The sequence below is a fragment of the Phocoena phocoena genome, chromosome 14, assembly GCF_963924675.1.
Source record: "Phocoena phocoena chromosome 14, mPhoPho1.1, whole genome shotgun sequence".
Classification (NCBI taxonomy): Eukaryota; Metazoa; Chordata; class Mammalia; order Artiodactyla; family Phocoenidae; genus Phocoena; species Phocoena phocoena.
In genome coordinates, this window is record NC_089232.1 from 82383959 (window position 1) to 82505854 (window position 121896).

A 121896-nucleotide genomic window follows, 5' to 3' on the forward strand; every position below is an offset into this window, starting at 1 on the left:
GTCACTGCCTGGTGCCCCCTCCCCTAAAATCGACCTGGAGAAATTACAAAGCAAGAGAAGCACGGGTCAGAGGAGCAAACACCAAGAACCACGAGGTCAGAAGGTTCCGAAAACCAAAGAACGGCGTAAGCAATGCCCGGCATCAAAGGTTCCTCCCAAACAACAACCTGCTGAGATGACCGGGCTTTGCCCACCACGGCCAAGGGGAGCATCCCCCTCCAAAGGTCTGGCAGCGTCTCAGAGCGGGCAGGACACCGTCAACACTAACTGAGAACTGGAAGCTGGTTTCAGGCGGGTCTTCCGAATGGGGAAAGCTTGACTAGGACCACGCAGGGGCCATGACTCGGATTCTGAGGCCAAGGGTTCAACGAATCTGAGGGCACAAACCGGCTTCTGATGTTTTCCATCGAAAAGTTCATAGTCTTTCTGGAAATTTCTATAAGAACAACCGAGCAATTACCTGGAAAAATAAAGTTAGTGAAGACAGAGAAATAGCACAGGGTCATACTAGTGTCGGCAGTAGGTACAGTCCAGGCCTGGTATGGGTAGACCTCTGTTCTTACTGGTTGGAGTGGGGCTGGCGCTGGGGTGCTGGAAGACCCCCAGAGATGGCAGTGAGAGGAAAGGTTAGGGCACTTTAAAGTTCTGCTCTGGCCGCCATTCTGCCATCCTTAGAACAGTCATCGTGGGCCCATCAGGCTAGGCCCCTGCCCCTAGCCTCTGTGAGATAAGCCGAGCACTACATGATCCTCGCTAGGGTGAAGATATGAGAAAAACAGGTGAGGACACATCCCCAACCTCAGGCAGCACCCCCAAGCACCCACAGCACAGGGGCCTGAGGGGACTGGCTCCTTCCAAGGCTGCTGAGGGTCAGAGATACAACCCCGACCAGAGCTTCAGGGAGGGAAAAAAAAAGGGAGTGGGCTTCCCTGGTGGCACAGTGGTTGAGAGTCCGCCTGCCGATGCAGGGGACACGGCTTCGTGCCCCGGTCCGGGAAGATCCCACATGCTGCGGAGCGGCTGGGCCCGTGAGCCACGGCCGCTGAGCCTGCGCGTCCGGAGCCTGCGCTCCGCAATGGGAGAGGCCGCAACAGTGAAAGGCCCGTGAACCGCAAAAAAAAAAAAAAAAAAAAAAAGGGAGTGATTCTGTGGGATCTGGACCTCAACACCCTGGGTTCTATAGGCAATGGAGAATTCTTTTTCCTTCTCTCCTCCTAGGGTCTCCAGCCGCAGCTTTGAACGGACAGGTTGACAAAGAGGAAAATGTATTAGCTTGTGCATACACATGGGAGTACCCAGAAGTGGATAACTCAGAGGGGGTTAGAATTTGGGGTCTCTTCATCTAATTTAGTAGCGGAAAAGGATGGGGAGAAAGGACATTTGGGGAAAGGCAAATGACTTTTTGGAAAGATAAATGGGCCTTTAGAGGAATAGATGGAGATATGACCGTTTGTGACAGTGTCTGGATAAGTGGTGCAGACTCCAAGAAAAATAATCCCGGAGGGACTTTATGACAATGGAGTTCTCTTTGGAGACTCTGCTTTCAGGCAGATAAGGGATTTCAGGAACTCAAATGCCTTCAGCTCAAAATAATTCTTATGTCAACATGGCAGATTTGTGGTGGCAAATCCTGATCCCTTGAGCTCCATCCCTCCCCTCCCATTAGACTCTGGGATCGACACAGGCCTGGCCTTTGACATTCCTATGGGGTCCTGAACCCACCAAGGCCAAAGTAGCCAGATTCCTGAGAAGGACAGCCATTCTGAAATAAAGACGGCCAAAGAAACATCATTTACCCCCCAAAGCAGAATGATTGGAAGAGGAGGACAAAAAAATTTTAAAGAGCATAATAATAAAAATACCTAAGATAAAGGAAGACTTGGCAAAAACCATCTGTAAGAATAAGAAAACATTTTTTTTAAAGAAGAGGAAGGGCAAAGAACTTGAGGAGACATTTCGCCAAAGACCATGACACAAATGGCCAATGAGCACAGGAGAAGAGGCTGAACACCATTAGTCATTAAGGAAATGCAAATCGAAACCGCAATGAGGTACCACTGCGCACTCATCAGGATGGCTATTACGAAGGGGGAAAAAACAGAAAATAACAAAAGTTGAGGAGCTTGTGAAGAAATTGGAATGCTTGCTGATGGAAATGGGGCAGCTACTATGGAAAACGGTACAGCGGTTCCTCAAAAAGTTAATCATAGAATCACCATTTGACCCAGCAAATGAGTATAAACCCGAAAGAACTGGAATCCAGGACTTGAACAGATACTTGTACACCCATCGTCACAGCAGCATTGTTCACAGCAGCCAAAAGGTGGAAGCAACCCCAGTGTCTACTGACAGATGAATAAACAAAACATGGTATAGACATACAAAGGAATATTATTCAGACTTAAAAAGGAAGGAAAGGAGGGATAAATTAGGAATATGGGATTAACAGACACAAACTACATAAAATAAATAAGCAACAAGGATTTACAGTGTAGTATAGGGAACTATATTCAATATCATGTAATAACTTATAATGGAAAATAATCTGAAAAAATATATAACTGAATCACTTTGCTACACACCTGAAACTAATGCGATACTGTAAATCAACTATATTTCAATTACAAAAAAGATAACTGAAAAAAAAAAAGGAAGGAAATTCCAGCACATGTTACAAAAAAGATAACTGAAAAAAAAAAAAAAAGGAAGGAAATTCCAGCACATGTTACAAAAAAGATAACTGGAAAAAAAAAAAAAAGGAAGGAAATTCCAGCACATGTTACAAAAAAGATAACTGAAAAAAAAAAAAAGGAAGGAAATTCCAGCACATGTTACAAAAAAGATAACTAAAAAAAAAAAAACAGAGGAAGGAAATTCCAGCACATGTTATAACATGGTTGCCAGAGGAGAGGGGAAATGGGGAGTTATTTTTTCAGTTTGGGATGATGAAAAAGTTCTGGTGGCGGCGATGATGGTGGCACAAGAATGTACTTAATGCTACTGAACAGTACACTTAAAGTGGTTACAATGGGAAATTTTATGTTATGCATATTTTACTATGATTTTTTTTTTAAAGATTTCATCCAGTTATCTCCATTGAGACAAGACTCTACTCTCGCTGTAATCTGAGCATCGCTAGGAAGCTGCAGTGTCCCTGGCGGGGACATTTCCTGGGCACCCTGCGCCTCAAGCCACGTGTCCAGAGGTGTCGCTCTTTAAGGAAGAGACCAACCGCACGCCGGCCCTCTCTCCACACCTGTCTCATAAAGCAGTTTTGAGGATAAAATGAGTAACGCCTCTAATGTGCCTAAAACCATAGCTGGCTCACGGTAACCCCCGATATTTCAGTTAATATTACGATTTCGAACATCTTCACAGAACTTAAAGTGTTTTAGTTTCTCGTTTAAAGTAGAATTGCAGATCCTTTGTCCTGGTTCTCCAGAATCGGCCTCATCCCGAGCGCAGATGAGAACCGTGCTAAGTGAAAGCCCCAGAGCATCCCCAGAAGCTACCAAGAGGTTGCCCTCAACCTCTGGTCTTTATGCTTCCCTGAGAATCAGAAACTTTAGCTTACATCCCAGGTCCTCATCGTTGGCGCCGTGACCCCAGTCGGGCAAGTGGGTGAGCCTGCTGAGGGCTCACCTGTGCGCGTGAAGGTGAGCTGGGCCCAGCAGCAGAGCTCTGGGCTCGGATGTGTTGTGGGTCATGGAGGGCGGGGGGTGCCCAGATCAGGGCAATCGGGCTTGCTCGGGGAAGCATGTACGCGGGCGCACTGGCGGATGCAGGAGGCCTCGGGTCTCGGGAGGGCTGACTCGGTCATGACATGGAGCCAGCCTGGCCTCACGCCCAGAGAGCAGCTCGGGGCCAGTAGCTCAGGGCTCAAGGCCTGAAGAGCTTCTGACTCCATTAGGAGGGGCTGCCCGGAGGCCCAGGTACAACAGGAAGGTTGTCACACAGCCAGAGGCACCTGGCAGGCCACCAGGCCCCTCGCCTGGGGCTTCACTGGGCCCACTCACTGCCTCTCCATTCCTGGGCGACTTCCTGAGACCAGCATCCAGTCTTCGAGGGTCCATCTCCAAGCCCTCTGGCCACCTGCTCTCACCACCAGGCCACCCTCAACCTCCTTTAGCACCCCACCAGCCTTACCACACCACCACCGCTGCCCACACCCCAAAATCTTGCTTTTTCACGGTACACCTTAGTGGTGCAACTGAAATATTGGTTCCTCCTCCTTCCAGGACAGGGAGAGCTTAATTTCCTGACTGTGTTATAAGGCAGGGGATAATTACATCCCATTCTTCTAGCACAGAAAAGATAAGATTTTTTTGTTTCCTGTGAAAACAGGCTGAACATTTATATTCTGCCGTAATTTCAATGCATCACCTTCTAAAGAGCGAGCTGCGGGCCCTGCCTTGAGATTCTGCTCAGTCAGCCGCAAGGTGTCAAGGAGAGCGCCCTCTGGTGAGGGAACTAGGGGACAGTTAGGGTGGCTGCAAGCAGTGCGAAAAGATGTCCGGATAGCAGCCTGGGGGCGGGACTACGGTGTCCTAGGACAGTCACTCGAGAATCAGGGTTTGGGCTGGGCAGAGATGGGGCTGCAGAAAGAGTGGAGCATTGTAAGAGCAAGCTGGCAGGAGAGGGGACATCTGGGTGGTCTGGAACCAGCTGGTGCTTCAGCGCCATTTCCCAGGAGCCCTTTGACTGGTCCGAGGGGGCTGGCTTGGAGGACTTGGAAAAAGGCAGGGATGGAAGGGCTACGGTAGTCCTAGGAAGCAGGATCCCCATCCACTGAGGGAGTCAGTCAGTGCTCCCTCGAGCCTCTGAATTCAAGCAACGATACCCAAAACTGGGACAGACCCAGAGTGCCCTGACAAGGAACGTGTAAACGCAAGGCACCCTCCTGGCCAGCAGCAAGCTGCTGCCCGAGTCCGCTGCTAGAGTAAGTGGAGTCTGGGATTCAGGGCACAGAGCAGCTGATGGACGACGCATGGAACGCTCTTGTCGACGGCGGGCAGCTCAGAGCATCCTTTCTTCTCTGTATCCTCAGGGCACAGGTAGGCACCCTCTAGGAGTCCGCTGATTGGAGCAGACTTCTGGCAGTCTGTCTCTGACGCATGCTCACCTCAAAACAGGTCTTGCTTTCTCTTTTAGTTCCTGTATCTCAGAGGTCTGGCCTGAGTCCCCAGCTGCCAAGCCTGGACAGGAGCTAGTTGTGTGCTTACATGCTTGCTTGCTTGTGTTTCTTCCTTGCCTCTTCCCAAAAAGGATTTGAGATGACTTTCCACGATACGAACGAGATGGAAAGTGGATACGTTTAAAAATCAGGGTGTTGGATAACAGTTGGTCAGTTTCTTACACAGTAAATACTTTCTTACCATATCAGCCAGCAATCACGGTCCTTGGTATTTACTCAGATGAGTTGGAAACATCCCCACACTAAAACCTGCACACGGATGTTTATAGCAGCTTTACTCATAATTGCCAAAAGTTGAAAGCAACCAATGTCCTTCAGTGGGTAAATGGACAAGCTGGGGTATATCCAGGCAATGGGAAATTATTCAGCACTAAAAAGAAATAAGCCATCAAGCCATAAACAGACGTGGCAGAAACTTAAATGCATATTACTGAGTGAAAGAAGCCAATCTGAAAAGGCTACATATTGTATGGTTCCAACTACATATATGACATCCTGGAGAAAGCAAAACTATGGAGACAGTAAAAAGATAAGTGGTTGCTAGGGCTTGGGGGGAGAGAGGGATAAGCGAGAACAGCGGATTTTTAGGGTAGTGAAAACTATGCTGTATGATGCTATAATGTTAGAGACACGTCATTATTCATTTGTTAAAATTCATAGGATCCACAACAGCAAGAGTAAACTGTAAACTATGGACTCTGGGTGATGAGGTGTGTGATGTGTGTTCATCATTTGTAACAAATGCACCCTCTGCGGGGGGATGCTGATAGAGGGGAGGCTGTGCGTGTGTGGGGCAGGGAGTGTATGACAAATCTCTGTACTCTCCTCTCAGTTCTGCTTTGAACCGAAAACTGCTCTGAAAACAAAAATCGATTTTTTTAAAATCTGGGCAATGAAAAACACTAGTAAAGTGGAAAGATAATGCCTGGGACATCCCTGGTGGCACAGTGGTTACGAATCCGCCTGCCAGTGCAGGGGACACGGGTTCGAGCCCTGGTCTGGGAAGATCCCACATGCCGCAGAGCAACTAAGCCCGTGCGCCACAACTACTGAGCCCGTGCTCTAGAGTCCACAAGCCACAACTACTGAAGCCCATGCGCCTAGAGTCCGTGCTCTGCAACAAGAGAAGCCACCGCAATGAGAAGCCCGTGCACTGCGACGAAGAGTAGCCCCCGCTCGCCGCAACTAGAGAAAGCCCGCGCACAGCAACAAAGACCCAATGCAGTCAAAAAATAAACAAATAAATAAAAAAAAATAATAAGGAAAAAAAGGAAGATAATGTCTGAAGGAAAGTTAATGGGGACGTATTCAGTTACATATTCTGATACATATTCCGTTTCCCTTCCCAGTCCTGTCCCCTTCAGTTACAAAATCAGGACAAAGATTCCTAAGAGCAGAAACTGAGACCCAATCAGTTAACATGTTTACTATACCAGGTAGAATAAAACAACTAGTCCCATATGCAACTGCATTTACAGATCTCAAAACTACAGAAGGTTGAGTAGAAAAGCAAGTTCGAAACATTGTCCACAAGAGAACAATAAAATATCTAAATACATTCAGTGATGCTGCATATGGCTTATGGAAGCATGCAGGATAGATTATGAAATCATGACATGGATGCATGCCGAATACATGACAATAGTCGCCTCTCAGGAGAGCTGAAGCGGACAGGACTGAGAAGGGAAACAGAAGGGGCTTCAAATATTACCTGCAGTGTTTTATTTCAATAAAACAAGCAAACGAAAATGTCTGAAGTTGAATATCTGTTCCTTTAGGGCGTCAGAAATGTGAGAGTTATTATCCTTTGCACTTTGTATTTTTAAGAATTCAAAATAACTATCGCTAACTTCATCATAAAAAACTTTACCACATCCAAAATGGTAAAATCGAGCCAGCCAGTCAGAAGGTGGCTTTTCCTGGGGAAAATGTGTCCCCAGGCGCTCATAAACAGGGCAGGTGGGATGCAGTCAACAAGGGCCTCGATGACCAAGTGCTTTCAGTAAGCACGGTGGCCAGTCCTTCCACATCCCTCGGGACAAACCAAAGGCACAAGAACAAAAGAACTAGGGAGAAAGGACCTGAGTTTGACCCCACCTGAGGCCATTTTAAATTATTTTATATGATACTTAAGAGAACCAGAGGGGGGCCCTGACATCCATCCTCAAGGATCTGCAGGAACAGTTGCAACACTTCTTTAAAGTTCTCCAGGCCCGCAAGGGCTGAGACTCCACCTCCATCAATGGTCTCATCGCACACCCAGGCTCAGAGGCTGCCTTCTGTAACCATGAGGGACAAGGGGACTGCCAGCGACAGGATGATAACATGGCAATTCACCCTGATTTGCCCAGGAAACGCCCCCTCTCTCTTGCCTAAAGAAAGACCTTGTCCCCGTCATGTTGTTCTTTGTTCGACAGCAATTGCTAGGTCCACCCCGTGCCAGGCACAAGGCCAGAGACACTACCTTCCTAGACTTTGGGTCCTGGCATTGCAGAAACATGGTACTTGTAGGTGCCTCATGACACGCCACGCCAGCCCACACCTGCGTGTTCTGCAGAGGCTGCTTCAGTGGTCGGAAACATCTTTCCACAAGTCCCACCAGGCTGACTCCTTCTCATGCTACATGACCCAGTTCAGGCATCGCCGCCTCTAGGAAGTCTCCGGGGATTGCCTAGTGCTGGATTAGGTGCCCCTCATTCTGGTTTCTTCCCTCTAGTTTGTTGCATTTCCTCCAAGGAACCTGTTTACTAGGTTATCTCCTCCACTCAGCTGGACCTCAGGGGAGGGGGCCAGACCTTACTCATCCTGGCATCTCCTGAGCCTGGCACACAGCAGCCCTCAGTACTTACCCATAGAAGGGAACTCCACAAACAGACGCCTGCGCCCAGCCCTGCCTCGGAGACCAGCTCACTGTCTGTCTATTGGGAGATGGTGTTACTAGAACGAATATCAGACATCGGGTGGGCTAAGTGCTCTCCCTGAGGCCTGCAAGGTGCCTAGAGGGAGCACCCGCAGGGGAACGGCAGCCTTGGAGGTCTAATACCCCTCCCCCATTTTCTGCTCATCAGTAAAAGCTGCTGAAACTGAGTTTTGGGTCGCATCAGCCACCACTGCTGCAGGAGGATCCACAGGGAGAGGGAAAGAAGGGCACCGCCAGTGTCTCAGGAGAGCTTATATAGCCCCACAGAGGATTCTTAAGAACACTTAGTGACGTTGAACTCCCTAGGTGACAGAGTCCAACTCGCAGCTCATTTCCCTGCTGGGACCCTGCTCCTGTCCTGTTCCCCCCGCCTCAGGTTAACTTCGCATTCAGGGAGGTGACCCTGGCAAAGCACTTAAGTTCTATTAGCCTGTAATAGCCTAATACATGCCTGTCATCCACTACCTGGAAATTTAGAGGAAAGTTGGGGTAATTTTTACCAATCTCTAAGTACCTCTAAGTAGGAAATTGGCTGACAAACCCATGCAGACATTCTAGAACATCGTGTTCTTGTGTAATTTGGTCTCACTTTCTAGAACACTTATCCCTGTTGAGAACACGCTGTTGCTAGGTTACGACCAGTGAGTAAACACCCTGACTTTCTATTATTGTTTCATAGAATCCCAGCCCCTGTCACTTCATTAAAATGGCTCTGCTAAGGGTGCCCGTGGCCTCCTAATCGGTCTCTCTAATGGACACTTTCTAGTACCTCCCTTGCCAGACCTGTGGCCCATGAACTTGGGTATTTATCTCTGTGGCCTCTGGAACATTCCTTGGGCCTCTTTGCTCCTTCCCCTGTGCCCCTCCCCGCAGCCTGCCCCTTAAATACGGCTGATCCCCAAGCTCCTCCACCATGGCCGGAATAGGGTGAGGGGACGAGGCCCAGGCAGCAGTTCTCAAGAGTGCAGGGCCTGCGCCCGAGATGGAGGGCCTCCTGCAATCTGCATCCCAGGCCCCTGGAGGCTGGCTTCTTCCCTCTGATGCTGTCTCCCCAGGTACACTGGTCCAGGCTGCCCCATAAGCACAGGCCTCACCTCCCACATCTACTGGGGCTTCTCCCCGAGCTTTTCCCCAGCCTCAGGCCCACGTGTCCACCTTCCTTCTGACGTCTCCACCAGGATGTCCTTGGCTCCCCCAAAGCAACCTCCCTCACCTTCCCAGGAGATTGCATCCCCCATCTCAGTGAATAAGGTCACCTTTCTCCTTCAGTTACCCAGGGTAGGGAAGTGAAAGTCATCCCCCCACCAAAAAAAAAAACCACATCTCTATCACCTGGGCACGACGACTTCATATATTTCTCCAAATCACCCCCACTGTGACTGCCTTACATCAGACCCTCACATCTCTCTCCTGGACTGTTGCAAAATTCACCTAGTCACTCTCCTTGCCTCTACCTGGATAACCTACCTCGCCCAGTCATCCAAGACTCAGTGCATTCCTGCCATAATGAATAGGCTCACGCACAGGAATTTGTGCGTAGAATGAATTCCCTTCCAATGCAGGACAATTTGGCAATACTTGTCGAGAATTTAAACGCATATGCCCTTTGACTTAGCGATCCCACTTCAGGGAATTCATGCTCCGCACACATTCCTATGTGTGAGGATATTAATTGCAGCCTTGTTTGTAATAGCGAGACATTGGAAACAACCTCGATGCCCATTCATAGGGTAAATGTTGAGTACAGCATGCTGGGTCCATGGAACATTTTATAGCCAACAGAAAGACCACGGCAGCTCTATATGTACTAATACAGGATGACTCACAATGCAAAGAGCAGAACAGTGTTGTATCATGTGCTACCACCGTGCTCAAAGTGGGGTATGTCCATATACACTCTTATATTTGGATTCTGTCTGGAATAAAACACCAAAAAGGGACAGTGATTGCTTCTGAGATGAAGACTCAGGGATAAAGGCCAGGGGAGACTTGTCACTACATACTTTTTGCACCGTCAAAAATTCCTTATGCTGGGGCCTCCCTGGTGACGCAGTGGTTGAGAGTCTGCCTGCCGATGCACGGGACATGGGTTCGTGCCCTGGTCTGGAAAGATCCCACATGCCGCGGAGCGGCTGGGCCCGTGAGCCATGGCCGTTGAGCCTGCGTGTCCGGAGCCTGTGCTCCGCAACGGGAGAGGCCACAACAGTGAGAGGCCCGCGTACTGCAAAAAAAAAAAAAAAAAAATCTTTACGCTGACCATATTTTACCTTTTCAAATAAAAATACGTTCAACCCGTCTTGCACGCTGTAGTCAGCAACCTTTGCAAAGTGCAAATCTGATCACGTCACGCTCCCGCTTCAAACTCTTCGGGGGCTCTCCATGATGGGGTATCTGGGACGGTCACAGTTGATGCCTGTCATAGAGTAATTAACAGCTGTAGGTATTTTTAGCACCTTTTCACTCCCAAAAGTGTCCTGAGTGGTTGATACATTATATCCTTTCTCCATCGGTGACACTAAAGATATAGTCTACCCTCCATAACTGGAGTTGCACATCTTCCTCATCTGGCCCATCTCCCCAGCCCCACCCGACGTGGCCCCCGGACAGCTTTGTTTTGTTTTGTTTTGTTTGTTTGTTTTTGCTGTACGCGGGCCTCTCACTGTTGTGGCCTCTCCCGTTGCAGAGCAACAGGCTCCGCAGGCTCGACGGCCATGGCTCACGGGCCCAGCCGCTCCGCGGCATGTGGGATCTTCCCGGACCGGGGCACGAACCCGCGTCCCCTGCATCGGCAGGCAGACTCTCAACCACCGCGCCACCAGGAAAGCACCCCCTGGATAGCTTTTTAAACTCCAGAAACTATTTACTGAATGGTTTACTGCTCCCCTGCACACAAGCTATTTTTAGCCCCCTTTGTACCCTCTACTGGGGAAACCTAGGTCCCCACCCAGCCCCAGGCACAGCCAGCCACTCAGCCCTCCAGACTTGGCCCCAGGCATTGCCTCCTGTCACTGCACTGCTCTGAAAGCCACACAGAGCCCGAAGCCTCCAGCACAGCATGAAGCTTTTACATTCCTGATTTCTCTGCTATTCTTGAGGGCTGGAACTGTGTCCTGTTTGAAATCGAAGAAAACGGTAAAGCACTGAATTCCAGCCCAGCTCCAGAGTCAGAAACACTTGATTTGAATCAGGAGTCTGCCACTTAGCTGACCTTCCTTGGACCAGTTACTTCAACTCCCTGAGTTTTCCTTTCTTCATCTGTTTTTCCACTCAACCTCCAATTTTTTTTTTGAGATCTATGAATGTGGATGCATGTGGTGTTAGCTGGTTTATTTCACCTGGTGTAGTCAACACGTTAACTGATCGAGCTTCTCTGTTTTCGTGCTCTTAGGAGTCTCTGCCCTGACTAACTGAATGTACACACATTCACTTTCCTGCGGGCATTCTCTTTCTACTTCACCTATTTTTCTTCCCCCGGATTTTTTAGTGTATCCACTCTTCATCCCGTTTGTATCTGGGTACACTGTCTCAAGCCCTTCTGGGGATGAGCAGGAAGGACACATGAGCAAGAGAACACACTAACAACAGCAGGCCAGACCCCCCCCACCAGGGAAAGACCCAGAAGAAAAGGGGAGCCTGTCATGAGGTGAACAAGCATCAAATAACAGGCAGCCAGCAACTGCTAGAATGGAGTCTCCCCACAGCGCTGCTGAGTGGCCCATGAACATACTTGAGCCTCAGTTTCCTCATCTGTAAAATGGGACAACAAGGGTGCCTACTTCACAAAGTTGTAAAGATGAAATAATTCAGGGAGTTCCCTGGTGGCTTAGTGGTTAGGATTCAGAGCTTTCACTGCAGGGGGCACAGGTCCGATACCTGGCGGGGGAACTAAGATCCCACATGCCGTGTTGTGCGGCCAAAATAATAATAATACTAATTCATGAGAGACCTTACTATAGTGCCTGGCACACAGGAGGGACAATAAATGTTGGCAACACATGAGCTGATGCAGGATGTGGAAGCACTCTCAGAGCTCACCTAGAGAAATCCAGCCCCCCCTCACTCAGGACTCAGAAAGAAGTTACTGGAGCTGTCCTACCATGCTCACAGGCTTTCCCCATGGAACTCTGACTCCATCTAGGAAGATCATCTTCCTGCCTGGAAGACAGGACAACTGACCCGAGTTGGCATGTAGCCAGGTCCTGTCCGCATCGGGCAAGCTTGTCCTCACTCGTGCCTGCTATCAAGAACCCAAAGGAGAAGGCATTCTGCAGGAAGAGGCGCTCAGGGATGTCAGAGGTTTTCTCTTCAAAAGAGAAAACCTGCCATTTTTAGAAGGCAGAAAGATTTTTAAGTGGTAATTGAGAGAGTCAATTGAAAACCAGATTAGCGATGAGATATCTGCTCTTACATAGCCTGTGTGCACAGGGTCACAGGCTTTCGCAGACCTGATCAAGGCCGGGTTCTAATACTGGCGCTTCTGAGGCCAGTGCACCCCTGGGGCCTGGGGCTACAGAAGGCAGTGTTTCCATGGCCAGGACCCACGTGGTCAGCAGACGGCTAAGTGGTCAAAGAAGGACAAAGCGAGGGTGAGCACTGAGCTCTGGGAGCAGAATCCAGCAGGGATTCCAGACCTCGTGAGGGATGCGCTAGAAGGAACACAAGAGGCAGATGAATACCCCTTACTCGCAGTGTGACTTCAAACATGGTATCTAACGTCTCTGAGCCTCTTACTTACTTACCCGTGCAGCAGGGGTGATGATAACCGTGTAGGTTAAGAACACGGATGGCAACGGGGTGGCACAGATAACACGGTTAAGTAGAACTGGGTTTCATCCCTCTCACAATACTTTTTCAATGCAGTCTTGCAACATCACAGAACTCTGAAAAACTGTGCGGGAGACACACTCTTACCCCTCACACAGCCCGCCATCCTTCTGGCCTCTAACTGTGTCAGTTGTCACTTTATTATCTCTCAGCTCCAAATTCACCCTGTTTGCCCGCCTTGGGGATACGGGAGCTGGACCCTGGAAACATTTCCCCTGGCCAGCTGGTGCCAGGTTAGGCTCTGTCCCTAGAGGGCGCTGGAGGGACACTGCAAGGCCGCGCAGGGGAAAGGGCTTCTCTCCCGGCTCCCAGGCCGCCAGGAGGACAGGTGTGCTGCAGTCGTGGAGGCATTCCTTCTCCGGCAAACCTCACCACCACCCAGCAAGCCGCTTTCACTTTCGAGGACGAGCTCCAGCCTGCTCTCCCAGCCCAACAGCTTGGCCCTGGAGACCACTCTGGCCCCCATTCTGGCAGTTTTTTTGTTCCTGCAGGGGCCACGCCCTCTCCTAAAGGTCTGAGTCCCATCCTGGGGACTCCAAGTCCACAGTCCCTTCCTTGTCTACTCCCCGTCGGCCCCCGTGGGGGCAGCGGCTCCCTGCACCTGCTATTCCTGTGTGTGTGTGTGCTCTCGAGGACTCTTTTGCCCTTTCAGTGGTGAACCACATGGAGTAGTAACCTAGGGCTGCCATAACCAACTGGTGGCTTTAAACAACAGAAATGTATTCTCTCACGGTTCTGGAGACTAGAAGTCCAAAAGCAAGGTGTCCACCAGGGCTCACCCCTTCCGGAGGCTCTGCGGGAGCAGCCGCGCCACACCTGTCTCGGCTTCTGGTGTCGCCAGCCGTCCTGCGCATCCCTTGCCTTACAGCTGCATCACTCCAGTCTCGGCCTCTGTCGTCAGATGGCGTTCTCCTGCACGTCTGCGTCCAAATTTCCCTCTTCCTATAAGGACACGAGCCATATTGGATTAGGGTCCATCCTAATGACCTCATCTTAACTTGATTACATCTGCAAAGACCCTATTTCCAAATAAGGTCAGGCTCACAAGTACAGATTACGGCTTCAACACATCTTCTGGGGGGAGATACAATCTAGCCGATAACACCCCCTTTTGCTAGCTGATCATTCTTTTTATGACATTTCCCCCGTGCAAATTACTGCTGTGGTCTCTGCTTCCTGACTCACTCAAGTCACCGTGCCTCTCATCTCTACCCCTCCAGCACCCTGACCCGCTCACTGCCTCTGCGCTCACCCGCCTGCAGCCCCATTCAGAAGGCAGCACACGAGACCATGGCACTTTGTTGCTTACAACCCTCCAGAGGCTTCTTAGCCAGGATAAAATCCATGTTCTGCCCCGGCTTGCTGCCCTCACTCATTCTATACCTACAGCTCCCTGCTCACTCACCATGCGTCAACCCACTGCCCTAGTTTTAGGCCTCGAACCTACCAACGCCATCCCCATCTCAGGGTCTTAGCTGGGCTGCTCCTTCGGCTGGGCCTGCTGTCACCCCCCAAGACATTCGCCCGCTGCCTCCTGGTTGTTCAGGCCTCTGCTCAGCATCTGCTCCAAGGAGAGGCCCTTTCTGAGCAGCTGGACTGTCCTCCTGGTCACCCTCTGCCACATGGCCTCACCTGATAATCTTTCCCACATATATCTGTACCTAAGATCACTGTATTTGTTTGTTCTGTGCCTGTAAAATGTAAACCCCTGGGACGAGGACTCTGGCTTTGTCCTTGCCTACTGTCTCCAGCACCAAGTATGTGCCCAGCACATAGTAGGTGCTCAATAAATATCTGATGACTGACTACTGACATTTTAGAGTTTATTTGGACTGGAGTCTGAAGAATACTGTTGTTACTCACCCAATGTTTTCAAACATCAGACTTTTACAAATAACAACAACCTAAAAGAAACTTTGCATTTTCTGTTTCCTTCTTACAACTCAGTACCTTTGTCCTCTCTCCTTTGTGTCCTGGAAAACGCCGTATGGTCAGACCTGCAGCTGACTGAGGTCATATTCTGCTTTAGAGAACTTTAGTGACCCTGTGTGACTTCCAGGTGGACAAGGGCCATCCTGCCAAGAAGAACTTCCACACAGGCCTGTCCAGAAGCAAGGCCAGAAACTAGAAGGTTCTCCAAGTACAGGTGCTGGTTTCTGAGAAGCAGCACTTTCAGGTACAGAGAAGATGGACAGTCGGTTGTGGCGAGGGCTTTGTTTCCCAATGTGTCACCTCTGTGTCCTTGGAGCACACCATCCACCCCGGCCAGTCATAGATCTCCTCCTGGAAATAAGTGCATATTCTCCATCTGGGTCGGGTCAGGAGACCCTGCTTTGAGGGAAATGCACCCAGTGGAGAGATCACCTACAATCTTGCAGTGTTCCAACTGTGATAAATCTACTGCCAATGAAGCTGTTTTCTAATACAAACCAACGTAATCATTAAGAGAACAATCTTGATGCAATTAGCATTTGCTTAAACTCCTGGGAACTGTTCACAAGATAAAAACCTACAAAAGATTAAAGCAAATTGCCTGGAGCCTGCTTCCTCGGTTGGGGGGCTCCACCCAGATCAGCCTCCTTTACAAAACCTGAGAGGTTTCCAAATGGAGCCGTCTTGCCTGGAGGCTTGGCATGTGTGTCAGATCCCAGAAGACATGGATCCCAAGGAGATTCCATTCCTCCCTTCTCCACTTTTGGGAGCTCGAGAGAAGCACATCCAGGTGGTGGGAGAATGGCCAGTTCTGGGCAAAAGAGCCTCCATGTGGACCTCGGCACCCGCTTTCACACGAACTTTCTGAGCCTCTATTTTTCCTCTGTGAAATGGGGGTTTTAATCCCTACCTTCCTGGAGCATAAGGATTAGCGGTACAATATGCAAAGTGCCTGGCACAACGTGGGCTGCCATCAGCGGTGCTGCTAGATCATCATCTTTAGGGCCTGCGTAGGGGAGGGATCGAGGCCACAGCCCAGCGGCCGCCCAGCTGTCCAGTCAGAACCCCTCAGCCCCTTGCTTCTCACAACCCCATTCCTGGAACATAAGGTGGGCAGGGCAACCTGTTTGCTCTCAGCCGCCTCCCTGGCACCCAGAACCTGTGTGCGCACGCTGGGACCTCCATAAACATCTGTAGAATGACCACGTGAGTGAATGAGCCCCCGTACAGTCTCTACCCCTCCAAACCCCTAGAGGTGATGACGCCCATGCCGGTAGAGCAGGTCTGGGCTCCCGGCAAAGACGGTCCACTGACCTCTTGCCCTTCGGTCAGCATCCTTCAGGGTCTCAGTTGAAACTCAGACAGAATAAAAGTCTAATTCTAAACATCCCTTTGCACAGATATAGAAATATTATGAAATAAAATGCAAAATGCACATGATTTCTGAGACAAAATGCAAGACTTCAAAGATATTCCTTGTTTGTCCTGCTCCAGCTCGGGCAGCTCTGCCCACACCTGTGCATGCCTGTGACGTGAGGAAGCAGCAGGGGCTGCACAAACTTGCCCACCAGGCTGCCGGTTCAAATCCCGGGTCTGATACCTGGTAGCTGGGAGTCCTCGGGCAAGTTATGTAACCTCCCTGTGCCTGGGCTTCCGTGCCTGTGAGATGGGGATAATAATAGTACCTGCCTCACCAGGTTGTCATGAGGGCTAAACGAGTCTATATTTATAAGACACTTCCAAGCGTTCCTTAAATCTTCATCTGTGCTTTCTTTCCCAACCTCACCCTGGCTTCATCTTTTTATTTCCTCTCCTCATTTTATTTCTCTCCGATTACCCACTTTTTAAAAATCTTGTCATATTGAATTATCTTTACACACCTTGGGGAGCTAAACAGGGCACAAATAAATAATATACGCTCTGTTCTCCTCTCTCTGCTACGCTCCTTGGATATCTAGTAAGTCTTTATGAGAATGGCAGTCCTGGAGAGGGGGTTGTACCCCATGGGGGAGGGGGCAGTGTGCTGGTGGCAGAGCTAATGGAATAGGAGAGGGGGTGGGAGAGCGGTGACAGTAAGAACGGAAGCAAGGGGCAGAGCCAGGGCCTTAACCAGGCTGCTTCCAGAAGATTCTCCTTCTCAGCACTAAACCCAGGCAGGTTCGGTGTTCTATTGTTTAAGAGAGGCGGGGTTTCCTTGTTGTAAGGGGGACATATCATTATTAACCATTACTAATTTTTAAAGATGGGGAAACAGAGCCTCAGAGAGATGCTATCCTCTCTCCGTGAGTGGAGCATCAGGGCCTGGAGGGCTAGTTAGTTCCAGGTGGGTTTCCCTGGCCCTGCCTGCTACACCGAGGGCTTCTGCACAAGACACATGTCCCTTCCTTGTTATACAGAGTAAGCCGTTTCTTTCTTTTTTTAATCCCCATAGAACACAAGTGGGAATAAAAAGGCACAATACTGAGAAAATGTGCTGGAATTAGACAGTGGTGAGAGCTGTACAACCTTGTGAATATTAAAAGAACAAAACCAAAAAACACTGAATTGGACACTTTTAAAAGGTGGATTTTATGTCATGTGAACTATATCTTAAGTTTTTAAAAGCCTAAAAATAATTTGTTTAAAATTGCAGAGCCCCAAAGCCCCAGTTCTATTCTAGACAAGGACGCTGCAGGCCTGATGTCGAGATAGTGCCCACAGCTGCAGTTGTAGGACGAGACAGCCTTAAAGGAGTGTGACCATCTGTAAGTGAACTACAGGAGGCTTAGCTGATATCTGCTCCCTAGGAGAGAGACCCTCAGAAAAAGAGGGCTAGCTCCCCACTTCCATTCCATTAGTGACCAAAGTAATTTTAATTTATCAAACAGATATATCAATGAGTTTAATGGTTTAATGGGTTCTTGGTGCTGGGGAAGAGCTCAGGTATTTGGGTACCAAAAAAGATGTAATTTCACCTCCCTGCAGGCAGCAGATGGAGGGGTGTCTTCAACTGAGCTGGGTAAATGTGTCCTTCTTTCAGGCTCTAATTTGAGTCCCTGGGATACAGGATGACCCAAACACTGGTGAGAGTGGCCGCATCACCACCCCCCCTCAGAGGGTCCACAGCGCCTGCCCCAGTCCCCCTGGAGGGGATTCCGGTCTGTGGCACAGAAAGCTGACCCTCCAGCCAGGGTCTCCACTCCCCGGGGCAGAGCCCCTGGTCCTATTCAGAGTGGTCTGTTGAATTCAGTGTGGTTGATTGTGCTGGATGTGGTCATATAAAAGCCTGGAGGGAAGGGGAACCCGGGCTTGGTCCCAGGTGATGCTGAGGTGCGGGTGAGGGGTAGAGAGAGGAGGAGGGGTGTGGATTGAGGGTGCCCTGAGCATCCTTTACCTCTAAGATGAGGGTTTGGGTTTTAGGGCCTCAGAAGTTCCTTCTACAGTAAAAGAAGGCGATTTCTCCATCCCCACACACAGAAGGTTCGGGTTCAGGAATCTGGGGACTCCTCCTGAGTCTAGGCTAACTTCTCATCCGGCTGCTGCTACGGTCCCAGATTGAAAGTTTTTTAAAGAGACAGGCCTTTCTCTTCCAGCCCTGAGAGCAAGGTGAGGCCAGCAGTGAGGAGGGTCTCCTTACCTCCAGGGTGGACACATCCAGCAGACAGTTCTCCGGGGTGTTAGTTCCTGGGGCCGCTGTAAGAAAGCACCACGGACTGAGGGACTTAAACAACAGAGGTTGATGGTCTTGCGCTTCTAGAGCTAAAAGTCCAAGATCAAAGTGTTGGCAGGGTTGATTGCTTCTGAGGGTCCCTCTTTATAAGGACACCAGTCATACTGAATTAGGGGCTCGCCTCCTCCAGGATGACCTCATCTTAACTAATTACATCTGCAATGACGCTACTTCCTGATAAGGTCACATTCTGATGTGCTGGGGGTTAGGACTTCAACCCATGAATTTGGCGGGGTGGTGGCGGGGGACATAATTCAGCCCGTAACACCTGCTTGTGGGTTTCTGTTCTCAGCCCCCAAGTGTGCAGGCCAGAGAGCAGAGCCAGCCCCTGAGGTCACCTCTGCCATCACTGTGGGTCTCTCCAGTCAGTCTCACCTCTGAGGTAAACAGGACCAGAGAGGGACACCCTGTTCTGTTCCCTTCATGAGGAAAAGTCATGCTTACAAGTGTCCATATTACTTATAAGGGTTTCGCTGGTGGTACAGTGGTTAAGAATCCACTGGCCAATGCAGGGGACACGGGTTCAAGCCCTGGTCCGGGAAGACCCCACATGCCGTGGAGCAGCTAAGCCCTTGCACCACAACTACTGAGCCCGTGAGCCACAACTACTGAGCCCGCGTACCGCAACTACTGAAGCCCGCGCACCTAGAGCCCATGCTCTGCAACAAGAGAAGCCACTGCAATGAGAAACCCACGCACCGCAACAGAGAGTAGCCCCCGCTCGCCGCAACTAGAGAAAGCCCGCGCACAGCAACGAAGACCCAACACAGCCAAAAATAAATAAATTTACTTATTTAAAAAATATATATTACTTATAAGATGGGGGTGTCGCCTCTCTTTCCAAATGCCAGATTTGAGATGCTGCTTCCTGATTTTGCCCTCCCTCTGTGCGAGAATTAGACCAGGTAAGGCAGGAAGCAAGATTTTGTTTCCGCTACTGCTGTCACTGTCCACACTGACCAATGGCCACTGTCACTTCATGCAGGACTCTAAGAAGTTCTGTCACAGAGAACCAGCCAAAACAGGGGGAAACAGCCCGAGGATCAAGTGACACATTTCCCTCACCTCGGTTAATAGGATCATCTCAGGCTGGAACAGCGCTTTACGGCTTCCAGGCAAGGTTGCAGCCCTTACTTAACTTGAGGGCTGAGGCTACGGTCCGAGGAAAGGTGACGCTCGAGGGTGGAATCCAGGCCAGCACTCTGCACCAATGTCCTCCCGGGTCCAAGTCAAACTTTGTTTAGTCTTAGACCAAAACAAAATGTTTTGTTCACGGAAACAATGGCTTGATTTCGCTCCCCGAGAAAGGGATTCAAACGCACTTAGGAGCCCTACTTCCTGTTCCCCGCCAGCCTCCCGGCCTCCCGGGCCGCGGCGCTGCCCCCACGCCAGTCCGCAGCGCCACCTGCTGGGCGACGCCGGCCGCGCAGCTCCCCTCCCGCCGCTTTCGTCCCGGCCTGAGCCGCGGGCATCGAGAGCGCGGAGGACGCGGGGCTGCAAGAAACAAGCCCAGGAAGGAAGCCCAGAAGGTGATGGGTGGGAACGTGGAGTCGCATTGATTCACTGCGGGCCTGTAAGGTCAGGAACACGGGCCCTGGACTCCGACGGTCTTGGGTGTGCCGCGCGGCGCCCTCACTTTCCAGCCCTGTCACCCTGAACCTCTCTTGCCTTGTCACGTCTAAAAGAAAAATAACGCGTCTCGGCTCACAGACTGCTTGTGAGGCCCGCAGGACCTCAGGCCTGCAGGTAAAATGTGAAGTGGCGGCTGACCCAGAATAAGTGCTGGAGAAACACAGAAGTATTGTTAATTCCATAAACACATGCTATAAAATCAATTCATTCGACAAACGTTTTCTGAGTGGCCACTGTGTGCCTGCCGCGCAATGTCCAAAGGGAAGGGAAGAGCCTACCTCTCTGTGTTTATAAAACGAAGGGCCCGGCAGACTCCCCTAGGCCACAGGAGCCCTGGTCCTTCATCCAGTCAAAACCTGTTCACTGAGCACCTGGACCATCCAGGCCAAGGAGAGCACATCCCTCAGAGCCCCAGTCCAGAGGGGCCAGGGGCCAGTGGATGCCTGGGGCAGTACCACAGGGTGGTGCCTGCCAGAGGTCTGTGCCCAGACCCCCAGGAGGGAGGGAAGCCTTTCAGAGGAGGAGGCGTACAAATCTAGAAGGTTCTGGAATGTTCTCTTTCCACTGAGAGTCATTTTCTCTCCAAAGCACACAGCTGCGGGCAGCACCTGTGGCCCACATAGAAACAGAGCTTCCGTTTGATCCAGCTTGAGATTTTTACCTTTTTAATCTCTGCTCAGAAATGAAGCCCGAATGGAAATGGAATTGCTGCCTCCTTTTGAAATCATGCAGCTGCTGCCGCCAGAAAAAAAAATTAAAATGCATCGGGGATTTTTCTTCCACTCTGCGTCGTGCTTACTGTATAAGCTGTTGGGATTCCGCAACAGTATTGAGAAAATTCATAATGCCGGGTTTAGATCTTCTTCAGACACTTGGGGGTTGCAGGAGGATGAGGAATTTATTTTAGAATTCTGGGTCTCTGTGGCATCATCAAAAGATAAGTGAAATACAGAGAAGCACTGACGAGGGCTGGGAGAAAGGAACATTCTCTACCCTGAGTGCCGGCGGCTTCTGATAACCAGAGGCGGGCAGCCGCTCCAGGATCCTGGTACCCAGACTTCCGCTCCGAGACACTTTGTAGCTTCTAGCCCTGAGGATATGGTGTAACCTTTCCAGCCTTGATTTCTTTATCCACTTATTATCCTGGAGAGCCTGCTGCACGTCAGCACTTTGCTCGGGGAATGCTCATGGGCCTGAGTCACGGCCTTACCCTGCAGGAGCTCCAGACCTCCGTCACTGCGAGAAGGTTGCGGCACAATTCAAGGGGTCTGTGCTTAGTACACGGGCATTCGGGAACCTTCTGAGAAGGGGCTCAGGAAAGTTCTGAGCAGACTGCAGTCACCGTTTACTTGACAGAAGTCAGTGGATGAGTCCTCCAAGGGCTCGTGAGGTCCCAGGGCCTTTGCCTTTGTCTGTGACATTTATTTACGCACCTGCAGGACTGATTGAAAACCCCCAGTGCGGTGGGAGGCATGCAAGCGTGGAGAAATTGCAGCAAAGAAGCCTTGAGAAACTGCCTCCCGGACATCCTGATCCCAGGAATCCCAAAGAGGGACAAGGTGGTGGCAGCTGTGTGGAGAAGGGGAGTGGGGGGAGAGAGTGGGTGGTAAGAGGGGCGGAGACCCTGAAACTCCCTCAGGCAGGAACCAGCCCGGACCAGATTGGATCTGGAGGCCAAACCGACATCCGCCCCTCCTGTGAAGCTGGCCTGACCACTGGGGCTGGGCTGGGTGGGCTGCAGCCTCAGGTGCACTCCCAAGGCTGCTTATTGAACCTGGTCAGCACCTGGCGACACAGCCCATCCAGGCTATGAAGAGGGCTGGCAGGGATCTAGCCCTGCCCCGTGTACAGGGCTGGCACATAAAACACCGTATTCGCAGCTGGAAGTGAGAGACTATGGCCACGCTGCCGGAAGAGGCTTTCAGTCCAGAAGGAATTGGTCACCTTCTCCCCGGGCAGCGTGACTGGTACAGCATATTCTCAGCTCTCTGAGTGACTCTGCAGTGGTGGGAGAGCCCTTGCAGATCAACCAGGCCAGGGGTTTCCACCAGTTAAGAGCGTACCCTTTACATAGACTACAATATAAACGGGGCCCCTGGAACTGGGCAGAGCTGTGGCCCCAGCCACAAGGGTCAAGGGGAGGCTGCGGGGGGTGGCGCAGAAGGGGGTCACAGAGCCAATCAACTCAAAGCCTCTCTGTCCCCTCCTTGTACCTCTCCTACTGCAGTAAATTCATCTCTGGCTCTAAGTATTAAGTTGAAACTAACTCAAGCGAACTGTAAGTGAAAGGAATCCCAGAAAGAAAGAAATTGGTCGAGGGAGTCTTTCAGCAGGGGCTTGAAGCAGAGTGGAGGTCCCCGCACTTCCCCAAGGGCCCTCCGAGTTTAACAGGTGGGAAGGACCACCTCGTGGCTCAGGGGCAGGGAGAGGCCGGTTGACGCCTGTGCAGGACAGGGTCCTTAGTGACCAGAAGAAGGGGGCTGAGAGGTTAGCTGGGGAGAAATGAGATATTCTCCCGAAGGGCTGCTCTAAGCGGTTCATGCCCGGAGGAGGCCACACCAGCCCATCCATTTACCTCTTGAAAAATCGGCCGAGGTAACACTGGGGACTGCACCCGAGTTCTAGTCTGCTCTGTGAAGTCTGTCTCTAAACGGAGGCTATTCCTTGGAGTATTTTCTCCATTTAACTGAATTTAGGTATCTTTCACAAATTTCTTTGCCTCCCTGGGCTGGATTTGGGATTTCAGAGTGAGCTCATGGATGCTCCTTCCAGCAAACAATCTGGAACAATCTAGTCTCTTAGGATGTGCTCCCTTGGCCTGCAAAGGAGGGCGTGGACGACAGCACGGGCACTTAGCGCCACCCGGTGATCCCTCTAATTATACTGGGGCGCCGTAGACAGGCGGCAGGTGAAGGCATTTGGACTTGATAGTGTAGCCACTGGGCCACTGAAGTTCGATTTGTGTCACCGTTTCACCCGGCCTCTAAGTCTCAAAGGAATCCACAGTCAGGCTTTCGAGGTTACCTCCAAGTGAGATTCAACATTTAGTCACAAGGATGCACTGGCAGGTAGAAAAAGTGAAACATTCATTAAACTGCTTTGGGCTTGTGTCATCAAGTCACATCACTTGGGATGGACTAGACCGTATTAACTTTTTTTAATTCTACAAATTATCTTGTGACGAGCCCTCCTGGATAGCATTACATTTTTTAAATTTAAAGCGTTGATTCTGTTAAAATCCATCATAACCTTATAACCCTGCTTTGACTAGTCTTTGGGTTTTGTGTGTCCAAGAATAAAATAAGGAAGGGGCCTGGGCCTCTCTCAACCTCTGGAAGTCACTGGAAAGTTCTGGAAAGTTCTGGGGAAGGATGGAATGGAAGAGAACCAGAAGGAGCTGAAGCAAGGAGGCACTTGTAATAGTTCAGGCCTGAGATGCTGGAACCTGAGCTGGGCCGGGATCTGTGTGGATGGAGAAGAGAGATGCTGCTTAGGTTTCAGGTTTGGCAGGATTTGGCGATAGATTCTGTGAAAGGAATAAAGTGGTTTATGATCCCCTGCCTGCTAATGAGGGCAGATCCTGGTAACCACAGGACCTTTTGTCTGGAGAGCAGAGAGTCAACACCCTTGGCGTCAACGGATTTGGCAGAGTATCAGGCAGGGGAGGAGGGGGAATGAGAGCTTGAAGAAACAGGAAGGGGCCAAACTGCTCAAGCAGTAAAGGGAGCAGGGATGTGAAACGTGGGCATTCCAGAGGCTTCAGGAGCCAGTGGTCCTGGGGACCGCCCTGGGGAGGGTCTCCACAGGACAGGCCCCTGGGTATCGCGGGACTCAGAAGCCCCCCGGAGAGATTTGGTTCAGTCAGATGAGAGGCTTCAGGGAATTCTGAGCGCGGTAATGGGAACGGCCTGGGGACCCAGGCCCAGGACAGGGGAGGGAGGCGTCCAGGATGAACCCCCAGTTTCTCTCTCTGATGACCTGGCCTCTGAAGACCGAATGCTTGAGGAAGAGCCAGCTTGTTGGGGAGGTGATACAATCATATGTCCCCAGATCACACCAACCTGTGGGTTTGAATGGAATTGTCCTATTATAACAGCAGAGGGCTGAGAATTCTCCCTGAAAATTTCCCCAGGGAGCCTCCGGTGCCGGGGGGACACTGCCTGACCCGCCGAGCCAGAGCGGGAGGTCATTTCCCCTTTGTGCTCCTCCCTGAAGGAGGGGTCTCCCAGGGGCATGCTTGTGCCTCCAGTTCTCACAGGTCCCCATAAGCATCAGACCAGGGGAAAAACAGAGCAAGGCTGGGCCATGCCCAGCATCGCCCTCCCCGGCAGTGACTGCGTGTACACGTGGCATTTCGCCTGTCCCCTCTCCTCCCAGGGTGCCGTCTGGATGTATGGGGAAGCCTCCTGTGTCCTGTGCAAACGGGGAAGGGAGACGGAGCCTCAGTGATACCTGCTGTGGGTGGGGGAACCAGTACCTGCTAATCCCAGCCCAGATTAGAGCAGGCTAACCAAAGACCCTGGAGTATTCTAAAGTCAGCCCCAGGCAAGCAGAGCATACAAACAGTCCATGACCTATACCAGAGATCCAGCTGGAGATCAGGGAGATTTGGGGAGATTCAGAAAGGGGAGGCCCTTGTCTCTGTCCTCAGGAAGATCTCCTGAGACTTGCTAGAACAGCAATACCTAATAACTAAGGCTCAACTCTGAAGTGACCGGCATATTTTTCAGTTTTAGCTTTGCCTAGAAGCCCCACAAATTGTTTAGGAAGGTAAAGCCAGGCCAGAACATTAACCAATGCCACTGGGTCGATATCCAAGCCTCCTGTTTGACTTGTTACAGGCCATAGAGGGTGGAGCTATTGCCGTGCTATGAAAGGCCTCCTTAGAGGAAAGACTCCCGGATAAGGAGAATACGCCCAGTTATCTCTGTTTGCCGAACTAGGATGAAAATCACTGATTATTGCCCTCAGCTAGGATCCTCACAGCCACAGAAACACAATGCTGCAGAGGGACAGCACTGACTTCTCAAGAAAGGCTTCTGCTTTCTGGGTGTTTGCTTAACATCAGTTCAGGTATCGCTGAGTAGGAGGTGATACCCAGGTGCGCAGCCAGAGGCCTCCCCTCAGGGGAACTGGGAACCTGGCCTTCCCTGATGCCTCTTTCTCTTCTCTCTGCCGCTGCTCCCCAGGTATCATGCATTTATCCAGCGCTCATTTATTGGAGACTTGCCTTGCAAAGGGTACTCTGTCCAGCACCATGAGGAGTGATAGTTGATTGACTAAATCTTGCCCTCCACTTCTTACAGGGCAACGGTAGAGACGGAGGGAGCAAGGCGAAGTGAGTTGGGGATGCACTGATACTTCCAGCTAAGAGGAAAGGAGGGGGGCGGGGAGTAGGCAGATTTCATCAAGGCTGTAAAGGATGGCCAGTATTTCATCAACAAAAAAGTGAGAAAAGGGCATTCCAATCTGTGAATAAATCTCCAACTCTGAATAAAATAAATCTCTGAAGCCTTTTTTAGAACATGGCCCTGAAAAGCTTTGCCACTCTTCTCACTCAGAGAGGGGTCTAGTCCCCTCCCCTTGAATCTGGGCCCTATGACTGCTCAACTAATGTCAGTTTCCTGGTCCAGGCCTTAAACTGGCAGCTTCCTCTTCCTAACTCTTAGGATACTCACTCTTGAACCCAGCTTCCAGACCAGAAAGGAACCCGCAACTAGCCCATGCGAAAAGACACAGGGAGAGGCACCTGTAGGTGTTCTGGCCAAGAGCCCCGGTAGAGGCCCCAGCCAACAGCCAGGGTCAAGGTCCAGCCAACAGCCAGGGTCAAGGTCCAGACACTGAGTGAGGCTGCAGGTGCTTCCGGCTCCTAGCCCCCGAGCCACCCTGGCTGCCGCCATGCAAAGAACTGGCCTCCGGTAAAATGAGAATAGTGATTTCCAACCTGCAAGGTTTGCATGAGGATTAAATGGAACAAAATATGTGATGTATCCCATCACCAGGGACAAACCAGCGGCGACAAAGTTAGGCTCGGTGGCTTCCTGCCATATGACGTGGGCTGGGAGCAGGAGGGACTGCAGAGAAACGGGAAAAACTCTCATCAAAGGGAGAAGTAAGATTGCTATATGATTTTGGAGAAGAGTAGAGTTTAGGTAAAACTCAAGTAAAGCAGTGTATCAATAGGCTCAAAGCCAAACAGGATTTTGTATAAAAGGATCACCGTCAAGACCAGAGCTACAGAGTGGACTCAGGGTCCTATTTCCTTAGAAACCACGAAGTTGAGATAAACATGTTCAGTTGCGCCCAGAAAGCCCTGGGCTGGAAATAGAGGCGACTTCTCACCGTCACAATGACTCAGACCTTCCAGGCGAGACAGAGATGTTCCGTGCTTGCTGTATTGATCTCAGAACAGCGAAGCTTCTGATAATCCGTGCCTTTAGGGGACTGGGTTTTTCAGCCCTGCATCGTTTTGTTGATTAACCAGCTTTTACAGGTTCACGTATGTGAATGCCAGGCACACTGCCTACCTATAGTGAACGTTCAATAATGGTTTCCCCGTTTCCACACCTTACCTCCTCTTCTCTCTCACTTTTCAGCCTAAGCTGCTTCTCTGGCCTGACCCCTGTCAGGGAAAAACCCCATAGGTGTCCAGCCACCATGGCCATTACGCCCAATAAGCAGAGGAAACTCCCCGAGGGAGAGCCTCCATCTGATTCACAATAGCCCAAAGGTGTAAGCAACTCCAGCGCCCACAGATGGATGAAAGGATAAACAAACCATGGTCTATACATGCGATGGAATACTACTCAGCCTTGAAAAGGACAGAAATTGCAATATAGGCTACAATATGGATGGATCTTGAGGGTGTTACGTTAAGTGAAATAAGCCAGACAGAGAAGAACAAAGGTATGTGTGGTTCCACTTACATGAGGTACCTAGAGTACTCAGATTCTGGGGCAAAATAGAAGGTGGTTGCCAAGGGCTGGAGGAGAGGGGAATGGGGTTATTATTTAATGGGCACAGACTTTCAGTTTAGGAAGGTGAAAAAGTTCCAGAGATGGATGGTGGTGATGGTCCAATAATGTGAATGTACCTAATGCCATGGAGCCATACACCTAAAAGTGGTTAAAATGGTTAATTTTATGTTGTGTATATTTTACTACAATTTTTAAAAAGCCTCTCCCCACTTTTCCTTACTGAGAACAAGACCCTGCTCTGCTATATTCTGAGCCTCAGAATAAATGAAAGGGACTTCCCTGGGGGCGCAATGGTTAAGAATCTGCCTGCCAATGCAGGGAACACGGGTTCAAGCCCTGATCCTGGAAGATCCCTCATGCCACGGAGCAACTAAGCCCACGCACCATAGCTACTAAGCTCACGTGTCACAACTACTGAAGCCCGCGTGCCTAGAGCCTATGCTCGGCAACAAAGAGAAGCCACCGCAATGAGAAGCCCACGCACCGCAACAAAGCCCCAACGCAGCCAAAAATAAATAAATAATTTTAAAACAATTTTTAAAAAAGAATGAATGAGAAATTCAGACAGGAGCATCCCTAGGGAGAAGCCAGTGTACCCTGGAGGGGTCTGCCCCAGTCCTCTCCATTCGTACATTAGTCAAAGCAAAACTAAACTGTGTGACGAATTATTTCAAAATACAGTGGCCTAGAGCTGTAGGGTCTCCTTTGTCTCTAAAATAGCAGCCGTGTGGCACTGACCTTCACAGTCCTTCTGGACTCACGCTCCTTCCCATCACTGTTCCTCACCCCAAGGGCACTGCGGTGGTCTGCCTGGGGGAAGTTGAGGTGCCCCACAGCTAAGGAGCAGCTGGGGAAGAGGGAAGGGAGTGCCAGGCTAAGTCGTTGAGACATCACCTGCTCTTTCATTCCATCGGCAAGGGCTTGGACAAGTACAGGGCAGCTGGGCAGCCACAATCCTATTATGATGAAGGGAGAATAGGACAGATTTTGGTGCTAAACTAGCGGTCTCTACCAAGAGTGACTCTGAAACAAGAGTCACCCTCAACACTGGTGCTTGAGGAGAGTTCTTTGCTCCAATCCAGAAGGATGACAAGGATGTCTAGAACTCGGAATTAGTGCCTGGAGACGCTTGGACCCCAATAGAGGAGGTTTGCCGCCATAACTCTATCCATTCTATCATAACCGTGTCACCATCAGCTGTTAAGCGTGAGGCAAGTGACTTGTTGCTAATAATAAAGTACACATGTTTGCAAACCGTTTACTATTTTGTGTAGAGAGTAACCAGGTTAGCCTCTTAATGGCATCACTGTCACTCGAGAAAAACCACATGGGCTTCCTGAGTGGGAGGGAAAGGCAGAGGCCCAGCAGCCTGGAGTTGCGTGACGTGTGTTTGCATACGTGAGTTTTACCCCTCAGGAGCATCGGCAGGGCACTCCCAGCGTGAAGGGCTGGAAAGGCAAAGAAGTCTAAGAACAGGCAGCAAGATACAGGGGAAAGAGCATGAATCCGAGACTTAAGGAACTTCGGTTCTAGTCTTCGGTCTGCCGTTAACTAAGCCAAGTGAGCACATATCCTGAAAGCCTGTAACGTGCCAAGCACGTTTGCAGAAATGTCCTTGGGAAGATCACGTGACCTCTCTCCCTGTTGGTCACTTCCACCCCTGCCCCCATAAAATTAAAGGTGGAATTCAGTATCTGCTGAAACCTTCTTCAACTCTATGATGTCCAATTCTGTGACGTAAAACCTCACCCCCTTTGATCTTGGGGAGCGAAATGAATGGGACAAGAAGAAGAATTCACAGAGAAAAACCTCAGTCACTGACACAGTCACCCTGCCAAGAATGCAGCTTGAATCTAATCACAAGAAAACAACAGATAAGCCCAAATGGGGAAGGTTGTATCAAAATAAAGTGGGTCAGAGGACTGTATCCTTTCAACCAATTATTTGGCTGTGTAAGAGAATAACCCCCCCCACACACACAACACACACATACAAAGAGAACAACTTATAAAGCAAATTGGATAAAAGGTTAATAACAGGTGACTTTGAGAAAAGGGTATTCGGGAAACTTTGTACTATTTTTATTCTTTTTATATATTTTTTAAAATTTATTTATTTCATTTATTTTTAATTTTTGGCTGCGTTGGGTCTTCGTTGTGCATGTAGGCTTCCTCTAGTTGTGGTGAGTCGGGGCTACTCTTCGTTGTGGTGCACGGACTTCTTATTGCGATGGCTTCTCTTGTTGCGGAGCACAGGCTCTAGGGGCGTGGGCTTCAGTAGCTGTGGCACGCGGGCTCAGTAGTTGTGGCTTGTGGGCCCTAGAGCGCAGGCTCAGTAGTTGCGGTGCACGGGCTTAGTTGCTCCACGGCACGTGGGATCTTCCCGGACCAGGGCTTGAACCTGTGTCCCCTGCGTTGGCAGGTGGATTCTTAACCACTGCGCCACCAGGGAAACCCCTATTTTTATTCTTGCAACTTGTCTGTGAGTTTGAAGTTTTTTCCAAATAAAAAGTTATTTTAAAATTTCTTTCTCAATCCTGAAATATCTACCCAACTGTGGTCAGTATCAGAAATTCCAACGCTTGGAAATATATTCCTTTGAGAACTTTAGAAATGAGTTGTAGCGAGCACTCTCATATACTACGGATAGAACTGTGACCTGATTGAGGGTCTGTCCAGAAGACAATTTACCGATATAAATCAAGAGCCTTAAAATGATCATGGATTAGTGAATAGTTGTGAGATACAGCAAATACAGTAAAATATTATTGTAGAACTTGGGTGGGTATGTGAGTGTTCACTGGAAAATGCTTTTGACATTTCTATATGTTTGAAATTTTTAATAATAAAACATTGGGAGGTGGAAGGGGTCATGATTCACTAAGAGTGAAGCCTGAGGAAATAGTCTGGTGATGCAATTTTAAAACCTGTATTGCAGAATGTTTGTGATGGACACCAGTGACCTCTCTTTTCCTGGAAGCTGCCCTTCTCTCTCAGTCATGAGAGAGGGTCTCTGTAGCCACACTCCATCCCCCTGGGCACTGTTGACTTAACTGGGCATTAACCCACTCCTATCAGGTTTCTGTCTCCAGAAAGTTGGAATTTGACTTATAAATTTGTGTTCATTCTTGGCTGGTCTGTTAAATGGGAAAAATGTCAAAATGTAAGAGCTATACTGTGGCTGTTATGGGATGAATTGCATCCCCTCAAAAATATGTTGCAGTTCAAACCAAGGACCTCAAAAGTGATCTTATTTAGAAATAGGGTCTTTGCGGGTGTAATTAGTTAAGAAGAAGTCATACTGGAGTAGGGTGAGCCCTTAATCCAACACGACTGGTGTCCTTTTAAGAAGAGGGGAAGAGACACAGACAGACAGGGAGAACTCATGTGACAATGGAGGCAGAGGCTGGAGCGATGCATCCCGGAACCCCGGGGACACCAAGGAAGGCAGAAAACTTCAGAACTAGACGATGCGAGGAGGGCTCCCCCTACAGGTCTCAGAGAGAGCACCGCCCTGCTGACACCTTGATTTCAGACTTCGAGCCTCAGAACTGTGAAAAGATAAATTTGTCTTGTCTTAAATTTCTGGTCCTTTGTTATGGCAGCCCTCAGTGACTAGCGCAGTGGCCGTCCTCCACCATGTGAACTGAATAGAAGAAGGAAGCAGGTGCGTTAAGAGATCAGGGAGGAGTGGGCTAGCGTCTCAGTCGAGGACATTCACTTTCTGCTTCTAGTCTCTTCCTGAAGACAGGCTACATCCCTGCCCTCAGGCTCTGAGACTGCGCCTGTCCTTCACTTACAGAGCCCTTATTCTATTTCAGCCAGCTTGAGTCACATGTTTCTTATAACCAAGTTCTAATAACGAGAACAGGCAGCCTCACTTATAACAGCAAAACAAAAAGGGGAGTGGGGGTAGACCAACAGAATGGCTGACAACAGAGAACCAGTTACACACATGGTGGTACATTCAAAAGAAAGGCCATTAAGCAGTCCATCAAAAATCACGTTATTGAAGCGCATATACTCCTGCACTTTACACCTTTTTTCTTTAAACATTTTTTCTTTACGCATTTTCCCCTTAAATATGCTGTTGCCTCTGAATTACAGTGAGGTCCTTTCCCTCTGGGCGTAGAAAGTCATTCTTTTCATCCCCAGATGTAGGAATTTAATTCCCCTCATTTCCCTTCACTCTAACTTCAAGGCCACTGCCATTTTCTGCCCCCTGGGAGCACCTGCGGCCATCACAGCTTCCACAAGGCGAGGATGACGGAGTTTGTCGCCTTCCAGGTGGAGACTGACACTATGTGTCTGGACAGAAATGGTGCTGAGACGGGCCCTTTTTAAGAAAGATGGCCCTCCATGACCCTTGTGCTCTCTGTTCCAATTTACCTGGTCCTCTTGGAGAAACAGAGGCAAGGTCATTACTCCCTGTTAAATATCGCAGAGAGAGCCCTGGCTGTCCTCCTGGGATGTGGAACGAACACAAGGCTCCCCACAGACACGCGCCCCTCCATGGAGCCTGCTGTACCCGAGCGGCCTTCCAAAAACGCACTGGCGTGAGGGTTGCTCGTTTCTTTTTTATGAAAATAAAGTACATACTAGAGCCCTAATTATGCCAGGTACTGTCCCAGGTGCTGTCGCTGGCCCCCAGGAGCACTTGGCTAGCAGAGGGGCCAGACGAGGACATGGCGCATTATGCTGTTCTGATCCAGAGAAGCCTTCTGGGGGCCCAGAAGAATAGCTTCTCTTTGTGTTTGTTTGATTACGGTGGTAAAATACACACAGAATAAAATTTACCATTTTAAGTACACAGTTCAGTGGCACTGAGCACACCCACATTGCTGTACACGATCACCACCATCCTCTCCAGGACCTTTTCGTCTCCCCAAACAGAAGCTCTGTACCCGTTCAACAATGCCCATCACTCTGTCCTCTGGAAACCTCTGCTCCACTTTGTTGTCTTTATGAATTTGACTAAGTACTTCATTCAAGTGGAATCATATAACTTGTCTTTTTGCGTCTGGCTCATTTAATACATATAACTATTATACAGGTGTTAGCATAAGTGCTTTCAAGATTCATCCATATTATAGTGTGTATCAGAATTTTACTCCTTTAGAAGGCCGAATACTGCTCCATTTCATGGATATATCACATTTTATGTATCCATTCAACCATCCATGGACACTTGGGGCATTTCCGCCTTTTGACTACTGAGAAAAATGCTGTAGTGAACAGTAGCATACACTGTTTAAGAACATTGGCATGTCTGTTTAAGTCTGTTTTCAGTTCTTTGGGGTACATACCTAGGAGTGGAATTGCTGGGTCATATGGTAACCCTATGTTTAACTTTTTGAGGAGCTGTCATACTATTTTCCAGAGCAGCTACACCATTTTACATCCCCGCCAGAAGTGCACAAGGATTCCAAATTCTCCATGTTTTTGCCAACACTTGTCATTTTCTGGGTGTTTTGTTTTTTTTTTCCCAATAGCCATCCTAACAGATGTGAAGAATAATGTCTTTGCTGAATTTGGAAGAATGCATAGAACTAATTAAGCAACAGTGCGGGGAGAAGAATGCCCACAGCAGAGCCAGCAGTACGTGGGATGTCAGGACTGCATGAGAGTCCTAGGGGCTGTGAGTAGAGTGGACAACTGGGGAGACGAGCGGGGAGGCTGGGGCTCCAGGGAGAAACCAGACGCGGAGGGCCATGGGGGCGGGGCCCAGGCAACAAGACGCTCCCTAGAGCATCCGGAGCCCCAGGATAGCGTGGAGTGCGGTGCAAGGCCTGGAGGCATGCAAGCTCGGTGGGGACCTCCTGGTCCTCTTGTCACCTGTGGGCCTTCAGGCACGGTATTCCACCTACCCGACTTCCATCTCCTCCACTGAAAATGGGGACACAGTTGTGACTTCATCACGGGATGGCTGCCAGGCTGTAATGAGACAATCCAAGTAAAAGTCACACAGCCTCTGACCCAGGGCACTCGCTCCCTGAATGATAGCCGCTATTATCAAGGTGAGCGAATTATCCTAATAGGAAAATGATGATGGTGCAGGCATTTGAGGAAGGCACTGAGCATAACGTGGAGTCAGCCCTAGCCGGGCCCCATGGAGAAGAGAGGACTAAGCCTCCCTCCTCAGCAAGCTCACGACCCCTTGCAGGAGGCTCTGAGCCAGGCCTTCTTACTGCACTTTGGAGCTGCAGAAGCCAGATGAGAATCTGTGGTGGACTTTATAAATTTTCTGCCAAATGTTCCACTTACCCTCCCCATTTCCCTATGAGAAAATGATCCGTCGCCATTACCAAGTGAATCGTGTCCCCTCAAAATTCATATGTTGAAGTCCTGGCCCTCAATGTGACTGTATTTGGAGATGGGGTCTTTAAGCAGGTAATTAAGGTTAAATGAAGTCATAAGGGTGGGGTCCTAAGCCAGTAGGACTGGCGGCCTTATGAGAGGGAGAGACACACAGAGGAAATGCCCCCTGAGGACACAGACAGAAGGCAGCCTTTCTACAAGCCAAGGAGAGAGGCCTCAGAAGAAACCAACCCTGTGGCACTCGATCTTGAACTTCCAGCCTCCAAACTTGTGGGATTCTAAATTCCTGTTGTTTAAGCCACTCAGTCTATGGTATTTGTTATGGCAGCTCTAGAAAACTAATACAATCCCTCCTAGTTAAGCTCATGTGTCCTGCTTGGTCCAATAAATGTGAGATGTGTGTCTTCCAAACAAGATTTAAGAGCCTGTGTGCTGTTGTGTCAGGGACTCCTCTGACCTCAGCAACATTCCTGGTAGAGGCTACTCCAACACCTGGGTCCTAGAGTGAAGCTGATGTAGAGCAGAGCTGTAGACAACCCATGACAGGCAGGATGACTTAGAAATAAGCCTTTATTGTTTTAAGCCACTGACATGAGGGTTGTTTGTTACTGCAGCATCACCTAGGCCATCCTGACTGTTGTAGGTGCTAAGATCCATAGCTCTGTGAGCTTGCTGAGTTTCTTTTCACCTTTCTGAGCCTCTTCTTATATATAAAAGAGGCATGACAATACCTGCCTTGTAGGGTCATTATTCCTTCACTAGACACATATTCGCTGCGGGCTGCTGGGTGTCAGCCCTGGGCCAGGCATGGTGGTACAGCAGAAGGAGCAACGACACAGAACCTGCCTTCATGGACTTCACAAATAGGACAAAAGGAAGTGAGCGAATAAATAATTACAAACTGTGATACCCTCTTATGGTAGGCAGGATGATGGACCCCCGAAGATGTCCACGTCCCAACCCCCAGAACTGGTGAATACGCTAATGAGGTGGCAAAGGGGGATTCAGTTTGCTGATGGAATTAAGTGTTGCTGATCAGCTGACCCTAAAACCCTGTAATCACAAGGGTCCTTAAAAGTGGGAGATGGGGACAGGAGAGAGGAAACAGAGAGAAGTGGCACGAGAAGGACGTGGCCTGACGTTGTTGGCTTTAAAGATGGAAGATGGTGCGGATTTTAAAGGTGTGGTCAGGAAAGGCCTCTGAAGACTTGAAGTGTCAGCAGATCCATAAAGGATGAAAAGGTGGGAAGAGTCGTTTGGGGGCAGATTTCATAAGTTAATGAAGGTTGTGAACTTAACCTCGTGCTTGACCCCTACGAAGCAACCAATGTATAGTGACTATGATTATAAGACATGCATGTGTACAGTGTTCAGAAAAAATCCAGCAGCTGAGAGAGAAGGCCATGCACTTTCCTGCCCCTGTGCCTTTGCCCATGCCACACCCTCTGCCTGGAACACCTTTCTCTTCTTTCACTGACTGGTAAGACCCTCCACTGGTATATATATGTATAACTGAATTGTCTTGCTGTACACCAGAAACTAACACAACATTGTAAATCAGCTATACTTTAGTTAAAAAAAAAAAGAAAGAAAGAAAAGACCCTCCCCCGGTGTCAGAGGAGGCAAAGTCAGATGGTTTTCCAGTTCCTTCCTCAGGGCTTTCATTTCATTCACTTCTGAGCAAATGTAACACACACATGAGAATGTCCCCTAGAGGTACTTATTCTCATCCAGCCCCACGGCCTTCCTCTCCTCTCCTTTAAGGATGGAAAAGGTGCTACAGGAACTTGGGATTGACGGACAAGGGCAGACAAGCAATAATGACAATAACTGAGTGTGCGGGGCTGGAAATTATAAGGAAATGAAAGGAAAAGAAATGTCCAGTTTATTCATCAACATCACTACCCCTGCTTTAAAAAATTCTGGAGCTAGCGCATACAAAGTTATCACCTATTACTTATCTATTATTATAATAATTATTATTAACTATATGAAGCATGGTGGGAATTTGAGTTACTAATTCTGCTCATTGTCCTAGAAAAAAATCAGGGTTTCTGGACAGTCCTCCCTTGCTCCTTAAATCATCTGTTTTATTCTTTTCTGGTTGGTGATCAAGCCTTTGAGGATAGAACAAGAAGAGGAGCCTGCTGTACTTCAACAATATTATTGCTGTCCTTTCTGCCTTTTCCGGGAACAGTGGCCCAGGGCTGGTGTTTGATCAGCTCAGCCTCCAGCCAAAGTCGGCAGGACTTTTTGAAATTGTCTCCAATCTTGGTCACCCAACGCTGAATGCTCCATGCTTATTTGCTGAGCGCCCAAAGAGCCACACAGAATGTGGGCTCAAAGTTCTAGAATTCGAGAAATTTAGTTACGTAAAATGCTTTAATCTCTTGTTCTTAAAACTCACAGTGTTGATAAAAGTGTAGCTGTTGAGACTGGTCAACCTGCAACGGAGGGCTGGTCAGGTTTCTCCACACACCATGCACTTCTCCACTTCTGTGCCTTTGGTCATGAACCTGCCCTCGCCTGGAACATCTCCTTGCCACACCAGGAACCCTCTTCCACACCGGACTCAGGCGGAGCAAATTGCTGGCATATTCCATGATCCCAGAGGACTTACTGTATATACCTTGTATGTACCTTCACTGTAGCTTTTTATTGACCTGCCTCCCTCATTGGACTGTGAGCTCCTTCGGGCAGGGAGCATCTCTTCATCATGTTAATATCCCCAGGACCTACCACCGTGCCTGAAATAAGGGGATATTCAGTAAATATTTGTCGAATGAATGAGTGAAGGAAGGAATGAGTGAAAGAGTGAGTGAACAGTGAATTTTCCTTTGTTTACACCTGTAACCAAAGTCTTCTTTGTACTTTAGCTTTTAGATTCAAAGCCCTAAGAAGAGTCAGAGGGACTTCCCTGGTGGTGCAGTGGTGGAGAATCCAACTGCCAAAGAAGGGGACATGGGTTTGAGCCCTGGTCCGGGAAGATCCCACATGCCTCAGAGCAACTAAGCCCATGCACCACAACTGCTGAGCCTGCTCTCTAGAGCCCCTGAGCAACAACTACTGAAGCCCGCGCGCCTAGAGCCCGTGCTCCACAACAAGAGAAGCCACCGCAGTGAGAAGCCCACACACCACAAAGAAGAGTAGCCCCAGCTCGCCGTAACTAGAGAAAGCCCGTGTGCAGCAACAGAGACCCAACACAGCCAAAAATTAAGTAATTAATTATTTAAAATAAAAGAAGAGCCAGAATGTTCTAGATGATAGCAAAGTGTACTGATAAACCTACCTTTTGATGGCTGAACCAGTGTTCTCTATATTCCCACACTTGGCCTTCAGTGCATAGCTGAGGGAAGCAGCAACATACCTCACGCCATAGACTAGCTGACTCTTTCTGTCTTAATTTACCACAATTCTCTTCGGTCCTGAGTAGTACTTATTAAGTGACCCCAGGCCTACTAAACCGTTTGTGGTTTTGAGATATATTGTTGGAGCTGAGATTTAAACTGTAATACAAACATACACTCAACAACACCTTGAAAATACCTTGGGGTATTGACAGGGAAACGTGTGTCTGGTCTTTTAAATACCTCACTGTGTGAACCTGCCGATGTGATGTGGAAACGACCCAAGCATCCATCAGGAGAAGAACATGTACACTGTGGGCTGTTTATACAATGGGGTACAACAAGGGAATTCCCTGGCGGTCCAGTGGTTAGGACTTGGCACTTTCACTGCTACGGCCCGGGGTTCAATCCCTGGTTAGGAAACTAAGATCCTGCAAGCCGCAAGGCACGGCCAAAAAAACAAAAAACAACAGGGTACAACCAGCCATATCATGGATGAAACGTACCAACATAACGCTAGATGAAAGAAGCCAGACACAAAATAGTACATACTGATTGATCACACTTGTATAAAGTGCCAAAACAGGGCTTCCCTGGTGGCGCAGTGGTTGAGAGTCCGCTTGCCGATGCAGGGGACACGGGTTCGTGCCCCGGTCGGGAAGATCCCACATGCCACGGAGCAGCTGGGCCCGTGAGCCATGGCCGCTGAGCCTGCGCGTCCGGAGCCTGTGCTCCGCAACGGGAGAGGCCACAGCAGTGAGAGGCCCACGTACTGCAAACAAACAAACAAACAAACAAAAAGAAACAAAGTGCCAAAACAGACAAAACTAATCTATGATGATAAATCATGGTATTAGTTACCTTTTGAAGGGGATGTTAGGGGTTTTTCTGGGGTGCTGATTACATGGGATGTTTGCTTTACAAAAATGTCAGGGAACTCTTACCCTTAAAGATTTGTGCTCTTTTTTAGCATATGTTTGTATTAGCCTGCTCAGAGTAACACAGACTGGGAGTGCTGATTACATGGGATGTTTGCTTTACAAAAATGTCAAGGAACTCTTACCCTTAAAGATTTGTGCTCTTTTTTAGCATATGTTTGTATTAGCCTGCTCAGAGTAACACAGACTGGGAGGCTTAAACAACAGATGTTTATTGTCTCACAGTTCTGGACACTGGAAGTCCAAGATCAAGGTGCTGGCAGGGTTGCTTTCTCTTGAGGCCTCTCTCCTTGGCTTGTAGATGGCCGCCTTCTCACTGTGTCCTCACTTGGCCTTGTATGCATCTCTGGTATCTCTCCCTCTTCTTATGAGAACGTCAGTCCTATCGGGTTAGAGCCCTGCCTCTATGACCTCACTTAACCTGAATTACCTCTCTAAAGACCCTATCTCCAAATTTAGTCATTTGGAGATTAAGGCTTTGACATTATGGATTTGGGGAAGACACAATTCAGTTATATTTTAATAAGAAGTTTACTTAAAGCAAAACAAAAGGCACAAACACAAACAAAAGAGTCCTTGGACTCCGAATCTTCCACAGGCAAGAGGCGGGCTTTGAAGGCGGGGCAGCCCCCTAGGAGATCAGGCTTCCTACCTCCCCCTTCAGATGTGAGTAGAAGACTAATCACCAGGGGAAGCCTCTGAGGATGGAGGGGCCAGAGCTCCTCCCAGAGAGCGGAACTGGAACCTAGGCGAGGAACCACCTTTCTCCAGTGTGGGAGCCTTACAGTGTCCACCCATTAGGATTTCAGAATTGCCCCGAACCAGGGACTTCTGTGTGTCTCCTATTCTCCTTTCTGAAAGGGAGCATTTATTATGATTATCCTGTCCTGTCCCAACAACATTCATTGGGAGTTTCGGGGTGGGGAGGATCCTCTTCTTTTCAGTCCATGAGCTCTACACCATGAGGACTCACATCCTGACACAGGGGATCAACACCTCACCCAGACACCCAGGACTCTGAGCTGGGTTCAGTGATGGACGCTCCTCCTCCTTGGGGAGGGACTAAGCCTGTTTCACGTGTGGAGGAAGAGTAAAGTGGATACGCGGAGGTCAGAGGGTAGACTACCACGGAGATTGTCTTGATCCTAACCAATCCACCTTCTCTTCTTGGACACAGAAGACTATTTCCCAGACTCCTTTGTAGTTACATTGGGGTCACATGGCTGGCTTCCAGCCAATGGAATGTGAGTGGAAGGATGCTACCAGGCCTGGCCAAAAGTACCTGTGCAATCCTCCTCGTTCTCTCTTTGCTCTTTGGTCAGTTGGATGCAGAGGAGTCAATCAAGGACTCCAAGGAGGTTCTAGAACTGTGCTGTCCAATAGTTGCATGTGGCTGTCAATCACTTGAAATATGGCCCATCTAACATTAGATGTGGTGCAAGCATAAAATATACACTGGGTTTCAAAGACTTAGTATGAAAAAAAGAATGTAAATAGCTCACTAATCATTTTTGTATGATTACATGTTGAAATGATAATGTTTGGGATATTTGGGGTTAAATTATATTATTAAAATTAATCTCTTTGTTTTCACTTTTTCAATGTGGTTACTAGAATTTTTTAAAATTCTGTGTGTGGTCGTGGCTCACATTATGTTTCTGTTGGGCAGCCCTGTTCTAGAACAGTGTTTCTCCACTTTGTTTTGCATTATCACCCCCCTAAGGAGACTTTTAGATGTCTCTTCTCCTAATTTCTTCTCTCCTATGAAGTTTGAAACACATAGATATACTGTTTATCTGTTTATGTACTGTGGCCCTTGTAATATCTAAGATTTTCTCATCCTTCTGCCCCAAGAACCAATTGTGCCCCCTTGGGAGCAATATTTTCCGTGTTGAAAGTGCATTTTTATTATTATTTTTTTTGCGGTATGCGGGCAGGCTCCGGACGCGCAGGCTCAGCGGCCATGGCTCACGGGCCCAACCACTCCGCGGCACGTGGGATCCTCCCGGACCGGGGCATGAACCCGTATCCCCTGCATCGGCAGGCGGACTCTCAACCACTGCGCCACCAGGGAAGCCCTGAAAGTGCATTTTTAGAAGACAGTTTCTTTGTAAGATGGGAGGACCCAGACGGAAATCTGCTCCCTAATGAAAGCAAGAAACAAACCATTATGGTAAAAGCCACTGAGATTTTAAGGTTTTCCCTAAAATTTACCCCAACACACCAAAGCCTAGATTTTATAGTAGCATCAATAAACCCAAAGACATCTTACAGAATCAAAAATCAGGAATTGGGCTTCCCTGGTGGTGCAGTGGTTAAGAATCTGCCTGCCAATGCAGGGGACATGGGTTCGAGCCCTGGTTCGGGAAGATCCCACATGCCGCGGAGCAACTAAGGCCGTGCACCACAACTACTATGCCTGTGCTCTAGAGCTCGCGAGCCACAACTACTGAGCCCATGTGCCACAACTACTGAAGCTTGCGCACCTAGAGCCCGTGCTCCGCAACAAGAGAAGCCACTGCAATGAGAAACCCGCGCGCAGCGATGAAGACCCAATGCCGCCTAAAATAAATAAATAAATAATTTATTAAAGAAACCAAAACTCAGGCATCTACATCGCTCAGTCGATATATGATCTTAATGTCTCACCATGTCACACAGCCCCCAGCACCACCCCTTCATCTGGCTTTTGTTGCCAGCTTCCTTTTCATGGTGCCAGTTCACCCCACTGTGCCTTCTTCACTCCCTTTGCTCCCTTTGCTCTCTGTGCCTTGAATGACTTTCTCCTCCTTCCAGACTCAGCTCTAGTGCCGCTTCCTTCAGGAAGCCCTACCAGTCTCCACTACTCCCAGACCCCATAAATGCTTTGGCCAGAATCAGAGCTGTTTTATGCATTAAGCACTACAGAGAAATAAACCATTAGTAATAACAAAAAGAAAATGCTCGAGTCCGCTCTAAATGTCAGAGAGGAAATCACAGCGGAAAGATATTGAAGTCTTAGCCTGCTGTGCTTAAAATATTTCACTTTTGCATATTTTGCAAAACACACGACCGTGTGAACTCATTGCTAGGGCCCCTCTCGGGTGAGGAAGTAAACCCTGTAAGTTAGGAGCTCTGAAGCTTAAGCCCCACAGGGTTTCTACAGAGAACTGAGTGCCTGTCTGTGAAAAGCTTTGCAGTCTTGTGCCCTGGTCGTGGGAACTTTCAAAGTAATTCAACAAGATAAATACTTGTTGAATTATGTTATATACAGTATGTGTTTAGCAAATGTTTTACGACTGAATACTCGTTCGGGCACAGGAAAAACTAATATGTCATTTGATAAGGTCGTAGATGTACTGAGGGCCGAAAGAAACTTATCCTCCCTAGAGACAAAGAGGATAAGGGTCGGGGGTGGGGGGGAACAAGGGATGAATGAGGGTTGGAAACGGTCTCGTTAGAAACAAGCGGGAAAAGAGAGAATCCTAAGGATCCGAGAGGTAAACCAAGTACTGTACTCCCGGAGTGAAAAGGACGGAGAGCCCAGGAGCCACCGTAGGTACGTGAGGGACACGCGGGATGGAGGGGCTGGCCTGCCCCGCCCCCAGCTAGTCCCTCCTTCCGTCGCTCGCCCCGCCCCCTCAAAACCCAAACCGGTAACCTCTACCCGGCTGCCTCCCATTGGCTATGCAAATGAGAGAAGTCTGTCGGGACCAATAAGCCGCGGCCACGGCTTGGGGACGTCTTCCGGCCCGCCCCTGCCGCACCGCCCCGCGTTTGCCTCGCGGGCCGAGGACTGGACGTGAGGCGGCGGGGGCGCGGCACGGCGGAGGGGAGGCGGTGGCTGGACCAGGCGGTGGCTGGACTACGCGCTGGCCCCGGACCTCGGCATGGCTCGCCTGGTGCTTGGTAGGCGCAGGCCTCTTCGTCCTGGGGGGGGGGTGGAGGGGCAGCCTGGGAGACCGGGAATCCCCATGGCGGGCCGCGGACGGGGGAGCGAGCGGGTGCGTGGCCTTGGCCGGGCCCGCGCTGGCGGGGAGGGTCGCTGGCCTGGCCCACGCGGAGGACGCAGTAGGGGAAGCCCCTGGGGCGGTGGGGGAGCTCCGGGGACTGGGGCTGCTCTTGGCCGGAGCCCCCTGCGCGGGCCCTCGGGCAGAAGTGCGGGGCGCGTGGGGAGATGAGGGCGCCCTTGGCGGGGGCGACTTCCTCCCATCCGGGAGGAGCGTGTGCGCGAGCGCGGCCGGAGGCGGGAGCCCCGAGACCGGGCTCGAACCCAGGGCGCCTGGGACAGCTCCGAGCGTGGGGCCGAGTGGCCGGTGCAGGGCTCCGGTGAAGGGGCGGCGTTGGGTGGGCCGGGTGTGAGCGAAGGCCGGGAGCTGCCTTTGAGCCCAGAGACCGTCTATGGCTGATCCCTGGCCGAGGTTGGGTACTGGGGGGCCACCTAGCAGGGGGACCTTGTTCTGGGCCTCGAGTGTGTGCGGGAGAGTCACGGGCTTCTCACACTGAAAGTTGTCCTCACCACCTGTTTTATGGAATTCCCACTTGTAAAAAACCTGAACTATCAAAACCTGGTCCTGAAATAAATCCTTCCTAAAGCGGGTCTTACGATGCAAGAGCACTTTAAATGTGGTTGCACTTCTAGCAACCAAACTGAACCCAGACTTTCTGGACTTACGTAAATGTCAGTTTTAGAGACTACAGTAGTGTGGTTGAGGATCCCGTTCCTTCCTGGGCTCCCCTTGGTCCCAGCCAAGGTGCTCTGACAGTGGATACCTGAACACTGTGGATCCAGATAGCAGGGTTTGAGTCCCCCTCTCCGTCACCCCCGCATCTACTAGCTGTGTGGCTGGGAGCTAGTTACTTAACCACTCTGGGCTAGTACTCCATAGGATTGTTCTCAGGATTAAGGAATTTATATGTCTAAAGAGAGTAAACAAGATCGAAATATTTGCCATATTACCGTAGAGAGAATAGATGAGGGGGAAAGAACTTAGTTTCTGTTCAGTTGCCTGCGAGTGACTTCAGACAGGGCTGTGAAAGAGTGTAGGATTCTTACAATTAATTCATTATTATAATAAATGCAGTCAGCCTTTTGGGGCGCCCTCTCGGTTTCTGGATGAGTGCTTTGGGACCATGTACTCTTGCTAGCAGGTGTGGGACAGAGATGTTAGTGACGTGGATTTATAACATCCTTTACTACCCTGGAGGAATCATGGGAGGCCACAGATGGCAAAATCATCTGCTCACATAGATTCTAGACCCTTGGGTGTTCCGGTTTCCCGTCGGTGCTCATTATCAGCGAGTGGAATGGCCATGTGAGTTTTAGAAACAGAACAGTATTGGTCATCCTTGAGCTACTTTATCATCTTAAGTGGGCTGAGGGGTTTTGTGGGGGTAGTTGCTGACTACTTTTCAGCTGTTGGAATTTGTACTTTTTCTAATGCTTTTCTGAGTAGCATGTTTGATTTCCTTGTAACCCTACTAGGTCTTACTGCCTTCTAAGGAACTTAGGTCTTGAACCTTTATCAAGACATTTCCACTGACAGCCATTTATGAGGAGGGAATGCTCCCGTGAGAACCAGGCCACTTTATAGATAAGAAAAGTCCAGCCCCCTTACTGGGGGGGGGGAAGCTCAAGTTCATGTTCTACTGAGTGCCATTAGGCATGACCATCTTTGTACAGAAAGGAGGCCCATTCCTGAGGTAAACAGTCATGGTTCATCCTTTGACGTGGGTGAGGAGGAGAGTACATTGTTTATTGCTGTCCCTGATTGGCATGAGGAGGGAAAGAAGGCAATTCTCCTGCCACAGGCCATAGAATGCCGCTCCTGGGGTTATACTTCCGTAGGCTCCAGTCCTTTGGTTAAAATTTGGGGTTGCATAGCAAGGTACTCTTTCTAATTATGTGGCCTTAGGCAAGTTACCTTTTCTGGTCTCCAAGTCCTGTGCTAAAAATGGGCGTGATGATACACACCACATAGAGTAGATGAGCTACTGGTACACAGTGCTGTGTAAGCGTTATTCTTAGTTAAGCTGGCAGTTTTTGGAGGGTTACTTGGACAGATACGTATATCAAAATGTTAGCCATACCCCATTCCCCGTGTAAGATTTTCTCTTAAAGAAATCATATTTATTTGAGGAGGGAAGCAGTGTTAGAATTTTTAGCATTGGCCTGTTAACAGAAAAAAAATGGAGACCATCAAATTATGTCAGTAGTGGATTAGGAACATGATACAGCCATTAAAAATGGTTACATGGGGGTAATGGGTAATCCATAATTACTTATGTAGAAAATGTAACTTATTTTGAGTGAAAAAAGGTTACAGAAGGGAATGTATGTAGTAAGATCACATTTATATAAATTTTTAGGCCTCTGTATAGTGTAGATATTTTAGTTAAGAGTACCCACCAAAATATTAATAGTTCATTCTGGTGGGACTGTTGATAGTTTTTCTTTTTTTGGGTTTTCTCATTTTTGAAACTTTCACAAGGAGCTCAGTATATTGAAAAACTAATAATTCATACAGATTTTTTTTTAAAGAAGATAAACGTCTTTAAACGTAGTAGATCTCCATAGCGGATTTTCTAAGACCAGTCTTCCTCTCACGCTTACTCAGAATTAGGACTGTCTCTGCTTAGGTTCTTGATTTACTTGCTTTATTAAATATGTCAAACTCTGTAATCTTTCCTGCAGCACCATCCAGTAGAAGTATAACGCCAAATTTGTGTGTAATTTAAAATTTTCTAGTAGCCACATTTAAAAAGACAAAAAGAAGTAGGTGAGATTAATTTTAATATATATTTATCCAGTATATCTAAAATATCACCTCAAGAGGAAATCAATATCGGAAATATTAATGAGATAATTTACTTTTTTCCCCCACCAAGTCTTTGCGATTTGGTGTGCTGTTTACACCTACAGCACACCTCAGTTTGGGGCAGCCACGTGTGGCCAGCGGCTGCCATGTTGCACAGCAGTTAGCAAGGGAGCCTCACTTTGTTTGGCTCGACCTCCATCCACACCCTTTCCCACCTCTTGAGATGGAAGGTGAGATCTTTCGGTTGCAAGCTACCCCCCTCACCGACTCTGGGTTCCCTCCCAGCCTCCTAATTCAGGCATTTTGTTACATTATTCCCTGTACTTTAGCCTCTCCCTCCACATATTTCTTCACTTTGTGCTCAGCTCACTCCCATCTTTAAAAAGAAAGCTTCCTTCTATCCCCCATTTTCTTACTGTCTCCTGCTCTTTCTAAGAAACTTGTTTAAAGAGTTATTGTGTGATTTTCACAGCTTGTCCCCTCCTGCTCTCTCCAGCCCTGTGCAGCCTGACTGCTGCTTACTTTCACTACTGTACCTCAACTGCCCGGGACCCCAGTGACCTCTCTGTCATTATATCCAGTGGACAGTTTGCAGTCGTTCCTACTTCACCTCCCAGTAGCCTTTGTTACTGTTGCTCATTCCGTCTTTCCCCTGGTTTATGTGAAACCACTCTCCTGATAATTCTCCATCCACTGTCCACATTGCAGCCAGAATACTCTATAGAAAGCAAATCTGATCATACCCCCTGCATGATAACCCTTTAGTGGCTTCACATCACCCTTAGTAAGGTCCACAGTTAAGTTCCTGCAATACTAGTCATGTCTATCATTCAAAGGCAGTGTTCTCAAACAGTGTCATTGTTATTCATGCCCATGGCATACTGAACATTTTTATCTTGAACACTAAAAAGACAACATGGTTTAATGGGTAGAGCTTGGAAGTAGAAGTCAGGGAGCTGCTCTCCCAGTTATATGTGTGACCACAGACGGGCCGCTTGCTCTCTATCTGCCCTTGTTTCCTTATTTACAAAATAGGGATGATTCCCACGTTCTCGTTAGTAGTGCTGTGCAAAATCAAGTGGATCCAATGCATTTGAAAGTGATTTAAAAATTCAAAGTGCCTTGTAAGTATAAGGTGGAGGATTTAGCAGTAGAACAATTAACACCAGTATACACTTATTCCAGAAGAAGTTTACCATTGGGTTGTTCAAAAAGTTCCATTTGAAATCTCCCAAATTCTGTTTACAAAGTAAGCATGTGAAACTGTGACTAAGATGGCATATACACACATGCTTTCTTAGAAGACAGGCGAGTCTCTTATAATTCTTTGCATCAAGAGATTAAAAGAAGGAAATTATATGGTCATCTTCATAGATGCTGAAAAGAAAGTAATAGAAGTTTCTTTAATATCATTAAGTTTATCTGTTTCAACCCAAAAGCTAGCAAATGGGAAAATATACCTATTAAAGTAAAAAACGTTCTGTTATTTAGCATTATTCTGGAGATATTAGACAATGCAGTTAGAAAGCAAATTATATATTTTATAATAAAATTTCATATATAACATATATAATTTATGTTGTGTGTCTGTGTATACATACACAGACAAATTTAAAGGAGGTAAAATTCTGACATTACCAATTCAGAAAACTTGGGTTTTTAAAATATTCAGAACTTGTTTTTCTATGTAATTGTTATAATCTGCATGTAAGTTCCCAGAGTAGCAACAAAAATACACTTGGTCCACAGTGTGGCTAAACTATGCTATTAATGATACAGACTCTCTGTCCTTCCTTTATAAGATTGTTCACATGAACATTCTTTCGGAGCTCATCCTGCAACACTGTGAGTGCCTGATGATGTGCCATGGATAGTGTTAGGAGAAAGAAAAATATTTAAACAGTCATTGCCCTTAAGAGAGTCACAGTCTAGTAGGGGAGGCAAATAATTATTTTTCCCATCAATAAGCTTTAATAAAGATAGCGTGCTAATACTGCAGCCGAATAACACAAGAAATACCATGTGGATTATCCAAGGTCACAGAGCTAGATGTAACTTCCCCATTTTCCAGTGCCCTTGCCCATAAAACGGTGATAATAGTACTGCCTCATAGAGTGTGGTTGTACAGAATGAAGGTGTTAGTGTAGGAAAAGCACTAAGAAGAGTATTTAAATCTGGTCCCAAGGCAGCTCAAGAGATGGGGGTGTGGGCTGTCTGTTACCTTGTTCAGCACTGCACCAGGGGAGTCTCAAATTCCAGGGGCTACAGCAGCAGCCAGGCTGGGGGTGGGAGTTGGGGAGAAGGGGGTTAGGAGAGAGCTGACCCAGGCTGTCCTCTGTGAAGGGCCTTGGTCAGTTGAAAAGGACTTTGGTGGCCCAGGTTTCCTGTCAGCGTGAACCTTGATGTTGATGGTGTGCTTTTTGTTGTTACTCCAGGTCTGATGAGCTGTACCCTCTTTATAGCAGTTAATGGTCTGTATTCGTCTAGTGATGATGTAATCGAATTAACTCCGTCAAACTTCAACCGAGAAGTTATTCAGAGTGATAGTTTGTGGCTTGTAGAATTCTATGCTCCATGGTAAGTATTATAAAATAGTTGTCAGTTATTTATGGTACTTTATAAAATTAAGAAAAATACTACATAAAAATGTAATTTTATTCAGCCATCTCGTTTACCTAGTTTACTGATTGTTTAAGAGGTAGAGGATACATCCATGTAATACTAATAAGAATAGATCTCATAACGGCAAAATATAAATAAATAAAAGAGGTAGAGGAGAGGGAAACTGTTGATTGAGTCTGTTAAAGGGTGCAGAGATTGAGCCAATGACCAAAAAAAATGGTAGAAGTAGCTAATAGTTGCAAGAAAGAAGGAAGGAAAAACCCCGTATAATTTTAGGAAGATACATCTTTATGATGAGGTAAGTGGGGTGAAGATGGAAGAGAAATTGATTTTTTTTTTTTTTTTTTTTGGGGGTTCGCGGGCCTCTCACTGTTGTGGCCTCTCCCGTTGCGGAGCGCAGGCTCAGCGGCCGTGGCTCACGGGCCCAGCCGCTCCGCGGCATGTGGGATCTTCCCGGACCAGGGCACGAAACCGTGTCCCCTGCATCGGCAGGCGGACTCTCAACCACTGCGCCACCAGGGAAGCCCGGGAAATTGATTTTATGCAGAGAGAATATCGGGCAAAGGAAAGGGAAGAACCAGTGGTTGACTCCATTTTGTTTCTTGAAGAGGGTTGCTTCCAAAAATACGTAATTAGAAAATTTGGTTTGATTTAAAAGCTCTTCTCTTGCCTTACATCTGTTTCTGGGGCGGGGAACAAACTTGTAATTACCGTTGAAATTAATAGTGCCCGGTTTCATACAGCTGACCCTTGAGCAGCACAGGTGTGAACTGTGCCAAGTCCACTTACATGTGGATTTTTTTTTTTCCAACAAATTTGTACTACAGTGTTACACAATCCACTGTTGGTTGAATCCATGGATACAGAGGGCTGACTGTAAAGTTACACGCAGATTTTCCACCGCAGAGGGCCAGCACTTCTAACCCCCACGTTATTCAAGGGTCATCTGTGCAGTCACAATGCAGTATTGTTTATGTAGTTAAAACCTTTAACGGAAACAAAACAAAAAACCAACAAATACACCTGTATAAAATAAAGGCTGTAGGATCACAAAGGAAACCTAAAATGTTGGAATAACATTATTAAAACAGCAAAATAAATCTTGATATGATTATGTACTACTCATTTACTGGAACGTAAATACCAACATCTAACAGCTAGCTACCATAATACTGAAACAGTGATGAACATAAATGATGTTTAAAGATACCTGCAACAACTATAGTGGTGATAAGAAAATAGCTCTGATTTTTATTTGTGACAGTCACAAGTACTAACCAACTATGATATGTTAATGTTTATAACGGAAGGAAATCCTAAATTTCAATTACAGGTTAATGAAAATAGAGGATTTTTTCTTTCTCCATCAAAGTTCACAGAGCCCCTCAATTTTTATCCACCAGTCCTTTGGGGATTCTTAGACCCCAGTTGAAGAACGCTTGAGTTACAGGGTGTGCTGCTATATTTATATTTGTGGCATTTTGATCTGTCTTTACATTGCTTCACATTGGAATTGAAGGGGGTATATACTCTGACAATCTCCGATTTGAGTCCTTATTTCATTAGTATAAATTGAGATTAAAGAGATACAAAGTCCTGTAAAATTTTGACTTGTGGACTTCTAAGTAGCTCACCTAAATAGCAAAACACACTGTATATGTAGTATGTAGGATCAGCATTTCAGGACGTTTTGCTGAAAGATCCTGACTTTTAAAATATTGGACTGGACTTCCCTGGTGGTGCAGTGGTTAAGAATCCACTTGCCAACACAGGTGACACGGGTTCGAGCCCTGGTCCGGAAGATCCCACATGCTGTGGAGCCACTAAGCCCGTGCGCCACGGCTACTGAAGCCTGCACGCCTGGAGCCTATGCTCCGCAGCAAGAGAGGCCACTCGGTGAGAAGCCGGTGCACCACAACGAAGAGCAGCCCCCACTCGCCGTAACTAGAGAAAGCCCGTGCACAGCAATGAAGACCAATGCAGCCAAAAATAAATAAATAAAATAAAATATTGGATTAAGCTTAAGCCCCTATGAAAGGTGATGTTACATAGTGATTAAGAATGTGGGATCTGGAGCCAGGAAAACCTGTCAGGCAGCTTTGTCACTGGGTGGTATTGGGAGGGTTTCCTAACTTCTCAGGCTCTGTTTCATCATCTGTAAAATGAAAATGACAAAGCCTGCTTGCAGGGTGGTTGTGCTGATTAAATGAAATCCTGTATGAAGAGTGCTCATCGTGGTGTTGGCACGTGGCATTGGCTCATTAGATCCTTAGAGACTTAATTAGAAGAAAATATACTTTGTTTAAAAAAGGAAAAAGTCACCTATATAGAGAAACTAGCTATGCTGTCTTCATACAATGGGTATTATACAATGATGAAAATAATACAGCTACCTATAACCTCGATGACTGATTTAAACATAACAGATTTCTGTATATATAATGTTTAAAAGAGTTTTCTGTGTGTGTTATATTTCATGATAATTCTTTTCAAGTACTGGTACCTAAAAGATTAAGATTATTCTTTCTTGTGTTCATGTGACTGTCACTCATTCGTGTTCTTTTATCACCACCTTGCAGTATCAAGTGCTTTTCACTTGTTAGCCATACTAAATTGGAACTACATGTGCATTTTTACCTCTACAAGCTGCTTGCGGGAGCCAAAGAACGTTGAGATTTAGGCACTGGAGATCTAGACTCTAAAACAGTTGCCTCATCTATAAAATGAAAAGTTTGGACTAGATCAGGGACTAAATCAAACCTTAATAGATTTAAGAATCACTAGTAGAACTTATTAAAATACAGGTTCCTGAAACCCTTCTCTAGGAACTCTGGTTTCTTGGGGCCCAAGAACCTGCACTTCGCTAAGCCATACAACTGGGACCACACGAGAGGCACATTTGACCAGATAAACACTAAAGTTTCCACTCAGGGAGAGAGTTATGAATGATAGTGTTTGTTTAAACTCTTTAAATACACTTTAACTCAGCAGTAATTTGGAAGCGTTTTTATTATGATATGAAAGAGGATCATAGTAAAATCAGGACAGTGAGTTCCTTCAGGTCACCGATCATGTTTTTTTAGTGCTCTTCTCCCTGCAGGTCCCCACCCTCAGTGCATGTCACTCAGTAGACTGTTGGTGAATGTTTCTTGAATTGGGAATCAAGGACTTAACTGTTGCCTTCTTTGTGTTTTCATCCCCTGAAAGGTGTGGCCACTGCCAAAGGTTAACACCAGAATGGAAGAAAGTAGCAACTGCATTAAAAGTGAGTTTCTGAGATGTCCACATTCACCTGTGTATGTTAAAATAAGTTTAATTAAGCAAATGGGCTTAATGTACAATAGGAAGTTAATTTGCATATTGAAGCCCACTACTCTTGTTCTGGTGCCAAAATTATGTAGGGAGCAAAGGGATACTGTACGTTCTAATTTTTATCTCGTCTGCTTTTATTAATTCTGTTGCCCAGTTAATGGCATAATTATGCTTAGCCGTGCTGATTCTGGGAGCTGCACAGTTTCCTCACAGGCTGACTTGCATGTTGCCCAGCTTTCCATTTAGGAATGGTTTCCCAGGCTAAAGTTCTCATTGATTCTGTTGGCAAATGGAACCTGGCCCTTTACTATCTTGTCTCTGAGTCTACATCATCAGATGATGGGTTCTTGTGGAATCTGCTCTGGTTGAAAGAAAAATAGATATTTCTTTTATGTTTGCACAGGATGTTGTAAAAGTTGGTGCAGTTGACGCAGATAAACATCAGTCCCTGGGAGGTCAATATGGCGTTCAGGGATTTCCTACCATTAAGATTTTTGGATCTAATAAAAACCAACCAGAAGATTACCAGGGTAAGGACTTTTCCTAATTACTTCATTCCATTGGTTGGAATTTTAATTTGAGCAGATAGGTAGAAAATAGGGAACCTGGGACTCTATAACCTGTTGGCCCTGCTACCTGCAAGTTTCTCACCCTCTTCGTGCCTGAATTTCCTTATCTGTCAAATGGTATAGAGTAATTCCTACCTCTTCTGGGTTGCTCTAAAGATTTAATATGTGTCAAACAGGTAAAAGTTTTTTTATTACTGTTTATACTAGGTTAGGCCCACGGGCTTAGCAATGGGAGAGTAGTGATGTTTCGTGCTTCCCTCTTTTTCGTTACAGTTTTTAAAAGATACTAGTTACTGAATATTTTATAGTTAGTAATATTTAATAAGTTTCTGTAATTACTTAATATTTGAAAAGATCTGCAAATGTTTTCTTGCTCTGATGGCTCGTCCCTTCACTGTGGGGCGGGTCTAGCATATCAGCGTGGAAAAAGAAGAGTCCTGTAATTTGGAAGTCAGTTTAAACTATTGCTATTACTATGGAGTATTTTGCCCATGAATCTTTATGCCTTGTAAACATGTATAGTATCTGAATATTAAAGCTATTATTTAATCTTTTAAACTTGATAATAAAGAAGTCCCACAAGTTCTTCATTTTATAGACAGTGGTCAGTTGTATCTGCTGTGAGTCACTGAGGCAAGTGGGCAGAGGATCTTGGCTCAGACTCCCTGTTCTTTTACAGAATCGCCTGTTATTTAAGATGTCACAAAGCATTATATTTAAGACAGTCAGAATTGCTAAGTTGAGCCATACCCAGGGTCCAATAAAAGTATTGGGCGTAATGTATTTAAAGTCTAAATTATGGCTCATTTGATCTTTTTTTAAAAAAGATTTTGTTACAAGGGGCATGTAAGTGACTAAACTTAGAGTCTGAAATCTTAGGTTTTGCTTTATGTGAGAGGAACAAGTTTTCAGGGTTGGAGGGGGGGAGAATCAGCATCACGATAAAAACAGAGTGACTGTTGTCTCATCTGTACTTGGTGTCCTGCATTGTATCCAGCGGATTGAGAAAACATTCTCAGAAAAGGGAATGTGAAGGGAGCAGAGAAACCATAGCGTGAGCTTTGAAGACAGCCTGGCCTGGGTTTAACTGCTGGCTAAACAGAATACCTTATCTCTCTGGATCTGCTTCTTGGTTGTAAAATGGGGATGTGAAAATCTGTTTTAGGCTACTGGAAGTTTTACTGAAATAGTACATGTAAAGCATGTAACTTGGTAAATGTCGGTGTGGTTGGTACCTCACCGAGATGGGGGTCAAAATACTTGGGGATGAGGCCTTAGACACATCATTTCTCCTAGACTCCCCAGCTCTAAAGTTCCATAAGATGATCAGTTTCATTTTTCTGACTAACCACCTGCTTTTCTGCTTTGGAATATAATTTGTTCATTTTGCTAACTTGTAAAAATGGAATGTTTAGAGCAGGGGTTAGCGTTTGTCCTGCTGCTTGTTTTTGTAAATGAAGTTTTTCAAAACACAGTCACACTTGTTCATTCATATGGTCTATGCCTACTTTCACACTAAAACAGCAGAATTGAGTAGCTGCAGCAGTATGGCCTGCAAAGATGAAAATAATAACTGTTTGGTCTTTTGCAGGAACAGTTTGCTCACCCTTGGTCTAGAGTGAGAGAACCCTCTCTGTCTTTTTCCCTAGTGTATTTCTTTTTTCTTCTCTCTCTTTTTTTTTTTATATTTTCACTTTAAAAAAGATATTTATTTGGCTGCGTTGGGTCTTCGTTGCTGTGCGCAGGCTTTCTCTAGTTGCAGCGAGCGGGGGCTACTCTTTGTTGCGGTGCACAGGCTTCTCATTGCGGTGGCTTCTCTTGTTACGGAGCACGGACTCTAGGCGTGCGGGCTTCAGTAGTTGTGCCACGTGGGCTCAGTAGTTGTGGCTCGTGGGCTTTAGAGCACAGGCTCAGTAGTTGCGGCGCATGGGCTTAGTTGCTCCATGGCATGTGGGATCTTCCTGGACCAGAGATCAAACCCGTGTCCCCTGCATTGGCAGGTGGATTCTTAACCACTGTGCCACCAGGGAAGTCCCCCTAGTGTTTTTCTTGATTTGGTATATTTCCAGGTGGAGATTGGTGGTGGAAGGGGCACTGGTTCAGAAAGTGGAGGTGTCTGCAGTAGGTAAGGAGCGGAAGGCAGTTTTATGTTGAGGTCTTGCCTTTCTGTCTCAGGAAGTGACATACTTGGTAATCTCAGCCAGGAGGTAGTGCAGGATGATCTGAACACACTCCGAATGCTGCTGTTGTGTATTTTCTTTCTAATGTCAAGTCTGAAGCGTTCTCAGAAGTTTTTAATCTCTTCCTGGGCAGTTTGATTAGAAAACTCTATTTTTAAGAAAGGAGAAGAAAGAAGAAACTTTCTAAAAAGATTTTGTTAGTTTTGCCTTTAAACTCTGAGGATAGTCTCAAGGCATATATTATCCATATAATAGTCCCCTAACTTCTTGAGCACATAGTTTTTGGTAAACTTCCAAAGGCTATTGTCACTATCTTTAATACGGGGCTTGTTACTTCCTGTATTAGGAGTAAGTTCAGCTACAGAACCTAAAAGCCCAAAATAAGTGTTTTAAGCAAGGTAGAAAACAGTGGATTGCTTTCCAGTTTCTTAGCTTCGGACCCCTCGTATCCTACTTCTTATTATCTCATAGAAATAGTTTTTCCATTTGCCTCATTTGGTACTTTGTGTTTAGAAATTTCCCCTGCTCTCTTAACTAGATAACCTTCTTTTTCATCTGTGTACGTGTTATACATTCAGTAAACATTTGTGAACTGTTCTCAATAGTAGATGGTATTTATGGGTGAACAGAATGTCCTCGTTCACACTAATAACCTAACACTGAAGAAGAGGATTTAGTTTTTCCCAGCGTAAAGTCTAGCAGGAAATACGTTCTGGAAGAAACTGGCTGTCTTAAAGATACACGTGGTGTTAGGTCTGTTTGAACATCAGATGAAGCTGACAGGTATGTAAAGGTTCACGTCTTCAGGTAGCATCCGATGTAGGCTCCCAGCCCGCCCGCCCCTGCTCACTTGATGGCCCGTTGTCTTCCCATAGGTGGCAGAACTGGTGAAGCCATCGTAGACGCTGCTCTCGGTGCTCTGCGCCAGCTCGTAAAGGGCCGCCTTGGGGGCAGGAGTGGTGGATATAGTTCTGGAAAACAAGTAAGGCTGTGTATAATGTCAGTTTTTAATGTGGCATGATCTTTAAGCCTGACTGTAAACTCCGCGTAGAAGATAATTACTTCTTAAAATATTTTAAATTGGTGGACTTTTGGTTAAACAGTAATAGGAGGTTGACTCCCTCCAAAAGGGAGTCAGACACCCAGCCTACTCGCGTGGCCCCTCAGAATCACTGTCGCCATAGCCAGTCCTAGGGCATCCGCCACAGCCGCAGGCCGGGAACCACGGCCCGAGATGGCTTCCTTGGCCCAAGGCCGAAGTACAAGAGTTTGTCCTACAGTGGGAGAAAGAGCCCCAGTCTGTGGGAGTGGGAATCTGGCTTCCATGGCATTTGTAGTTCCAAGGTGGAGAGAGGGAGACCAGCTCTACTCCAGGTCAGCTTTGGGCAAACGTGGATGAAATTTGTATGACCTCCTGGCCCATGTCTGTGGCAATCAAGCTGAAATCCCTGGGCATCTTTACATAAATGGACAGGGAAGAAGATTCCTGTTCTCTGGGTTGGTATTACAGATTCCCGTGTGTGAAATGTGGCGTAGTTACGTTCTTGCGCAAAGGCATTGAATTCTCCCTGGTACACACAGGCACACCTCGTTGTGTTACACTTTTTACAGAGTGAAGGCCTGTGGCGACCTTGTGTCGAGCAAGCCTCTTGGTGCCATTTTTCCAGCAGCATTTGCTCACTGTCGCATTTTGATGATTCTTGCAATATTTCAAAGTTTTTCATTATATTTATGGTGATCTTGATCGGTGATCTTTGGTGTTACTATTACAAAAAGATTATGATTTGCTGAAGGCTCAGATAAGGGTTAGCATTTTTCAGCACTGAAGTACTTTCTGATTACTGTATGGTCCTTGTCTTTTAGATACAATGCTAGTGCACACTTACTAGACTACAGCATAGTGTAAACATAACCTTTATGTGCACCAGGAAGCCAAAGCATTCGTGTGAGTTGCTTTATTGCGATGCTCACTTTATTGCAGTGGTCAGGAACCGAACCCGCAGTATCTCCAAGGTCTGCCTGCGTGTGTACACACAGCCCTTCACTCTTTTAGGAGGCCAGTGAGACTAGCTTCTTTAGACAGACTCAGAGCTTACCAGAGATTTCATGATTTTGCCTTTTATTTCAGACTTAGACATTTAATGAGCACAGTTGTCTTTCCTACCCTCATGGCTTTTGGCCCAGGCAACGGAAAGCATTGTATCGATTCTGACTGCTTTGTGGGTTTAGCACTGAAGAAAACTCTTTGAAAAGATAAAAGGATTAAATGTTATTTTTAGCTTTCTTAAATGGTAGGGACTTTATGAAGAGGTACTAACTGGATGTCCTGGGATGAACCGGCGCTGTTCTGAATTAGAATGGTGTTATTAAGGTGGTTCTTTGAGCCATGCTGAGGTTTCTCATAATGAAGATAGCAGGGGGGGTGGAGTTCAGATACACGTTCCATATTACACTGAGTGTACTGCGAATTGTTTGAAAGTAAATACCGCTTGCCAAGTACAAAGAATAATATTAAGGAATGTCCCCAATCTGAGTAAAATAGTTTTCAGTTGAAAGAAGAACTCAAAACTTTCAAGTTGTAGAAATGATCATTGTTATACATATATTTAGAATAGGATTAGTGTTCGTTTGGGCCAAGTTGTAACTTAAGGTTTAATGTCACAAATGACAGGGTAGAAGTGACAGTTCAAGTAAGAAGGACGTGATTGAGCTGACGGACGACACCTTTGATAAGAGTGTTCTTGACAGTGAAGATGTTTGGATGGTTGAGTTCTATGCTCCTTGGTGTGGACACTGCAAAAAGTAAGTGCTTTGTACCAGGTGCTTTTTTAAGTCAGGTGCTTTTAGTCTGTCCACGTGGCTCACTTTGAAAGAGCTGAATCGGGTCATAGGTAACCTCCAGGATCTCCTCCCCAAAAGCTCCGGCTCTGAATGTATGTTAAACATCGGCATTAGGGCCGAGTGTTTCCTCTTGTCATATTTTCAGTGATTAACAGGGAGCCGGCATCCAGATTTGGGGGGCGTGGTGGACGAAGGACCAGGAAGTGAATGTGAAGGGGGCATCATGCCTTTCGTAAAGCTACACACAGAGTGTTTCCCAAGTGTGATTTGACCGGATTGGGCAGAAATGCACACACCAGTTAAAGTATTTGTGCCTACAGTTAAAATACACTTTTAAAGCGCAGGTATTTTTCTACAGTCTAGAGCCAGAATGGGCTGCGGCAGCTACAGAGGTAAAAGAGCAAACGAAAGGAAAAGTGAAACTCGCAGCTGTGGACGCCACCATGAACCAGGTTCTAGCCAGCCGATACGAGGTGCGTGTGCTTACGAGGCTGGTGTCTTTGTGAGGCGCCCTGTGTTTTCACCTGCTACACCATCTAGTGCTCCTGGGCTCTTTAGGACGTGGGAGGGGGGAGGCTAGCCATTTTGTAATGACAAAATTAAATCGTTTTACTGTTGTAACAAGTGAATCTGGCACTCAAGACTGTTGGGGGCTTTTTAGTTTTGTTTGTTTTGTTTTCAGTATCGTACTACCTATGTGTTTAATGTGAGCCCGAGCTTTCGCAGGTTCTTCATACAGCTTTTGAAGTTGGTTCAGTTGTTCTAGAGCACATAGACTGTGTTAAGTATATATCCAGGGTTTGAATAAGATTCGGCTAAGCCTGGCAGTGAGACTGTTAAAACCCCCTGATTAACAGACCTCTGTGTGCTGTCCCTTACACATCGATGCAGGCCAGGGAATATTTTTGTTACATTAAATTACCTATAAGGTAGTTTTAGAAACCATAAAGATCTTATTTCTTATGAAATGGTAATTTGATTTGTACTCTGATATTTTTTAATAGATTAGGGGATTTCCTACAATCAAGATATTTCAGAAAGGCGAGTCTCCTGTGGATTATGATGGGGGACGGACGAGATCCGACATCGTTTCCCGGGCCCTTGATTTGTTTTCTGATAACGCCCCGCCTCCTGAGCTCCTTGAGGTAATTAAACCTCTTCAATCACTGGTAGTAAGGGAAGCTTTTCCAGGCTGATGATAGAGGATATTAAAGCAGTAATAGCTTGCTGTCTTTTCCAATAAGCTCTTTCTCTTCTCTTTTAAAATCTCTCTTTAGAGTGTTTTTGTACTTTCAGATGGGGAAAACTTGTCTGAAAATGGCTGCCCGTCATAAGTTTTAGTGCCAAAATAATCGCACTGTGAGCAGAAGTGTACCTTAGCGTCTTAAAGATAGAACGAATCCAGTCTTTCATTTATCGTTCTCAAAACACTAGCTAACGTTCTTTGAGCACCTGACCATGTGACAAGCACTGTTCTGGTGCGTCTGTGTGGACTTTCCTCATTTAATTCTCCTCTGAACACTTAGAGGTAGATACTGTTTTTAATCTCCATTTTAAATATGGGGACACAGGCACAGAGAGCCTCAAATTCATGTAAATATACGATACGTGTAAATGTGTCTTTTTTATCTGTCTAAACGACTAAATGTCGTAGCCAGGCTACGTGCAGGTATTCTGACCGTGTGTATATACAAATGCCTCAGCACCACCGCGGATAGATGGCTGAGGGATAAAAGCAGAAGTCTTCACAGAACGTCTCGTGGTGTTTCTGTAACGCACACAGAAGTGTTACTTGGGAAGAAGCTTATCTAGCTCTTGAGTTGCTTTGCTCTTAACGAGAGTGACGGCGCTCACGCCAGCTTACCTCTGGGCTTTGTGTCACGTGGCCTTCCAACACCCTGTCTTCTGCGCCCCGCAGATCCTCAGCGAGGACATCGCCAGGAAGGCGTGCGAGGAGTACCAGCTCTGCGTCGTGGCTGTGCTGCCGCATATTCTAGACACGGGTATGGCGCGCTGCCTTCCATTCGTTGTGCTGTGTTCCTCGCTCTGAGAACGCTTAATTGACAGATTAATTTTACCCATTCCTTTATTTTTACCTTAAAATTTTTTTGTCCGTTTACATCAGGAGCTGCAGGCAGAAATTCTTACTTGGAAGTTCTTCTGAAGTTGGCAGACAAATACAAAAAGAAAATATGGGGGTAAGTTATCGAACTTCTAGTGTCGTCCGGGTGGGAAAGTGCAGCGCTGCGCGAAAGCGGCTCCCTCTGTGTCTTTCGTAGGCTCTGTTCCTGTGCTCACTTTGGCATGTTTTTCTATTTAGGATATAAAAACACTGACCACCTAGGAGGAAATGAAGTCATGCAGGACTCTTATTTATAACACGCTTATTTGTACCCCAGCACACTTTTTCTTAGAGGAATCGTGTTCTGATGGCGGTTGGGTTCTAGGCTAGCAGGCAAAAACGCCATTAGTGACAGAGTTCAATTCTAGCACAGCCTTGAAGGCTAGATAAAGAAAGCAGAAGCAGAGGTGTGTACCCTCTCTGAGTGAGGGCCGGACGCAGGCAAATGTTTAAAACAAAGCTTGTCTCTGTTTCCATTGTATTAATAATCTTTTTGCTCCATGTCGTCCGTATCCGCTGCTGTCCCAGGCACCACGTGTCCCTGCTGTCCCTCTCACAGTGGCCTCACGCCGCCTCCGTTAGTCCAGCAGGTGTTTACTGTGTGCCTGCAGAAGGCTGCGTGCCCAAGTTCCTTATTCTTCTCCCTTGTATGAGTGGAGGGAAGAGCTTTTTTTGGTTTGTTTTTTGAGCGTTTTCTCCTTTTTTTTCTTGTGGCCTCTCTGCGGGGCATGCGGGATCTTACCCCGACCAGGGACCGGACAGCCTGGGAGGCCCCAAGGGCAGAGATGTGGTTGAGCATTTTTGTATGTATTAAATAATGGCGCATCCTTAACTTCTAAAAAGAAGTTGTTACACTGCTAAAGTACGTGCTTAATAACCCAAACGACGTTGGTAAGATTTCAGGTAACAGAGAAAATTCATCAGGTTTGTTGGACAGTATTTTGGGGACTGAGGGGAAAAAGAGTCCTAGAGATAGACCAGTCTGTTTGGGGGACTTCCGGGGTTAGGGTCTAGGGAACATAGGAGAGGAACTGTAGTTACTTCAGAGCACATCTAGAACACATTATTTTAAAAACTAATCTTGAATTTTTCATTTATTTTTTCACCTATTTCATTCAAAAGATGTGTAATCTTTTGTTCTTTAATTGTTAGTTAGGTTCTGACTAACTCAAAAGGGATCTTTGCCCTAAAAACCAATCTGCTTTTCTAGGTGGCTGTGGACAGAAGCCGGAGCCCAGTCTGAACTTGAGAATGCGCTGGGGATTGGAGGGTTCGGGTACCCCGCCATGGCAGCTATTAACGCACGCAAGATGAAATTTGCTCTTCTGAAGGGATCGTTCAGTGAGCAAGGCATTAATGAGTTTCTCAGGTAATTCCTTGCTTCTTTGAGTTGTTTTTGTTTTGTCTCGTTTGGTTCTATTGTGGTAATTGGTTCCAAATTAGATTTATATAGACTAGGCAATAAATGGAATAGTTTTGGATTTCACATTTCAGAGAATTAACGTTTATAAACTAGAGCTTTGGAGTCGTCTTCCTGTGCCGTGGAAGTCTTCTACTTAGTGAGTGATACTAGCACATTCCTCCTCTCGGGCCACCTTGCCATTCTGTGCACTTGGCATTGGGCTTGTCCTCATTCTCATAAAGGTCTCATATGGGCTACAAGCAGTCCCGTCTCACCCACTCCCACCCTAGGATGCTTTGTACCCCTGACTTCAGGTGATAGAGTTTCCACCCCTGGGCACTGGATTTAGAATGTAGTTATTTGAAAATGAGTGCACTTACTGAAGTGACTCCAAAACATGCAAACAATATGATAGGTTCTCAAACTCAAAACCAATTTACAGAGCTCGCTAAGCTGCCCTGTTGTTCAACTCATCCTAAAACTGACTTAGTCGTCATTTAGGCAAATACAGAATGTTAACCCATACTTTTTCTTAGATTTGTGGTGATTTGATTAATGCCTCTTCCCTATTAACTGTGAGTTCCACAAAGTTTGAATCTTTTACACAAAACTTCACCCCTAGTCACCACTGTAGAGCCTGGCTGGTAATAAGCTCTTGTAAATATTTATGAATGAACGATTGACTTCTTGTCTCTGGAACAGTTTCAGTTAGGAAAGGCATCCCTACCCTCAGGGACATTGGCAGGAAGACTACTCATAAGTGTGCTTCATCCTCTTCCAACAGCGAATTCCAATCTAGAAAACCTTAGAGCTCTGAGTATAGGAGAGTAGTAAGTAACCTTGAGATTAAGCCTCTGCACTCACGTAAAGTACAGAGGAGGTAAATGCTTCCAGGAACAATAGCATGTTGTAAACTTGAGACAGTTACTTTTGCTTGAGATCATACAGGTCACTGGTTCTCAAACTTTGTGTCTTGGAGTTAACAGAAAACCTCAGATTACCAGTGGAGAAAAGTCTGCGGTAATGAATAGGAAGGAAACAAAACGTGGCAGTATGCTTGTTTCTAGCCACATGTGAGTCTTCTTTTCTAAGGAGACTGAACTTGTACGGAGCATGTCACTAGTGAGGAGACTGCTTCCAGCTGGCCGGGGTGGGGCCTGGCAGAGAGCTGGCGGGTACCTCTGCTTGGTGGCGAGAGGCACCAGCGTACGTACTTGAAAAACCACACACCTGCCACGTTCTGCGTGGCTATTGGAAAACCAAGGACAAAAACCATCAGTGCGTATACGCAGGTCGTCAAACAGCCCATAGAAGTTAATGGTAACAGTGAAGCTAAACTAACAATTTATAAATGTAGGGGCAGCAGTTGGACACTGTGGTCAACCCAAGGTGACATTAGTGGTTTCTGCATCTTTCCTTAAGAATGTCATGTTATGGGAGTTCCCTGGTGGTCTAGTGGTTAAGATTCCGGGCTTTCACTGCCATGGCCTGGGTTCAGTCCCTGGTTGGGGAACGGAGGTCCTGCAGGCTGCACGGTGTGGAAAAAAAAAAAAGTCATGTTATGTTCTATTGGAGTAGCAGCCAGAAAAGGCAAGTATATAATTGTGCATTACGACCCCAGAAGTGAAAAAGGGCTTGAGTCATATATTGGCTTGGCCCGAAAGTTCGTTCACGTTTTTCCGTAAGATGTCAAGCGAACTTTCTGGCCAAGCCGGTATATGCGTTCGTGGCCGTTCAGTTTGAAGGCGGTGGCCATGCTTCTCCAGGCTTTCTTAGTTAGAAGAGAGATCTGTTAGCATTTAGTCTAAAAGGAAGATGGAGCCAGAGGGCAAGTGCGTAATTGAGCAATTAAAAAACCTTTTTTGTTATTTTTTAAATGATGATTGAACTCTCTGCCCTCAAGGTTTTGTTCCTTTTTGAAGGTTTGACATCTTTCCTCTAGTCTGTTTGCTTTTGCCGCTGACGTTATTAAGTAGGAAGCTAGAGGCTGATGTCCGGAGATAATAAATAACCTGATTAAGGACACAGAACTAGTAAGAAGCAGAACTGCTGACTTTTTATTACATACATGGGTTTGTGTTTCCCACATAAACCAGAGCCTGGATTGTCCTGTGCCTTTCCCTAGTAAATTGAGCCGTTCCGGCGGAGGTAGTAGCCTGCGTGTGACACAGGTCTGACTTATTGCGCTGAATACCTCTGTTCTACCCATACAGCACAGTTCATGCAATGGTGGTGAAGTGGGCTTTTACATATTTATAATCCTGTTTTCTGAATGTAACTGGTGTGTGCACATCAAGGTTGCTCAGCATGGGCGCTCTCAACATTCTGGGCCGGGTAGTTGTCTGTCTTGTGCATTATAGGATGTTTAGTAACCATCCCTGGCCTCTACCCCCGGATGCCAGCAGCGTACACACACACACACACACACACACTCAGTGATTTTTGAGTTGTGACCATCAAAAATGTCTTCAGACATTGCCAAATGTCCGCTGGGGGCAAAATTGCCCTCAATTTCAGAACCACTGATACACATTGTCAAATATGCCAAGTAGCCGAAAGCAATGGATAAAATTACCCAGTTTTCCCACTATGCACAGTAACTATTGTCAGACACATACAGGAAACTTGATGTCCTGTTTGTTTTTCTTTTACCCATATTCTTTTTTTTAATCGAAGTATAATTAATTTACAAATGTGTTAGTTTCAAGTGTACAGCGAAGTGATTCCGTTATGCATGTATTTATCTATATATGTATTTTTCCATTTCTTTTTTCCGTTATAGGACCTTGTTGTTTATCTATTTTATATATAGTGGTGTGTAAATGTTAATCCCAAACTCCTAGTTCTAAGCACCCTTCACCGAGGATATCTGGAGGCTCCTTTTATAAAGAAGCCTTGCTCACAGTCTGGTGATCGCCTCTACATCCTTCCAGGGAAATGTTTATCAATACCTGCCAGAGTCAAAACCTAACACGCTGTTTCGTGGTACAACTCTTCTGTCTGAAAGCTTGACATGTGTGAAAATTGCCACCACCACCTATAGATCATTGAGGGGGCCTGTGGTGCCTGTGGGTTCTGCTTCCTGTTAGAAATCTGAGAAAAGGATTTCAGTTTTAAGGTACCATCTTTCAAAAAGCCTTTCTAAAGTTAGTGTGGAATTTTGTTAATCAAGTGTTAGTGTTGGTCTAGACCATGTTCTGGGTCAACTTTGATCGTTTTTACACACTTAAGTTGTATTTTAGCAAGATATGTTTGCTATTTTGTTTTAATTATTGGTAGTACCTGGCTTTACCTACTGCCAAGGCCTTAGTCAGGAATGTCATTGTATTGTCATCTGATTACATTGTTGTCGCTGATTGAAAAGATAATATTGTTCATGAAGTGCTTTTCCGCGGAGAGAGGTGAGAAATGCCTCTATGCACACATAGCAGGGAGTAGGGAAATCGTTATTTTTGAAAAGTTGTTTCTTCATCTGCACCAGCAGTCAGTCGTTAACACCCGTGCTCTGCTCATTTTCCCCTAAGGGAGCTGTCTTTTGGGCGTGGATCTACAGCACCCGTAGGAGGTGGGGTCTTCCCTGCCATCAGCACCAGAGAGCCCTGGGACGGCAAGGACGGCGAGGTGAGTCCCGGGACCGAGCTGTGTGTGAGCAGGACTTGCTGTCGGGGCTTTGGTCCAGCCCCTTACTTTCCCGATCCCTGTACATCTTTGCTACTTGTAAACAAGACCTTTGCATCACACCTAAGCCTTGCCGTGAGCATAACCTGAAGAATCAACCTCACGGGCCTTTCGGGGTGTTCTTTGTCGCAAGACCCTTCATCCCATCCTCCATATTACACGGTGCTACGTGACAGGATATTCGCGACAGAGACACCGAGATAGATTTCAGTGAGGTTGCTTTCCTGTTACCTGTAAAGTGAACATTTAAGCTAGAATTCATTAACTTTGAGAGAAGTATAAAATTGTAGCTTTGAAATTAGCATTTATTCCGGTACACTTCTGCCCAGCCCCCTCCAAAGGACCAGTTAAATAGCTGTTAGTTTTCTATCTATATAATAATAGGCAAACTTAAAAGCAGGAGCTGGACTGGGGAGAAACTTGTGACCAGAGCCCCTCTGGAAGTTTAGTGCTCTGTAAACTGAGATGCCAGACTTCCAGGGTCGCCCTGTCTGTGGTTCCACGTAGACCCTGCAGGGCCTGATGGTGGCTTTCCATTTTACAGCTTCCCGTGGAGGACGACATTGACCTGAGTGACGTGGAGCTCGACGACCTGGAGAAAGATGAGTTATGAGAGGTGCCATACAGACTCGGGTTTTCTTTTCTTGGGAGCAGATTTTCCAGCAGTGAAGGAACGTTCTTTCCAATCAGATGGATCTACCAGTGGCCTTTTTAACCAAGAAGTAACACTGATTGGTCATTTGAAAACACTGCAACAGTGAACTTCTGCGTCTCAAGAAAACAATGAAAAATTCTGTGAATTGTCACAGCCGGTGAATTGGGTTGTATTCTGTCAAATAATATTTTGAAGAAAACTGATGGGCTGTTTTAGCGTTTTTCCCTCCCTCTGACTGCTGCTTGAATGTTCTTGGAGGCTGTTTCTTACATACCAAGTTTTTTAATGTGATCCTTTCCTTTGAATATTAATGGCTTTTTTCCATTAAAGAATAAAACTATTTTGGACAATGCCAATACACGTATGAAATTAGTGTCCACATCCTAAATTCAGTAAATTAGTACTATGAAGGGATGACCTTGATGTCTCTCCTCCCTGTAAACCTGTGGTTCACACGACACCATCTGGATGCCTGCCACCACACAGATTTTACACGTGTCCTGCAAGGCTGAGTTTCAACTGTAAGTGTGAAACGTAAAGCGAGCTTATATAGAAGGATGAAAAACAATGGTTTGTCAAGTGAGAACTGCATTCCACCCCCACTGTCTTGTCTTTGGGCCATCACCAGCGACTACTAGGGTATACAGCTGGTTATACGGTTAGCCCACGGTTTTTAATACGCTATTATTAAACCCTCACAAAATGTCCCTTAAGACGTGAAATAAGCGGCAGGTTAGCAGTTTATAGGAAGTCCCCATTTATGTAAAACATTCAGAAAAGTGAAGCTTTGAATTCTGTTAGCATGTAAATGAAGAGACAATTCAAAGGATTGAGAACATTTCTTTATTGTAACTTAAAAAAAATAAATACAACTGTAACTAATTTTTGTGAGCAATATTTCTCTAAAAATTTAAATTCTGTAGGATACTTAAACTCTTCTCTGGCTAAAGGAAAGAAGTGTCTGTGGTAATTTGCACAAATATGCAAGTTTAGCGGTGCCGGCTCATCTTTCTAGTCAAGAAGACCAAGGTCGATGTGGAAATAGACATAAGGAAAGTAGTCTTGGTTGCTGAGTTGCAATCCAGGGATCTCCACGGATGCCTGCAAAAGACATGGTCACGTTCTAAGTGCATAAACTCGTTTCTTGTTTTACTTTTCTGTTTGAGGAAAGCTCTCTAGGCATTGACTGTATTTTCTGCCCCACAGTCCGCCCCCTACCCCAAACACACACACAGCCTCTTGTTAAACTTTCACATTTGTGAAGTGTAGATTTTCCTAACAGTCTGGCAGGTACCACTTTTGGAAAGTACCTCCCACGTGGAGAGGCTGACCTTACTGTAGAAAGGCAGCTCTTTCTGGATAAAAATATACCTACATCCAATATACTTGCGGCTGCAACTTCATCGAGATGTCTGAAGACGGAGTTCAGAACCTCTCTTAAACGTTTGGTGGATGACTTCTTTTGAGGCTGGAGGAGAACCGCCTGGAAGTTCACTGGCAATCCATACCTGTTCAAAGTGTAGAGGAGTTACTGCAGATATGAGTAAAATGAACCTGACACTGTAGTAAGAATGAAAAACGAGGCAACATAGCTCAGGAAAAGAAAACTCGAGTGGAATGTCTGCGGTCAGAAGTGAGACTAATTGCTAGATCCTTGTGCATGGAAAGATCTCTAGAATATGCTCGCCCACTTCTGATGGTGACAGCTTTTTGAGTCTAGAGCCACGGGGTCTCCGGGGCGTGTGTCATCAGGTGGTGAGGGGTCAAGCTGAATGGAGGCTGTTTGACTAAATATTCTGACTCCAAAGCCTTCGTCTAAAACCCAGCTTAGCTGACATACTTTTCTCCACTGAAAAAAGCAGCACACGCACACACACGCAAATCTGGTTTATCAAGATTGTGGATTCCTTTTGCTGAGTTTTGGGAGGACAGAAAGGACTTTAAATGGACTTTGTATGCATGAGTACCTTTGAGACCGATTGCTGGCAGCTCTTCCTGTGGTGGTGTCTCAGAACACTTAAAATATTTACACTGAGTACTACATAAACAGTAAACATGCATTTTGTGATTCTCAATGTTTTTAAAATACATGTCTATACTACCAGTGAGCAAAGGCTTGGATGTTCGATACTTATCACCTGTGCTTCTTCATGCCGGAGCCCAGCATGTGAAAGCTGGCCTTAAGATGCCCTTTTACTGCCTGACCTGTTAGTATTACTTAGTTTTAATTTCTCAGTCAATGCCCATACACTAGCCCCTGGCTCTCCCGTCCTCATTTCTGGCTGCTAATGGTGCAAAGTGTTCACTAAGTCCTGAGGTCTCCTGGTGGATCTGCAGAAAGGTGAAGTAAATACGTGAAAGGGCCATTTGTTAATTGCTTCACTGTAACCAAGCATAAGACGCACCTAGTCCCGTTGCCTTAGAACACTGGGTGAGCGGGGCCCCGCCAAACCCAAGAGGCGAGGGCCACAGAGGCCGGCAAATGCTGGCAGGGATGGCGGGGGCACCTGGGCTAGATCGTGGGTGAGAGGATGGCCCAGCGGACCGCCCTCATTCCTTCTTTGTTCCTTGTCACCAAAGCTCTGGTCACCCAGATGACGCTGAGGACAGGGTCGTAGCTCTCCAGCCCCTATTACCCGGACGCACAGTTACCCTCGCCCTGCCTTCCCTCCTGAACTTCCTCCCCGAGCTCCCAGTGCCCTGGATACCCACCCCACACCCTCGACCTCACCAGCGCAGCTCTTCCCGCTTACTACAGGGAAGTCTGCAGCCTTCTCAAAGGGCGACAGTCACCAATCTCACAGACCAGGCAACATGTATGCCAGGAGATGGCATTCCAGCTCCCAGATGCAGTTGCTAGACCATCACTGCTACCCGGACACAGAACCTGCCTCTGCCACCCTCCAATCCGGTCATCCCACTGTATTCATCGGCACGTTGCTCTGGAAGATTATCCTTCTGAACAAGGACCCCGTCTTTTGAGCTCTCCACCCCTGACCAGCCTGTGAGCTCCTTGCAGGCATCGGTCCGCATCCGTCTCGTTCACTCACGGCCCCCCAGTGCACGGCGGATAACAGGCACCCCATCAGCACTGGCTGAACGAATGCTCCTCGCCCCTCATCCAGCCTCCACGCCCTGCACCCCTTTCTCAGCCCACTCCCCTCTTGGTTTCAGGGTTTGCACGTTCTTCCAGATCCTTCCAGCCCTTTCCCTGCCAGTCCTCCCTCCAGGTCAGTTTAGTGAACACCTCCCCATCCTGCTCAGAACCTGCTTTCCAGGAACGGCGGGTCGGCTCTCCGCTCCTTCCTCCTCCAGGCCGCCCCCCTGCTGCCCCCTCCTGGACGCCTCAGTAGAAGAGCCTCCTTCCCCTCCGGGCCCCCTGGCGGTGAGCCCTCCACCTGCACCCTCCGTGCTGGGAATTCTGCAGCCGCCACCCTCCCCTTTAACATGGCACCACTGCAGCTCTATTCACAACAGCCAGGACATGGAAGCAACCTAAGTGTCCATCGACAGATGAATGGATAAAGATGATGTGGCACATATATACTATGGAGTATTACTCAGCCATAAAAAGAAACGAAATTTGAGTTATTTGTAGTGAGGTGGATGGACCTAGAGTCTGTCCTACAGAGTGAAGTAAGTCAGAAAGAGAAAAACTAATACCGTATGCTAACACATACATATGGAATCTAAAAAAAAAAAAAAAAAAAAGTGGTTATGAAGAACCTCGGGGCAGGACAGGAATAAAGACACAGATGTAGAGAATGGATCTGAGGACACGGGGTGGTGGAAGGGTAAGCTGGGACGAAGTGAGAGAGTGGCATGGACATATATACACTACCAAATGTAAAATAGCTAGCTAGTGGGAAGCAGCCGCATAGCACAGGGAGAGCAGCTCGGCGCTTTGTGATTACCTAGAGGGGTGGGATAGGGAGGGTGGGAGGGAGATGCAAGAGGGAGGAGATATGGGGATATATGTATATGTATAACTGATTCACTTAGTTATAAAGCAGGAACTAACACACCATTGTAAAGCAATTATACTCCAATAAAGATGTTAAAAAATAAAATTCTACATGTCCAGAAAAAAACAAACATGGCACCATCGTGCCCTGTTTAAAAATTCCCTGACTTCCCTTCTGCTCTCACCCCACATCCGAGAGCACCCAGTGTCCTATGTCACCCAAGCATCGTTCAGCCACTACACTCGAGCTGCCCACACCAATGACCTCCCAGCGGCCCCATCCCAGAGACAGCTAAAGCCTTAACCTTCTGATCCCTGACTCACCCACCTCTCCCTCCTCCGGCCTCTGACATCACACAGGCTTCTTTGCTTCCAATCCTTAAATGCTGGTACATTCCCTCTAAGCGACTCTGTAGGTGAACCCATCCACACACATCAATCATCACTGGTGCTTCCCTAATATCCATTCCCCACTAGACCTCTCCCAAGATCCAGACTAATGACCCAGCTACCGGCTTCTCCGGTCTCGCCATGGTCCCACCACTCACCCAGGGCCCGTTTCCATTCTCACCTTTGGCGATTTAAGCCCCTGATTCACTTCACCCTGAGAATGAACCAGCACTTCCTCAGCTGAGGACTGGTCCGCTTCTCTTTGATTTGATTCAGGACACAAACGTGGGGCACCTCCTCTTTGTCTGACTCTGGGCTGGGTGACAGGCAGTGAGGCCAAGTCACCCCAGCCCTCCCCTCCAGCTCTCAGGGTAGGGAAAAAGGACAGAACCAGCTCTGAGGAAAGACACAGCAACAAGTGCGAACCGGGGTAGAAGACCTACGTGGGGTCGGAGGGTCAAGAAACAGGCGAACTTTACCCGTCTGCTCTAATCAACTTGTTGGTTTAACATCTGTTTTCTTAGCTTATGCTCTTTCCATACGATGGAATATGAAAAAGCCGTTAAGGAGGAGCGAGTATCTCTATGCATACTGATAAGACTATAACGCAAAGCAGACGAAAAAAGCAAGTTGCGGAACGTTAAGTGTAAGTGATGACATTTGGGGGATGAGAAGAGTCTTGAAACCATTAACTGGGATGATCTATGGGCAGTGGGGCTGCAAGGAACTTACTTTCCACAGTACATATTTCTGAACTTGAATTTTTTTTTTTTACAGTGTTCATGTATTACAAGTATTCAGGAGAAATAAAAAGTCGTTTTTGAAAATGTGATACATTGATAGTTTTGAAAGGAATTATTTTTGCGTATACTCAGTTTTACCGAGCTTAAACAAGATACTAGGGACGTCCCTCTTGACCTCTCACTTGAGCAAAATGGGCATCCTGTAAGGATGGGCAGGCTTTGCCACACTGGGCCTGAGAACTCCTGATTTTCAAGGTGAGCAGGGACAGACTGGGGCCCGTCTACAATGTCGATGGCTGGAACACTCTGGGTTCCAGTGTCCCTTCAGCCCAGCGCCACAATCCTTGCCATTACAGGGGTCTGAGATGGTTGAGAGGGTGAGGAACCACCCTCAGAGCCGGTCTGTATTTGGACAAAACCACACTGGCAGCCACGTGGAGGATGCACTGAACGCAGGGGCCCAAGTAACAGCTGGGCGGGAGAGAAAGCAAAGGCAGGATGGAGCGCTGTCAGGGGTGCGTGAGGTGCAGGGAGGTGGGAGGGGACGTGAGGATGAGGGAGCGGAGGTGTCCAAGTGGGCCCTGAAGTTTGGGGAAGGACCTGAGGCCACCGGTAGAAACGGAGATCAGGAGGAAGGGACGGCGAGGGAAGATGAGTCAGGAACCCAGTGAAGCCGGTCGGGAAGTACACAGCAGCAGAGACCTAGGAAGCCTGGGCAGGAAAGAGAGAGCAGGGCAGTCAGCCTGGCGGAAGGGGCCCAGCAACACCACCCCAGAGGGGCCGAGGGGCCCTGGAGCCTGCAGGCCAGAGCAGGCCAAGCTTTGGGAGAAGGGGGCAGCGGCCGTGAGCAGTGCTGCCAAGACCCCCCCATAGTTCAGGACACGGGATATGCTCAAACACAGTAGAAAGCAGGCTTCAACACGTATTTCCTGTTTGATCCCACTTTTGTAAAAATTTTGTAAAAATTATGCATATCTGCGGAATCTAAAAAGAAATGATACAAATGAACCTATCTACAAAACAGAAACAGACTCACAGACTTAGAGGATGAATTTGTGGTTACCAGGGGTGAAGGGTGGGAGGAACGGACAGTCAGGGAGTTCGGGATTGACATGTCCACACTGCTGTATCTTAAAGGGATAACCAACAGGGACCTACTGTAGAGCACAGGGAACTCTGCTCGATGCTGTGTGGCAGCCTGGCTGGGAGGGGAGTCTGGGGGAGAATGGACACATGCATATGTATGGCTGAGTCCCTTTGCTGTGCACCTGAAACTATCACAACACAGTCAATCGGCTATAGTCCAAAATAAAATAAGTTAAAAACAGTTACGCATGTCTGCAGATTTAAAGAAACAAACCCCAAAACTCTGAAGGATGCTGGTACACCAGCATGTTAGCAGTGTTTCCTCTTGGTGCTTTCACTCTTTGGGATTACCTACAGTTTCTACAAAATAGTGAACCTAGTTTGCGTTTAAAAGGTAAAGTAAGTTTAGCTGTTGTTGGTTCGGTTTGGTTTGGGTTTTACTTTTTGTGCGGCCTTGAGGGTTAGGCCTCAAAGCTCAAGGATGGAGACGGTCGGTGCTGGTGTTTCTTCCAGGAGCCACTGGCCCCTGGTGGGCTGTGCAGACGGGGTGGGCGCAGCAGGACACCAGCCCCATGACCGGCAGGAAAGGGCCAGAGCACCGGACAGCAGGGGCCCTCAGGACTGAGGGAAGGGTTATTTGACGGAGGAAACCCTGAGCCTGTTGCCAAGAGCCAGGAGTTGCAGAGGAAAAGGGTAGGAAAGCCAGGGCGCGTCCCAGAGGAGGCTGGAGGGGCCAGAAGAGGGGTGGCAGAGCCCAGGTGGCCCCGGAGCTGGCTACGCCCGCCCGCCCACCGCAGGACAGCCCAGGGCGGGCGTCTCGTCCACGCACCTGAGCACAGACTCCACAAACACTCTCAGGGCCTTGACGTGGATCCAGGCAATAAAGGCTTCGCTGAAGTTCACCTTGAGCCATCGCAGCAGCGGGCCCTGCAGGGACAGGAGTGCGGTGACCCCTCCCGGCCACTCCACCCAACGCCCGGCCAACAAAGGACGTGGGTTTTGACAGAGCAAGCCCCGAGCTGAGAAGAAACGCCCAGGGGCCAGCAGGAGCAGCGAGTCGGTCCGACGAGGCCAGGGTGAGGCCCAGGCCCACGTTCTCCAGGGCACCTGGCGCTGGGGCAGCTCAGTGGGCCTGCCAGCCAGCACACGCATGGGGCCATCACCCACCGGGCTGCGGGGGGCGTTCAGAAGGCAGCCAGCAGGCTTCTGGCTGACACCGCGCCGCCAAGGAGCCCCCCTTCTCGAAGGCTCCACTCCAAGTCCCCGCATCATCCACCAGCCGCCACTTCCAGGGGGTTCCTCACAGCCCCACTGCACGTGGCCACAGCCGCTGTCGCTAATGCTGGTATGGCTGGTCCTCCTCGGATGCCCACAAAGGTCAGGGGTGGGTCAGGGGCGGGCACCCAGGGGAAGAGAGCTGAGCTGCCCCATCACCAGCTCCAGCCACCGCCAGCCAGGACAAAGGGACCCTGGCCAGCAAGCACCAATCATTGCTGGGGGAGGGGGAGGGGGAGAGGCAGCTCCCAAGAGACCCTGCAGATTAGGAGGAAGGCATGATTCTGGAATCCCTGAATTTAAGACCTCAAAAGCCATAGTAGATAACAGGAAACGCAAGGATTTGTTTTCTCCAAAGATGCCTGCGCGGGCGAGGACATGCGAGCCGAGGAACCCCAGGGCTCCCGGGGAGATGCTTACCTCACCCTCGCCCTCACTCTCTCTCTCTCTGTCGTTCTGCCCCGCAGCGGGCCTATCAGGGTTCCCTAGCGGGGTTACCTTAACCTGGTGGTCCGGGAAGGTGGATGATCCCTTTTTAAGAGCAACACAGGAAGTTTGCTAAAGGCACAGAAATGATTTATTAATCTTTCAGCAAACATGCATCACAAACAAACAGAAATCATTCTCACGGCCTGAAAAGCACCTGAAGGTGGGCTCAGGCATGCCGGCCCACCCTCAGCACTTGCGTGCTGGTTGGACTGGAGGTGTGCCGGTGCCACTGGCACTCCCCCTCCAGGGCGGGGGTGTTCAAGTCCTCGGCTTCCATATTCCAGGGGCAGAGCCCACAGCCCCTCCCCCGGCCTGGCCTCGGCCAGGAGCTGCCCCTCCCTGGACCGTTGGTGCGACCCGCTCCGCCTTCCGGGCTGTCTGGGCTGAGTCAGGGTGTCTCCCAAGTCCAGCTCACAGTAGGCTCCTTGGCCGTCGGGACGCACTTAAGCATGTTACATGCAGAAAACTGGCCAGACATGCTGTTAGCACACATTCGACCCTTTATCAACCTTCTCTGCAGACAGGTGCAAAAGAGCGGGAAAATCCCATTCTGTGCTCTCAAAGGGAACTGACACCCAGGACCTCGGTAACAAAAGGACGGACACAGGACGCTGGTCCTGTGCACCTCCAAAAAGCCTAAAGGGGGGAAGAGATTCTTAAGAAGCCGGGGTAGGGCTGAGCCCAGCTGACCCCTGCTCGCTGGCGCCCAGCAAGAGCCTCGCAGGCAACTACAAGTTTCCAAGTTGGTTTGTCCTTCGGAGCTCCGCTTCCCCTCCACGGAGACCGGGCAGGGCTCCCGGGGGGAGCCAGGGAGCGGAAGTCTACACCACACGAAAAAATGCCAGCAAGCAACCTGAGACAGAGGCACAGGCGTTGGGCTCGGGTGTATCACCTTGATCCCCAGGGGGTCTGTGCCAGCGCGGAGGTGGGTGCCAAAGACTCGCCCCTGGTCACCTGTGAAAGGTGCCACCACCTAGCTCCCTCCAGAGACACCGCTGGGGGCTCGGGCCAGGATTAAAGCAAGCGGGGAAAGGGCTCAGCTAAAGAGAAGGCTGGAACCTTCTTGGGATATTAGGGTTCCGGGCGAGCTCGGGTGAAGGAGGAAACCCTTTGGATCTCAGCTCTTGCTGGTGAGCATCTTTCCTGCCTGGTGAGTCGGGTCCGAGGCCAGGGCCATAGGGCTCCAGCTCAGTCCTTAGTCTCAGGAAGGGCCCGGGAGCCTTGGCCCAAGCCCGACAGACTGTGGATCTAAGAAGTGTGTGTTCCCTTGGCGCGCACACACGTGTCCACACACGTATGTGTGCGTGTGCGCGCGCGTGCCTTTCTCCTCGGGGACAGAAGGGCTGAGATCCCTCGCAGGCAGTTTTATATGATCAGCTCCCATTTCCTCCTCAGAGGGGGATGGGTCCATCCAGTGGGGCTCTGGGGACCCCATTTCCGGGGCCCCGTGGCTGGTTCTCACTCCTGATGGGACCAGGTGTCTGCAGTCCCTGTGCAAAGGCCACGGACCCAGAGAGGTCAGGCGGGATGCGCAGAATCCCCCAGCCCGAGGCAGGAGGAGGCCCGGGGCACAGGCACAGCCCCACGGGAGGCACTGGCTCTTCACCCAAACACACACTCACAGCTTCATGTTTACACACCAACTTTCCTCACCCCTCCCTTCCTCTCTACTCTAGAGGCTGAACTGGAAGTTTCTCTGAGAACCCTCCCTGGGGGGACTGTAGGGCAGGGGACCTGAACACATGCCCCCGGCTCAGCCCCGCTCTGAGCTGAAGGATGCTGAGTCCCGAAGGTGCCCATTCTACAGAGCGACTTTCTCAAGGCTACACCATTCACATTTCAAAAATGAAAATCTGTTTTTTCTCTCTCTTGAGCTCAGCTGCCCTCACACATGAGAAGGCTCTGAGTGGCTGTGGTTGGAAGTTTCTAGGATAAGCACCCACTCTTTGCTAAAAGCCCCGGGGAGGTAAATACAGGTGCCAGTGACGGGGATGTCACAGCACGCCTGGACGTCACACGGACCAGGGCTTCGGGTGACGGCCAGCTGCACTCTCCAAGGCGGCGGCCCTGCCACTCTCAGCACAGGCGCTCCTGCCCGGAGCCCTGACAGCCTTGCTCGTCCCCAGGCGGCCAGGTGGGGTCCTCTCCCAGGGCCAGTGCCTGTTCACCTCTCAGAGCCTCACTTCCTCCTCTGCAGAATGGAGCTAAGAGTTCCTTCCCGGAGGGCAGTGCCGGCTCGGTGAGATCTCCTACAGCAGGGCTCACGGCTCATGTGTCACCTCCAGGTTACCGGTACTTGTCACCCTCCCCCAGACCCTGTCTGGCAGCCCCAGGAGTGTGCACCGGGCTAGTAGGGATGTTGGCGTGGGTGCTGGGCCTTAGGCGGGGCCCTTCTGCTCCAGGCCTTGGGTGCGCGGGCACCAGCCAACGCCTTCAAGAAAATCCTCGGGGCCTGTATCATAGACTCACGTATTGTTGCTTCCTATCCGACAGCAGTCTGGTCATCTCTTCCCTTTCCCTTTTAATTTCTTTTTCATCATAGTAAAATTCACGGACAGTGAACCTTAAAACAAGCAAAGGAGAGGCTTTTGCTAAGAAGCTTCCAGTCAGAGCAGAGAACCCCCCTCCTGTGGAGACAAACCAAGCCCGGAGAAACCCACCGAGGCCAGCCCTTACTTATTCTCTTTGGCTTTGGTTTTGAAATCGTCAATCACTTTTCGAAACAGAGTCACGGTGAAGAGGCCACACTCGTTGTCCTCAGCTATCAACCTGTGGGAGAGAAGCGTTTGTTCACTGGACTCACCATCAGGCCCCGGAGCTGGGCCGGAAGGAGCCTGTCCTCTCCCCGGCGGGGTGGGTCGCCGCAGGGGGAGCCTGGTGGCCCTGGCGGCAGCGAGGGTGGAGAAAGCCAGGGCGCCCCTTCCTAGCGCCTAACTCCTGGCTGCGCGGTGTCAGCTGCCGGCGCCTTCCCGGCGTCTCCTCTCCTTCTCTCACCCTCCAGGCTAGGGCTCCAGGGGTGACCCACACGCTGGAGACCTGCTCGGATCTGGGGTGGGCTCCAGGTCATGAACTGGCCAAGAGGAAGCTGCACGCAGGTCTTGGTCACCTGCTGTGCCGAGCGGGGCGCGCCAGCTCTCATGCGCTGTGGTTGTAACGAAGCAGAGGAAAAGGTTCCAGATGGTGGAAACCATCCCACATGGGCATTTCACGTCCAATGGCACAATGTTCTAATTAGAGACGGTCACCCTGGCACACCTTGATGCAGGACCACTGCGGTTGCTGTCCTCAATGTGGGGGTCATGAGCGTCTTTGAGTCCCGCTGGCCAGATGACCTGACAATGGGAGCCCCTGGGCCCAAGCAGGGTCTCGGGTCACCTTTGCTGCTTCTCCGAGCCCACACCCATAGGGGCTGACCCAGGTTCCAGAAACCTTTCCAGAGTAAGCTCAGCAGACTGTCAGGTGCCCCCCAACAATGGAGGGCCTGGGGGTTCTGGTCTGAGAAGTCAAGCCACCTCCTGAAGCAGCCTCTCCTGGCAGGAGTTCCCAGCACTTGGTCATGGAGAGCCAGCATTGGAGAGCAGTGAACGCTCCTGCCAAGCAGGCCAGCGTCGAGGGCCAGCTCCTCTGCCGGCCTGTACGCCCTCCTCCTCCAGCCTCCCCTGGTGACCTCAGGCTGTGACTGTCCTGGCCCTGCACCCTTCAGTTTAGCTCCTGACTGCTCTCTCCCGTGAGTTTGGGACCCTGGGAGAGCCAGCAGGCGCCCCAGGCCAGAGGCCTCTGGGCTGGGATGGGAGTGGGCAGGGCTGCCCAAGACTCATTGAGAAACCATTTAAAGTGCAAGCTATTTCAGGCATGGGAAAAGGCACAGAGAATACATACCCATGTATTCCCTGCCCAGCTTAAGACATAAAACAATTTTCATACAATAGAAGCCCCACATGCCCTCCCCAACCTCATTCTAATCCCACCCCTAGGTCACCGCTGTGCTGAGTTTGGCGTTTCTCATCCTCAAACACCCACAATTCCGTGCACCTGCATTACCCAAGTCACATACAGTTTAGTTTTGTCCATTTTTAGATTTTAAATAAATGGCTTCGTGCTGTGTGTCCCTTTCTGCATTGCTTCCCGCTTAACACCACAGAGTGAGATTTATCCTCGCTCATGCCCGTAACGCTAAACTGTCGATTTTCCCAGCTGTGTGGTATTCACGGTTCAAATATGTTCCTCTATCCCTTCTGCTGTCACTTTTCCAGCCCTCACTGGCCGCTCCTGCTCTGACCCCAGCAGGCCACACGTCGAGACTCTTTTTCTCCCCTGCTCGGGCTCTGTGGCCATCACAGCCAGGCTCTTGATTGACCCTCAGGTGGGGAAGAATCCAGGCCAAGCTGAGAATGCAGAGCAGAGCACAGCGCAGGCCCTGCATGCCCCGAGGGCCGGAAGGTAGTCAGGGAGGGCTTCCCGGAGGACGGGGCAAGGAAGCGGGATGCTAAAAGATGGAGGGAGTCTGGCATGTGGCTGAGTGTGTGGCTGTGAAGGCACAAGTGTGGAGGGCTGAAGGCACTTGTGCTCTTGGGGCATGTTTGGTGGCTAGGTGCCCCAGAGCACCCACACATGCCCCCCCCACACCCCAGGCCCCTGGGGCCAAGCTGAGGTCTCACTTACTTCGTCGACCGTGGGACCACCATGTCCGAGAGGGATTCGTAGGTTTTTTGCCATTGTACATAGCTTGGTCTGTGAGAGTACAGAATCGTTCAGTGATTTTTTGCAGAAAAGACTGTGGAGTGTCCTAAGAGTCTAGGAAGCTGCATGCCCCTTTCCCTGAGGGCCTGAGAGGAGCAGGGCTAGGGGCCAGACAGAGCCCCAAACATCCCCTGAGGCACTGCCGTGGGCTTTGGGACCCCTGTCCCCAGCCCCATCTGGGGCTTAGCCTCCCCATGAGGCCCCAGGCACCATGGAGCGGCCGTGAGAAGGACTCAGGAGATTCCTGCTGGGGGCTCTGATCCTGGCCCTGTGTGAGCGTGGGCAAACCAGCTGACCTCTCCGGCCGCAGGACAAGGGAACAGTAACAGCCCCTGCCTGACCCCGGGCGTGTTGTGAGGGAAACGAGCTCCTGCGTGTGGCATCGGGCACACAGCAGATGCCCGAGAAATGACCGCTTCTGTCACTATTACCACCACAAGCACTGTCACCTGCTCCCCTGACCACCCCACAGCTGCCGTTTAGGTCTCCGGATCTAGCCTGGGGGGACTCCCGCTTCATCTCTGTTGGGCAGGACGAGTTTCCTTCTGTGATCACCAACCCAGATGGAGACCCCAAACCACTCACCTTCCTGGTCCACTTACTTGGGAACAATGACCAGAAGTGTGATCAGATACTCAGAATCCAACACAAAGTCTTCTTTGCTCACAATATCGCTCAGTGTCCGAGTGAAGAGGTTTCCCCTGAATCCACGTGGGACAAAGGGGTTGTGATCAGCAGAAAAGCACACAGAGGCATCCCTGGGCCTGTGGGATGCCCAGACCCCCAGCACTCCCACGACATGCAGGTGTTGGGACAGCAGGGGACAGGAAGGTTCAGGATGCTTCCTGGGGAGGGGTGGGGGCCCTGGGCTAAGTGTCCCCCGGCTGTGTGTCTGGGCGCCCAGAACTGCGGTGCCTGGCGGGACCCCAGGTCCTATCACCAGTCACCCGAGCTGAATCCAACACCTCGGTCAGCTGCGCTGCCCCGGCGCAAGCCACCGGCTGTTGGGAGGGGATGGCTGGCGCCAGGAAGCTTATGTTACCCAAATGGAACACAGCGGTCGGCTCACGCCACCACCTGGGCCACTCCGGGCAGAGACAGGCCCAGAAGAGGGCTCCGTTTCACTTTACACACCTTACAGGTCCAGCAGCCAGGGGACCTTCACCTGAAATAGCTTTGTACGTGTGTCCAGTGGAACCTGTCTCATCAAGGTCATGGTATTTTTAGCACAGGGATCAAGGCTATTGTATCAGCCAATGGGCCAAAACACAACTACTGGGACGGTCTGTAGCATCAGCACGTAGGCCATGAGGTTAAATACCCAAGTGCACGTTACTTCCCGAGGAAAGAGTTCTCGAGCCCTTAGTCAAGGCCGGAAGCTTTAGGTAAAAAGCCGTCCCACAGGGCTCTCTAGACTGCCCCGCCTGGAATCCACACGCCCTCTTCCCCATGCCGACCAGCCATCACTGATAAGGCCCTTAGGGTCCCTCTCCAAAGGCACCCTGCAGTGCCCATCTGTCCCGGACTCCTTACGCTATCAGACCTTATCTGTCCGGTCTTATCTATAAGACCTTATCTTACACCTGCACCCCTTGCGCAAAGCAGACTTTCCATAAATATTTGTTGAGTGAATAACTGTGAGCTCTCCAAGTGCAGAAATGATATTTTATTCTGCTTTGTATCTTTAGGGCCTAGCATAAGGCCTGAGTATGGTGGGTACTTAATAAACATTGATCCGAAGAAGAAAAAGAGAAACATCAGAGGGAGATGGAGACTGTCGGACCCTCTTCACCCTCCCCTCCTTCACTCCGTGTATGTTCAATTAACCACTGTTACTGTTGGCCCTCCCTGTCCAGCACGTAACTCCTGAAGAGGCAGGAGTGTCTCCGTGTCTGTCTGTCCATCTAGCTGGCTGGCTGTCTCTCTCAGACACAGACACCCAGCTCACCCAGTGATCTGAAAGGCCCGTGCAGGAGCCCGGCTTGGACGCTGCCCTGGCCAGGCCCTGAGGCTGCAAGGAGCGTGGGACCCCGAAGACTCACGTGGATTTCTTCTCCAGGTTCTCCAGATTTGTCTTCAGAGCGTTGTAGGTGGCCGTTCGAGACTTCAGGTCCGTCTCAATCTGTGCCAGTTGCTATTTGGAAAAGCAAGAGTTTAAAGAGTTGGCTGAACTTTTCAAAATTGCCACAAATTGCTCCTGGCGCACTTAAGGAAAACGCTGCACCCCGCCCGTTTGCCGGGATGGCTTACGTTTTTCTCCCCTCTGCTCTCCCAGACCTTCCAGCATTTGACCCTACAGTGAGCTCACCCCGGGAGGCAGGGAAGGGATTAATGGCTTTTCTAGGATCACTCAGCAAGCTGAGTCTTGTCCCGATTTCAAGCCCATCTCGTACTCTCAGGGCCCCCAGGGCCCCAACTCCATGTGCTCTCAGGCTCTGCTAGAGGTCAGCTCGGGCTGACTCCCATCCCGGCTTCTCGGAGGACCCGCTGTAGCCCAGCCCTGACCAGCACCCAGGTCTCCAGGCTCAGCTGTGCCCCACGGCAGCCCCTTCCTGTTCTGTGTAGGTAGGAAGGCTCTTTTCAGTTTGGAGGCAGGTCACCAGCCTGACGTTAGGGATATCCCCCTGTTCTGGAAGTTTCAGGAGCACGTCCGGGATCCCCTCCTGCGGTGGGCAGGGAAATGAGGCTCAGCTCTCCAGATGCCTGGCCTCAGGTGCCCCACCTGCTCAGCCGGGGTGCTAACTCATCCACAGCAGTGAAAGAAGAATGCTCACCAGGCCCAACTCAACGGAAGTGCTCAAAACTCAGCAGCTGTTACGACGATCACTGCAAATCAGTATCTCGAGGTCGCTGAAGCCAGCGGCTCAGCGACAGCGGCGAACCCCTCTTGCACGTGGAAACTGTGGGGATTTTCTGGCTCACAGTTTAACAGCAGGGTCCACGAACACAGAACTTGCCCGACAAAGCACGGCACCCACACCACGGAATACTGTGCCAGCGACACGGTGCCTGAGGGCTGGTCCCACGGGGAGGAAACACATTCAGGGACGCCTCACTGGTGGCCCGCCCTCGGCTGCGGAGGGGACATTTACATCGCACCAACACACACAACAGATCAGCACACCACTGCTGCTATGGGAATGTCTCAGGAATCACTACACAGAAAAAGGAGGCAAGCTGCAGGATATGTAATTTTGAGTTGAAATATATATACTTTTAATATAGATGAGAGGATCCACTTTAAACTTGTAGACATTGGTTACCTTTAGGGAGATTAAAGGGAGTGGCAATTGGAGGGGAGGGGACGTGTGGGTGATGGGGCGGGGCTTTCATCTTTCGATTTTGATTGTTTGATTTTTAAAATAAGATTTATAATTTTTTTTTACAATTTTTAGAACCTTTTTACTTTGAAATGATTATCGATCACAGGAGAGAGATCCCACGTACCCATCTCACCCATTACTAACATCTCACATAACAAGAGTACAATATCGTAATCAGGAAATTGACATGGCTACGAGCCACAGATCTTGATTTTTAAAATAAGATTTATACATTTGTATTTTTTTTAAAGGAAAAAACATCAAACAAAAAATCCTGTGTCATCTTTATTCTTCTGATTTTACCACAAGCCATGGAAAAACTACAGAGTTTTAGAAAAACTACAGTGTTTAGAAACCCGCAAAACAACGAGAGGAACTAAGACTTGGGAACCCGTCTGGCCCGAATTTGAATGCCAGTTCCAGCTCTGGCTGTGTGACGTGGTGTCAGCTCCTGAACCTCTCTGAGCTCAGTGCCATGGAATTACCATGAGCTGCTACAGTCCTCAGAGCAGGTCATCCAGAAAGGTGAGCCCTTTCTTCAACAGACTGAGCCCCTCTAGGGCAGACTGGGTCTGGGTGATCTCTGTGATTCTGGGCAGAGCGGCCAGCACGAGGCAGTGCTTCGAGAACATGTCCAGAGCCAAGCGCTCCCACAGTCCTGCCCCTTCTGGCATGTGGCTGGCATGCACTTCCCACCACCGAGGGGCAGGTGCGCCAGGCAAAGCCTTGAGACCCCGTGAACCTCCCTGCACAGCACCCAGAGATGCTTCAGGTGGTGGAGACGCCAGCGGCCGCTGCCCAAGTGGTTTGGAGGGAGCAGGCCCCCGCCGAGCACCGTGGACATGCGTGCGGTAGGCATAGAAACTGTTTGCTATGTTATGCCGGTGAGATTTGGGAGCCTTTTTGGAAATACACCGTGACCCAGCCCGTGGAGATGGACACAGCCAGGGGCTGGGTCCCCATCCTCGCTCCCCTTCATTAGGGGAGGCAGGTGGGCTCAGTTCCCAGCTGTTGGGAGGGTCGGGGGCCCAGCCCTGAGAGTGTCAGCACAGGGCGCCTCCCAGGTGGGGAGACCCGTTCGGACACCTAGAAGACACTGGGCGCTTTCAGAAAAGGGAGTTCCTCTGACTAGGACGTCTCTAGTTAACAGATTTAGATCTCGCGATGCGGGGAAGAGGCCTGAGCCAGTGCTGAGGGCAGCGCTCGAGTGCTCCTGGGGTGGGACGGGGTGAGGGAGACAATACCCGGAGCCTCTGTCTGGCCGGCCTCAAAAAGCTGATTCCTGGCAGTGGAGCCAGCCCAGGGCTTCCTTGGGAAGTGATGCCAGGCATACGGCCCAACCAAGACCTGCATCCCCATCCCAGGGCAATACTTCAACACCTGCAGGTCCTGGGGGATGCCACGCCACCTCTCAGCCAGCTTCCCCATCTGAAAGCAGAGGAAGGCGACACCTACCCCATAGGGGTGATGTGGGAAGTAAAAGCCCAGCATGGCTCCAGGCACACAGGGAGCGCTTTCCAAACCAGTGCCCTCCTCTCCACCCTGCTTTCCTGCCAAAGTCACTCTTTGGGTACCTCGGACTAGAGAGAAGCCAGGTCCTGTCCTCTACAACTGCTCTACTCCCCCGCTCAGCTGACGCCCCGATGCACTCTGGGAACCCTCCTCACTGCCTGCATCCCCGGGACAGCCATGCCGGCGAGCGCTGTCCCCAGTGGACGTTTGGCACAGCCCTGGCCATGCTGCCTGGCTCGGCCTGGCCTCACCAGAGCAGGGCGGGGAGCGGCCAGTCCCACAAACTACTGTGTGCTTCCAGCTTGGGGGTGGAGGTGCACAACACGCTCCTGGATGCCACACCTGGCACAGGTGCTCTGGGAGCCCCTCCTCGAAGGGCCTTCCAGAATCACTGCCCAATCGCTCCAGGAGGGGCTGGGACCCAATGAGCCGCACCCAGATTCCAGAGCCTTCTGATCCCTCCCGTGCTCCCAGAGACACAGGCCGGGCGCCAGCCTGCCAGCAGGAGATGCACAGGACTGCAGTGGCGGGGGGGGGGGGGGGGGCTCCCAGCAGCCCATCGCCTTCACCTGAGCCGCCCAGACACACCTGGGCACTTCTGTCGCCCTGAGACAACAGGAAGGCTTTGTTCCCGGTCTGGCTGAGATGCTCCCCAGCCACCCAGCCACAGGAGACGTGACATATTAGGGGCTCTGTGCATCTTGGAGGGAGGGGAGGGACAGTGGCCATAAACCATCAGGCTAAACCTCAGAAGCTTCGTCAGCGCCCACCCTCAGGGGGACCAACGGGAGTCAACACGCTGCAAGACACCCGCAACGTCCCCAGAGGGCTCCGCCCTGGTGCTCTTATTAACGCAGCAGAAGCTGGAGGCCCCCCGCTCACCGAGGCAGTGCAATCATGGGGGCAGCACCCACCGGCCTCCCCACTGTCAGCAGGGGTGGGACCCCGGGAGATGCCTCCCAGGAGTTAGGGCTCTTAAGCCAAACTCTCCACGGAAGCAGATAGTTTTTGTTAAGTAAACGATGGCCATCGGGTCGGGAGAGTCAGGGTGGGACTGACTTCTCCATCAGCACCTTTCAAAGGGGAGCGCAGTGGACAGGCGCCGGGGTCTGGGGTCAGAACACCAGGGGCTCAGAGCACCCGTCGAGGGCAGTGTCCTGTAAGACGAAGCCACCCTGCCCAGTGGCAGATTTGGAAGAGGTATAGGGAGGACAGGTGGTCACCAAGCCGTTTCCAGGGCTGTCCTGAAACCCAAAGGTGTCTGACCTTGCCCAGCGCATGGAAGGCCACAGCTCAGGGCCCAGTCAGGGCTGGCGGGAGCCAGACGGGAAGGGACCCCACCCAGGGCCACTGGGCAGGGCGAGGACCCACCCAGCCTCCCGCCTCCGGAAAGGCCCTCCTCGCTTCGCTAGGGTGCAAACGCCGTGTAGCTTCACCCCAGATGGTCAGTGACGCCGGCCCTTCTCTTACCTTTGCCAGAGTGTCTGCTATGCTCACCAGCGGCTGCTTCGCAGGGTACTTGGCCATGTCCCATTCGAAGTGGGTCACAAAGGACGTTAAGTCTTCTGGAAGAACATAAACACATTGCACCAGACAGTGGACTCCCCGTCTCTCCTGAGACGCAGGCAGGCCAAGCATCCCCACTGAAACCGAGGAAGCAATGAGAGAAACGGAAGGACAGACTCAGGGCGCCTTCCCTCTCCGGGAGAGCAGACGCTCCCCACGGGGGCAGAGGGCCAGGCCAACCATCAGCCAGGACCACAGGTAGCCCTACCCTCGGGATGCTGTAAAGGTGTGCTCCTGCACCCAAGCTCAAACTCTAGACGGCTGCCCCAGAGCCCCGCGTGTGGGAGGCCCTGCTCCCCCAGAGCCCCGCGTGTGGGAGGCCCTGCTCTCCCAGGGGGTGGCCATGACGTCGGAGATATTCTGCGGTACCAGACGAATCCCCTGCCTTTTCCAGTTGGTTCGACCACACTCCCAGCTGAGTTGTCAGTTCGAGGTACCGAAAGGTACCCCAGAGAGCCCCAAGCCAACCCCCAAGATCCCACAGCCACCATGGGTGCCACCTGCCCGGCAGATGACCATCTCCCTGCCTCTCCCACGTCCCAGCGCTAGACATGGGCCCGGTCCTCACACGCGTCTATTCCAACAAAGGCATTTTCAACATTAGCGAAATACTGGAGTTAGTGAAGGTGGTTTTTACCACCTGGTACAGATGTGCATTTGTCAGGGTACGTTCTTTATATAAAAGTGCATAGTGAGTGGAACAAATCAGTGTTTTCTCAAATTTTCTTTTCTCTCTTCCTTTCTCCGAAAGCAAGCCTAAACCTGTGTGCTCAGGGTGTTTGTGACTGTCTCTAACCGGCCGCGGGTGGAGGAAGGGGCTGGGAAGTCAGGCAGCGGCGCCTGGGGGCCCTGGGGCACATTAGTAACCAAACCTCTTTGCACCTCAGCCTCCTGACCTGAGAAGTGCGTGCGCGAAGGGGTGTCCGCACACCTCCTGAGGGCCCTCTCTCCTCAGGTGAGCTCTAGGCACATTGAAAGGGTGCAACCCAGGGGCCAGCTGCAGGCTACACCCCGGTCCATTACCCCTTCAGTGTAGGATGCGCTAAGGGGGCCCCCAGCCTTGCTATCCTGGGTTCTCACCCCAGGTTATGTGGATGCCAGCCCTTCACGCAGGTGAAAAGGGACTGGTCACCGCTCCCTCAACATTCAGTCACCGCGACTGAAGGTCAGCTCACTACTGTGCTGGGGACAGCAGACCGTAGCCCCCTCGCCTTCGAGGTGCTCCCTGTTTGCTCGGGACACGAGTCAAACGTGACACCACAGTGAGCAGTGTAACACAAGGCTGGCAGGGGCTGAGGAAGGAGGGGGAGAGCCCACACCTGCCTCCTGTCCTAGGGGGCACTCCAAGGGCTTCGTGAGGACCCCGTATTCACGCAGGGACGGGATGGGATGAAGTTTGCCACGTGGCCGGTGAAGGAGGACGCCGGGCATCGGGCGGGGTGGACTGGTGAGCGTCACACGCGGGGCATGAGGACTCCCTGGGTCACGCTGATGGAGCAGGGAGTGTGGACGGAGGGGGAACAGGAAGGCCAGGCAGGGTCAGGAAAGTCACGTCTACACCTTCTCCTGTGGCGATACAGACGCCAGGCCCACCTCCTGAGCCCCTCACACATGCCAGGAGTGGGACATGCGTCACTCCAACCTCGACAGCACTGCGGAAAGGTCACCAAGAGGTCAGGACATAGCCGGGGGAGGACACTGGTGCTCTGAGGAGCCTTCTCTGGGGCTGTGAGGGAGACGGAAGGGAAAGCTAAGAGGGGCCCATGCCCGGGGAGTAGAGGCAGGGGGCCGACAACGGCACGCAGGGACGATTACCCCTGGGGCACGACGGAGGCTCGGGGTACACCTGGGTTTCCAGGTTGGGTGACTAGGTGAAAGGAGGGTATGCTCACTCGGCCAGGCAGCGGGGAGCCGGCAGCCTGGGAAGGGGCAGAGGCGAGGAGAGACGGGCTCCGCTTGGGACGAGCTAAGTCGGATATTCGGGTCAGTTAAGTTCCCGCACGGCAGATGGAAATGAAGTGGGGCTTGGAGGAGGGAAGTGGGCTGTGGGAGGGAGGTCAGCAGCATGACGACGCTGGTGATGACCATTACAGTAGCTGACGCTGGCTGGTGCTTTACTGTGGCCTGGACGCATGAGTTATTTCAGTTCATTTACCTTCAACCCTGTTCAATATTATTATTATCTCCATTTCAGAGATGAGGAAACTCTGGCACAGAGTAAGTCGTGTAACGTCCACCAGAAAAGGAGACAAGGAACGTGGAGGCCAGGGAGGACCACGCCCCTTCCCCGCCCCGGCCTCGGGCAGGAGCGGCCACACTCTGGGGGGACAGGGAAGCTGCCGTTGTCGGCATCTCCGCAAGAACCACACTCCGATACCTCTGGTCTCCTGACTTAGAGGGTCCTTCAGATTCCAACGGTGTTGGGATTGACAAGAGGGCCTCTGAGGCACCAAGGGTGGGGCCCTGACCCAAGTGGACTAGTGCCCTTATAAGGAGAAACCATAGAGCCCCCACGTCCCCCGTGCTCCCACCAAGCAAGGGCCGTGTGAACACACAGGGAAGGGAGCAGGTTCTCACCAGGAACCACATCCGCCATCACCTTGACCTTGAATTTCCAGCCTCCAGAGCTGTGAGACATAAACATCTGTGGTTTAAGCCTCCAGTCTGCAGTATTTTGATATGGCAGCCCGAGCTAATACAGATTTTGGTATTAATTTGGTTATTAATATGGATTTGGGGATTGCTACACTAGGGCAGGGAAATGACTTTGTAGGAAGGATCCAGGCCTTGGAGGAACTGCATTGAGGTCTGGATGATGGCAAGGGCGCAGTCAGAGGCAGAACTGACGGTCGCAAAGGACTCCTCGTGTGCCAGCAGTCACCCCGATCCTGGACCCTACTGTGGGCCAGGCCCTGGGCAAGCACAACGGTCACACACCTCCCATGCGGTCACATGCTGCCCGGTGGGAGCCATCGCCCACCACACAGGCCAGGGAACAGCCCACCCCAGGCAGGTGCCAGGCAGATGTGGGCTCTAGAGACTCCTGCCTCTGCCCACCCCAGACCCCATGGGCACACCATCACCCAAGCTAAGCCACCCCCGACCCCTCACTCTCTCTCTCTCTGCTGCTCTTGTCCTAAACATCAGGCTGGAGACCAACTCCCGCAAGCCTGCCCAGCCCTCCTCCCCCTGCTGGTCTGAGCCCGGGGATCCTTGCCGCACCACACTAAGGACACTGCACCGTCACCCGTGCTTCCCTTGCTCTTTCAGCCTCCTTGAGGGCAGGTGATTATCGCTGTGTCCCCGGAGCCTGTGACAGTGCCCGGCAGGGAGCAAGTGCTTCGTATGAGAATCTGCCTATTAACCCTGATTATTGTACTAACGCTATCCGGGCTGCTTAGAAGAGGCACATTTCAGACAAGGTCTCGTGTCCGTGCACTTTCACAAACTCCAGGCTTTTACGGCGCTCCAACCAAAGAGAACGCGTCCCTCTTCTCTACTAGAATGCCTGTGACTCCTTTAAGACTCAGCCCCCCTCCTCGTGGAGGCTCCTAAACACTTGGTTTCCATCACAGCACGTCAGGCACTATGGGTCTGGTCCCCAGGCCGTGAGCTCCTGGAGGACAGTCATCGCTGGATGCCCAGCACCCAGCACACTGCCTGGTACTCGACGGCCAGGCACGCGTGTCTGATGAGTGAGACAAGGAGACGGTGAAGGTCTCCCGACAGAAGCCTCCAGAAACCTCTGGTTCGTGACTGTGAGTTCTTCCACCTCCTCTTCCAGGTGGAAAGCACCAGCCCCAGCTCCAGACACTGCCCCCTCCCCGCAGCCCCAGCTCACGCATCCAAGGGCCTTGCCGTCTCTGCCTGAGGACGCCCTCAGCCTTAGAAAGCGGCAGCCCTGGGCCCTCCTGTGCTTCCAGGACCGCAGCCTCCGCTCCGCCTGCCCCGGAAATGACAGGCTCCCGTCCCCTCCCCTCTCCCCAGCTGAAGTCCGGAAGCCTGGTCTCGAGGGAGCAGTATGGGGCTTGCATCAAGGGCCTGTGAGGTCAGACCACAGCCCGGGCAGGCTCACTTTGAATCAAAACACGCTGTACACAGGCGGTTGCCCTTGAGCAACAATGATGTCATCTAAGAACCAAAACAAGGCCTTCCCGGCAGCGGAAGAAAGAAGGACCTGTGACCACATGGGCGGCGGCCTGCTGCCCGGGCAGCCAGACGGGCCTTCAGGTGGTTCTGACTCTGCGCGCTCAGCCTCTGCCGCAATCAGAGTCTGTGTCCTTCCACGCTCCAAGCGCAGCGAGAGGCAGAGAACCAACAGAAACAAAAGGTGCCCAGGCAGAGCAGAGAGCCGACAGGTGAGAAAACCAAGACCCAGGGAGGCGAACTGCCAAGGTCACAAAGGACCAAGCCTGACTGTTCCGAGGCCAGTACTGCTGGCCCTCCAGCAAACACAGCCCAGAAGACTTGGGGGTACCCTCAGGGACATCAGATTAAAATCCCACCTGCTGGGGGCAACACTGAGTTTCTCCAGTGAATTCTCTCAATCACTAGTTCCCTGGGTGATCTGCAGAAGAAAACTATTTCCCCATCCGGATAATATCAGGAAAGCCTGAGACAAACTGTCTCAAAGGCCTCTTGACTGCAGTACTTTTCAGAGCCTTTACTACGCGTGCATGAGCAATGTTCAGCAACCGGCCATGAGCTCTGCCCTAGCGTCCTTGACCTTTGTTCGCACAGGGCTGGGGTACGGGACCAGCTGGAAGTTGTGGGCACCCAACTCCCAGGCGGCCTAGAGATAATGGAACACATACGAACAAATGAAGCTGAAATCCCACCTCCTGAGAGGAGAAGCAGCGGCTCTTAGAGTCGTGCCATTTGGACTGGGAATGGATACGATGTAATAATAACATCTAATTTTAACTGACGTGAATTTTGAATAGAATGTAAGCATTTTGATCATTATTGTAATGTGAGCTCAAATCCTAGAATCCTCAGGACCAGGTTTTTATGTAGAAAAGTAGCTCTAGGCCCTAAGTCTGCGCTTCAGTCTAGGGCCCTATGAGTTACCTGCTGGGAAGTAAGATCAGTTCATCAATTGAACAAAATAATTTTTTTTGATTAGCCTCGGCAAGAAATCTCAGTGTAACTAACAGATTGCATTTGGGAAGGCATTTTGGTGACTTCTGATCTGTAAAGATTTGTATTCGTCCTAAGAGGATCTGCTGGCTTCAATTCCACCAGTCTGAGCAGGCTGGAGAAAAAACCAAAGCAAACGACACCTTCGAACAGGGAAACCAGAAATGGCCTGTTTGAGCACAGGGACTCTCCCAGAAGGGGCCTGAGAGAAGAGGGCTCCCTGTATGAGCCAGCCCCCAAGAACAGGCAGGAGGACGCTAGGGACAGCCACAGCAAGAAGCGAACCACAAGCCAAAAGACGCCCAAGTTGATCTTGAACTCCAGGGTCAAGGCATTCACCACTCCAGGAGACATGCAGTGCTGCATGCCTTGCCTCCCTCGAGGCAAGGGAGATGCAAGGAAGAGCGGGGAAGGAAAAACAGTTGCTATCTGTGTTATATGGATATCGTGACCACGCTACGAGATTGTCACTTGAGAAATCCATCGTCACCTGATCACCGTATCCCTACAACCAGACTGAGATTCCACCTTCCCGGGGACATGCGGGTGACACACTGAGCATGCACACAACAAACAACGCACAACCTACTCTTTAAACATTTCATTTTCTCCTTCAAACCTGCAACGTAATAAGGTGGAGTTATTAGACTGCATTAACATACAAAACTAAGTTCAGATTTGGGAGTACGAACATTTCCATGTATCAGTTAAAACAAGCAAAGAAAAAGCTTTCGAATGTTCCCAGGAGGGAATTCCCTGGCGGTTCAGTGGTTAGGACTCCACGCTTCCACTACAGGGGGCACGAGTTCGATCCCTGGTCAGGGAGTTAAGACCCCGCATGCCACATGGCGGCCAAAAAAAAGAAATGTTCCCCGAAGGGAAAAGACTTTAATTTATATGTAATAAATGCTATAAATAAATATTAAATATAGAATATATGTTCTCATTTTCAGTATACTTATGCATAGAGTCATAGGTCTAATTATCTCTACAGATGCTGAAACACCTAATTCCAAAGCCTCAGAGTTTTTTTTTTGTTTTTTTTTTTCCGGTACGCGGGCCTCTCACTGCTGTGGCCTCTCCCGCCGCGGAGCACAGGCTCCGGACGCGCAGGCTCAGCGGCCATGGCTCACGGGCCCAGCCGCTCTGCGGCATGTGGGATCTTCCCGGACCGGGGCACGAACCCGCGTCCCCTGCATCGGCAGGCGGACTCCCAACCACTGCGCCACTAGGGAAGCCCAGCCTCAGAGTTCTTTGTCTTGCACGTTTTAAGTGCACTCAAATTGTTTGTACACTAATTCATGGACCAAAACATCCTTGGAATCTAAAGATTTACCCTGTTTGCATAGGGGAGACAGAACGCCAAAGGCAAACGTGCTACCCAAAGTGTTTTTGGTCCATCTCTCCTCTGCCTACTGCGCACAACTAAAGAATCCAGTCTGAGGCATTCCCAGCAATGGAGGCATTTTTCAGCCTCGTTTGGTGAAAGGGATAAATCGGTTGGGGGGTGGGGACGGAATACTCCATGCGGGATCAAGTGGAGGCTGATAGACAAGGTGGGTGAGCCAACCAACCATTAAACCTCATTGAACCCATTTTCATTTCAAATTTCACTGAGGAATTCAGCTACAGGTAAGAAATGTCAGATGCTTTAGAAATGAGACAGCAGGATTATAAGCTTGTAAAGGGGCACGTCTTCCAAACAGCGGTGCCGATGTGTCAGTCTGGAGCCTCCGTGGTACCTGCATCATTTCAGCCGCCACTGTGTGGTCACATCTGAGGCCACTGATGGACCAGAATGGGCTGGGAAAGCACCGTCATAAACGCACTTCAGGAACCTACCTCCATTGGCCAGGAGGTTCTCCTGGACCTTCCCCTTTGCATCCTCCATCACTTCCACCACACTCTGGGCCATTCTCTTTATGAGGCTTTGGGGAAAGAACGAAAAGCCAGTTAGAGTAGGAAACTGCCCTCAGAATACTCCCACAATCTGCTGGCGGCAAAAGGACCAGAGTCACCCTTTGGGAGAACAATCCGGCAATACGCGTGGAGAGACGCAAAATGCTAACCAGTATTTAAACCAGTGTTTCCACTTCTGGGAAACTATCTTAAGGAAACAGGACAAACAGAAAAAGCTTTCTGAATAAAAAGATGTTCTTCGCAGTAACGTTGCTGACGGCGAAAAACTGGAAGCCACTGGAAGGTTTGACAATAGCGGATTGTTTAAGTGAAGGACGGTATACCCAGCTGAGGGGTTATTAGCAGCCACTGAAAATAGGTTTACAAGGAATTTCTAATACCGTGGAACAAGGCGTGCATTATAATGTTACGTGGAAAGAAAATAAGATACAGACTTATACAGACAGTATGGCTGCAGCTATGTGGAAATGCTCTTCCTACTTTACATATTTTCTGTTCTAATCCAGTATTGCTTTTATAATTAGAAAATTAAAACTTTCTAAGTCTTCAGAAAACATACTGAAGGCTCCAGAAAGTACGAGAAAGGAAAGGAAAGTATGAGACTTGGAGGCAGAAGGGCTCAAGTTCACTGTGGCTCTGCCAAATGTATGACTCTGGCCAAATTTATTTCATCTCTTTGAGCCTCAGTTCTCTTCTCTGTAAAACGGGATGATACCCATTTTGCGGGATTGTTGTAAATATTAATAGAACTAATCAGGCAGGAGTGTCTGGTGGCAGAGTGTCCACTCCTGGAGGCCCATCAGTTAGAAGTCCAGCTGGCAGCAGGCCAACCAGGATCAAAGTCCTTAAAAGCTCTGATGATCTACATCTTTGCCTCAGGCGCTCTCTACTCATTCTCCTGGCTCCCAGGAGGGAGCAGGTGTTTGCAGGCAGGAGGATGAGGTCACTGAATTCCAAATGGAGAACACGGTTTTCTGCTGATGCAGACACTGGCCATGTGGCCACTCAGAGCGTGGAGCCCAAGGGCCTAGGGCCCCACACAGAAAACTGAGGCAGAGGGCACTGAAAGGCCCCAGCTTAAAGAAAGAGAGGGAGAGAGGGAAAGACGGAGAGAGGGAAGGAAAAAATGACGGAGTAGGCAGGGAGAGCAACTTGTTTTCGCATCTAACTTATGTATGTTCGTGACCATAAACTGAAAAATGCAAGTATAAAGTAATTAACAAAAAATGAAGGGGCTTTCCTGGTGGTGCAGTGGTTGGGAATCTGCCTGCCAATGCAGGGGCATGGGTTCGAACCCTGGTCCAGGAAGATCCCACATGCCGTGGAGCAACTGAGCCCATGCGTCACAACTACTGAGCCTGTGCTCTAGAGCCTGCGAGCCACAACTACTGAGCCCACGTGCCACAACTACTGAAGCCCGCGTGCCTAGAGCCCGTGCTCCGCAACAAGAGAAGCCACCGCAATGAGAAGCCCGAGCGCTGCAATGAACAGTAGCCCCCGCTCGCCGCAACTAGAGAAAGCCCGTGCGCAGCAACAAAGACCCAACGCAGCCAAGAATAAATATAATTAATTAATTCATTAATTTTTTAAAAAAATGAACAACCACAGTCTCCCACCCAAAAGGAAACACGTGCTTTGAAATCTGGCATATTTCCAAATACTTAACACTTCCACAGTTTATATTAAGTTGAGGTTCTCTTTTGTTTACCAAGTCCTCTATCACTGTTACTGAAACATCACAAAAATTCTCGAATTTTTGTGATGATTATCATCCCATTTTACAGATGGGCGACTGTGGCCCAGAGGAGTCATTTGCCTCCCAACTACCCAGTTTGTCTGTGGACCCCAAGGCTCTAGGCCACCTGGGCTCAAATCTCCACAAATGTGTTGGCGTTTCTTAGGATAGCAGCTCTGCATCTTATTAATGACAACGGGGCAAGTCACCTCGCTAATCTCATTCTGTTTCCTTGGCAAAATGGGGGTGACGTTCCTCATCTCACAGAGTTCGGTGCGATGCATATCAAGAACCAGGCCCCCGGGAGCTTGTGGTAGGTACCTTCAGATGAGCTCTCGGCAGCCTGATGGAGGCGTCTGGGCTCTCTGCCCTCTGGTTCCCCAGTAGATTCGATAGGAGACGGTGAGGGCAGGGGTAGGGGGTACAAATCTGGTTCCCTCCCAGTTCCAGTAACCTATCTCTCCTCATCTCCTATAGCCTAGCGGTGTGGCAACCTCTCTGCGTCTACCTGGGTTCCTGTACCGTTCCTCGTGCTTCTCAACAGCCCTCATACAACTACACGCTCCTTTCTGAATAGACCTTTCTCAGATCATGCTAATTGGAGTGTGTCTTCTGTTATTTGTTAGAACCCTGACCCTATAAATTCAGTCGCTCATTCACTCATTCATTTAGCAAATTCCAGACATTAATCAACTGTGTGCCAAGCACTGATTAGAGTGCCGTGAACCTAGATGCTATGCACAAAGCAGCCCCTGCTCTCAGAGAGCTTCTTTCTAATGCTGTCAAGGGCTCCTCTTTATCATTATTATAGCGACACATGCAGGTTGCTGTCTCTCATTACCATATCCTCTGTCACATTTTGAGTAATTTCTTTACGTGAAGGAAGTAGTAACTGCAGCCCCAATGGCAATGCCTGAAGCATAGCAGCTGTTCAGGAAATGTTTTCTGAATGAATAAACAAATGTCATAGCACCTAAATAACAGACATGCTTCCTTCCTAATCGACCTAAAAGCAGAACTCCCTCGTCATTCTGTTAATGACTCTTTGCTGTTCCCAATTCTAGCCTCCAAGAAATGTTTAACTCTAACAAGCATGGAGGCACACCTGCCCCTAGGTGTGTACACCACCACGGAACATCTCAGAATAGCACAGTCTGACGAAGCTTAATTGCTGGAAAACTTGCTTGTTGCACATAACAAAAATTCCCTGACTTACTGTGATCATTAACTACAGTCATCCGTGAATTGTGGTATGACAAAATCAGAACATTTTTCTCATTGAAAGGAATCTAAGAGTCTAGATGCTGTTTTAAATTTACTTTTTTCACTTTACAGTTCATTGTGAAAACCTTTACACGTCACGGTAGAGCTTCCTCGTTCCTTTCATTGACTGCATAGCATTTCATTGCAAGGTTGTATCATAACTAATTCTCTCGATTGAACGTTTGGGTTGTTTACGCTTTGAATGATTTTGCAGCAAAACATATATGTTGCCCATTTGTGCAGGCACATATGTAGGATAAATCGCAGAGGAGTAACTACTGGAATACAGGGTGTGAGCACTTGCAGTTTTAACAGATAAGGTCAAATTATCCGCCAAGTATACAGAGCCAATGTACCCTCCCACCAACAATGGATGAGAGTGCCTGCCTCCTAAATCCTTGCTAATGTGACGGATCATGGATCTTTTTAATCCCTGCCAATCTGATAGCTGAAAAGTTCTATCTCACTGGTGCTCCGACTTGCATCTGTTTGATCATCGATGAGGCTGGACATCTTTTGATAGGTTTATTAGACTCTACTGATGGCTATCTTCTTCTGGTAATAGAGTGTTCATATCTTTCACTGGTTTCTCGTCATTTTTTTTTTAGAAAAACATCGATTTGTAAGGGCTCTTAGGTGCTTTGGGGACTCAATTCTTGAGACGCTCTTTTGAGCTAGATAACATCCCCACTCTGAAGATGAAAAAATTAAGACTTAAAGAGCTAAAAGTCCCCCTACAGTGAGTTATAAGTGTCAGAGCAGAAGCTGAGCCCAGATCTACATGACTCCAAAGCCATGCTCTTCAGTGCTTGTCTAAACTAAACTCTGGCTCCCACCTCTAACACAAAAGCTTATACTAACCCACAAGGGAAGATATAGAAATCATATTTTTAATTAAAAAAGCAAATTGCAGATGGTGTGCAACCTTGATTGGCGTTTGTTTACACTGAGGCACCCGACAAAATTCATCAACCTGTTCATACAAGATGTACACATTTCACTGTATGTACATTTTACCTTATAAAAAAATTTTTTGATGGCCAACAGGCACATGAAAACATGCTCAATATCACTAATTATTTGAAAACTGCAAATCAAAACTACAATGAGGTATCACCTCACACCAGTCAGAATGACCATCATGAAAAAGTCTACAAATAATAAGTGCTGGAGAGGGTGTGGAGAAAAAGGAACCCTCCTACACTGTTGGTGGGAATGTAAATTGATATAGCCACTGTACAGAACAGTATGGAGGTTCCTTAAAAAACTAAAAATAGAGTTACCATATGATCTAGCAATCCCACTCCTGGGCATATATCCAGAGAAAACTCTAGTTAGAAAAGATACATTCACCCCAATGTTCATAGCAGCACTGTGTATAAGAGCCAAAACATGGAAACAAACCCAAATGTCCATCGACAGACGAGTGAATAAAGAAGACGTGGTACATATATACAATGGAATATTACTCAGCCTTGAAAAAGAATGAAATAATGCCTTTTGCGGCAACATGGATGGACCTAGAGATTATCATACTAAGTGAAGTAAGTCAGAGAGAGAAAGACTTATATGTGAAATCTAAAAAAATGATACAAATGAACTTATTTACAAAACAGAAACCGACTCTCAGACATAGAAAATGAACTTACGGTTACCAAAGGGGACAATGGGGGGGGAGGGGAAAGATAAATTAGGAATTTGGGATTAATATACATAAAATAGATAAACAACATGGACCTACTGTAAAACACAGGGAACTATATTCAATATCTTATTGAATAACCTATAATCACCATTACATTAACCTATAATGGAAAAGAATCTGAAAAAGAATATATATATATGTATATATATAAAACTGAATCACTTTGCTATACACCTGAAACTAACACAACACTGTAAAATAACATTCAATTTTTAAAAATTGGTAAAACAAAGAAAAGAGAAAATTTTTTTTTACAAGATACTATCTTTGTTTTTTTTTTTGGCCACACAGCATGTGGGATCTTAGTTTCCCTACCAGGGATCGAACCCATGCCCCCTGCATTGGAAGTGCAGAGTCTTAACCACTGGACCGCCGGGGAAGTCCAACAGATACTATCTTTTTTTTTTTTTTTTTTTTGTGGTACGCGGGCCTCTCACTGCTGTGGCCTCTCCCGTTGCAGAGCACAGGCTCCGGACATGCAGGCCCAGCAGCCATGGCTCACGGGCCCAGCCGCTCCACGGCATGCGGGATCCTCCCGGACCAGGGCACAAACCCGTGTCCCCTGCATCGGCAGGTGGACTCTCAACCACTGTGCCACCAGGGAAGCCCTATAATCCCACTTTAAAAAATTATATGTCAGTATACACCTAAACAAGAATCCTGAAAGAAAAGACACCAAACTGTTAACACTGGTTACCTTTGTGGGTACAAGAACAGCACTTTTCCCTTTCTATGTACTTCTGTAATGTCATGCTTGAATTAAGACATAATGTTACTTTTGTAAGTAGAAAACAAAAGAAACGAAATAAATAATAATATAATAATTAAATAAATAATAACGAATAAAAATAAATAAACATAGCAGCATTATATACAAGAGCCAAAAGATTGAAGCAATCCAAGTGCCCGTTGGTGGATGAATCGCTAAACAAAATGTGGTATTACCCATACAGTGGAATAATCATGCAGCCTTAAAAAGGAAGGAAATTCTGCTGCCTGATACAACATGGATGAACCTTGAGGTCATTATGTTAAGTGAAATAAAAAGAGAAACACTGTATAATTACACTTAAGTGAGGTACCTAGAGTCAAACTCATAGAAACTTAAGTAAAATGATGGTTTCCAGGAGCTGGGAGGAGGAGGGAATAAGGAGTTAGTGTAGTGTAAAATGGATTAGCAGAGCTTCAGTTTTGCAAGAGGAAAGAGTTCTGAGAGTGAATGGCAGTGATGGTTGCACAACAGTGTGAATGTACTTAGTGCCACCGAACTATTTTAAGAATGGTTAAAACGGTGATCAGTAGGAGAGAATTCCAGGACGATGGTAGAGTCAGAAGCACCAGGATCCTGTCTGCCCACCTAGACAACAGTGGCACTGGCAGAGTCTATCTGCTGTTCTGTGACTGTTTTGGAGCTCTGGAGCCTATTGAAGGCTTGCAACTGCCGGGTGGAGGCTTGAACCATAAAACCGCAGTCAATCTGGGTCAGTTTCAGCTCTTAGCTCAGTAGCAGCCATCCCTCCCCACGCCCAGCCATGGCAGGCAGCCCTGTGTTCCTGGAGCAGCTGATACAGTTTGCAGGAGCCAGGGTGGGCAAAGGACCCTGTCCTCCAAACAGTGGAGAATCTGCTCTGACTGCTGCTTCTGAGCACAGAGGCACAGACGAAGAGGTGGGCAGCCATTGCTGCCACCTCCCCACATCGTTGCGAACCCCCCTCCTTCTAGCTGTAGTGACTCCCAAGGGATTTAAAGGGTCAGTGCCCACTTTTCCTCCCTTCTTTTCTCTTTTTTTCCCATTTTTGGGAGCCGGACATTAAGACTAGGACATTCAGAAAAAACTGTGCACATGGGGGAAATTAGAAAATGGCTGTGCATGTCCAGGGAAAGCCTCAGAAAAGACTTAAGGGGACTTTAAGTTTACACCTCAGGCTGGTCCTTGGCACAGAGACAAACTACAACAATAATTTTTTTTTTTTTAATAATAAGCAAAAACAACAAAACCCAGCAAATCCTGGGGAAGGTGGAGGATCTGATCTCCAGAGTTACCACATTATTAGATTCAAATGTCCAGGGCTCAACAACAACAAAAGAAATCACAAAACATACAAAGAAACAGGAAAATAGGGCCCATTCAAAGGAAAGACATATATCAACATAAACTGTCCCTGAAAAAGATCTGATGGCAGATCTACTAGACAAAGACTTTAAAACAATTGTCTTAAAGATGCTCAAAGAACTAAAAGAAGATGCAGAGAAAGTTAAGAAAACGAAGTATGAGCACACTGGAAATATCAATAAAGAGATAGAAAACCTAAGGAGAAACCTAAAAGAAATTCTGGAGCTGGAAAGTACAATAACTGAAATAAAAAATTCACTGGAGGAATTCAAAGGCAGATTTGAGCAGGAAGAAGAAAGACTCGGTGAATTGAGGACAGGACATTGGAAATTACTGAGTCTGAGGAACAGAAATAAAAAGATAGAAGAAAAGTGAACAGAGCCTAAGGAACCTGTGGGACACCATCCAGTAGACCAACATATGCATTGTGGTAGTCCCAGAAAAAGAAGAGAAAGGAGCAGAGAGAATATTTGAGGAAATAAGGATAAGGCTGAAAGACGTATACTTCTTGATTTCAAAACTTACTACAAATCTACAGTAATCAAAACAGTGTGGTACTAGCATAGACATACATATAGACCAATGGAATAGAGACCCCAGAAATAAACTCTCACATATATGATCAAATGATTTTTCACAAAGGGGCCAACAGCATTCAATGAGGAAAGGACAATTATTTCAACAAACAGTGCTGGGAAAACTGTAAAAGAATGAAGTTAATTTAACCCCTTACCTAACACCATATATAAAAATTAACTCAAAATGGATCAAAGACCTAAATGTAAGACCTGAAACCATAAAATGCTTGGAGTAAATCACAAGGCAAAAATTTAATGATATTGGACTAGGAAATGATTTCTTCAATATGACACCAAAAGCACAGGCAAAAAAAGAAAAAAAATACAAGTTGGACTTGAAAAATTTTAAACAGTGCATCAAAAACACTATCAACAGGATAAAAAGGCATCTCACAGCATGAGAGAAAAAAATTGCAAACCATCTGATAAGGGATTAATATTCAGAATATATAGAGAATCCCTAAAAATCACAACATAAAAACATACAACTTCATTCAAAAATGGGCCTAGGGCTTGAATAGACATTTCTCCAAAGGAGATGTACAAATGGCCAACAAGCCCTGAAAAGGGCTCAAAATCACCAGCCAACACTAATGGCGATGAGGTCTGGTAAAATGCTTGGCAGAACAACAAAAAGTCACCCATAAACATCAGGATAAAAGCTTAACCTCACTTGCTGTGATAAAGCATTTTTCACTTACCAGATGGGCACAGTAAAAAGATTTATAATTTCAGCACTGGCAAGTACTCTAGGAAATGGGAATACCAATGCCCCGTTGACGGCGTGTCAAATGAATAGCTTTACAAGAGAGTATTTTCAGAATATCGATCAAACGTTTTTAACACACAGATATTTTTGCCCAGCAATTCTACTTCTAGGAATTGGCCCTTCTGATACGCTGGCTCCTGCACAAAAAAACGTATACACAAGGATGTGGGCTGTGGCATGGTCTGTAATTGCAGAAGACAGGAAGTCATCTCAATGTTATCAATAGGGGACCCAGCTGATATAATGGATCACCAAGGAATCTCTAAAAAACAATGAGGCAGAGGGACTTCCCTGGTGGTCCATTGATTAAGACTCAGCACTTCCACTGCAGGGGGAGCGGGTTTGATCCCTGATTGGGGAACTGAGATCCCGCATGCCACGCCGCATGGCCAAAAAACTAAAAACAAACTAACAAACAAAAAGCAATGAGGGAGGTACCTCAGATTGCCACGAAAGGTTGTACATCACGGAATAAAAGGAAAAAAGGCAAATAATAAACAGTATCTATAGTTATGACCACATTTTTGTAAAAAGCAACAGACATAAACACTCAAACTTGTGTTATGTATAGAAAAGTCTATAAAGATTCACAATAAATTGTGGAAATGGTGTCCTTTGGGGAGTGGGACTGTAGAGGTGGAATTTGGACTTAAAAAAACCAGCATGATTATGTATTAATAATAAAAAGACCAATAATGGTCTTGCAAATACACAAAGCAAGAAGCTAATAAAGGAATAAGTCAAAAGCATCTACCTGGGCACAGCCCATTAAGATTTCTTTCAAATTAACTGCTGATACTGTGGCAGTCATCTGGGGAGCCCCCACGGGGAGAATGAGTAAGATGGGGGTGGCGGGGGGAGGCATCACCCAGGCGGGAGGCGGGGCAGGTAGGGAACGGAGAAGGGAGGAGGCCTTCAGGAGCCAAGCAGGCAGAATCCAGAGACCTGGAATGGCAGGGATAAGAGTCAGGAAAGACGGAGATGCCTGTGGCCGAGTATGTGACAGAAACACCCTGTCCTCCCTTTCTACAAATCTCTGGGGCACCTTGAGCACTGCTGATTTCTGCACCCTGGTCTCCAAGGGGGCCCAGAATCCCTGCTGCGCCTTGGGGTATATGAGGGCTCAAGAGCTAAGAGCACAGCTAGGCAGGTGTTTCTGAGATCTCTCTGTCTACCGCCTCTCCTCCTGCAATCTCATCTGGCCGTCTGGCGTGCAGGGCCTCAGGGCTTTTCCAGGCCCAGGTCTGTCGGGGGGGAAGGAGTAGCCGGGGCAGGAAGCCTGCCCCTCACTAGGTGGAAGTGGGCTGATCCCCACTCACCTGAGTCCCCCTGACCCAGGGCTCAAGCACAGAGGAGGTGCTTCCTAAATGGTGTCTCCACGCCAAGCTGTGCACAGCAAAGCATCCCCGTGGGCCACACTTTCATCAGGGCGCTCCGCCTCAGCTGGGCGATCTGTACCCACCTGCCTCTCCCCCTGTTCTGTGGGAAGGGCTGGGTCTCCTACACCCAGTTCTCTCATAAAGAGAGCACGGCTGTCAGGTTCCGAGGTCCTGAGTGCAAGTGTACGGGACATGAAAGAGGGCATCCCCCCTCCCCTGGGTTTTCTGGGTAATTCAGGCAGAGCAGACTAAGGTGGGTCTGGTTTTCTGAAAGGACCCCAAGCCTGGGGGAGAGGGCCAACAGGTGACAGGCAGGGAAGAGGGAGTTTCCATAGGGTCTTAAGCAAGGGTAACAGTGGCTCCATCTAGTGAGCTGCCCTCGGTCCTCAGAAGGGCCCTTGGCACAGATACATCTGAATCCTCAGGACAGAGGAGGAGAAGCCCCCAGGAGCTGAGGAAACAGATTCAGAGAGGCCAAGAAACTCCCCCCGCCCCTGGCCCCTGGCCCTTTACTGGTGGCCGCAGCATCAGCTAGTACCAGTCCTGTACCCCTGCCTCTAAAGCCAGTCTCCATCCTCCACACCAGCTGCTGGCAGCGTACCTGGGATTGACGTGCCCCGCTATGGGGGACCCAAACCCCAAGCCCCTCCCTCAGCGCTAACTGGCCTCAGAGTCAAGGTAAAGGTGCCACCACCGGCCCAGTCTCCCCCTGCAGCCGCACGGCGGCCCTGAGCAGTAAGGTCCAGAAGCTTCCACACAGGTAGGCAGCCTGCTCCCCATGGCTCCTCTGGTGACTCAGGAGCCCCTGGGCACCTCACCCGCTCCTTTGTCTCTCGGCTTCCTCCTCGGCCAAGGGACATGTCCCGCAGCGAAGTCATCAGGAAAATGTGAGGAGAGCAATTCAGTGACTTTCTTTTTAGAAAAACAAGATCCAGTGAGGTCTCTGGGAGGTCCCTGCTCTGGGGACTCTGGCCCCACTTACAGCTTACTTTGAATTCTGCCCTTGATTCTCAGAAACTCGTTTTCAGAAATAGACAAATATTTCCACCTTTAGAGGAATGCCACTCAGTTAAGTCACCCCGCCCCCTGCCACCGTCACTCAGAACAGAACGGGTTCTGGCCAGGTTGGCTTTGTACAGCTCAACTTGCCCACAACACAGCATAGAAATTCTTGGTCATCTCCAAAAAGCCAACCTGCCGGGACTTCCCTGGCGCTCCAGTGGTTAGGACTCTGCGCTTCCACTGCAGGGGGCACGGGTTCGATCCCCGGTTGGGGAACTAAGATCCCACATGCCACCACCAAAATAAAAAAAATAAGAAAAAAAAAAGCCAACCTACCCCCAGAGAAAATTTGCCCCCTAGTGGAACGTGGAGGAGAGGAAGGCTACTTGTTCTGAAGTGGTACTGAAATGCTCTGGGGTCTTTTAGGAATAACCGGGCAGTTAGACCCTAAGCATCAGCACCCATTTGTCTGTGTTCTGGAGAGTTTGCCAAAAGTCAACCCACCAAGCAGCCCGGTCACCACGCCCAACGGCAGGGGCCCCAGGGCTCACAGGTGAAGGGTGTCACCAGACTGGTACCACCCGCAGCCTTCCCAGGGGATGGAGGGGTCAAGGTCAGAAATGGCAGATCACAAAATGGGATGACAGGTGACGCAGGAACACCCGCAAGCGTGCTTGCTTGTGCTGGTGACCCAAGAAATCCACGTTCACACGATCATACATCATTTTCATTTTGCCAGGGACATGAACGACGTTTTTTAAAGGCACTGAATCAACGAGGGTCTGATGAAACAGCACGATCTCGCAACCTCGCTGGAAAACAATTTAGCAATGCGTACAAGCAACTTTAAATATTTCTACACCCTTTGAACCTGTAATTTCACTTTCGGAAGTGCAACTTTAGGAGGTAACCAAAAATGAAGACAAGGATCTACGCTAAGATGCTAATTAGGGTGTTAATTATAGTAGAATCATCTGTGTTTTATTACCATAAAAAATAAAACGAAACAAGCCCCCCCACCCCGGCCATTAAAAAATCTTTAACATTACTTTAGAGCCATGGAAGTATGACCATAACATAATTTGCCCACCCAGAATCACGATATGGGGTCACAGCTGGAAGGGCCTTCAGGGACCAAGGCGAGGTGGGGACTTGCCTGAGGTCACACAGCTCCTCGGGAGCTGACCAGGACAAAAACTAGGCCTCTGGGACAGCTTGACGCTCCTTGGGAGGGGACGGCAATGGGTTCCAATCATCCTTTGGGGATGATGGCGACGTCCTGGAATTAGGTAGTGGCAATGGCTGGGCTACTCTGTAAATATACTAGAGACAAGTGAAGTTTATACATTAAGGGGAGGAATGCTGCAGTGTGGAATTATATCTCAATTTTATAAAAAAATGTCTCGGCCTTTTTCTTGGCTCCAAGGGTGGAGGCCCAGCGTGGAGAATGTCAAGGACTGGTTTGGTCATTTATGCTGGATGTCGCCACCTCCCCCAAAGTTCCTTGGCTCTACCCCCTTTTTTCCCACCACCACTATACTTTACAATTACCAGAAATCTGTCCAAGCCCTGCCCTGGGTCGCTGTCCTAGGCAGGTCATGCCAACTTCGTCCAGGTTTCCTTCAACAGCCTCCACTGTGCTTTCCTTGCCTCTCCCAATCTGGCCTCCTCCTGCCCCTCCGTCCCATGGCAGCCAGAGGGATCTCTAAAAATACACATCTTAGCATGCCATCGCATTGCTTCAACTCAAGAAGTTCAAATATTGACGTTCCAACTCCTCAGCAGAGTTTACAAGGAACACCCCTCCCTGTCGGCCTCCTCTTTCTCCACCCTCTTCCCCTCCTTTGCCCTTCCCAGGCCAGTCTTCTGAAGCTACCTGGATGCTACTCACCCTTTATAACAGCCCAAGTGCCCCCTCCTCAAGGCAAGTCAACCCTAACAAATATTGTACAACGGAGTGTTGGAGAACACCTCCACCCACAACACGTTGCTTCCTCTGCTGCATACCTGAAACTAACACAACACTGCAAATCAACTGTACCCCAATTAAAAAAAAAAAAAGGAACTACCATTAAAAAAAAAATTGTTGCCTCCCGCACTCAGCAAGAACATACTGTATCCGCTATGCACCAGGCGATGTTATGGGAAACAGCGGCGAACAAACAGACCACAGTTGTTGCCCTCAGGGGGCTTACACCAGGACCCTCCCTCCATCATATAAATCATCACACTGCTGAAGTGCTGGTTTCCTCATCGGGTCGCCACTAAACAAACATCTCTGAAAATTTATTACTTGAGCTATCATCAGCTCAAGCAAACATATAGTGGCTCCTAGAAAACACACAGACGCTCAGCAAATCCTGGCTGCCTAGTGGATAAGCGCCTTAGGATGTGAAGCAAGAAATCAGCCCAATGGTCCTCAGAGCCACCACGGTCCCCAGCCTTCCCTGCTTCACTCACGTGCCACCGACAGGATCCAGACGTTTGCTTCACTCTGCTGCCTCATCTCCCAGAACGTGAACTTTTCAAAGAATGGGCATTTCTTTAAAACAAAATCAGTATCCCTTAAGTCTACAAAATAGTAGTACTCAATGCAGCTGTAATATCAAGCTTAGTCCATGGCAAGCGGGCCATGCCCTGGGACACCATGCTTTAGAGGGTCCTAATCTGGCCCTCATCTAAGCCACTACCATCCCACAGGGTCAGGAAGCAATGCAAAGGTTTGAGGGTCAAAGGGGAGGGATGCAATCACACTTTGGGTACCAGGAGCCTAGCTGCCTCAAGGAATAGGTATTTACCCAAGAGAAATGAAAACTATGTCAATACAGAAATGGCACATGGATATTCATAACAACTTAAATAGTCCAAAACTGGAAACCATCTAAATGTCCTCCAATGGGTGAATAAATTGTGGCTTACCCATAAAATGGAATACTACTTGGCAGTAAAAAAAAAAAAAAAAAAAAAAAAGACGATTAATATACACACTACAACATCGATAAATCTCAAATAATGATACAGAATGGAAAAACCAAACCAAAAAAATAGAGTACATACTATATCATTCCATTTATATAAAAGTACTAGGACTTCTCTGGTGGTGCAGTGGTTAAGAATCTGCCTGCCAATGCAGGGGACACGGGTTCGAGCCCTGGTCCGGGAAGATCACACATGCCGCGGAGCAACTAAGCCAGTGCACCACAACTATTGGGCCAGCACTCTAGAGCCCGTGAGCCACAACTACTGAACCCGCATGCCACAACTACTGAAGTCCACACGCCTAGAGCCCGTGCTCCGCAACAAGAGAAGCCACCGCAATGAGAAGCCCGCACACTGCAATGAAGAGAAGCCCCCCACTCAACACAACTTAGAGAAAGCCCGCAAGCAGCCACAAAGATCCAACGCAGCCGAAAATAAATAAATACATAAATCTATATATATATATAAAAAGAGTTGTAAAGCGCGCGCACACTCTTACAGCGACAGAAAGCAGATCAGTGTTGAGGAGGTGACGCAAGGAACTTTCGGGGGTAACAGATGTGCTCTATCTTGACTGTGGTGATGGTTTCACTGATGTATATATGTCAAAACTCATCATTCGAAATGTACACTTTAAGAATTTGCCATTTGTTGTACATCATTTACATCTAAATAAAGCCGTTTAAAAAAAAAAAAGCCTACACTACACTGAGGTACCATTTCTTACCTATCAGGTTCATAAAAAACCCCAAATTTGACAGCATACTTGATTAGAAAGATTGTAGGAAAATGGGGACCCCTTAATTTCATTGTTAATGGAAATGCAAAATGGTCAGAGAAATCTGACAACATCCATTAAAATTACAAAGGCAGGGCTTCCCTGGTGGCGCAGTGGTTGAGAGTCCGCCTACCTGATGCAGGGGACACGGGTTCATGCCCCGGTCAGGGAGGATCCCACATGCGGCGGAGCGGCTGGGCCCGTGAGCCACGGCCGCTGAGCCTGCGCGTCCGGAGCCTGTGCTCCGCAACGGGAGAGGCCACAGCAGTGACCCAGGGATCCAACAATTTGCTTCTGAGAATTCATCCTGCAGATACACCTGTGCAATTATATGTGCAAGGGAATGATGTTGGAGCAAGATTACACCCTACAGCACTGTTGGTAATGATCCCCTTCCCCATAAAAGTAAATAAGGCAAGCGTCCACTTCTAGGCCTGGTTAATAAACTATGATACCTCCCCCATGTGGAATTCAAGGTAGCTTAAAACCGAGAAGGCTCTCTATGTACTGACGGGAAAAATCTCCCAGGATATATTGTTAAGTGAAAAAGAAGCAAGATGTTAAACATGTGGATTACTACTTTGTATTTGAAAAGGGGAGAAATAAAAATCTATGCTGGAATTTGCCTGTATTTGCATAAAGAAGGACCAGAAATGTATCCAAGCAACTCATACAAGCAGCTTCCTAAGTGGGGGCTGAGGAGGGAGTCGGACGGGGAGGGCATAAGGGAAACTGCTCATGTAGAGCCTTTTATATTGTTTTTATCTTTGATGTATGTGAATGTATTACCTGTTCACAAACAAACAAACAAAAAAACCACACACACACAAAAACAAATACAAAAAACTTTGTTGTAAGTTTTTAAATATAAATTTAGAATCCCTGGCCTTAAGACATACTTCCTAGAAGTACGTTAGGATCCAGTGGGCTAAATAGCTGTGTGAGTGCCATTACGAACACCGGTCCTCAAAGTCGGAAGCCCACCTGCCTCAGGATCACCCAGAGGTCCCTTTAAAATGCAGATTCCCAGGCCCTACCCCAACCGGACCCAATCAGCATCCCTGGAGGTGGTGCCCCAGGACCTGTAAATTTTTTACGTTCCCCAGGAGATGGTACAGGTGCTAGAAGAGGAGGCCCACTACTGTGAGATGGACGTGTACCCGGTAAATATTAATTCAGCACACACTCTGAGCCGGGAGCTGCGCACAGAAATACCGTCCCTGTTTCCTTGGGGCATACATTCTACAAGAGACACACAAAGACAAACGAGGAGAGTGTTACACAGTGGTGTGTGGAAGGCAGAGAATTAAAATAGGGTGACCTAGAGGGGCTCGGCTGGCTGGTAGCCCACAGAAGGCCTCTGGAGGGGGTGACATTCCAACTGAGATGGGATGACGACAGGGGGCCCACCCTTCGAAGGGGAGGTGGCAGGTGGCGGGCCTGGGTCAGGAGTTTGGTGCAAAAATACAGAACGAGAAGAAGGTGGTTTGGTTGAAGGCAGGGGAGTGGACGGAAACGGGACAGGTTTGGCAGGCGGAGGCTGCCGGGCTCGGTCCTCACTGGGGTCTCAAGTGGAGGGTCAGGAAGGAGGGGCCCAGACCGTCTGCTCGGTGCCTGGGCCCCGGGAGCCTTTGACTGAGGTGGGAAAGACCACGTAAGAGAAGAATGGAAACATATAAGCTGTCGGTTGAGAATGATATTAACTTCGGACATAAAGCCAATGCCGAAAAAGAACCATTTAAAGCTGCCCCTTAAGCCTCTGAAAATAAGTCTAAGTGGCTGCCATCTATGTAAGGCATGAAGAGTGCTGTGTAGACAGGACTGGGCTGAGGTCTGGAGAACAGTGGAGCCGTGGCTCCCAGGAGCTGATGCAGGTCTAAAATGGAAGGGGGGACTCCCCTGGCGGTCCAGTGGTAGAGAATCCGCCTTCCAATTCAGGGGACGCGGGTTTGATCCCCGGTCAGGGAGCTAAGATCCCACATGCCGCAAGGCAACTAAGCCTGCGCACCACAACTACTGAGCTCGTACTCCTCAACTAGAGAAGAGAAAACCCGCACACCACAGCTAGAGAGAAGCCCAAGGGCCGCCACAAGACCTGACGCAGACAAAAAATTAAGAAAATAAATAAATGAAAAGGTGGGGCCTGATACTACGTCTAACCTCCAAAGAATCACTCTGTGAGTTTCACAATGTTGCCTGAGGCTGGCGCTGGCCCCTGGCCTCCTGCACAGAAATCAACACCCGCCACCCGCTCCTTCCCTGCAGGTGGGACTTCCGCTTTGGTGAGAACTGCGGGAGCTGGTTGGGGGCTGTCAAAGCAGAGGCTATCCCAGCAGGCTTTGAAGGAGGGGAGGAAGGGCAGGGCGGGCGGGAAAGAAGTTAACCACGCCATCTGCCAGGAAGGGAGAGAAGCAGGGGGACCAGTGAAGGCTTGACACACGTCAGCTATGATCCTGCACAGTGACTTAACTCTGAGAGCATCTAGAACGTGGGGATATTCACCCAGTTCCTGGGACTGTGGAAATAGAGAAATGGAAGGCGCCTAATACAGTGCCTGGTATACAACGGGTAATCAAAGGATGGCCCCTAGCAAAACAGGGACGTGACAACCGGCAGGTGGTGTGGACTCAAGACAGGGAACAATATAACAGAGACTCTAGAGAACATCAAGGGGCAACCCTCAGTGGAGTCGTAACTGTCACAGACCTTTATGATCCAGCAGTAAGAGCAGCAAAGTGCATCAAGGTTAGAAACACGGACCCAGCAGATATGAAAATCATCGATACTGTGGGTCCAACAGACATATATCAACTCTATACAATGAAAACCAGAGACCACACCCATCTCAGGCACCCATGCAACACTTAGAAAAAGCAGCAAAGAAAACTTCAAATTCTCAAAGGTAGAAATAGCACTTATTTTATTCTCTAACGACAAAGCAATAGAATTAGAAGTGAAAAACGAAAACAGAAACAACAAAAAAACTCAACAGCCCAGAAATTTTAAAAAGCATTTAAAAACTTGCAGAACATCTAGAAAAAAATGATAATGAAAATTCCAAAAGTTACATAATATGCCGAGAAAAATCCATCGCCTTAAACATTACAGAATGAAACAAAAAAGAACATAAATGAACGCAGCGTGTAACTCAGTTATGTTTCACAGAAAAGAGCAGGAAAATAAACCCAAGCAAAGCAAGAGGAAGGAAACTAAGATAAATGCAGAAATGTGAAAATTAGAAATCAGAAAAGGGTAACTGATTTTTAAATATTGAGAAAAAAGGCTGCTTCTCTTAAAGAGTGATATAGGTAAAACTGCTGGGTAGCCTAATCAAAGAAAACACACACACACACACAAAATGAGAAATTAGCAGAGACAATTATAAAACTCACAACAACATCGAACTCCATGCAAATAACTTGGAAAAGTTGATGGTAATAGATTATTCTCTAGGAAAATGAAATTTACCAAAATCCATACACGTCTTCTCCCAAAGAGAAAACCGAGAGAATACTGGAAATTCAGCAGCAAGCCCCAATATGTCACAATGACATATTTTAAACTTTGCAGAAACGGATCATCCCAGTACCATTTAAAGCAGCTGTTCTCAGCTCGGTGCTTTGTGACCACCTAGAGGGGTGGAATAGGCAGGGTGGGAGGGAGACGCAAGAGGGAGGGGATATGGGGATTTATGTATACATATGGCTGATTCACTTTGTTATACAGCAGAAACTAACACACCACTGTAAAGCAATTATACTCCAATTAAGATGTTAAAAAGAAAAAACTAAAATAAAATAAAGCAGCTGTTCTCAATCACGGTGCCAGGACAAGTAGCGGTATTAGCATCGCCTGAGAACCTGCAGAAATGTAGATTCTCAAGCCTCACGTCAGACCTACTGCATCAGAAATTCTGGAGGGGGCCCAGGACCCTGTTTTACCAAATCTTCCAGATGACTTGACTCACACACTTTGAGAGCCCCTGTTTGACCATGCCATGCCAAGGGCGGTCTGCCGCAGCCCCAGTATCACTGGGAGCCTGGGAAAATGCAGAATCCCAGGCTCAGCCCAGACACACTGAGTCAGACTCTGCATTTTGTCAAGACCCCCAGGGGACTCATGTGTGTGTTTGAGAGGCACTGTCTAGAGCTCTAGCCCAGTGCTGTGCATAGAAATAGAATTGAACCAGACATATAATATAAAAATTTCTAGTAGCCTCATTTTAAAAAGTAAAACAACTAAATTAATTTTAATCATATATTTTATGTAAGTAACCCAATATCCCAAATATTATTATTTTAACAGGTAACCAACATAAAAATATATTGAGATATTCTACATCCTTTTTTTTGTACGTACAGGTTCTTCAAAATCTGATGGGTATTTTAAACTTCACACATCTCGATTCAAACTAGCCACAACTCAAGTGCTTAGAGGTCCCATGTGGTCAGTTGATGTCATTTTGAACAGTGTAGAGAGAATGGAGAAAGAAGGAAAGCTTCCGGAATTCTTCTTACAAAGTCACCACTTTTCTTACGTAATACGGCTTTTTAATTGTGTGCTGTCACACAATAGACCAATTTTAATACTGTGGTTAAGAATGAGGACTCTGGCAGAAACTAACACACCATTGTAAAGCAATGATACCCAGTAAAGATGTTAAAAAAAAAAAATCAAAGGGTTACATTTCAGGAGACAAAGCTTGAGCTAGAATAAAGGAATGAGATTCACAAAGAAAAATAAAAGCATGAGGACTCTGCAGCCAGATTCCCTGGCCTCTAACTTTAGCTTCACCAGTTATTGAAATCTCTGGGCTGTCACAGAGTAGGCATTCAATAAATGTTAACTATCAGTATGTTATGATAACGTTATGATGTTAGTATTATTGTCATTCGTGATTACTGATGCAAAATCTTACAACATTAGCAAACAGAGTTCAACATCCCAAGTAGGGTTTCTCCTTGGAATGCAAGGATGATTCAATAATTATGATATCTATTAATAAATATACCATATTAAGGTCAAGGGAAAAGAAAGAAACAACACAGGACCAATTCATTATATGACACAAAAGGAATTTGAAAAAAAATTACAATACTTATTCCAGATAAACTCTCAGTAAAACAGAAACAGATACTTCCTTAGCATGATAATAGCATATTTAAAAACAAGAGCTCAATGATATTTAATGGTGAGCCACTAAAATTATCCAAATTAAAGGCAGGAACGAGAATACGATGTCCACTACCATCACTGACAAATTAAACATTTTTCTGGGCTACTACCCTCTGCAATTAAGCAAGAAAACAAAATGAGAGAAAAGCAGGGAAAACTGTCACTTACAGACAATATGATCACATGCCTAAAAACCTTAGAAAATGAGCTGAGAAATCATCAGAAACAACAAGGAAATTCCATAAGTTGTCACATCATTAAGTTAATGTGAAAAATCCCTATTTACAAACAATAAGCATTTAAAGAAAAGATCTCATTTACAATAGCAATAAAATAAAACCTGTAACACTTGGGAAAAAAATAAGATATTTTGCAGGACCTTCTGAATAGACCATTAAAGCTTTACCAGAGGAACAAAGAAAAAGAACTAAGTCAATTGAAACATGAACTGTACTCATGGAAACAAAGCGTTAAGAATGTTAATCTCCACGAATTTCAGTGCAATCGAAATGAATCATGAATAGGATCTTTGCAAATCTGTTCGTGCTAAGTAGATATCTCGAAATAAAATTTGTAAATATTGGGTTGGATCGTGAATGTGCATGTGTGTGTGTGTGTGTGTGTGTGTGTGTGTATGTGTGTGTTTCATTTTGTCTTTTTTCACCAGGGAAGGAACCACACAAAATCCTAATAATGGCCACCTATGGGGAGAGTGACGGGTGAAAGTGGAACTTTCAATTTTCTTTTTGTACCTTTTTATACCATTGGATTTTTTTTTAATGTGTAAATATATTACTTTTTTAAAGTGTCAACAATAATTATCTGAGCAATGAATAAAACACAAGTAAGACACCTTTCAAGGTCTGTATTAAAAAATACTATTAAGCTTCCTGCTGGCGCTGGTGGGAGCCACTGAGAGGAAGGGTAGGCACAGATGGACACATGGGTGAATTAGTGAATCTGGTTCCAGGGTCTATTCCCCCTCCACTGCCCCCAGCCCACCCAGCTCTTTCTAGGAACTTCTCTCTGGGCATGTTTCCTCATCTGGAACATGAAGGAGTTCGATCAGATCTCTAAGGACCCGTTCAGCTCGAATATTCCAGGATTCTTTCTTCCGTTCATTCATTCAGCTGGTCTTCTGGAGCTTACAGTCTAGCTGGGAAGACAGACAGTCATCAAACGATCCCACAAGAAAATGTACAAGGCCACCATGGAGGGTGTTATGAGAAGCGGGCGCACTCAGTTGTCCTAGGAGAGGGTCAATCAGCAAGTCTGCAGGCAGGGGGTGTGGGTGAGAGGAGAGTCTGGGGGAGCTGAACAGGATTAGCAGGCGATAACAGAGGCGAGTGGGGCGTAGGGAAAGTTAGTCATTCCAGAGAGCAGGAGGTCAGCGCGTACACGGCGGGACTACCAAGCAGCCCTGAGGACTCACAGCACAACAGCATAAACAGGCATTCGACTGACATTTCTCCAGTGAATCTAAACTGCGTCAATGCAGGTAATCTCATCCTGATGTTCTTGCAGTGACAGAGAAGAGAAGCTTGGGTCATTTTTTTTTTAATTATATTTTTGCTTCTCTTTAGAATGCCCTTAGAAGAACCGACTTCCTAAGACTTGCATCACTAAGCAGACAGCCACACTCGGATATGGAATCTTTGATCAGCCAACCCTCAGTCAACTTCACGGAGCCACGTGGCTAAAGAAAAGCCACCAGCTATTCCGCAAGCCAGGTAATGCACTCAGGGGCAGCTGACGGTCACCAAAGTACCAGAGAAACTCATGAGGTGCCTCTGACAGCCGAAGCGCCAGTGAAATGTAATATTTTAACCAGCACTGCAAAACAGGCTAAGATACTGGGAAGGACTCAAATGTAGAAGAGGAAAAAAAAAGGGAGGGAGGGCTCTTTTAAAGGTAAAATCATTTGGTTTCTCAAAAGTTCATTAATTACAGTGCAAATAGAGTAAATTACCGAAGACAGCATGGGGGGATAAACCAAAAACAAAAGGAACGCTCCAGTAAGCAAAGGCTGCCTTCCAGCTACGTGGAAAAACACTCCAGTGCACCGAGTAAATAAATAATAAAAGGATGTGGAAACAATACACCTTGAAAACTCCTGATCCTTCTCTGTTCTCCTGGCCAGTAGCAGTGCTGACAGGTTTATGCTGTGCGGGTTACATACCCAGCTAGGGTTTATTTATCCAATAACACCTGCGTCGTTTTAACTGAAGCTGATCTCTGTATTTTATTAGCGTATCCCATTATTTTACCCCAAGCTCCAGCATTAACCCCCCAAACAAAAGTTATCTGACCCCTAGACTAGATAAATGCTAGAAATAAGAATTTCAGGGTGTCCAGACCACACCGCTTTTCTTCTCCCCCTGAGAGGAAGGCTCTTGGGAATATACACCCACAAGGAAAAAATAAAACAACGCACAGTGATTTTCATTCTTCCATACCTCACCCTGTTTAAAAAAAAACCAAAAAACTCTTTAATTCATTCGGGTGTTATCTCTTTCACAATTACAGCCTTAATTTGGCTTACTCACGCATTTTCTTAAACACGAGTAACTTGTGCAACCGATAGCTACGGGACAAAACACAAACGCTTAGTGAAAAAAACAAAGAAACAAACAAAAAAGGAAAGTGGAAGTGATAATAATCCAAGATCACAGAATTTTATTAGAGGTAGAGGGGGCTTTGGTGAATAAGAAAGAGGTTAAGGACTTGCACCAGGGAAGAAAACTGGTAGCAAAGAAAGGTCTAGAAAAATAAAAATGCTGACTAGCTGTCATTTCTGCAGCAGGCCTGAGAACAATTCACACTTTTCTTTTTTTTTTTAACAATTCGCTCCCCTGAAGCCAACACTGCTGCACCTCACCGCATAGCCTCGTCCTGGGTTTTGTCAGGGCTGCCGAAGAAAGGCATCTCCAGCCCAGGACAGTGGGCTGGCCTCCACGGTATCCGTTAGACCCACCTCCCCAGGGGGCAGAGCAGCCTAAGAAAGGAGCTGATACTTAGGGGTCAAGCCACTTTTTCTTGGATGTTAATTTTTCATAGAACACTTCCTGGGATTTGCTCATTCCTGATTCAACATGATTTCACTCCCCTTCATTGTTCCCTGAAAGCACAGAGATGATCACTACTGTCCCATTTCATAGATGAGAAAGGTGAAGGTTAGTTTTCTTTCTCGAGGACTGTGAGCTACAAACTGCTTGGTGATTAGGATTTGCCTTTGTGTGGTTAGTGCAACATCCCACATAGAGCAAAACGTTACTAACAAAGGATTCTTTTTATTCTTAGGCGATGAGTGGCTGAACAGCAACTGGAACACAGAAAACTTAATTTCTAGCCCGTGGCACCAAGCTGCAGACTAGAAACCTCAAAGTATGATCACTAGAACTCCTCATTATACAATTTCCATAAAAATGCATCGGAGAAGGCAGTAGCACGCACATCACCATTCCACTGAGAAGGTAAAAGGCACGTGTCCACAGGCCCTGAAAAGAGGAGACCCTCTATTTAGGGTCAGGCAGTCAAACCCTGGTCTCCCCTCATGCAGATGGGGAGGTGCATGCCTTGGCCCCTGAAGACTCTTTCCTCACCTATCTCACCTGTATTTTTCTTAAAACCAAGTGAAAACACTTGTTAAACAAGTTTCATCTTCACCAAGACAAGGAAGTATTATTATTTAAAATCTACCTAAAAGGTAAATTATGGCAAATCCATATGGTATAATATTACAGTGGACTAGGTAACGGTGAGATCCAAAGAACAAGATATGAAGGGAAAAGCAAGTTACAAAATATGTGTAATATGGGGACTTCCCTGGTGGCACAGTGTTTGAGAATCCGCCTGCCAATGCAGGGGACGTGGGTTCTAACCCTGGTCCGGGAAGATCCCACATGCCACGGAGCAACTAAGCCCGTGCGCCACAACTACTGAGCCTGCGCACCTAGAGCCTGTGTTCCGCTGCAATGACAAGCCCGCGCACCACAATTAAGAGTAGTAGCCCCTGCTCGTCGCAACTAGAGAAAGCCCGTGCGCAGCAACAAAGCCCCAACGTGGCCAAAAGTAAATAAATAAATTTATTTTTAAAAAATGTGTAACATGAAGTCACCTTTATTAACATATGTATGCATAAATAATACTTATGTATAGAAAAAGCTGGACGTACATACTGCAAATAAAACAAATATAGCGTATCCAGTTATCTCCGCATGGCATATTTACAAGTGATTTGTATCGTATGATTTGTATTTTCTTTTTTATGCTTTTCTATGATCTATAAATATTTTCCAATGTTTATGTACCAGATTTGTAATAATTTTTTTAAATAAATGATTTGAAGACTAAAATATCCTCATATACTTTTGGTGGGAGTACACATAGGAACAACTTCATGGAGGGGTAACATGGACATATCTGTAGATGTTTACAAGCAAATACTCCTTGATGCAGCATTTCAACTTTTAATTATCCCACTCCTACATGGGCACAAAGAAGTACAAAAAAGGACAGTCATTACAGCATCGTTTGTAATAGCAAAAGACTAGAAAACTTAAACGTCCATCAATAAGAAAATTCAAATAAATTAGGTTACATTTATTCAAGGTAATGCAGCCAGTTTAAAAAAAAATGCAGGGGCTTCCCCGGCGCAGTGGTTAAGAATCTGTCTGCCAATGCAGGGTACACGGGTTCAAGCCCTGGTCCGGGAAGATCCCATATGCCGCAAAGCAACTAAGTCCGTGCGCTACAACTACCGAGCCTGCGCTCTACAGCCCGCGAGCCACAACTACTGAAGCCCACGTGCCTAGAGCCCATGCTCTGCAACAAGAGAAGCCACCGCAATGAGAAGCCCACGCACCACAACAAAGAGTAGCCCCCGCTCGTCGCAACTAGAGAAAGCCCGCACGCAGCAACAAAGATCCAACACAGCCAAATAACTTAAATGTTTTTTTAAAAAGATTAAAAAATTAAAAATAAAATAAAATAAAAATTTTAAATGCAATTATGGACTGACATGAAACTATCTCTAAGAAATGTGATTAAGGGGAAAAAGCAAGGTGCAGAATATATGCTATCATTTGTATAAAATTATTTTTAAGAATATGTTCATATTTATTTGTACATGTACAGGCTGTCTCTGGAAGGCTCTCCTAAAAATTATAATAACGTTGCCTTAAAAGAGGAAAAATGAGGGAACAGGAAACTGAAAAATAGGTGAGAAGAAAACAATTTTCACTGGATAACTTGCTTTCCTTTGTACTTGAATTTTTTTACTACGTGCATATGTTCCTACAAAAACAAAACCAAACGAAAACCTTAAAAGGCCTTGGGGGGAAAACTGCACCAACTGTTTTTCTAAGTGTTTTAGTACCTTATGCCATAGCCCTCTTCATTTTGAAGGCAGCCCCCTAAAAATAACTCTGCCTCAGCAAACAAAACTACGCAAGAGACCCCACGCGCAGCTATGGACCTGGCACCCTCACGGAGACCTGCCCTGTCTCTTCCTGGGACTTCCAGGACCGGGTTTAGGCAAGTATGGCCTCAGCCAAAGCAAGAGCACTGTGTCCTCTGACAACAATGTCAAATTCTCGCTTGTATGTAGTAAATAAGAAATATTTTACCTTTCAGCAAAGATATCGACTTTCCCCAACTCATCAGAGAGGCCAACAAGGGAATCCAAGGTCCCCACCTAGAAAGATGGGAGAGAAGTTAGATGCTCAGGCTTTGTGGCTTGTGGGGGGCAGGGGTTTCAACTAGAGCGCAGGGAATTCTTCTATCTTGACTCAGTTGTCCTTGGTCAATGGTGAAACTAGAAACTGAGAAGAGCTCTCAAGGGAAATCAGTGGATTTTGGATGATTATTATTACTATTATTATTTTTTTGGCCAACAGGATAAACTGTCATTTCTGCCACAGAAAGGAGTGACTATGTGTCGTGGTCTACCCTCAGCTTATTTTCGTCTAAGAATGGCAGTCTGCTCTTCAGGGGATTAATCACCACAGCCAAGGAAGCAATGAGACAGAAAGCACGTCAAGGAAGTTATCATTTCTGAAAGCCTTTCTTCTCCAAGGCAGTCCAGCCGATCCCTATCTCTGGTCCTCTGTGCCGTTATTAACAATGATCTTTCTGGGGCAGGGGCAGCTTTTCCTCCCACTCCCCTTCATGAAAGTCCTTTTCCTTACAGATTACTTAGGACAAGCTGTTTCTTGTGGAAATTATTACTGTGTCCAAAATTGTATTTAAAGGTCTACTCACAGAACCAGAAGGAAAAAGTCTGTTATCACATCATCAACCACCCGTCAGATGCTGAAAAGTAATCAGGGAACTATGAAGTCTGGATATTCCTAGTAAGTGTTGTTTCTTTTCAGACCACTTAATTTTAAGCAACTTTTGGCAGAAGTCATGTCTTTTTTTCATCTTTGTACCCTCGGGCCTGGCACAGCGCTTCCCACGTAGTAAGTAATGAGTGGATGCTTCATTTACTAACCTTCACAGTATCTGACCCTGGACAAACAATGGCAGGCTTGAAAAATCAGCAAGATGTGGGTTCAGAACCCAGTGTTGCCACTTACCAGCTCCACAACCCCCGTCTCCTTTCTCAGCCCATCCTGACCTATAAAGTGGGAGTTGGGAAGATTCAGGAAGATGCGCTTAAAGAGCCCGGCCCCCAGCATACCGCTCCATAAACACTAACAAATGTAGGAGCGTCTTGAACAACTATGCAGAAAAGCCCAGAGGGGCAGACTGAGGTTTGAAAAAGGATTACACGGCAGTTTACTAGGAGAGCCACCTCTGGGCGTTTAGCACCATCCCTCCAGAATCCTTGACGTAGTTGTAGGGCAGAAAGACTGCCTTAGGCGTCTTCCCCTAGGAGGAAGCACGGCAAAAAGTCCACTCTTTTAGAAGTAAGAAGATTGCACATATCTTCCTCCTCTTCCATATTTGTTTCATTTTAAAATCTCTTTCTGGGACTTCCCTGGTGCTCCGGCGGCTAAGACTCTGCATTCCCAATGCAGTGGGCCTGGGTTCGATCCCTGGTCAGGGAACTAGATCCCACATGCCACAGCTACGAGTCTGCATGTCACAACTATGAGTTTGCATGCTGCAACTAAAGATCCCACGTGCTGCAACTAAGATCCGGCACAGCCACGTAAATATTTTAAAAGTAAATAAATAAAATAAAATCTCTTTCTGCCATCTGCCCAGTTGTCACTAAGTCTCCTTCCTTCTCTCTCCACCAGAACCAGAGGGATGCTGGATTGCCTGCCCTGCTCCCAGTTCAACAACACAATCAAGGATGAACCTCTTAGGCTTCCCTGGTGGCGCAGTGGTTAAGAATCCACCTGCCAATGCAGGGGACACTGCTTCTAGCCGTGGTCCAGGAAGATCCCACATGCCACGGAGCAACTAAGCCCATGTACCACAACTGCTGAGCCTGCGCTCTAGAGCCCGTGAGCCAGAACTACTGAAGCCCGTGTGCCTAGAGCCTGTGCTCCGCAACAAGAGAAGCCACTGCAATGAGAAGCCCGAGCACTGCAATGAAGAGTAGCCCCCACTCGCCGCAACGAAAGAAAGCCCGCGTGCAGCAACAAAGACCCAACGCAGCCAAAAATTAATTAATTAATTTTAAAAAAAACGATGAACCTCTCCTGGGGTGGCGCAGTGGTTAAGCATCTGCCTGCCAGTGCAGGAGACACGGGTTCGATCCCTGGTCTGCAAAGATCCCACATGCCGCGGAGCAACTAAGCCCTCAAGCCACAACTACTGAGCCCACGCACCGCAACTACTGAAGCCCACGCACCTACAGCCCGTGCTCTGCAACAAGAGAAGTCACCGCAATGAGAAGCCCATGCACCGCAATGAAGAGTAGCCCCCGCTCGCTGCAGCCAAAAAAAAAAAAAAAGGTAGAACCTCTCCAAGCCTGCACATTTAAAGTATATTGTGGGTCTTCTTAGATGTTGAAGATAAAACAGGAAGAATCTGAGAACTCAATGAGGACCCAAGTGTGTTTAAGACACTCTTTCCACTTTTTGAAGACACTGCTAACCGCACCCTTGTCTCCCTCTCATTCTGTACTGTAGCTCTAAGTCCATAAGCATCACAGTTAATTTGGGGCTATTCGTGAAGTCCCATCCAGACCAGTCCCCCCGTACAGCTTCACAGCCAGGCTGATCCTCAGCATTGGCGCCATTGTCCTGTTGTTTTCTCCTTGGCTTTCCAGAAGACACCCCCACCCCCCCAGCCCATCACCTCCTTCCTCCTCCTGGGGTATTTTACCTTAAAATCAGGAATCGTGAATTTGGTGTTATAAGACAGGTTTGACTTGGAGGTTACTGTATTCATCCTCTGCAGCGCTTGTAAATTTTCCTCATCTCCAGGGGCAGAAATTAACCAAAACTCGGACATGTTTCCAGTCTTCTTTCATCCAGTTACTGACCAGAACCACAGCAACATACACAAACAGAAACAGGAGAGAAGTGTCAAAGACCTCTACCTGTTCACCACTCCCTTCCCTCAGAATTAATCCTCTCCACTCTTCCCATTTCCCGTTCCTTCCCCCCTTTGACCTTCCAGTTCAGATTCTACAGTTCCAAGGACAGCCATCTGCCCAAAGCTTATCTCCACGTGGAAAGCCCTCAGGTCTTTGTAAAGACTCCCAAAGACACTCCTTCCCAGGGTGGTTCTGACTGGTTTTGAGGAGAGAAAGAGGGGGAGTGTGATTCCTGTCCCTCCTACTTCAGCAGAAAAACCCATTCCTGGCATCATAAAATGGGGGCCAGTAAGCTGGACTTGGGCACCTTCTGGACTGTTTCTCTCCCTTCCACGCTGCATCTCCAGGGATGTAGGATTGGGGGGTTAAAGGGGTGGTGAGGCAGGAACCAGACAAGGAGGCACTTCCACAATGGGCAGGCTGGGCAAACCCAGATCTTAACTGACCAACCTTGAGATTGGAGCTAGCTTCACAACGACTTCAGAAGAACCCCTTTCTTTATAAAATAAGGAGGGGAGAGGGAAGGTAAGGGGGCTATTAGAGTCGTTTTTCCACAGGACTAGGTGTCTACTCTGCAGAGGTGGGTAACGCGCTGGGTCCGGCTGGGAGTTTCTGTCCAGCGTCTAAAGTCCATTAGCTCTGCTCATTCAAACGTGTACACACCCACACCTTTCTCCCCTCGGCCTGTTTCTCCCTTCCATCGCCTCCCAAAACGTCTCCAGGTGGCTACGGAAAAACCAGGATAATAGCCAGAGACCCATCGTGCAAGCTCTTCTTGTTGGCCCCCGTCTCACCCCCTCCAAGACAATCTTAGCCCCTCCCAACACTGCGCACGCCGAACGCAGCACCTTTCGCACTTGACCGCTGATGGCCTGGGGACAAACTGGCCCTGCGCAGAACCTGGGGAGATGCCACCTGCCCGGCCCCTGGGAGGGCGCAGCAGAGACGCCGGTTCCCCGGTTCCCACGGAGAAGGCTCGGCCCTGGACGGCGCCCCTGGGTCGAGGCGAAGCGGGGACCAAAGCGACGCGGGCGGCTCGAGCTGGGCCCCCGGTTGCGACGCGCGACCTCTCCCCACGCCGCCTCGGGCCCCCGACCCGCCGCGCGTCCTTACCGGGAGCCCGCGGGCTGGGGGCGGACTGGTGCCGGGCCGGAGCGCACGGCCGGCTCCCGGGAGGCAGCGGCTTCTGCGCGACGCCCCGCCCCGAGCTTTTATCCGAGCCGGAGGCGGCCGCCCCGCTGGACATTTGCATACCGGGCCGCCCGCCTCCAGCCGCCACCGGGCAGGGGGCGCCCGCCGGGCCCCTGCGGTCGCCGTGCCACGCGAGAGGCAGGCGGATCCAGCCCTTCACGACTTGGCCAAGATCCCCGAGCCCCGAGCGGCTGGGCTGGGTCCCGGCGGGATTCTGGGGAGCATCGGACGGAGTCCCCAACCCCACGACGGAGCAGAGCGGACGACCGAGAGAAGCGGGGGAGGCGAAGCACTCGGCACCCGGACACCGCCGCCTCGAGTCTCTCCACCTCCACCCCATCCCCGGACAGTGACAGGGAACAGGGTCTCAAGCGGAACCACCGAGAGACAGAACTGACCTGTGGAAAGTGACGCAACAGGTTCACATAGGTTTTGGAACACACACCTGGGCAGAGGAATAATCTTCCTGTTGACGTGGGCGTGAGCTTGCCCTTGGTTGCCAAGGAAACTCTCCACTGCAGGATACGCCCACCTCACCTTACCTCCTTCCTAATCGCCTTGACTTACCATCTAGCACCACGGTGTGAGTTTATGATCCGTGCTGTTTGGAAGAGAGGGAAACCCCAGAAATTAACATGTGAGTGTTTTAAAAACAAAAACAAAAAACAAACCTCTAAGAATTCATTTTCTCTGGAGTCAAGGAGGAAACTTCAGTGCATCCTTCTCCGTGGATGGTATTTTCAGTGATTTCTGGGAAAGATTAAAGTCTCAGAACTATTCTTCAGGGGGCAGGGGGTGTTGAAGAAGTTTTGGTTGCTACCCTGAGAATGGGGTCCCCCTTACTGTATGAAAGTAGCCCGATGGGCAACCTATTATCAGGAATGCTTTTAGATCTTGGGAAAGAGGTGTAAGGTGCCCTGTGCTGGGATGGGAGGCCCCAGATGCGGGACAGAAAGGTGACTTTTAAGGTCACAGCAGGATCGCACTGCAGTCCTACTGAGGATTTGGGATTGGCAGATTGGAACTCCCTGCACCTGCATTCTGCCTCATCACGCTTGGGCCACTCAAGTGCATTAGTCAGTCCTTGCAATATCTTCCTGAGGGAGGACACCTGAAACCGAGGGATGAGGAAATCCTGTGTGTACCGGAAGGTTAAGTGGCAATTCCAGGGAAGGAGCGGCCCGGTCAGACATTGACGTGGGGTCTCCAATTTTGGACTTTATCTGGGAATGCCATTCTTTCCAGCCAGGGAAAACAGAATCCTAGAGCCGGGAGCAGACCTCTTTTATGAACAAGTGTAGCGATGCCCACAGATGTTGCTTGAATTGTCAGGTGTCACGTAACTGATAAATGGCAGAGCTATGAGTGGAACCCAGACCTCTGATCCAAATCCTGTGTCCTTCCCACCGCTCCCAGCAAGCCTGCAGGCCTGGGTCCTAACTCTAAGAACTCTAAGAACCGGTGCTTTCCATTTCAGTCCACGTTTTTCTAGCCTTCCTTGTTCAGAGACCTGGCTTCCCAGAGACTGGGCAACACATTTAGGAGTGTCCCCATCTTTGCTTATGAAACCTCTTCTTTCTATAAATATGATTTCCTCCAACAAGCTTTTTTCATGAAATAAGAGTCCAACACAAAATAACTCCTGGCCATCTGATTAAGAAACGAATAAGAACTGTAGTGTTCCTTGTCTTACTTAAAAATCTACAATCTTTCTGGTCTTTTCACATCTTAAGTTTCTTCTTAAGTATTGGAATTTACAGTAGTTGATATCTACCGCTTTAGGGGTAGATATCAGCTATTCTACCCTTAAGTCTGCTTGACTTTTTTTCCAAATAACTTCTTTTTTTCCCACTCATAAGTAATTCTACACATCTTATAAAAATTTGCAGAACATAGAAAAGTATAAAGAAGAAAGTAAAAATCACCTGTACTTCCACGATCTGAAAATAACCACTGTTAACATTCAAATTCCCTTTGTTATTTTTTAATGTATATTCATATGTACAAATATGGACTTCTGGCATGACTGTACATGCTATACATAAAGTTTGGCATCCTGCTATGGATTGTTTTTCGGTTTTTTTTCTCTTTTTTTGGCTGCATTGAGTCTTTGTTGCTGCACGCGGGCTTTTGCTAGTTGCTGCGGCGAGCGGGGGCTACTCTTCATTGCGCGGGCTTCTCATTAAGGTGGATTCTCTTGTTACGGGGCACGGGCTCTAGGCACATGGGCTTCAGTGGTTGTGGCATGCGGGCTCGGTAGTTGTGGCTCGCGGGCTCTGGAGCGCTGGCTCAGTAGTTGTGGTGCATGGGCTTAGCTGCTCTGTGGCCTGTGGGATCTTCCTGGACCAGGGCTCGAACCCGTGTCTCCTGCATTGGCAGGCGGATTCTTAACCACTGCACCACCAGGGAAGCCCCTGGATTGGTTTTTAAAGATCAAAAAAAATGATCATTCTATATTATCAGTAAAGGATAACCCAATGTCATCAGCAATTTGTCACAGCTCAGAACTTGAGTCAGAAACACTTGATTTCAAAGGTAAATAAAGAGATCTTGTTGGACAACTTACACCTTGAAGAAAAAAAAAGAGAGAGGGAGAGACAAAAACAGCACTGTCTTG

The 121896-nt window shown here is 48.3% G+C and overlaps 2 protein-coding genes across 4 annotated transcripts; one reads left to right on the plus strand and one right to left on the minus strand.

Moving 5' to 3' along the window:
* The first annotated feature begins 41626 nt into the window (after window positions 1-41626).
* PDIA6 (protein disulfide isomerase family A member 6) lies at window positions 41627-64356 on the plus strand. Its single transcript, XM_065891127.1, has 13 exons — window positions 41627-41678; window positions 47023-47164; window positions 50417-50474; window positions 50925-51051; window positions 54146-54252; window positions 55942-56072; window positions 56470-56584; window positions 57116-57256; window positions 58030-58114; window positions 58237-58309; window positions 59444-59602; window positions 63160-63256; window positions 63858-64356. The coding sequence occupies exons 1-13, from the start codon at window positions 41660-41662 to the stop codon at window positions 63924-63926; spliced, it is 1323 nt and encodes a 440-aa protein (XP_065747199.1). The 5' UTR covers window positions 41627-41659; the 3' UTR covers window positions 63927-64356.
* Window positions 64357-64794: 438 nt separating this feature from the next.
* On the minus strand, window positions 64795-119275 carry ATP6V1C2 (ATPase H+ transporting V1 subunit C2). Of its 3 annotated transcripts, XM_065891128.1 has the most exons (14): window positions 117875-118003; window positions 115219-115286; window positions 90038-90123; window positions 88785-88814; window positions 82961-83055; window positions 78698-78789; window positions 77258-77356; window positions 76578-76646; window positions 74592-74684; window positions 74385-74478; window positions 71847-71984; window positions 70981-71078; window positions 65344-65476; window positions 64980-65069 (listed from the first exon to the last, which is right to left on the minus strand). In XM_065891128.1, exons 1-14 carry the CDS (start codon window positions 118001-118003, stop codon window positions 64980-64982), a joined length of 1314 nt encoding a protein of 437 aa, XP_065747200.1. The 3 variants fall into 3 exon arrangements, with proteins under 3 accessions (XP_065747202.1, XP_065747201.1, XP_065747200.1); XM_065891130.1 differs by lacking the exons at window positions 71847-71984; window positions 88785-88814 and adding an exon at window positions 119202-119275 and having other exon boundaries at window positions 64795-65069; window positions 117875-118029; XM_065891129.1 differs by lacking the exon at window positions 88785-88814 and having other exon boundaries at window positions 64795-65069; window positions 117875-118026.
* Between the last annotated feature and the right edge of the window lie 2621 nt (window positions 119276-121896).

What these genes read in the sequence shown, in the direction of transcription:
- PDIA6 (XM_065891127.1), top strand. An exon ending in GTAGAATTCTATGCTCCATG is followed by an intron (nt 47,165 to 50,416) that starts GTAAGTATTATA and finishes ATCCCCTGAAAG; the next exon opens with GTGTGGCCACTGCCAAAGGT. An exon ending in GGGACGGCAAGGACGGCGAG is followed by an intron (nt 63,257 to 63,857) that starts GTGAGTCCCGGG and finishes TCCATTTTACAG; the next exon opens with CTTCCCGTGGAGGACGACAT.
- ATP6V1C2 (XM_065891128.1), bottom strand. Translation starts at nt 118,003, where the DNA reads ATGTCCGAGTTTTGGTTAATTTCTGCCCCTGGAGATGAGGAAAATTTA. An exon ending in TCACGATTCCTGATTTTAAG is followed by an intron (nt 115,287 to 117,874) that starts GTAAAATACCCC and finishes CCATCTTTCTAG; the next exon opens with GTGGGGACCTTGGATTCCCT. An exon ending in TTTGTGGAGTCTGTGCTCAG is followed by an intron (nt 65,477 to 70,980) that starts GTGCGTGGACGA and finishes CACTTTGAACAG; the next exon opens with GTATGGATTGCCAGTGAACT.